We start from the raw sequence: 130,198 nt of genomic DNA on the forward strand, positions 1-130,198 counted from the left end.
TAATATGCACTTCTCTTCTTCATCAGCCTCATTTTGCTTCCTTCCCCATCCCGCCAGGTGACCATAATAGTCTCATCAATTACAGAGATGCCACACTGGGTCCTTCTAGGCCTTCTAGCTCTCAGTGCATCACCGAGAACTGCTCTAACTCAGCTTCCATGCCGAGGTCTGTGCTTTTAACATAGTAGTGTATAAATTAATAAATTTAAGAAGTAAATTTGATCTGTCATGCCAGAAAAATGTATTTAAATGTATCCAACTGTATTTGAACACATGTACAAATATTGTAAATGCATACAAAAGCCAGAAAAGATGAAATGTATGTTTTAAAAATAGTTTTAGCTTTTAATGAGCAATGTCTTCAGACATACAGAAAACTGCACTGAAGAGGACAACTGCAATTAGAGAAGAGTACAATATGAACCCACATGCCTTGTACACAGATTCACCCATTAACATTTTACCTCTTTTTGCATTATTGTTCTTTTTGTCCCAATGATTTGAGGGTAAGTTACACAAATCATGTCCTTTTACCCCTAACTTTTATGTGTGTATTCCCTAAGAATGGTGATACTCTCTTAGGCAACCAGAGTTATGTACAACTTCAATATATTTAACATTCATATAATACTTTCACATTCTACAGCCTGAATTCCCTAATTGCGAATTAATCCATGATTTTATTTTATTTCTTTAAGATTTTATTTATTTATCCATGAGGCACAGAGAGAGAGAGAGAGAGAGAGAGAGGCAGAGACACAGGCAGAGGGAGAAGCAGGCTCCATGCAGGGAGCCTGACGTGGGACTCAATCCCAGGACTCCAGGATCAGGCTCTGGGCTGAAGGCGGTGCTAAACCGCTGAGCCACCCAGGCTGCCCTTAATCCATGATTGTGAAGCATTTTTTTCTCCTACAGAACACAGATCCTTTCTAGTACTGTATTTTGGTTGCCATGTTTCTTCAGCCTTCTTTAACCTTGAATATTTTCACAGCTTTTCATGGTCACATGCCTAATTGCTTTATAAAATAAAGTTGACCTAGTTCTACAGAAAATCTGACCCCCTTTGTTTAGAGAAACCAAGGAAAGGAATGGAAATTCATTGCAAAAACTATTCTGTGCCTTCCACCGGTGTTTTTAGGCGCAGGTGTCTCATGCAGCCTAATATCTGCCTCAACCTTTTAATGCATCATCACGGAATGTGTAGGGGTGAGTAGAGGAGAATGGTGTGATGGGGCAACTATTGAAGAAATAATCATACATACAGTGCAGGGATGTGAATTTCCCCTACATACTCCCCCTGTACTTCCAGGCTGTACCTTTAGGTCTTCAGGTAAATCACTTACAAGCCTCATATTAACTTATCCTTAAAATGGAGGGCAGGACGGAAGAGGCCACATTATGGTTATTAGTAATGTTTCGTTCCTGAAGTAATCTTGTGTATTCCCATCAGAAATACTTATCCCACTGGTATTTTTAAATTCCTTTTTCCATTCTTCATCATCCCTCCTCTCCTACACAGAGTTTACAATTCCTTTTTGAGGGTAGCAGTTTCTTTTTTCTATAGAAACTTCTCTACGTGAAATGTGTACTTGGTAGATTTCACCCCTGCCCCACCAGTGATAGAGGTACAGTCAGAATCTTAGCTGCTGAATAGTTTGAGGGAACTAATACCATCCCATATCATCATCAAGCTGTAACAACAGTATGTAGTAACTAAACATTCTATTTAATCCACCTATCAAGAATTACCAAAGGTAGCATGAATCAAGAAAATAATGTGGAACTTTGATTTACAGTGGTTTTGTTGTTGTTGTTTATTTTGTTATTGTATTGGAGATCCTGGTTACTGGGAGAATGATAACGTAAAAAAGTAGTAATATAGGAGATAAACTTGAAAGGTGAAATCTGTGGCCAGTATTGATGTTGCTTCATTTACAAACCTCTGTTCTGTTGACAGACTGCCATCAAAAAGAAAAAGTCATGGAAATATCTGCACAGTGTAGGAGATGGACAAACTGTAGAGTTTGATGTGGCTGAAGGAAAGAAGGTGAGAGAATATTGTGGTTGGGTCTCAAGGTATGCACGCATATAGTTTTCTTGCATAATAAATGGTCTCCCAGCCCCTTATGAAGAACGTTACTTTGGATTTCTGGCAGGAGAAAGTGCCATTTAGGTAGAAAATTTTGGATTATTGAATATCATTATAAACATTCTTTGACTTGTTATAAAAGGACATTTTGGGATCCCTGGGTGGCGCAGCGGTTTGGCGCCTGCCTTTGGCCCAGGGCGCGATCCTGGAGACCCGGGATCGAATCCCACATCGGGCTCCCAGTGCATGGAGCCTGCTTCTCCCTCTGCCTGTGTCTCTGTCTCTGTCTCTCTCTCTCTCTGTATGACTATCATAAATAAATAAAAATTAAAAAAAAAGGACATTTTGATTTCTCATTTAATAAATGACAAACCCTGTTTAGTTATGGAGAGAGAAGCTGCTTTTTGAAAATGGAAAGGACTTTTTTTGATGTTAAGTGTACGTATATTCAAAGGAAGATTAAAAATAACTTTTACAGGAGTTCTTGGATGATTCAGTTGGCAAAGTGTCTGCTTGTGGCTCAGGTCAGGATCTTTGGGTCCTGGATTAAACCATACTTGACCTACATTATTACATTAGTTTCAAGTGTACAACATGGTGATTCAACATATCTATACATTGTGAAGGTTCACCAAGAAAAATCGAGCTACCATCTACAGCAAACAAAATGGTTGCATATTATTAACTGCTTTCCTGCGTTCCTTGTGTATTTCTTGTGTCCCTGTGCCTTATTTATGTTACAAATGTATTCTTGCACCTTTTCACATGCCTTTTGATCCCATTTAACCATTCTTCCACACCTTGCCTTCTGACAGGCGCTGGATATTTAGTTCTGTTATGTTTGGTTGGTTCATTCTGGTTTTTGGATTCCACATATGTATGAAATCCTATAGTATTTATTTGTCTCTACTTGACTTATTTCATTCAGCATTGTACTCTCTAGATCCATCTGTATTGTTGCAAATGGCAAGATTTCCTTCCTTTTTGCAATTAAGGAACATTCCATTGTGTATACACACCACATCTTCTATATCCATTCATCTATCCTTGGACACGAGGCTGCTTCCATAGCTAGGCTCTCGTAAATAATTACACAGTGAACATTAGGGGTGCGTGTATCTTTGCAAAATAGAGTTTTCATTTTCTTTGGATAAATGCCCAAAAGGAAAATACTGGATTGCATTGTAGTTGTATTTGTAATATTTTTAGGAACCTCTATGCTATTTTTTATAGTGGCTGTGCCAGCGTGCATTCCCACCAACACTGCCCAGTGTTTCCTTTGTACACACTCTCACCTCATACTAGAACTCACATAGTTGGAAGGACTACGAGAAATCAGATGAGTTTACGAGGTAATTCCCTCCATGTCTAAGTTAAGAAAAGGATGTGTACATTGGTCATCTGAACTTGCAAACTCCCTTACTGGTCTCAAGAATAAAATGTTTCTGCTTTGTAATATTGGTGGGAGTGAAGTCCCCACAAAATTACTAAAATCGGAGTGAGGTAAATCTGCACAGCACACAAATTTGAAGTCCTTCAGGGCTTTGTATCTTTCAACCAGTCCTTATCATCCACTGACTAAGAACCATGACTTAGAAGGAAAATAAGAGCCAGGGCTTTGATGCTGATGACTTTATTGATAATTTGAAGTCAGAGGAAGGAAGGCCACGTGGACACAACTGAAAAATCCGTGGTCACCAGTTGATCTCTCTCAATTTCTAAAACAAAGAGAAAAACTTTAGACAGAAATATTAATTAGGCCTGGAAATGATCTATGTCAGTGTTTCTCCTAGTTGGTACTAGAGGACATTACAAAACATCATATTAAGAGAGAAAAAAAGTAGAATGTCAGAGGAACAGCCCAGGAGAGAGTAAAGGGAAGAGAAGAGGAAGATGACAAAGGAGATAGAACATGGGAAGTTTATCGGCTAACATAAGAAGTAGAGTCAAAAACAAGCAAACAAGCAAACAAACAAACAAACATACTCTGGAGGAAAGAACATTTCCTCTTATAATGAAAGAGATTTTTCTATGGGTTAGCTTGAAGCAAGGAGAATCACAGCAAGGACAAGAGCTTAAGACAGATTGAAGTCAAGGTATTATACTATATGTTGGCAAACTGAATTTAAATTTAAAAAATGTAAAAAAAATAGGTAAGAAAAAAGAACAGAAACAAGAATACAGAATTAGGAAACATCAAAAGAAATTCCCTAGATTATTAAGAATAGAATCAATACCTAGGAAATCACAGGAGGTCCTCTTTACTTGGTTTTTCTTGTTACTGGCCACCATGCTGATCACGCTGGCCACCTGGACCACCTTGACCACCTGAGCCCTGTTGGCCACCTGGGCCATGTTGCCCTGCTGGACCCTGTGGGCCACCTGGAACTCTCTGGGCTCCTGGACGCTGTTGGCCACCTGGACCCTGTTGGCCTGCTGGACGCTGTGGGCCTCCTGGACCACCTTGGGCTCCTAGATGGTGATGGCCACCTGGACCCTGTTGGCCTGCTGGACCCTGTGGGCCACCTGGACCACCTTGGGCTCCTGGACGCTGTTGGCCACCTGGGCCCTGTTGGCCTGCTGGACCCTGTGGGCCACCTGGACCACCTTGGGCTCCTGGACGCTGTTGGCCACCTGGACCCTGTTGGCCTGCTGGACGCTGTGGGCCACCTGGACCACCTTGGGCTCCTGGACGCTGATGGCCACCTGGACCCTGTTGGCCTGCTGGACCCTGTGGGCCACCTGGACCACCTTGGGCTCCTGGATGCTGTTGGCCACCTGGACCCTGTTGGCCCGCTGGACCCTGTGGGCCACCTGGACCACCTTGGGCTCCTGGACGCTGTTGACCACCTGGAACTTGTTGGCCTGCTGGTCTCTGTGGGCCACCTGGACCATCTTTGTCTGGCTTGCTGTTCTCATCTCCATTTTCTTCTTGAGATTTCACTTGTGATTCCTCTGGATTTTCTTTCAAGAATTCATCATCTACTTAGGAAACACAACACAAATTCAGAAAGGAACAAGTGAAAAGAAAGCTTAGCCACTAAATTCAACAAGACAAGCATGGTACTATGATAGCCTAAATGGAGTTAGAAATAAGATATAACTGGTGTCTGTGGTAGTAGGCAGTGACCAGGGCCTAGACCCCAGAAGAGGAGAGGTAGAGAGATCTTGGCTTTGTGACAGTGCATGTACTTGGCTTAGCAGGTCTTCTTTGCCCACTAGCCATTGACCCTGCCTCTTTTGATGCTTCTGCTTCTTCTCTATTGCCATCCATTCTGAACTTGCTGTGATAGACCTCAAGTCATCTAAAATCACCAGATTTTATTATTCCAGAAAATTCTTGCCCAGAAAGAGAAATGTTTCCAATATTTATCCGTTATTTCTGGAATTTGCTTTGAAATCATTTAAACAAACATTAAACTGTTCAGTTTGTTAATTTCATCAACTGTTTTGTCTCTAAGACTCTTGCCATCACCTCAGTACATTTCCTCCTGAACTTAAATAAGCTCATGTTAGCCTTAATGACAAAATTTTGGTGCTATTCTGGTGCATCTTTTCTTTAGCAATCCTTTAAGCTCTATTTACTAGTTAAGTTACTCAACAGTTTGAGAAATCTTCATGAAATACTCAGAGGAACATAGCACTGCAGTTTATTAAGTGTAATGCTGTCCTTAGAAAGTGTGTGAGTTTGGGATGGAAGTTAAGAAGCTAATCAATATGGGAACAAAAGATATGGGGGGCAAAGGAATATATGTGTTGAATAGGGATATTAACTTGAAAATAGTCGACATACTGCAGACATTTCAGTCATTTCAGATGAAGTAAAAGCTAAACAGAGTTCACAGGATGAGATACAAAGATTATGGGCTTGAAAGCTGACAGGGCTGAGTCTATAACACAGCTTTGTCCCTCTCTAATCATGGATGTCTTGCAGAATATTTAAACTCCAAAAGTAGGGTTCAAGTGTCAACTGTGAATAATAATATATACATCAAACTGTTACAGTGAACAATTAACGACATAAAATATATACAAGATTAGGCATAAACTAAATTCCCTGTACAGACTATTTAAAGAAAAATCTCTTCTCAGAATTTTACTGTTTTTTCCCGTCTAATATCCAAACTGCCTCAAAACATAGAGATGAAATCTCAAATATTATTATAAAAATAACCTTTTATAGATGCTTCTTAAAGTGTCTCTGCCTTTCAGAAAAGTCAGTAACTACCATTTTAGAATTTTGAGCAGCAACTTTGTCTCAAGTCAATACAAATTCTTAAATAGTGTATATTACAAGTGTTCAAATGAGATATCAAGATGAATTTTAGAATATTCAATCAATTTAGATGATATTTTTCACACAAATAGAGTGAATAAGTGAAAGTTCACACTTCCAAAAACAGCAAAGTTCACACCATGAAGATATTGACTTGAGACCTAGGCCCTGGTGTTCGAGAGATATTTGCCATCAGTGGAAAATAGAAACTACTGTTTTCTCCTCTTTGTTTCACCTATTCTAGGACTATCAAGCACTTGATTTCTGAGAAAATTCAATTCATCCTTAATCTTCTCCAAGAATGTTACCCACATGCTTGCATGAGCTTCTCTCTCCCCAGCTTACCGTCACTGATGCCCTGAGCAGAGCCCAAGGCCAGCAAACACATTGACAGCAAGAGCAGTAGCATCTTGGCAGGAATCATGGTGTCTGTCTCTCCCTCTCCTGATGCTGCAGGAAACTCAGACACACTCCTGGACAAAGTAAAATAATTTATCATTAGCTGTGCTCAGACATGGGTTTGTTAAAAGTTGGAGACTCAAAGGAGTACAGTCCTTTGTGTCCAACAAACTCTACAAAATATTATCAGAGGCAAAAAGTCTTCTTTCTTTGGCCATAAATTCAAGAAGTAACAAGAATTTTCTGATCACTGTTAGCAAAGCACCTGGCTAATTATGAGCCATTGGGGGATAAAAACATTCTCTCCTTCCAGATAAATTCAGACTGTATTCTTTCTGAAAACTAATGTTTGCTTTGTACGATGTGAAAGATAAGCTTCCTGTACTGGAAGCAAAGAAGACATTCTTATCACCAAAGACAGGGAATTTGAGACTGAGCGGTCTGTTTAAGCAAACCGTGTTCAACCAGTCTTTATCTTCCTAGTCGCTTCTTCACCACTGATGTCTTGTAGCCCACACTCATCTGTCTTGTGGGTTCCTTACAAATGTATTGTTTGTCTAAAAGATATACAAGCTTCCTGTTCTCACTCCTGTAGCTCTTCCTTCCCTCTGGAGGCTTCTGAAACATCCCCAAAAAGTCGCAGATAAATGATAGGCTGAACGGGATAGTGTTTCAGAGGAAATGGGGAGTCCTTCTTCTTCAGACCACTGGCAAAAATTGGCAGATATGAAAGACTAAAATTAAAAAGAGGTCTGAACATGGAAAAAAAGTGAAACACTTATCCACCATCAAACAAGTGTGCAATTACTTCTATCTGAACTTGATGTCTCTCCCCAGCATCCACTACCACCTCGGTGTGATTCTCCTGCATCTTGCATGATGCTAGGATGCCACAGTGTGGTCATTGTTTGAATCACTTCTGTACTATCTGCTTTATACATGATGTATGGATTTTCAGATATCGATTGCAAGAATTTTCATGGTCTTTGTAGTTTGTTCTTGACTTCTTATTTGAGTTTCTTTTTTAAAATATATAACATGAAAACAAAAAATAAGGCAATATAGACAATGCAATGGACAAAAAAGAATAGGAGGTAAAGTATAAGAATAAAATAATGGGTGATGAGATCTACACCTATAATTGGAAATGTCAGTTGGTTACTTTATAACAACACCTGAGTTAACTTGTAGAGTAAATTAACTTTTAATTTGATAGAGGTTTTATGTTAAAAAGAAATACCACATTTTAAAATAGTGGAATTCATAAGGATAAAGAGGTTCAGATAAGATACTACAATAGGTATTATCAATCTGTACCAATCACTTCTTTTTTCATACTCATTCTGTAGCACACACAGTATAATTACTGCAAGCCCAGCTATAGGAGAGTCATTCAATCACATAGACTCCATTTTCAGTCCTTTCTCCTTGCCCTTCTTAATCTCCTCTTATTTTATTCTAACAACTTACTACTGCCTTAGGACCCCAATGCCATAGCATATGTGTCACTTATTTCTATCAGATACTCCTGCAGTAAAATGTTGAACTTACTAGTTCTTTACACACTTACTACACCAAATATATTCATACCCTCCAGTGAGGATTGTCTGTTCCTTGAAGCCAATAAACCTCATCCCATATTTATTTTGTATCCTCTATAGAAATATACCTTTAATTTAAAGCTCACAGTTTGATGAAGGCTTAATTTTAAAATTACATTTCAAACAACAATTTCAATAAATCTATTAAATATATTTGCAAAAAATTATTTTTATTGACCAACTTGACAAGGATATCAACATGAACCCTTGTCTTTTGATTGATTAATACAATTACCTTTGAGAAATACTACTCAAAATAAAAAAATTTCAATAACATATAAATAATGTAAGAGGGCAAAAGGGCACAATTCTTAAGAGGGGATAAGAATAAGTTTAGAAATGTTAATCTGTGGGACACCAGGGTGGCTCAGTAGTTGAGTGTCTGCCTTTGGCACGGGTGGGATCCCGAGACCAGGGATTGAGTCCCACATTAGGCTCCCTGAGAGGAGCCTGCTTCTCTCTGCCTATATCTCTGCCTCTCTTTATCTCTCATAAATAAATAAATAAATAAATAAATAAATAAATAAATAAAGTTAAACTGTTGTACCAGTTAGAATAACTGATTTTCTAAAAAAATTAGAAGAATCAACAGACTTAAAGAACACAGATGAAGTGAAATCATGGTTAAACAAATTATCTGCTGGGGAAATTATTCCTCATCATACCTCTGTTGGAATTGAGATGATATATTAATCTAATTCTGCCACTACTTATTCTCTTATTGCTCAGTGATAAAGAAAGCAAAGGTAATGCCTGAGAGACAGAGTCGTCACTAAAATGTCTGCTCATCCATATTTACCATACCTCTTATCGTATCAGACTTACCAAGCTTGGTCTTTTGCCTTTTACTGGGCTATGCTCAATTCCAAAAGAATCGTGAAGAAGCATAAGCAGAGGGAGAAGAAAAGGCAGCAGCAGAAGAAGAATACAAGAATAAGAAAAAGTGAAGAAGAAGAAGAAGAAGAAGAAGAAGAAGAAGAAGAAGAAGAGAATGAGAAAGGAGAAGAGCTACTTACCTTTAAATTATAAGTGTAGTCTTCTTCTTGTGGAGAAATCCAGAGTTTCTCACTTATATAGTTCCTAAAGAACAATAAGAGTATTGCTGTTACATAGGAAGAACCTCTAGTCTTTCATTGGGTTGCTTCAACCAGAACATTTCCTCTATAGGATTTATCACTAATCTCATTGTTTTCCTATTAGTAAGTGGTCAAATGGTAACAGGTCTTCCACTGCCTTCCTTAACTGTGACGAGTTTGACAAATAATGAAAGGTTAAGAAAATGCAAATGCAATTGCTTGATGACACAGGAACTACTTTTGGGGGGAGGATTTAGGGGAACATTTTGATTTGTCAATAGAGCCAAGGAATGAGTAAGTAGTGCTAAGTCAAGAGTCGACAAAGGAGAGACCCATCTTTTCATACTATATCTACTTTTAGAATTAATTTAGTTCATAGAGAATTAATGATTGAATATAATTTATGACATCAAATTCCCTTAGCAAAAATGTTGCAGGTGAAGATTTGGACATTGTAGAGAGGGTCCAGAGAACCATTTGATAGGGGATGGCCTTTTCCAGAGCCCATTCGAAGGGAAGTTAAACTAACTTCCATGAAAGAGACGGGCAGAGTTAAAAAATTAAATAGAAGTTGGCTTTCTTGCACAAACATGAAAGGTCAAGTACAATGATATCAGTGAACTTAAGACTTGGTTCCTCCACTTATTGTCCTTTTGAAGTTGACCATTAAAACTTGAAGAGCTGATGATGTGGAATGAGAAACAAATGTCAACATAACAATCCCAATTAAAAATATTTTTCATGTCAAAAAAAAAAAAAAGCTAAAGAGGTGAATGAAATGCTTTCTGAAAATGCCAGTGTCACATGCTGGGAGTCTGAACAAAATTTCCAAGGATTAAAATGGCTATTTTATCAGTGGTCTGCGGAAAATTACAAAAAAGAACAAAATACAAAAAAATCCAAACAACAAAATTCCAAACTATTTGGCATGCACTAGGAAAATGCCTAATTGGAAGAATACACCAAGCAAGGAGGGTCCTTTGGTTCTAAGGAGTAGAATAGAGGGGTTACATTTGTGCCCTGAACACATGTGATTTCAAAATCTGTCTTCCTCACTTATTAGTTGTATAATCTGGGCAAAAGATTCATCTCACTAAGATTCATACTTTTTGTCTATAAAAGAGAAATAGGAGAAATTAGCTTGCAGTGTTTCTGTGAGACTTAAGAGAGATGGCAAATACACAGTGCTTATCCAGACCTACCAGTAAAGTAAAGAGTGTGACTGATGAGGAGGAGGATGATAGTCACATGATGTTACTTAGAACAGAGGAATTCTTGCTTTGGTGTTACTAGATGTATGAAAGAGAGGATTACCTCTCAGCTACTGAGCCTCTAACAGATTATGTGTGGGGTGGGGATGGGTGAGTGGGGAGAGGAGTTGTTAAAAAGTCATGGAGACAACTGAAACGAAGATGTGAGGCAAAGCAATAAAGACGATATATTGAGGGTAGGGCTGGTTTTGGCAGAGAAGAATCAGAACTATCTCCTACAGGAAGTGACACTGCAGTTGTGCAGGGAAGAATTTCTTCTGCCCTTCAGCATCCTTCTAGCTGAACTAAGAAGTAAATGTATGTTGTAACTCAGGCCCCAGTGTGCAAGAGCACATGGCTGAAGGGACTCCAAAACAGATCAGGTTAGGACACTTGCCCTGACAAAATCCAAAGGCAGAGAAAACAAGTGGTGATGAAATAAGAAAGGAATTGATTGCAGTGAGGCCAACCCTGGGAAGACACAGGCCAATATCTCAGAGACTGTCTCCCGGTGCTGATACAATTCCTTGGTTCATAGGAGGCAAATGTGGGACAAAGGTCAGAGGTCATGCATGTAGGCAGTGAAGGTCAGTTCAATCATTGTCTTGGGGTCAATCATGCAGGGACTTTCTAGCACTTCTAGGGCTGGGGGTAATTTCTGTTCTCATCACAGGATGCTTTGCATACAGTCTTTGCCTGGTATAAAGTACGCTGTAAAGATTAAATCTGTTAGAAAATACAGATTATGAACAGAACTGAGGTAAAGTCTTTCCACATGAGACAGATTAGCAGGAGAAAATAAAATTTTATTTTCTACATATGGGGAATCTACGCAGGCAGGAGAGTTCCAAAGACAGGCAAAATGAGGTATACATGGCATTCTGAACTAAGAAGGGTGTAGGGGTCTGGCAAACAAATGTTTGAGCCACTCAGAAACAATAGGACATACAGGATTTTGATCAAGCAGGCTTCTGGGGTTCCTCTCTGTCTACCATAGCTAGGTATGTACTGACCTAACTCAGGTGATAGCTCTCCTGCTAGAGCAAGTCCTCATCTCGATTTTTCTTAGGCAGTTGAGGGGAAGGTAAAGAGCTTTTCCTGAATCTGCAGAGTCTTGATTGCTTTGTAACTGAAAGACATGTTCATGCCAAGATTTTGCTCTTCAGGTGATCTGCCCTGGTCCTACACAGCCAACTTTCTTCCTGTTTCTATCTTTTAAAAAAGATAAGGGCAGAAATTAGGAAACAGGATTGTCAGCATCAACAAGTGTGTAAAGTGAGGGGCAGCTGGTGGTAGGTCACTGGGGCAGCTACAGCAGTGACTGGAGAACTTTAGAGGTCAATGACCATATGAACATGTTGGTATGTTTCAAATAACAGAAAGGTAGCCCCAGTAGGTAACTGAAGAACTGTTTTTAGAATCATGGACCCATTCCACACTGTGGTTTCCCTACCATCTTTCCTTAAATTCTGTATTCTTATATTTATGTAGCCCTTTAGGTGAATTCCTATGGCTTTCTTAAAAGCTTAATAGAAATATCTATTTCTACCTTTTCATTTCCTTTGCTGTTTTAAATGGGAACAGTTTCTAGTCTTACCTGTGCCATGCACTGTGTGAAGGACCTTATAAGCTTATCTCATTCAATCCCTATCAAAATATTGTAAGTATGCAGTACTATTTTTCTCATTTTGCAATAAGAATCTTAAAGCCTATGTAAGGCCAGGCAGAGAAGGATTAGTGGGACTCAGGCAATCCATTTCAAGACCCATAAGCATCTTAGCACTCTCCTATTCTGGTTCTGTAGGGTTCCTGATATACTTCACAATAGATAGAAGATTGGCCACAGCAACTTCTTGCAAGATACATCCACGAAGGCAAAAGAAACAAAAGCAAAAATGAACTATTGGGACTTCATCAACATAAGAAGCTTTTGCACAGCAAAGGATACAGTCAACAAAACTAAAAGACAACTTACAGAATGGGAGAAGATATTTGCAAATGACCTATCAGATAAAGGTCCAGTATCCAAGATCTATAAAGAACTTATTAAACTCAACACCAAAGAAACAAACAATCCAATCATGAAATGGGCAAAAGACATGAAGAGAAATCTCACAGAGGAAGACATGGACATGACCAACAAGCACATGAGAAAATGCTGCGCATCACTGACCATCAGGGAAATACAAATCAAAACCACAATGAGATACCACCTCACACCAGTGAGAATGGGGAAAATTAACAAGGCAGGAAACAACAAATGTTGGAGAGGATGCGGAGAAAGGGGAACCCTCTTGCACTGTTGGTGGGAATGTGAACTGGTGCAGCCACTCTGGAAAACTGTGTGGAGGTTCCTCAAAGAGTTCAAAATAGACCTGTCCTATGACCCAGCAATTACACTGCTGGGGATTTACCCCAAAGATACAGATGCAGTGAAACGCCGGGACACCTGCACCCCGATGTTTCTAGCAGCAATGTCCACAATAGCCAAACTGTGGAAGGAGCCTCGGTGTCCATCGAAAGATGAATGGATAAAGAAGATGTGGTTTATGTATACAATGGAATATTACTCAGCCATTAGAAACAACAAACACTCACCATTTGCTTGGATGTGGATGGAACTGGAGGGTATTATGCCGAGTGAAATAAGTCGATCAGAGAAGGACAAACATTACATGGTCTCATTCATTTGGGGAATATAAAAAATAGTGAAAGGGAATAAAGGGGAAAGGAGAGAAAACAAGTGGGGAAAATCAGAGAGGGTGACAGAACATGAGAGACTCCTAACTGGGAAAGGAACAAGGGGTGGTGGAAAGGGAGGCGGTGGGGGGTTAGGGTGACTGGGTGACGGGCACTAATGGGGGCACATGATGGGATGAGCACTGGGTGTTATGCTATATGTTGGCAAATTGAACTCCAATAAAAAGAAATTTAAAAAATGGATAGAAGATAAGCTGGAAAAACCATAAGGAAAAGAAAACTAGCATTTATTAAGCAGCTTTTATGTGCAAGGCACTGCTATCTCACCTAGGCTTGTAAAAACCCCAACAGTTCAGTGAAATGTTCCTCATTTAATGGGTAAGGAGACTGAAGCTCAAAATCATCCAAAGATGTGATGTGGTCATCACTACAGTAAAAATAAAAAAAAAATTAGGAATCCAAGATATTTATGGTTCATTAAACTTCCTTCTCTTCTGTATAATATCCACGGCTTTCCAAGACATAATTCTGAATTTCCACTTCACTTTCTTTAAAGTTTTTTGTTTGTTTGTCTGTTTCTGTAATTTAACCCATATGCGTGAGATCACACTCACCACCCCCATGTCAAGAGTCAGCATACTCCCCTACTGAGCCAGCCAGTCATGCCCCACCTCCTGTTTCTGAAAGAAAAACTCAGTACTGGTCTGTGAGGGTTTTCCCTGAATCTGACACAGTTTGATTAAAAAATTATTTAAAACTTTCTCTAGAAACTTGTAACTGCTCTTTAGTTAACATCCCAATAGTATAAGTAAACCCAGAAATAGATGGAGGAGAAAATCACCAGCCTTGCTTAACACCCTGTTTATCCAAGGCCAATTTAAAAGCGCATCACTAAGAAACAGCCTTTTAGGGAGGTAGGAATGGGAACTTTTGTGGAAATGGGACTCTTCCATTTCAAACTGAATCCTCAAATTTCCCTCTCCTGAAATGCTGCTGCTCCAAGGACACCCTCTGGTATGAAAATTTGAGAACAGGGGATCCCTGGGTGGCGCAGCGGTTTGGCGCCTGCCTTTGGCCCAGGGCGCGATCCTGGAGACCCGGGATCGAATCCCACATCAGGCTCCCAGTGCATGGAGCCTGCTTCTCCCTCTGCTTCTCCCTCTGCCATGTCTCTGCCTCTCTCTCTCTCTCTCTGTGACTATCATAAATAAATGAATAAAATAAGTGTTTAAAAAAAAAAAAGAAAATTTGAGAACAAACTGTGGGCTTTACCCATGGAAAATCAAACACATGTTTTCTAAACTGATTTCTACCACTTGGGGTATGTTTAGAAAATAATAGTGTTTCTGATGGATGTGAATGAAGGTGCCTATAAGAAAATAAAACCAGTTATCTCCAATTAGTTGTGGTTCTTGCATTTTGTCTTTTAAATTATAAATGTCTAAATCAACTTTATAAATCTAAATTTAATCATAATTTGAAGTTACAATGAAGTGAAACTCAGAATGTATTAATGATTCTTCCACATTCATATTACTCATTATGGAAGAAAACTCAAAAGTCAAAACTGGGACTTGACTCCCAACAACGCTTTCTTTCTGTGTGCCTTATATATTTATGACAATTTGCAATAGGTGTTACTATAGCCTTTTTGGGAGTCCTTTGCTTTGAGTGCTTCCTTGAATACAAAGGCTGAACACTGTTCTCTCTCTTTCAGATGAAATTGTTAAGTGTCCACACAGCCCTTAAGAATAGTATACAGAATTTTGGTTTCTGAATACAGCAAAAATTTCTGCAGTTACCTAGAAATCATAAAACATCAACTGACAGAGACAAAAGTGCTAAATCAGAAAACAAAAAAGTTTAGGTATTTGTGAGTCTTTGAGAAAAGCTCATCTCCTGAAGTTACAGAAACTCATTCAAAACAGTAATACAAGTGAAAGAAACCCATGTAATAGGTAAAGGATCTGAATAGATGCATGAGAAAAAGGTAACCCAAAGGCCAGTAACATAAGAAAGCATGCTCATCTTTATTAATCATCATGGAAATGCGAATGAAATAAGTCAGATATGCTTAAAAAAATAGAGGCATATCTTAAAAAGAAAAAAAAAAAAGGAAAGGAAGCAGAACACTGGACTCCCAGTCTGGTTCTTCAGGACGGGAGTTGGAACAGGTAATTTCTGCTGCTCCTGAAGGAGTACAGTACACTCAAGGGCTGAGAAACATCAGAAGCTAGGAAAAAGCATGCTTGGTGAAAGGAAAGGGCTTATAGGAAGGGATCTCCTGTTTCTCACCTAGTCCTTGAGGCACTGACTTTGCTGCCCATACATCAAGAGCTTCAAGAATCAGGGATCCCTGGGTGGCGCAGCGGTTTGGCGCCTGCCTTTGGCCCAGGGCGCGATCCTGGAGACCCGAGATCAAATCCCACATCAGGCTCCCGGTGCATGGAGCCTGCTTCTTCCTCCGCCTGTGTCTCTGCCTTTCTCTCTCTCTCTGTGACTATCACAAATAAATAAAAATTAAAAACAAAAACAAAAAAAAACAAGAGCTTCAAGAATCAACTGACAAGTCCTTTAGCTTCATTGAGGAGGCAGTCACCAAGTATGTTCATATGTACAATGGTATCAAGCTATAGACTTCGATCTGTGCACTAGACTGTGTGTAAGTTACTCCTCAACAGAAAGAGAAGTTGGTTAAAAGCACAAGGTAAGAGTAATTCTCTGGATAAAGTAACCTTGAGTGCAAGAAAGAAGCTTCCTCCAGGGACAGGATTCATGGGCCTAAAGAATTTCACTCTAGGAAATAACAGTGACAGACACAGTAATAATAAAGGGCTGAGAGGTTTGAGGCTCCTACTGGGGATGAAGACATACATCGTTCAAAGTAGAAAACTTGATGAAGACTAAGGATGTTTAGACTTCCTTTTACACACAAGAGAGTCCTGTTTAAAACAATGCTGTAGGGAAGTCCTGGTGGCCCAGTGGTTTGGCGCTGCCTTCAGCCCAGGGCCTGATCCTGGATACCTGGGATCGAGTCCTGCATCAGGCTCCCTGCATGGAGCCTGCTTCTCCCTCTGCCTGTGTCTCTGCCTCTCTCTCTCTCTCTCTCTCTGACTCTCATAAATAAATTAAAAAATAAATAAATAAAATATGCTTAAAACAATCCTGTAGGAGTCCCTGTTGGGCTGAGTCTGTGAAGCATCTAACTCCTGACTTCGGCTCAGGGAATGATCTTAGAGTCATGAGATCCAGCCACCTTGTGGGCTCTGTGCTCAGCAGCTTGAGATTCTCTCCCTCTGCCCCTCCCCCTTGCTCCCGAGCTCTTTCTCTCCCTAAAATAAATAAAGAAGTCTTTAAAAATTCTTGTGAAAGAATTCAGACCCCACTTAATATTGTGATATAGGAACATGAGATTCAACAAGGAAATGGAAATTCAGAGACTTCTCATAAACTAATGGGAAACAGGAATTTTTGAAGTAAACTGTAGACAATGTTCCTAAAGTTTTAAAGTCAGGTTTGCATTCTGCTCTCTGACAGAGAATCTAGAGAGACAGCATAATCGCTGTCTACTCCTTAAAGGAGAGATTTCTTCCAGTGGATATTTAGCTCATGATATGTGGATTGTACACTTCTGGTAGAATTTGATAGTTGAAGCTCAAAACAATATTTTTCCTTTTTTATTTCGTTTTCCATTTTCTTACTTCTGTGACTGGCAATAGTAATGAGGGAAGATTGCTTTTGTTCATTAAATGTTACTGCTCCAGGCTTATCCTAAACTTAAGACCAGAGACATTTTTGTATTTTTTATGTGCAATTTTTTTTGTTCTTAAGGGAATATAATATATGAGATGCTGCTGTTGGACAATAAGGGACTATTTTTCAACTTTAGTGATTCAAGGATCTATAATTTTTCAAGTGACAGAAGGCTCAAGCACCATTACAACAAAAGGAGAGTAGAATCCAACTAAGAATTTTAATGGCTCAGATAAGATACACAGAAGTTGACTTTGCAGAGGAGACAAGGTTGGACACTAGGGTATTTTTGTTTTTTGTGTTTTTTGTTTGTTTATTTGTTTTACATTCTATTGTAGAAGGCATGGGAACTTCTCTTTGAAAAGTTGTAACATAAGGTAATTTTTCTTTTGTGGTGTTTTTCATTAGAAGCTTGGGTTCCTTATGTCCCTATAAGCACAGTCGGTTTGTAATGGGGTTATGGAGAGAGAGGCTTGTTTACCCTGCTAAATACACTCGTGTCCTTCCTCCTATGTCTCCAGTCCTTTCTCTCACCCTGTGCCCGCCTTTCTTGCTGCTCCCTCTCAGGGGAGGAATGGATTTTTGTTCAGCAACAAAAATATCAGGGCATGATCTGGCCAATACCATGAGAGTACACTTTCTTGTTCATGCGCTTCCTGGAGTGAATCCTAGCTGGCCTTGTTGCCATAAGGCAGACTGATCATTCTCTCCCCAACATGTGTCGAGGTCAGTAAGGTCTCAAGGGTCCCCTCTTGGGTTCAGCCTTTGTGACAGGCAGAGAGAGAGATAAGAAGGGCCAGAGGCCTCACTTAAACCTCCAGACTGCCAATCCAGTTTATCCCAAAGAGTCCTCCACTACCTACTGCTCACCCAGATGATTTCTAATGTTACAAAGAATATTTTATACACACTTTTAATTTACTAAAATATTGGATATACATTGGTCATCACTAAGCCTAAGTAAATCCAGTCAAGCTGAAGAGAGTCAATGTATATTAGCAAACCTAAGGACATTGGTGCAATTGATGTGAAGGCTTTGATATAGAAAGAAAGGGGAAAAGAAATGTGTGGTTCACGTGGCCAGACATGTGAGTGATGCCTGTTTGTTAATATGCCAGAGAGAAAGATTGAAGAGTTGAGTAAGGGCATAAAAAAACAGTGACTAACAAAGTGTGATAAGACCTGACATAGAGTTGTGATCATGACACACGTGAAGTCCTTTCACTTGAGTCAATTACAAGATGTTCATGGGTATTTGTATCACTACATGATTTTTCACCTCGTGTTCAGACCTGGCTTCCGCATTCTGTGTTAGAGGCTGCTCCACGGCAGTGTGCTTTTCTTTTGATCACTCTTCTTTTCATAGAATCTTCTCAGGGAGGACTCCTGAGGCAAAAATCTAATGGAAACATCTCAGGTGACCATTTTAATGACATCTAAGGCCTCAAATCTCACTCTTTTAGCAATGCTTCCTTAACAATCTTTCCCTTCTGCATCCCTTATACTGGCTTCAACTCCCATTAGTCTGTCGCATGACTCTGGAAAGGTCACCCATCCTCTCCACGTGCCCTGAACGCTCTGCCTGCAGATAGAGAGGGCCTGTGATGCTTGGCATGGTACGTGACCACTGAGAGAACATCCGTGGCTGCTAGTGAGCCCACAGTGCACACCCTAAGGAGGATGTCCTGTGAAAATACCTCAGGCCAGCAAACCTCTTTGAGACCAACAAGAGGAACATTCATTGGTCCCTTGCCTTGAATGCCTCAGGTGTCTTTATTCTTCCCACACTTCTGTCACCAGTGGCAGGGTCCTGCCCCTCCCTCATCTCTCCCCACATAGATAGTGGGTAGAGAACAAGGGGTATTTTCTGCTGTTTTCTATATTAATTGAAAATTATATTGTTTGAAACATATCAATACTTACAATTTCCATATTTAAATTTTAAATATTTATATAATAATATATACATATATACTGTTTATATATAAATATATAAGTTACGTATATATTATTATGTTATTTATATATATTTATATATTAACAAATACTTAGTACCTGAAGGATATTTCTTATTGAGTCACTGGGAATAAAATACAAAGGAACCAACACAAGTAATGAAAGAAATATTATAGTCAGTGATCTCTGATCAATACACAGCAAGTATTAATTTTTATTTCCATAGACCATTCATGCTGCCCATAACAAAATACCATAGACAGGGCAACTTAAGAACAACAGAAATCTATTTCTCACAATTCTGGAGGCTGGAAGTCCAGTAGCAGAGTGCCAGTGTGATTGGGCAAAGGCCTTCTTGTGATTGCACACTGCCAACCTCTCCCTGTGTGCTCACATGGTGAAAGAGGGGGGAGGGGGTAACCTGTGAAGGGTCTCTCAGAAGAACAACGATCCCATTTGCAAAGGCACCATCCTCATGACCTTAGCATCTCCTTGAGGCCTTCCTCCTAATAGCATCATCTTTGGGATTAGGATTTCAAGATAGGAATTTGAAGCGACACAGCACTCAAAACACAGCTGTTTGGTAACATCCTACCTGTAATCCATGAACACAATGATGCATATTTGTTCCGCTCAAGCATCTCCCTCTGGAACCTTGCATCAATAAAAACAGAAGACCTGTCCTTCTTTTCACAATTGAGAACATGTGTCCAAAGAGATGACCCTTTGCCTGTCAGATGCTTTGTTTCCCTCACTGAAATAGTAAAAGATAAAAATGATAAAGTTTTGTTTTTTACTCTCTTAATAGAAGCCATGGATATTCTGCTATAACATTTTTCAACATTTTCAAAGGCATGGTGCCTTTGAAATTAGGGTGCCTGGGTGGCTCAGTTGGTGAAAATCTGACTCTTGATTTCAGCTCTTGTCATGTTCTCAGAGCAATGGCATCCAGCACAATGTTGGGCTCTGTGCTCAGTGGGGAGTCTGCTTGGGATTCCTTCTCTCCCTCTCCATCAGCCAGTCCCAACACTCATTCACACTCTCACTCAAATAAATAAATACATAAATCTTTAAAAATAAAGGCAGTTATTTTCCAGATATGCCTTTGGGAAAATAAAATTCTAGTCACTGCAATTGACCTTGAGTATTTAAGTTTATAAGTAGTACATCGTGAAATGATGTCATGCATTGAGGCCATTAGTACAACTCTAATGACTTTGTTTAGTATAATCATTTTATTAAAGATTTTATATGTAAGTAAACTCTACACCCAACGTGGGCTTATACTCACAACCCGGAGATCATGAGCTGGACAAAATCAAGAGTCAGATGCTCAAGAGTTGATTGCTCTTCCAATTGAGCCAGGCAGGGGCTCCTAGTATAACTATATTTTTATCACTTGCCTCCTTTTCTGGTATGTAAGCTCCACTCTGCAGAATATTTCTTCTTCAACACTGCTTCCTTGCCACATTTTATACATTGTCTAGAATATAGGTTAAGTTAGCACTGCAAATGCTTAGACAATACTTATGTACTTTGTGTATATTTGCACTTTTGGAGGGGTCTCGTTTTTTTATTTGATCTTATGCCTAAATTCAAAAGGACCTTTAAAAAAAATTAAAAAAAAAAAAAACAAAAAAAACAAAAGGACCTTTAAAATTAGTCTAGGGTACCTGGGTGGTTCAGTAAGTTGAGAGTAAGTTGAGTGTGTGACTCTTAATTTCGGTTCAGGTCACAATCTCAGGGTTTTGGATGGAGACCTGCAGTGAGCTCAGTGTTGCCCATGGATCCTGCTAAGGCTTCTCTCTCCCTTTCTCCTTCTGCCCCTCCTCCACTGCGGCCCACGGGTGTATTATTTTTCTCTCAAAAATATCAGAAAGGGAGACTGAACATGAGAGACTCCAGACTCTGGGAAATGAACAAAAGGTGGTGGAAAGGGAGGTGGGCGAGGGTCGGGGTGACTGGGTGACGGGTACTGAGGGGGGCACTTGATGGGATGAGCACTGGGTGTTATGCTATATGTTGGCAAATTGAACTCCAATGAAAACAACAACAACAAGTAGCCTTACCTATAATGATACAATGTAGTAAAAGATGCTGGATATATGGTGGCTGGGAGGCTCAGGCAGTTAAGTGGCTGCCTTCCATAAGGTCAGGAACCAGGGTCCTGTGATGAAGCCCCACATTGAGTTCCCAGTTTACGGGGGTTCTGCTTCTCCCTCGTCCTTTGCACATTCTTTGATAATTGTTTAGTTTTACTCAGTCCAGTTTTCCTGCTCTACGTATTCATTGGAGATTGCTGGAAACAAATATCCTTCACTACTGCTATAGTTAGTGTGGTTTCCTAACAATTGAGCCAATAACAAATAGCTAGAAAGAGAAAGGCAATTAATAAGTGGTATTAATATTTAGTAGGTGAGTATTAGTAACAGAATGTGAGAAAAAAACAAAATTCACTTCACGACAAATATTGAAAAATGAACAAAAAATAAGGAATAAATTTGTGACTGTACCAGAGAAAAGAAAGAATGTCATTGGGAAAGCAAAAATGTTTACCTATGTCTAAAGGATAGAAATCAGACAGGATTAAATGGCGGAAGGAAATTAGGTTCAAAGACAGACACCACATAAAATGGCAGATATGGGTGACTTCTATTACTTATAAAGGCTTCTCTAACTCATAACTAATGAAATGAAAGAGGAAAAGGGAGCCAAGGACATTCGGGAGGGTGACTGCATAGAGAAGGAATGTAAGCAGTCAGGCAGGTGTGCCCTGATACCACGCCTCCTGCACACACACACACACACACAGTGTCAGGCAGTCCACAGTTCAGCAACTGCTTCCAGACTGAAGAAGCCAGTATGCATAAATGGGTCTCAGAGTCATTATCCGTTCCAGGTGGCTGGCAACACTCAAAAAAAAAAAAAAAAAAAAAAAAAAAAAAAAAAAAAAAAGGACATCCTAGTAGGAATAACAGGAAGATTCTTCGCTAGTAGATACCAAGTGCCTCTACTCCAACATTAGCAGTAGGCGATATGAAATTTAAAAGTGTCTACAGTCAGGAAAAGGCAAATTCTCACATGCAAAGATAAGCTTACAATCAAATTAATGAAACACACAGGGAAAAAAACCAATTTCCTTAAGTGGAGGCACCAAATAAGACACAATGAAAAAAATGGTTAAACAGAAAATAGGCACAGATATTGAAAAAGAAAGCAAGGAAGGAGTCAAATAACTAAGGTGATATAATTGCACTTTCTGACATCCAACAGAAATCCAGTGACAGGAAACTTCCAGGTAGTAAACAGACTTGCCAGGTAAACGATTACGAAAGGATTTGAACTAATGTCTGGCACAGAGTAACTACGGTGTAATTGTGATCTATTTCTATTGCAGTAACTAATCAAAATTCTACGTCTGAGAAGAAAACAATTATGAAAGCTTACATTGTAAAAGCCTGAAAAGGAAAACATAAAACTTTCTGAAGGGCATACCAAGATGTAAAAAATGGAAAGATAAACAATGTTTAAGAACGACAAGAATAACATAAAGACTCCTAACTCTGGGAAACGAACTACGGGTGATGGAAGGGGAGGAGGGCGGGGGGTGAGGGTGACTGGGTGATGGGCACTGATGGGGGCACTTGATGGGATGAGCACTGGGTGTTATTCTGTATGTTGGTAAATTGAACACCAATAAAAAATAAATTTATTAGGGATCCCTGGGTGGCGCAGCGGTTTGGCGCCTGCCTTTGGCCCAGGGCACGATCCTGGAGACCCGGGATCGAATCCCACGTCGGGCTCCCGGTGCATGGAGCCTGCTTCTCCCTCTGCCTGTGTCTCTGCCTCTCTCTCTATCTCTCTGTGACTATCGTAAATAAATAAAAATTAAAAAAAAAAATTTAAAAAAAAATAAATTTATTATTAAAAAAAAGATTGACAAGAATAAGTTATTGGAAACATACGAAGGCTTCCTGAATTCTTCTATCAACTCAGTGTAATCTCAGTAAAAAATCAGAATAGAACTGCTCTGTGAAGTAAACAAATTAATGAGCCATCACTGTGCACATGGAAAACAACGATTGCAATTCCAAGAACTAGAATTCCAGGTATGATATGAAAAAAAAAATTTTCAGTGCATTCCCCAGCTGGGCAATATCAAAGGAAATGCTCATAGATGTAACAAAATTAAACAAAAGCATCAATCCACAGAGGGAAGTAAAGCCTCACATTGTGATCTACCCTAAGGGAGTCTGCCTAACCAGATAACAGCCCATGAGAAAAAGGAACAGACACAAAACTGAGTACTCACTCAAGATCCCTAATAATGAAAATCATTATTCAGCTGGATGATAATTCATGGGCATGAACCCCTCCACACACACATGCACGGGGAACAGATAAAGCTACACTCTCATTATGAGCGGTACTAAAAAGAAACAAACATGTTAAAGCAACAACAACAAACCTATCATCTCCTCAGGAAAAGAAGTAGCAAACTATAGGTTTGACCCTTGGAAATGAGGGGAGAAAGGGAAGGAATCTCCACTGAGAATTCATATCCATCAATCAGCCTTCAAACTGTTGTCACAATTAGTTCTCCAAACCTCCACCTGAGAGTTTAAAGTGATACCACCAGTTGCCTCAAAGAATCAAAAAAGAAACCTTTAATGGGGAAAGCACTTGAACAGAGATCCCAACTCATAGGAAACTTGCAGACAACTGGAAGTTATAGGAGAACTACCTACCTACCTCTCTCTTGGGCCTGCTGGCCTGCCACCTAAAGGATTGCGCACAAATGAGGACCAGGTGACACGAAACCAGTGAAAACAAAAAGCCATTTGAAACAGATCAGAGGTTTTTTTCTGGCTTGCCTGGAAAGGTGGAAATGTCAACGAAACGGGAAATGACAGCTGGGACACGCCAATGAATCAGGCAATACGTATTAATCATCTATAGGCTGGGTATTCAAGTGCTCATAGGAACACAATTAAGACCCAGACTTTGTTTTCGAAGAGGGCATAGAGAAGCTAAAGGAGTGATAATATCCAAGTTTCGATAACATGTCAGTATTATGAGTCCCCAAAGGAGATAGCACGACCCACGGTGGCCTGAAAGTCTCAAAATAAGTAGCAGATCTTGAAATGTGCCGTAAAAAAATAGCATTTGCATGCATGGGAGATGGGGAGGGATATTTCAGAAAGCAGGAGGAATCCACAGAAGTCGAAATTTGCAAAGAATCTTCAGCCTACTTGGGCAGCGTATTAAACCTTTACCCAAAAGTTATACGCACGGGCACACACAAACACACACACACACACAAATGACAAAAAAATGATTAGAAAGATAAGAAATTGGCAGCACCCAGGAAATAACTAGAAGAGAGCCTATAAATAGGGTGCCGTAAGGCAAATTAATTAACCGATGAAGAAACTGCAGCCCATATAATAATATAAAGGAAAAATAACCGTCAGCTAACTGCGGCTCTAAGCTTCTCCTATCCAATTGTGTAAGTGGGAAGCGTGTTCAACTGGAAGTCAGGAGGCCTAAAATTCTCTTTCTGAGTTAACTCCTGGACATTCAGATTCCTTAGGATTGAGCATTCGAGTCTAAACTGAGGAGGGGCCAGGTCTACAGAGGAGGATGGAGGCTTTAAGGATTTCATTCCCTGACCCTGCTCTACAAACATCCCACTCAGGACCACACTGGAAGGCTGCCTGTGCTCAGTCCTCCGGTGCTCACAAGGGGACTCTCAGGAAGGTTACAGGGACAGCAGTCCCCCTTTTCATTTCCCAGACTGTTTCACTACCCAAGACATCCACAGGGCGGCAGTAGCCCTGAACTAAAACTAAATTCAAAGCTGAATTCTAAGAAGCAGGTTTCTTCAATGGCTCATGTGTCCAGATTTCTCTTCCCCGGTTCTGATGACGTCACCCAGGCCAGAGATGCTGAGAGAAGGAGGCTGCACACACAGCAGGATGGGGAGGACTCGCACCTTGGGACAACTGCCCCCCAGACTTCCTGCCATCCTCACAGTCCAGCAAAGGAGACTTCACCATCCTCACCCTTATTTTGCAGAAGAAAGAAAGCAGGGAGAAACTAAGTAAATTCTCAAGGGGATGGAGAGGAAGTGATGGAGCCAGAATTCAAAAGTTAGTGGCTCTGGTCAAAGTCCATGGTCCTTCCACCACACTTGAGAGCTGGGGAAAACAAAAACAAAATCAAAAACAAACCCAACCAATTTGACTAACACAGATTTACCTTCCTTCCTCCTAACCAGTTTCCTCATTGCTAAAGAAATGAGATATTGGCTATTTTCTTTATAACAGAAGGGACACTCAAAAGATTTGATTCATTTTTAGGATAGAAAATACAAATAACTTTCACAACCACTATTAAATAATAGTTTCATTTCTATAGAAATTTCACTTTAGGGATTATATCAGGATCATTCACAATTCTTTCCAGCTTCTTAAATGGAGCAGGAAATTTCAATTGTTTTTATTTAAGATTTTGTTTATTTATTTATTTATTTATTTATTTATTTGAGAGAGAGAGAAAGAGACGGAAGTGAACTTGATTTGGGTTGTGGCAGATGAGAGGGGGAAGCAGACTTCCCTGAGCAGAGCAGAGAGTCCAACTCAAGAAGCCAGCATGAAGACCTGAGCCAAAGCAGATGCTTAATCATTTGAGCCATCCAGGTGTCTCAGGAACATTTCTTCATTGGCTGTCATCTTGAGGACCTTTGTGTTAAAAATAACAGAATTCCATTCAAATTTAAAGGATGTGTTTTTGGAGCACGTGTGTGACTGAGTTGGTTAAGCATCTGTGTTCAGATCTGGTACAGGTCGTTGGGTCCTGATATGGAGCCCCAGGATAGACTCCTGCTCAGTGAGGAGTCTCCTTCTCCCTCTCCTGCTTCCCCTGTGTCTCTCTGTCAAATAAGTAAATAAAATCTAGGAAAAAAGGTACGCTTTCAATGGAACAGAGATGCATTAGGTCCCCGTGTTCTATATTGGACCCTAAGATTTTATTCATGTGTAGCTGAAAGGTTATGCCCTTTTATCAACCTTTCCCTATTTCTTCTACCATCCGGTCCCTGGTAACCACTTTCTACTCTTTTTCTCCCATCCTGAGGGTTGCCTTTTCATTTTCTTGATGGCTTCCTTGGCTGTGCAGAAGTGTTTTAGTTTGATGTGGTCTCACTTGTTCATTTGGACTTACCCTTATGTTGTCAAATCTAAAAAGTTCTCATCAAGTCTAATGTCAAGGAACTTTGAGAACTTTAAGAACTCCTACAAACACTTCAGGACAGAAAACCATTGCTAACTGATATTTTCCTGGGCTCATACAGTTATACCAAACATAACCAAAGGCACTCAAAACCCTAAACAAACAGCAAATAGTAAAATAAGTTACTAACTTACATCTCAAGATCCTGGTTGACACAAATTGGACATAGAGATCATGGCGGTCAGCAGAGTTAAGTACATATACACACATTCACAGATAACATCCCAAATCCTCTCAGTGATGAATGAAAGCTCCAAAGCCAGCAACAAGGCTAAAATGAGAAGCCAAGTTCTATGTGTTCAGATTGTCACGTGTCTGTGAAGAATGCCGATATAATGGAATCATTACAGATTTGTTGTCAGGCCAACCAGGATCATAGCCTACGTCTACCACTTCTTAAGTTTGTAAATGTATTACCGGATTTCATCATACCAAATAAAAGTGATTGTTGAGAACACTACCAGAAACACGTTAAAATGTTGGGCACATAGTACACGTTCACAGGTAAAAGCCACCATATAGAGGAGTCCTACTACGTGGGTAGCAGCCCACTGGCATGTTAGCATGTGTCATACTCATGAAATCCCCTCCAGTATGGTCATCATGATCATAACCATCATCATTCCCATTTTGTAAACCAAGAAACAGAATCCCCAGAGCACATAGGGCAGTATGCAAGGTCAAAGCCCAGCAGATCCTGACCTGAACAGAGGGCGCAGGCGTCACCAACTGAGACACCTAGGCACCCCAATATTATGACTTTTCTTGAGACTAATCATTTATTTACTCATCACACATTTGATGCTTGCCTCTAGCCAGTCACTCTGCTGCAGAGTCTGTATGGTGAGGGAGACCAAGAATCAGATTTCCAGAGGCACACAATATGCTCATCTCAGAAGATCCTTGGAGAAGCTAGGGGACACTTCATAAAGATAGAAAAGTTTGAGCTCAGTCTTGAAGGAATAATGAAAACTCTCAGAAGCGCAGAAGGGGAAAGTGGATTGTAGACAGATGAACGGATTTGTAAAGTGCATGGAGATGTGACAGCACATGAATAAAAAGGATTCCTAGAGGTGCAATCCATTCACCTAGAAAGACTCAGATATGCCCCCCGGTAGTCCCTATTCCCACTGTTCTTGACATCATTGACCTAACGGGGTTCTCCTCCTTCATGTGGAGCTCAGCCATCTCACATTCCTTCCTAGCAAGTTGGTCCAGGTAGTCACTGCCATCAACTGAAGTTGGCAGAGACTATGAACCTTTCTACGAAAGCTTCCCTAACTGAAGTGTATAAACTTCTATTTGGTAGAATTTCAGTCTAGGGAGACCGACATTTTACAGTAGGAGAAGCTTCTAGAGTGAATACCTCAGATGAATTCTCATTGGTGACACCTTTGTTCGATAGAGCAGATAAGAGCAAAGAGATATTAGTTTGTTGAAGGTGGATTAGGGGCCAGGAGAGAGGAAGAGCAGTTAAAGGAGCCAGGGAAGGATGTGCTGAGTCACGCTCTGAGGCTTCTGTTCCATTATTTCTTCCTCTTACCACTGAAGGGCTTGAGAGCAAACAGACTGTTTGACAGGTAGGTAGGCGAGCACCTCCCTGGCCTTCTGAGTGCTTAAATTTTAGTGGCTGCTTTGAAATTTTGTTTCATCCCTCCTCTAATTCCTTTTTGATATATTGTACATAGCTCCTGCAATAAGACTGCAAATAAACGGTAACTTTGATCTTTCCTGTCCCAAAGGTCACATCTATATTCTATCTATATTCTATATATATATATTCTATATTCACATATTCTATAAAGTTCTCTACTGACCCCAGAGGTGGATTGCCAGAGCTTCCCCTGCTTCCACACTTGATAGAGTCTGCAGTGTTGTATGGGGTGGAAATATCCTGTTATTATTAGCTTATTTTTATGAGACACTCATAAATGATTGAAGCCTTTAACGCCTTTTTACAAGCTACTCCTCATCCTTTCTCAGTGATACTGAGAAATTGGTCAGCATTGTCATAATCCTTTATGGTTAGGAAAAACTCTCAATTTAGGAGGTGGAATGGTTGTCTGAAGGGCTGACCATCAAAAACAAGGGTCTTTTGTCTAACTGGGTTCTGTTTTGTAGTTTGGTCATGTGCCAATTGGGGAATTAATAGAAATAATGTTATTTTCTTAGTTATATTGGCACAATATTAAATCTCCACGCTATGTTGGATGCCTAACACCTAAAAATGTGATATATATTAACCGGTGTAAGTAACTCCATAGATCAAATATACAGCGACCCATATTTATAATATGGAATGCATTGCGTATTTTAATTTGGGTGCTTAGACACAGTAAGAGATTCACATTATGCTCTTTTCTTCTTCATCATCCTCACTTTGCTCCCTTCCCACCCTGCCAGGCAACCATATCGTCTCATCAATTACAGACATGCCACACTATGTGTTTCTAGGCCTTCCAGCTGTTGGTGCATCACGGAGAACTGCTCTCTGTTTCCATGCCGAGGTCTGTGGTTTTACCATAGCAGTTGGAAATTAATAAATTTAAGAAGTAAATTTGATGTGTCATGCCAGAAAAATGTATTTGAATGTATTGAACTTTATTTGAACACATAGAAATATTGTAAATGTATTTAAAAGAATAAAAAGATGACATGCATGCTTTAAATAGGGTTTTAGCTTTTAATATGTATATACTTTCAAACATACAGAAAACTGCAATTGAAGAGTACAATTGCAATTAGAGGAGTGTACAGGAAGAACCCACATGTCTTCTACCCAGATTCATCTATTAATATTTACCTCTTTGCTGTATTGTTCTCTCTTTCTGTCTGACGATTTGAGGGTGAGTTACATAAATTGTGTCCTTTCAGCCCTAACTTCTCAGTGTGTATCCCCTAAGAGTGGTGATAATTTCTTATGGAACAAGAGTCGTGTAAAACCTTGATATCTTTAACATTGATATAATACTTTCATGTAACCTACTGGCTGTATTCCCAAATTGTGAAATAATCCAACCATGATTTGGGAGCATTTTTTTTTTCTCCTCCAGAACACAGACCCATTCTAGTACTGTATTGGATTGCCATGTTTCTTTAGCTTTCTTTAATCTGGAATATTTTCACAGCTCTTCTTTAATTGCTTTAGAAAATAAAGTTGACCAGTTTCCACAGAAAACCTGAGCCCCTTTTACTGTTTACAGAGACCAAGGAAAGAAACGGAAATTCATTGCAGAAACTCTTCTGTGCCTTCCACTGACTGAGAAGGAAGATCTTCAGGTATAGGTGTCTCATGCAGCATAATATCTTCTTTAATTGCTTTAGAAAATAAAGTTGACCAGTTTCCACAGAAAACCTGAGCCCCTTTTACTGTTTACAGAGACCAAGGAAAGAAACGGAAATTCATTGCAGAAACTCTTCTGTGCCTTCCACTGACTGAGAAGGAAGATCTTCAGGTATAGGTGTCTCATGCAGCATAATATCTGCCTCAACATTTTAATGCATCATCACTGAATGTGTATTTTTAATGCATCATCACTGAATGTGTAGGGGTGAGTAGAGGAGAATGGTGTGATGGGGCAACTATTGAAATAATCATACATACAGTGCAGGGATATGAATTTCCCCTATACACTCCCCCTGGACTTCAGGCTGTACCCTTAGGTCTCCAGGTAAATCACTCAACACCTCATATTAACTTATCCTTAATATGGAGGGCAGGAGAGAAGAGGCCGCGTTATGATTATCAGTAGTGTTTCATTCCTGAGGTAATCTCGTGTATTCCCATCAGAAATACTTTATCCCACTGGCATTTTTAAATTGCTATTTCCCATTCTTTATCATCCCTCCTCTTTCACATATTTTATAATTCCTTTTCAGGTTCACAGTTTCTCTTGTCTGTAGAACCCTCTCTACCTGAAATGTGTATTTTTGTGTTTTGCAAGATTTCATCGAGGCACCCCCCCACCGACCCCCAGTGATAGAGGTACACTCACAATGTTAGATGTTGGATATTTTGAGGGAATTAATAGTATCCAATATCATCATCAGGCTGTTCCAGAATTATCAAGTAACCAAACACTCTGTTTAATCCATCTATGAAGGAGAGTTACCAAAGGTAGCATGAATTAAGAAAAGAATGTGAAACAGAGATTTACAGTGTATTTATTACTTTTGTTATTGTTTTGGAGATCCAGGTTAGTGGGTAATGATAATGTAAAAAAGTAATAATACAGGCAATAAACTTGAAAGATGAAATCTGTTGGCCAGTGTTGATGTTGCTTCATTTACAACTTTTTGTTCTGATGACAGACTGCCAACAAAAAGAATAACTCATGGGAATATCTGCACAGTGTAGGAATTGAAGTACCTATAGAGTTTGATGTGGATAAAGGAGAGAAAGTGAGAGAATATTGTGGTTGGGTCTCAAAGTCTGCAGGCACATAGTTTTCTTGCATAATAAATGGTCTCCCAGGCCCTTATGAATAGCATTACTTTGGATTTCTGGCAGGAGGAAGAGACATTAAAATAGAAAATTTTGGATTATTGAATATCATTATAAACATTCTTTGACTTCTTATAAAGGGGTATTTTGATTTCTTATTTAATAAACGACAAACCCTGTTTAGTTACGGAGAAAAAAGCTAATTTTTGAAAATTGAAAGGACATATTTTATTTTGGTCTTAAGTGTTTATTCAAAAGAAGATTAAAAATAACTTTTATAGAGTGCTTTTTTAAGTTCAGTTGGCTAAATGTCTGCCTTTGGGTCAGGTCATGATCTTAGGGTCCCGGATGGAAGCATACTTGACCTACATTATGACATTAGTTTCAAGTGTAGAACATAGTGATTCAGCATTTCTATACATTGTGAAGGTTCACCAAGAGAAAGCAAGTTACCATGCACAACAAACAAAATGGTTGCATGTTCTTAACTGCTTTCCTGTGTTCCTTATGTATATCTTGCATCCCTGTGCCTCATTTATGTTATAAATGTATTCTTGCACCTTACATCTGCTTTTCACTCCCATTTGACCGTCCTTCCATCCCCTGCCTTCTGGCAGAGACTGGATAATTAGGTCTGTTTTGTTTTGTTGGCTCCTTTGTTTTGGTTTTTGGATTCTATGTATGCATGAATCATATAGTATTTATCTGTCTCTGATTGACTTATTTCACTGAGCATTATACTCTCTAGATCCATGTTTTGCTGCAAATGGCAGGATTTCCTTCTTCCTTAGAGTTGAGTAATATTCCATTGTGTATGCGCACCACATCTTTATCCATTCTTCTATCCATGGCCATGTGGGCTGCTTCCATAGCTAGGCTCTCGTAAATAATGATGCAGTGAACATTAGGGGTGCATATATTTGCAAAATAGTGTTTTCATTTTTTTTCAATAAATACCCGAAAGGGAAGTGCCGGATTGAATTGTAGTTGTATTTGTAATTTTTTGAGGGAACTCCACGCTGCTTTTTATAGTGGCTGTGCCAGTGTGCATTCCCACAAACACTGCACAGTGTTTCCTTTCTACACACCCTCACCTCATAATAGAACTTACATACATTGAAGGACTACCAGAAGTCCAAGGAGTTCATGAGGTAATTCTCTCTGTGTCTAAGCTAAGAAAAGGATGTGTACATTGCTCATCTGAACTTGGCAAACTCCCTTACTGGTCTCAAGAATAAAATGTTTCTGCTTTGTAATATTGGTGGGAGTGAAGTCCCCATAAAATTATTAAAATCAGAGCTAGATAAATCTGCACAATCACAACATTTAGGAGTCCTTCAGGGCTTTGTATCTTCCAACCTGTCCTTCTTGTCCTCCAACTAAGAACCATGACTTAGAAGGAAAACAAGAGCCAGGGTTTTAATGCTGATGACTTTATTGATGAATTGAAGTCATAGAAAGGAAAGGCCATGTCGACATGACTAAAAAGTCCATGGTCACCAGTTGAGCTCAATTTCTAAAACAAAGAGAAGAATTTTATTTTATTATTATTTTTTAATAAATTTATTTTTTATTGGTGTTCAATTTACCAACATACAGAATAACCCCAAGTGCTCATCCTGTCATGTGACCCCCCCAGTGCCCATCACCCATTCACCCCCACCCCCCGCCCTCCTCCCCTTCCACCACCCCTAGTTCGTTTCCCAGAGTTAGGAGTCTTTATGTTCTGTCTCTCTTCCTGATATTTCTTTTTTTATATATATATAAATAATCTTTATTTTATTTTTTTTAAATAAATTAATTTTTATTGGTGTTTAATTTACCAACATACAGAAAAACACCCAGTGCTCATCCCGTCAAGTGTCCCCCTCAGTGCCCGTCACCCATTCCCCCCCACCCTCCGCCCTCCTCCCCTTCCACCACCCCTAGTTCGTTTCCCAGAGTTAGGAGTCTTTATGTTCTGTCTCCCTTCCTGATATTTCCCACACATTTCTTCTCCCTTCCCTTATATTCCCTTTCACTATTATTTATATTCCCCAAATGAATGAGAACATATAATGTTTGTCCTACAAAGAGAAGAATTTTAGACAGAAATATTCGTTAGGCCTGAAATTGATCTATGTCAGTGTTTTCCTAGTGGGTACTAGAGGACATTACAAGCATCATGCTAAGGGAGAGAAGTAGGATGTCAGAGGTCAGGCCAGAAGAGAGTAAAAAGAAGAGAGGAGAGAAGAAGAGGACTGGTGGGGGGAGGTAGAAACGGGAAGGTTAAAGGCGAATATAAGAATGAGCATGAAAATAAAACAAATTGTCTGGAGGAAAGAACACTTGATTGTAAATGGAGGAGAGATTTTAAGGGTTAGCTTAAGGCAAGGAGAGTCATAGCATAAACAACAATTTGAAGAGAGATTGAAGTCAAAATTTAACCAAGACAAAAGAGAAACAAGAAAAGAGAATTAGAAAACGTCAAAAGAAATTCAGAAGATTATTGATAAGAATAGAATTAATATCTAGAAAATCACAGGAGGTCCTCTTTACTTGGTTTTCCTTGTCACTGTCCACCACTCTGGCCACCTAGGCCCTGTGGGCCACCTAGACCGCCTTGGGCTCCTGGACACTATTGGCCACCTGGACCCAGTTGGACTGCCGGACCGTGTGGGCCACTAGGACCACCTTGGGCTCCTGGATGCTGTTGGCCACCTGGGCCTTGTTGGCCTGCTGGACTCTGTGGGCCACCTGGACCCTGTTGGCCTGCCAGACCCTGTGGGCCACCTGGACCACCTTGGGCTTCTGGACGCTGTTGGCCACCTGGACCTTGTTGGCCTGCCGGACCCTGTGGGCCACTAGGACCACCTTGGGCTCCTGGATGCTGTTGGCCACCTGGGCCTTGTTGGCCTGCTGGATCTCGTAGGCCACCTGGACCACCTTGGGCTCCTGGACGCTGTTGGCCACCTGGACCTTGCTGGCCTGCTGGACCTTGTGGGCCACTTGGACCACCTTGGGCTCCTGGACGCTGTTGGCCATTTGGGCCTTGTTGACCTACTGGACCCTGTGGGCCACCTGGACCACCTTGGGCTCCTGGACCCTGTGGCCCATCTGGGTCTTGTTGGCCTGCTGGACCATGAGGACCACCTGGACCACCTTGGCCATCTGGTCTCTGAGGGCCTTGTTGGCCACTAGGACGATGTGGGCGATGTGGGCCACTAATGTTAACTGGGCTGCCATGTGGGCGTTGTGGGGGATGTGGGCCACTTATGTTAAATGGGCCGCCCTGGCCTCCCTGGACACCATGGTCATGAGGCTTCTTCTGTCGTCCATTGCCTTTGTCTTCATCTTTGCCCAGTTTGCCGTTCTGATCTCCATTTTCTTCTTGAAATGTGACTTGTGATTCCTCGGGATTTTCTTTCAACAATTCATTATCTACATAGGAAAAGGAACACAGATTCAGAAAGGAACAAGTGAAAAGAAAGGTTAGCTACAAACTACAACGAGACAAGCATGGAAGTACAAAAGCCTAGATGGAATTAGAAATAAGATATAATTAGTGTCTGTGGTACTAGGTAGTGACCAGGGCCTAGATCCCAGAATAGAAGAGGCCGAGAGATCCTCGCTTTGTGACAGTGCATGTACTTGGCTTAGCAGGTCATCATTGCCCACTCACCAAGACTCTGCCTCTTTTGATGTTTCTGCTTCTTCTCTATTGCCATACTGAACTTGCTGTGATAGACATCAAATTATTTATAATCACCAGATATCTCATGATATCTGAGAAAAACCACCACTCAGCTTTACGATGTCTATCGACAGCTATGCATGATATTTTGACACAAATCCTTTGAATGGGGGGAAATGATCAGCCCCCTTGCCCTCGCAATGGTCCAACAATCCTGGAATACCTTCCCTGCCCTCTCATCTGTCACTTTCTACAAATTGCGAAGTCTGTGGCAAAAATAGTGTAAATAAAGCCTACCCTCTAGTGTTTCCTGGTACCTATAATGGAGTATAAATCCTCTGCATCTCTCTCTCTCTCTCTCTCTTTCTCGAAATCTCTAACGCCACATCCAGGTCTCAAACTCACAATCCTGAGTTCAAAAGTCATTGCTCTACCAACTGTGCCAGCCAGCCCCTGCCACAAAATTATTATTTTAGAGTAATCCCACACCGTCTGTGGCATCTTCTTTCAATCATGTCTTCATATTCTCCTAGCTGTCTCTCTTACCATCATTCTCCTCAGGTTTCAATACAGACTTAATTGAATGCCCAAGTATTATAATTGCACCTTTTGTCAGATACTAAGATTCCAAGCTGAAAAGACATAGCCTGTGCTCTCAGGCCACTTACTCCTTATTGTTGTCACATTAGCAAAGAAATTGATGCATCACTTTGGTTTTCAAAAATCTCGCTGTTGCCCATAGATTAAATATCAAATTCACTTTCCCATTTGTAACATCCTTCACACAATGAAATTAACCCACTTCTTCAGTTCTATCTTCCTAGAGTTACTTCAACCTTAGTGATTATTCAGTGTTCCTAGATTATTGCAAATAATATATGGAGAGATTTAGCCTTGCATTTCACTCTGCTTTCCCCTGGGCCTCCCCACTCCACAGTCCAGATCACCTGGCATATCCAGTATGCCTCTCCTCTTTTCTCCCCTGTCTGAGCCCTGTAATACCTTCTTTTGCCCCAGTTTTGACAGTGATCATTGTTATGTGCAGGATAATCTTCCATTGGATTCTGTGTTCCTTAATGATAGGAACAATGTTTCATTTACTTTTCAGCCTTGATAGCAAGTACAGGATCCTGTCATGGTTATTATCAAGTATTGCATTTTATTGACTCAGTAATGGGATAGAGCATGTGGATAATCAAAGCACTTCTTTGAAGAATCCTCAAATAGGCATGTCCTTACTAAGACAACCAAGACCAGGTAACAAGCAAGAAAAAATCAGAAGGAAAGCAATGACCACACTGTCTAGGTCTGAGAAAACTCTTAAAATGAATGCAAATCATTACCCCCCTTACCAATGTTTCTCCCCGCCTCATTTGGTCTTTTTGTAATGTGGAGCTAATAAGATTAAACTATAGAGTATGATGGTTGAAAAAGGAATTATTCAAGGTAAACCATGATTGTTCAAAGTAAAAAAAAAAAAATCGTAGGAATTCTGGATTATTTTTATTTACCCGGGGTTCTGAGAATCCATCTAGAAAAACTCTAAATAAGGTGATTGAGTTAAAAATAACTCACCTACTAATTGAGGTGTCTCCTCTTGCTCTTGAGGGGCTTCTGCAAAAAAGAACAAAACAATAACGTATGAAATGATCTCATAACCTGAACTGAAGGGTCATTGACAAACTAGGAACTGGGGAAAATCATTAAACTTCTAAGGTTTTCATTAAGCACAAAATGTTTGACATTTGCTCAAATTTGCCACTTCTTTGGTGGCATGACTCAAAATTCATTACCTACCTCAAAATTCATTCATTCAGTACTCTAGTCTTTTTTTTAACCTCCATTTACACGCCTTTTTACCTCATCATTTAAACTGACTTTTTTTTTTTTCATTTGAAGTGTATACCACTAATAGTGGCTTCAAAATTCACCTGCTCTAAAACAACCTAGTTAAAGAGGTACCAAGGCTTCAATAACAAGGCATTAAGCATTAGTGCTGTAAATGAATACGGTGGAAGGGTAAGGTTACTGATTAAACAACTACAGTACTTTAGTGAAATTACATAGTATCTTTATGATTCAAATTAGTTAAATGTTAGTACAGATAATTTCCCTACAAAATGTAAGGCATTTGTGTTATTCATTCATTAGCCATTGTTTGTAAAAGGATGTAGAAGAAACACCTACAGGTGATTGGGGTGTCATGTTCTGCTGACTCTCAGGTACTGTTCAGGTTTTTAACACAAGAGATTCCCAAGTGAAAAGGAAGGACAAGGCCCTATCTTACAATATGACTGAAGCCCCTGGAACCTAAAAGCTTGTTATTACTTTTTGCTCTTTCCTAGATTCAGTTCTGAGCGTTCTCAAGAGACAAAACACTAAGCATAGACATAACATATGATATGTTCTAAAGAGAAACAGAAAGGATTATGTCCTTCAACAAGATTTTTATTAGGCTCTTTTAGTACTTGGCTTAAAAAAATAAGAAATCAATAAGTTTAAATATATTTTGATAAGACTCCACCTCTACATTTTAGAAAGACAAATAACTTGAGATAGAAGGAGTTAAGAAAATGCCTAAGAGAACCCAAAATAATAATGTTTGGATACAATGGAACAACATTTCCCAAACTAGAAAACTAGTCCAGATCATTGGTCTGAAACAGAAATGACAGTCATATAATTTTTTCTCATTCCACAGGACACATAATGAAGAGCTGCAATCCTTGTAAGATGTCGCTGAGGTTATGTGACCTCTTGCAACAGAGAAAATTTGAGAAGGGAAACTGACTACAACATGTAGCTTACTGGCTACACGAACATGATTTCATTATTCCAGAAAAGTCTTGCCCAGAAAGAGAAATGATCCCAATACTTATCATTTATTTCTGTATTGCCTCAAAATCATTTAAACAAACATGAATCTGTTCAGCTTGTTAACGGCATCAGTTGTTTCTTCTCCAAGACTCTTGCCATCACCTCAGCCAATTTGGCCCCTAAACTCTAAAATCATGGACCTTGCTCATCTCTAAGAAAGCTCTCCTTAAAGTAGACCCTAAAACCTTATCTGTGAGGATCCCAACTTTCCCCTTTTCCCCCAGAGACTCTCTCTCTCCCTTACCAAAGGTAGAATAAACTCATGTTAGCCTTAATGACAAAATTTTGGTGGTATATTCTGAGCATCTTCCCTTTAGAATTCTCTTAAGCTCTATTTTACTAGTTAAGTTACTCAAGAGTTTGAGAAATCTTTATGCAATACTCAGAGGAACATAGCACTGCAGTTTATTGAGTGTAATGCTGCCATTCAAAGTGGGTGAGTTTGGGATGAAAGTTAAGAAACACATCAATATGGGAACAAGAAGAGATGGGGGGCAAAGAAATAGATGTGTTGAATAGGGATATTAACTTGAAAACAGTTGGCATACCGCAGACAATTCAGTCATTTCTGATGGAGTAAAAGCTAAAACAGGGTTCACCCAATGAGATACAGAAATCATGGGCTTGAAAGCTGACAGGGCTGAGTCTATAACACAGCTTTGTCACTCTCTAATCCTGAATGTTCTGCAGAATATTTAAACTCCAAAGGTAGAATTCAAGTGTCAACTGTGAATAAGAATATGTACATCAAATTGTTGCAGTGAATAATTAATGACATAAAATACATACAAGATAAGGCATAAACTAAAATCCCCGTACAGACTATTTAAAAGAAAACTCACTCCTCAGAATTTTACTGTTATTTCCCACCCAATATCCAAACTACCACAAAACAGAGAGGTAAGCTCAAAATAAGGTTATAAAAATAACCACTTATAGATCCTTTGTAAAGTGTCTATGCCCTTCAGAAAAGTCAGCAACCACAATTTCCAAATTTTGAACAGCAATTTTGTCTCAGCAGATGGCAACAGATTTAAACTCAAATAATCCATGTGCATTTCATGTCTTTAGATTCCAAGTTTTTGAATTAGACTGTCTCTATACAATGACAATACATTTAATAAGAGATTATCATTTTTTTCAACCTGTCATTCTTTGTTTTAGAAAAGGCCTAATATCTGGTAGTTTGCAGCCATTGAAATACTTATCTGGATTTTGACTTTATATCTGAATATTTAGCACCCCTAAGATATGCTATCCATCTTTTCTGACTAAAAGAGCCGCAGATCCATAAAGAATAAGTCGTTCTGTTTTATTGTGTACACCACATTCTTCCAACATTGCCTGAAAGTACCCATTTCTAGGACTTTTGAGATATCCTGTAAATGCATGCCTGCCACATGGTTCCCTAGGCAGACATATAGGTATTATAAAAAAAAAAATCCTACAACGGAGAAAATGAATAGGACCTACTTACTATCCACATTATGAGGGATAAAGAAAATTTAATACAAATTTTTAATATTTGTATATGGCCAAGTGTTCAATGACAAGGAAATGATCTATCTAGGTGAATTTTAACATTCAATAAATTTTGATGATTTTTTTTCACACAAATAGAGTGAATAAGTGAAAGTCCAGAAATCTAAAGACAGCAAATGTCACACCATGAAGATACTGACTTGACACTTAGGCCTAAGATTTCAGAGAGATATTTGCAATCAGTGGAAAATAGAAACTAATGTTTTCTCCTCTTTGATGAACCTATTCTTGGAATATCAAGCACTTGAATTCTGAGATAGCTCAATTCAACCTTACTCTTTTCTATGAATCTTACCCACATGCTTGCATGGTCTTCTATCTCCCCAACTTACCGTCATCGATGCCCTGAGCAGAGGCCAAGGCCAGCAAAGCCATTGACAGCAAGAGCAGTAGCATCTTGGCAGGAATCATGGTGTCTGTCTCTCCCTCTTCTGATGCTGCAGGAAAGTCAGACACACTCCTGGACAAAGTAAATTAATTTATCATTAGCTGTGCTCAGACATGGGTTTGTTAAAAGTTGGAGACTCAAAGGAGTACAATCCTTTGTGTCCAACAACTCTGCAAAATATTATCAGGGGCAAAAAGTCTTCTCCTTTCTTTGGCCATAAATTCAGGAAGTAACAAGAATTTTCTGATCACTCTTAGCAAACTACCTGGCTAATTATTAGCCAGTGGAGGATAAAAACATTCCCTCCTTCCAGATAAATTCAGACTGTATTCTTTCTGAAAAGTAATGTTTGCCTTTGTAAAATGTGAAAGATACACTCCTTGTACTGGAAGGAAAGAAGACATTGTTATCCCCAACGACAGGGAATTTGGGACTGAACGGTTTGTATGAACAAACCATGTTTAACTAGTCTTTATCTTCCTAGTCACTTCTTCACCCCTTGTGTCTTATGGCCCACACTCGTCTTGTGGATTCCTTACATATTGTTTGTCTGAAAGATATACAAGCTTCCTGCTCTGCTCACTCCTGTAGCTCTTCCTTCCCTCTGGAGGCTTCTGAAACATCCCCAAGAAAGTCGCAGATAAATGATAGGCTGAACGGAATAGTGTTTCCGAGGAAAGGAGGAGTCCTTCTTCTTAAGACCACTGGCAGGGCAGCCCTGGTGGTGCAGCGGTTTGGCGCCGCCTGCAGCCTGGGGTGTGATCCTGGAGACCTGGGATCAAGTCCCACATCAAGCCTCTGCATGGAGCCTGCTTCTCCCTCTCCCTGTGTCTCTGCCTCTCTCTCTCTCTGTGTCTATGAATAAATAAATAAATAAAAATCTTGAAGAAAAAAAGACCACTGGCAAAAGTTGGCAGATATGAAAGAATAAAATGAAAAAGAGGTCTGAACATGGGAAAAAAATGAAACACTTATCAACCATCAAACAAATGTGCTTCTACCTTAACTTCATGTCCCTCCCCAGCTTCCACCTAGGTGGGATTCTCCTGCATTTGCATGATGCTAGGATGCCACATTGTGGTCATTGTTTGAATTACTTCTGTACTCTCTGCTTTATACATGATGTATTGAATTTTTAGATCCAATTGCAAGAATTTTCACCGTCTTTCTAGTTTGTTCTTAACATGACTTCGTATTTGAAGTTTCTTTTTGAGAAATAACATGAAAACAAAAAATTTGGCAAACAGACACTGCAAGGTACAAAAAAACTAGGAAGTAAAGTAGTAAGAATCAAAATGGGTGATGAGACGTACACATATAATTAGAAACATCAGTTGGCTACTTTGGCAGGATTGGGGCACCTGGGTGGCTTAGTCAGTTAAGCAGATGCCTTTGGCTCTGATTATGATCTCAGGCTTCTGAGATCAAGGATCAGCTTCTCCCTCTCCCTCTTTACTCTCTTGCTCTCACTCTCTGCACTCTTGCTCTGAGCTTAAGTTGTAAAGTAAATTAACTTTTAAATTGTAATATAGTTTCCATGTTAAAAAGAAATACCACATTTTAAAATAGTGGAATTCATAAGGATAAAGAGGTTTAAATAAGATGCTGCAATAGGTATTATCAGTCTGTTCCAATCACTTTTTTTCATACTCATTCTGTAGCACACATAGGATAATAACTGTAAGCCTAACTATAAGAGAGTCATTCAATCACACAGACTCCATTTTTGTTCACTTCTCCTTGTCCTTCTTCTTTTTTTAAGATTTTATTTATTTATTCATGAGAGACACACAGAGAGAGAGAGGCAGAGACATAGGCAGAGAGAGAAGCAGGCTCCATGCAGGGAGCCCGATGTGGGACTCGATCCCGGGACTCTGGAATCATGCCCTGGGTCGAAGGCAGGTGCTTAACCGCTGAGCCACCCAGGGTCCCATCTCCTTGCCCTTCTTAATCTCTTCTTATTTTATTCTAACAACTTACTATTGCCTTAGGACACCAGGTCCATAGCATATGTGTCACTTATTTCTATCAGATACTCCAGCAGTAAAATGTTGAACTATTTATTTACACACTTACTCTACTAAACGTACTCAAGCCTTACCCTCCAGTGAAGATTGTTACTTGAGGGCAATAAGCCTCATCCCATATTTCTTTTGTATCCTCTGTAGAAACACATCTTTAATTTAAAGCTCATAGTTTGATGAAGGCTGAATTTCTAAAAGTATATTTCAAACTAAAATTTCATCAAATTAATTACTTATATTTGCAAAAATTTATTTTTATTGACCAAATTGACCAGTATATCAACAAGAACCCTTCTCTTTTCATTGATTAATCCAATTAGCTTTGAGAAATACTATTCAAAATAAAACAAATTTCTCCCTAAAATTTGAGTAGCATTTAACTAACGTAATAGGGCACAATTCTCAGAAGGTGGTAAGAGCAAGTTTAGAAATGTTAATCTGTCCTAGTGGTTAGAATAATGACACTCTAAAAAATTGATAGAAGGATCAACAGACTTAAGGAACAGAGATGAAGTGAAATCATGTTTAAACAAATTATCTGCTGAGTAAATTATTCCTTGTCATAGATCTTTTGGAATTGAGATGATATATTAATCTAATTTTGCCACTTCAGGACACCTGGGTGCCTCAGCAGTTTAGTGTCTGCCTTCTGCTCAGGGCGTGATCTCGGAATCCCAGGATTGAGTCCCACATCGGGCTCCCTGCATGGAGCCTGCTTCCCCTGTCTCTGTCTCTTTGTTTGCCTCTCTCTGTGTCTCTCATGAATAAGTAAATTTTAAAAATCTTTTAAAAAATAATAATTCTGCCACTTCTTGCTCTGGTATTGCTCTCCAAAAAAGGAAAGCAAAAATAATGACTGAGAGACAATCTAGTTGCTAAAATGTCTACTCATCAAAACTTTATCATACCTCTTATCATATCAGATTTATGAAGGTTGGTCTTTTGCCATTTACTGAGGTGTTCCCAATGCCAAAAGAATCACGAAGAAGAAAAAAGAAGAAGAAGAAGAAGAAGAAGAAGAAGAAGAAGAAGAAGAAGAAAGAAGAAGAAGAAGAAGAAGAAGAAGAAGAAGAAGAAGAAGAAGAAGAAGAAGAAGAAGAAGAAGGAGAAATAATGAAGATGAAAGAGGAGAAGGTGGAGGAAAAGGAGGAGCAGGAGGAGTGGAAGAGGAGGGGGAGAAGAACTACTTACTTTTAAATTACAGGTATTCTCTTCTTTCTTCTGGAGAAATTCAGAGTTTTTCACTTATATAGCTCCTAAAGAACAATAAAAGTATTGCTGTTACATAGGAAGAACGTCTAGTCTTTCATTGGGTTGCTTTAACCAGAACATTTCCTCTACAGGATTTATCACTAATCTCATTGTTTTCCATATTATTGAATGGTCAAATGATAACAGGTCTTCCACTGTCTTCTTTAACTGTGACAAGATTGACAAATAATGAAAGGTTAAGAAAATGTAATTGCTTGATGACACAGGAACTACTTTTAAGGTGAGGATTTGGGAAGAACATTGTGATTTGTCAATGGAGCCAAGGAATGAGTAAGTAATGCCAAGTCAAGAGTCTACAAAGGAGAGACCCAATTTATTATAATATATCTAATTTAGAATTCATTAAATTCATATAGAACTATTAAGTGAAGATAATTTATGACATCAAATTCCCTTAGCAAAAATGTTGCATGTGATGAGTTGGACATATTAGAGAGAGTCCAAAAAACCATTTGGTGGGGGATGGCCCTTTTCAGAGCACCAAGGAAAGGAGGTTAAGACAAACTAACTTCCATGGGAGGGATGGACGGAGTTAAAAAAAAATTAAACAGAAGTTGGCTTTCTTGCACAAACATGAAAGTTCAAGTCCAGTGATTTCAGTGAACTTGAGGCTTGGTTCCTCCATTTATTGTCCTTGTGAATTTGAGCATTAAAACCTAAAGAGCTGATGATGAGGAATGAGAAACAAATGTCAACACAGCAATCCCAATTAAAAATCTTTTTAAGATTTTTTTTTTTTAAACAACACCCTAAAGAGCTGAATGAAATGCTCTCTGAAGAAATGCTTATGTCACATGCTGGGAGTCTGAACAGCATTTCTAAGGATTGAAATTGCTATTTTATCAATTGTCTATGGAAAATTACAAAGAAACCCAAAAAACAAAAAACAAACAATTCAAATCCAAACTATTTAGCATGCACTAGAAAAATACTTGATTGGAAGAATACACCAAGAAATTAAGCTCCTTTGGTTCTGAGTAAAATATAGGGGCTACCTTTGTGCCCTGAACACATGTGGTTTCAAAATCTGTCTTCTTCACTTACTATTTTTGTAATCTGGGCAAAATAGTACAGCTTTCTAACCTCAATCTATTTGTCTATAGAAGAGAAATAGGAGTAATTAGCTTACAATATTTTTTGAGAATGAGGGAGATGACTCCTATAAAGTGCTTATGGTGACCGACCAGAAAAGTACAATAAGTATGACTGATGAGGAGGAGGAGGATAGTGACATGACCTTTCTTAGAATGTATGAATTCTTTCTTGTGATGTGAACAGCTGGATGAAAGAGAAGATTACCTCTCATCTACTGAGCATGTAACAAATTATAAGGTATGTGAGGGGTGGGGATGGGTGAGTGGGGAGTTGAGTTGTTAAAAAAGTCATGGAGGGGTCCCTGGGTGGCTCAGCGGTTTGGCGCCTGCCTTTGGCCCAGGGAGCGATCCTGGGGTCCCGGGATCGAGTCCCACGTCAGGCTCCCAGCATGGGGCCTGCTTATTCCTCTGCCTGTGTCTCTGCCTCTCTCTCTCTATGTCTATTATAAATAAATAAATCTTTAAAAAAAATAAAAAAATAAAAAAGTCATGGAGAAAACTGAAAGGAAGATGTGAGCCAAGGCAATAAAGACATGTGTTGAGGGTAGTGGTGATATTGGCAGAGAACAATCAGAACTATCTCCTAAAGGAAGTGACACTGCAGTTGTTGGGGAGGAAGAATTTCCTCTGCCCTTCAGCATCCTTCTAGCACAACTAAGAATTAAGTATATGTTGTAACTCAGGCCCCAGTGTGCAAGAGCACATGGCTGTAGGGGCTCCAAACAGATCAGGTTTGGAAACTTGCCACTGACAAAATCCAAAGGCAGAGAAACAAGTGGTGATGAAATAAGAAAGGAATTTATTTCAGTGGAGCCAACACTGAGAAGACACAGGCTAATGTCTCAGAAACTGTCTCCAGGTGCTGAAACTATTTCTTGGTTCATAGGAGGCAAATGTGGAACAAAGGTCAGAAGTCATGCATGTAGACAGTAAAAGGTCAGCTCAATCATTGTCTTGCGGTCAATCATGCAGGGTCTTTCTAGCATCAGGGTTGGGGGTAATTTCTGTTCTCATCACAGGATGCTTTGCATACATAGTCTTTTGCCTGAATTAAAAGATATGCTGTAAAGAAGAATTAAATCAGTTAGAAAATACAGATTATGGTCAAAATTTAGGTAAAGTCTCCTATCAACATGAGGCAGATTAGCAGGAGAAAGTAAATTTTTTTTTCTGCATATGGGGAATCTACACAGACAGGAGAGTTCCAAAGACAGGCAAAATGAGATATACATGGCATTCTGAACTAAAAAGAAGGGAGTAGGTGTCTGGGACTTCAAAGGGACTGAATTCAAGTTACAGGAAGATGAAGAAGAGTGTTTGGCAAACAAATGTTTGGGCCACTCAGAAACAATGGGACATAGAGCACTTTGATCAAGCAGGCCTCTGGGGTTCCTCTCTGTCTACCATAGCTAGGTATGTACTTATCTAACTCAGGTGATAGCTCTCCTGCTGGAACAAGTCCTCTATCTCAATTTTTCTTAGGCAGTTGAGGGGGAGGTAAAAAGCTTTTCCTGGATCTGCTGAGTCTTGATTGCTTTTTAACTCAAAGATAATGTTCATGTCAAAGATGTTCTCTTGGGGTGTCTTCCCTGGTCCTACACAGCCAACTGTCTTTCTTTTTCTATTTTTTACACAAAATAAGGGTAGAAATTAGAGAACAAGCTGGTCAGGGTCAAGAAGTGTGTTCACGGCAGTCATTATTGAGGTGAGGTGGGCAGCTGGTGGTAGGTCACAGGGACAACTGCAGGGGTGACTGGAGAGCTTTAAAGATCAGGGACCATATGAACATGTTGGTATGTTTCAAGTAACAGAAAAGTAGCCCCAGTAGGTAACTGAAGAACAGTTATTAGAAACATAGACCCAGGGATCCCTGAGTGGCGCAGCGGTTTGGCGCCTGCCTTTGGCCCAGGGCGCGATCCTGGAGACCCGGGATCGAGTCCCACGTCAGGCTCCCGGTGCATGGAGCCTGCTTCTCCCTCTGCCTGTGTCTCTGCCTCTCTCTCTCCTTCTCTCTGTGTGTGTGACTATCATAAATAAATAAAAATTAAAAAAAAAAAAAGAAACATTCCACACTGTGGTTTCCCTACCATCTTCCCTTAAATTCTGCATTCTTATATTAATGTGGCCATTAGGTGAATTCCTATGGCTACCATAAAGCTTAATAGCAAAACCTATTTCTACCTTTTCATTTCCTTTGCTGTTTTACATGGCAACATTTATTTAGTATTACATGTGCCATGCACTGTGTGAAGGACTTTATAAGTTTGTCTCATTCAATCCCTACCAAAACATCATAAGTATTTACTACTATTTTTTGCATTTTGCAAATAAAATACTAAACCCTATGTAACTAAGGTCACACAGCTAAGGATTAGTGGGACCCTGGCAGTCCATTTCAAGACCTGCAAGCAGGGATGCCTGGGTGGCTCAGTGATTGAGTGTCTGCCTTTGGCTCAGGGCCTAATCCTCAGGTCCTGGGATCAGTCCCACATTGGGCTCCCTGCTTGAAGCCTGCTTCTCCCTCTGCCTTTGTAACTGCCTTTCTCTCTGTGTCTCTCATGAATAAATAAATAAATAAATAAATAAGATCTCTTGAAAAAAAAAAAGAGAGAGAGAGAGACCCTTAAGCATCTTAGCTCTTATTCTGGTTATGATGGGTCCTTGAACTACTTAACAATGAATAGAAGATAAGCCGGAAAACCATAGGAAAAAGAAAACTAACATTTATTAAGCAGCTACTATGTGCAAAGCACTGCTATCTCACATAGGCCTGGGAAAAACCACAGCAACTCAGTCAAATGATCCCCATTTAATGGATAAGGAGAATATTCTCTGAACTGAAGCTCAGAATAGTCCAAAGATGTGATGTGGGCATCACTACAGTAAAAACAGAAAAAAGAATCCAAGATATTTGTGGTTCATTAATCTTCCTAATCCTCCTGTATAAACCCTCACGGCTTTCGTAAGAGATAATTCTTAATCCCTTCAATTTTATTTATTTATTTAGTTTGTTTGTTTGTTTATGTATGTATGTATGTATGTATGTATGTAATCTGTACACCCATGTGGGGCTCAAACTCACCACTCCCAGATCAAGAGTCTCATACTCCCATACTTAGCCAGCCAAGCACCCCTCACCTCATGTTTCTGAAAGAAAATACTCAGTGTTCGTCTGTGGGGGTTTGACACAATTTGATTAAAAAATTAGTTAAAAACTTCTTTAGAAAATTGTAACTGCTCTTTAGTTAACATCCAAATAGTATAAATAAACCCAGAAATAGAAGTCTAGCTTAACACCCTATTTATCCAAGAACAATTTAAAAGATCCCATCACTCCAAGAAACAACCTTTTGGGAAGGTAAGAATGGGAAATTTTGTGGAAATGAGACTCTTCCATTTCAAATCTGAATCCTCAAATTTAAAATTTAAATTTTAAAATACACTTATGACCTGAAAAATAATATCAGAAGCTAGAAAAAAGCATGCTTGGTGAAAGGAAAGGGCTTACAGGAAGGGATCTCCTATTTCTCATCTAGACCTAGAGGCACTGATTTTGCTCCCCATACATCAAGAGTTTCATTTTTGAATCAACTGACAAGTTCTTTAGCTTGATTGCAGAGGCAATCAAGCAAGTATATTCAAATGTACAATGGTATCAGCTATAGACTAAGATTTGTGCACTAGACTGTGTATAAGTTACTCCTCAATAAAAAGGGCAGTTAGTTGAAAGCATAAGGTAAGAGTAATTCTCCAGCTGAAGTAAGCTTGAGCACAAGAAAGAAGCCTCCTCTAGGGACAAGATTCATAGGCCTAAAGAATTTCACTATAGGAAATAACAGTGACAGACACAGTAATTGGCTGAGAGGTTTGAGACTCCTGCTGGGGATGAAGACATACATCATTCAAAGCAGAAGAAATGAATTTAGTATAAGGTTGCTTAGATGTCCCTACTACACATATGGGAGTTGTGTTTAACACAATCCTGTGGGGACCCCTAGGGGGCTCCGTCTGTGAAGAATCTGACTCCTGATTTCAGCTCAGGTCATGATCTCTTGGTCATGAGATCCAGCCACCCTGGGGGGCTCTGTGCTCAGCAGCTTGAGCTTCTCTCCCTCCACCTCACCCCCTTGCTCCAGTGCTCTCTCTGTCTCTCCCTAAAATAAATGAAGAAACCTTTAAAAAATTCTTGTGGAAGAACTCAAACCCCACTTAACATTGTGATGCTAGGAACATGAGATTCAACAAGGAAATGGGTATTCAGAGGCTTCTCATAAACTAATGGGAAAGAGAAATTTCTAAAGTAAACTATAGACAATATTTATGAAGTTTTAAAGAAGACAGAGGTATGCATTCTACTCCCTGATAGAGAATTTATAGAGACAGCATAAGATCGCTGCTAACTGCATAAAGGAGAGACTTCTTCCAATTGATTTTGTTTTTTCCAGTTGATTTTTTGGCTCAAGATGTGTGGACTAGGCACTTCTGGTAGAATTTGATAGTTGAATGTCAAAACAATATCTTTTCAGTATTTTTTTCTTTTTCCATTTTCCTATTTCTGTGACTGGCAATAATGAGGGAAAATTGGTTTTGCTCATTAAATGTTATTACTCAAGGAAAATCCTGAACTTAAGTACAAAGATATTTTTCTAATTTTTTACGTGCAATTTTTTTTCTTCAGGAAATAGAGCATATGAGATGCTGCAGTTGGACAATAAATGGGATAGTTTTCATCTTTAGTGATTCATGGATCTATAATTATTCAAATGACAGAGGGCTGAAGCTCAGTTACAACAAAAGGAAGGTAGACTCCAACTAGGTATCTGAATGGCACAGGGAAGATACACAGAAGTTGAATTTGCAGAAGAGGCAATGTTGGACTCCAGGGTTTTTGCTTTTTGTCTTTTGGTTTTTTGTTTTTGTTTTTGTTTTGTTTTTGTTTTTTGTTTTTTGTTTTTTTGTTTTTTTTTATTTGTTTTTTTACATTTTACTGTAGAAGGCATGGGAACTTCTCTTTGAAAAAGTAATAATATGAGGCATTTTTCCTTTGGTGGTGTTTTTCATTAGAAGCTTGGGTTCCTTATGTCCCTATAAACATAGTTGGTTTGTAATGGGGTTTATGGAGAGAGAGGCTTGTTTACCCTGCTAAATACACTTGTGTCCTTCCTCCTATGTCTCCAGTCCTTCCTCTCACCCTCTGCCCACCTCTCTTGCTGCTCCCTCTCAGGGGAGGAAAGGATTTACTAATATTTTCGTTCAGCAACAAAAATATCAGGGCATCATCTGGCCAATACCATGAGAGTACACTTTCTTGTTCATGTGCTTCCTGGAGTAAATCCTAGCTGGCCTTGTTCCCTTAAGGCAGACTGATCATTGTCTCCCTATCTTGTGGCTAGGCCGGTAAGGACTCAAGGGTCCCTCTTGGGCTCAGCCTTTGTAAGATATGCACAGAGAGATAAAGAGGGCCAGAGGCCTCACTTAAACCTCCAGACTTCCAATCCAGTTTATCCCAAAGAGTCCTGCACTACCTACTGCTCACCCAGATGATTTCCAATGTTACAAAGAAAGTTTTCATACACACATTTAATTTATTAAAATATTGGATATACATTGATCATCACTTAGACTAAGTCCAGCCAAGCTGAAGAGAGTCAATGTATATTGACTAAGGACATTGGTGCAATTGATGTGAAGGATTTTTTTTTAAGATTTTATTTATTTATTCATGAGAGACGCCGAGAGAGAGAGAGAGAGAGAGAGAGAGAGAGAGAGAGAGAGAGACAGAAGCAAAGACACAGGCAGAGGGAGAAGCAGGCTCCATGCAGAGAGCCTGACGTGGAACTCAATCCTGGGTCTCAAGGATCACGCCCTGGGCTGAAGGCAGCGCTAAACCGCTGAGCCACCCGGGCTGCCCAAGGACTTTTGATATAGAAATAAATAGGAAAAGAGGGATCCCTGGGTGGCGCAGCGGTTTGGCGCCTGCCTTTGGCCCAGGGCGCGATCCTGGAGACCCGGAATCGAATCCCACATCGGGCTCCCGGTGCATGGAGCCTGCTTCTCCCTCTGCCTGTGTCTCTGCCTCTCTCTCTCTCTCTCTCTCTCTCTCTGACTATCATAAATAAATAAAATTAAAAAAAAAAAAGAAAGAAATAGGAAAAGAAATGTGTGGATCATGTGGCCAGATGTGTGGGTGGTGCTGGATTTGTTAATCTTCCTGAGACAAAGATTGAAGAGTTGAGTAAAGGCACACACAAAAAAGTGAGTAACAAAGAGTGATAGGAACTTATGTATAGTTGTAAACATGACACATATGAAGTCCTTTCACATGAGTCAATTACAAGATGTTCATGGGTATTTGTATCACTACATGATTTTTCACCTCGTGTTCAGACTTGGCTTCCTCATTCTGTGTTAGAGGCTGCTCCACGGCAGTGTGCTCTTCTTTTGTCCACTCTTCTTTTCATAGAATCTTCTCAGGGAGGACTCCTAAGGCGAAAATCTAACAGAAAGGATCCCAGGCGACTGTTTTAATGTATCAAAAGCTTCAAATCTCATTCTTTTAGCAATGCTTCCTTAACAATCCTTTCCTTCCTCATCCTTTGTACTGGCTTCAACTCCCATTACTCTGTCGCATGACTCTGGAAAGGTCACCATCCTCTCCATGTGCCCTGAACGCTCTGCCTGCAGATAGAGAGGCCCTGTAATGCTTGGCATGGTACGTGACCACTGAGAGAACATCCATGGCTGCCAGTGAGCCCACAGCGCACACCCTAAGGAGGGTGACCTGTGAGAATACCTCAGGCTAGCAAACCTCAAGACAAGAGATACATTTCAGAGGTCCCTTGCCTTGATTGGAGCTCAGGTGTCTTTATTCTTCCCTCAGTAGCAGGGACCTGCCCCTCCCTCATCTTTCCCCACATAGAGAACAGAGTGTATTTTCTGTTGCCTTACTTAAAGTAACCAAAATCAGATATCCTGGCCCATTTTTCTCACTGATATGTCCCCAAATGCCTAGAAATGTGCCTAGGACATAGTGAGCAGTCAGCATATATCTGAAATGGTAGATATTATTTATATATTAATTGCTAATTTATTGACTCCACCAATATCAATACTTGTAATTTACATATTTAAATATTATATAATAACATATTAATATACTTATTTACTGTTTATATATAAATATATATTTATATGTTATTATATTATTTATATATTAACAAATCCTTAGAACCTGAAGGATATTTCTTATTGGGCCACATGGGAATAAATCACAAAGTTAACAACACAAGTAATGAAAGAATTTTTATAGTCAGTGATCTCTGATCAATACACAGGAAGTATTAATTTTTTATTTGTCATAGGCCATTCAGTCTGCCCATAACGAAATACCACAGACTGGGCAACTTAAGAACAACAGTAATCTATTTCTCACAATTCTGGAGGCTGGAAGTCCAGCTTCAGGGTGGCACTGGCAGTCCAATTTTGCCAGTGTGGTTGGGCAAAGGCCTTCTTGCAATTGCACACTGCCAACCTCTCCCTGTATCCTCACTCAGTGAAATGGGGGAGGGAGGAGGGACCTCTGAAGGATCTCTCAGAAGAACACTGTTCCCATTCACAAAGGAACCATCTTGATGACCTTAGCGTCTCCTTGAGGCCCTACCTCCTATTACCATCATCTTTGGGATTAGGATTTCAAGATAGGAATTTGAAGGGACACAGCACTCAAAGCACAGCCATTTAGTAACATCCTACCTGTAGTCCATGAACACAATGATGCATATTTGTTCTGTCTCAGGCATCTCCCTCTGGAAACTTGCAACAACAAAAGCAGACAGAAGATCTGTCCTTCTTTTCACAATTGAGAACATGTCTCCAAAGAGCTGACCTTTCACCTGTCAGATGCTTTGTTTTCCTCACTTGAATAGTAAAAATAAAAATGATAAAGTTTTGTTTTTGACTCTCTTAATAGAAACCATGGATATTCTGCTATAACATCTTTCAACATTTCCAAAGGCATTTATTAGGGTGCCTGGGTGCTTCAATTGGTTGAGCATCTGACTCTTGATTTCAGCTAAGGTCATGTTCTTGAAGTCTTGGTATCCAGCCCAATATTGGATTGGGTGCTCAGCGGGGAGTCTGCTTTAGATTCTTTTTCTCCCTCTCCACCTACCCTTCCCAACACTCATTCACTCTCTCTCTCTCTTTTTATTTTATTTATTTTTTATTTTTTGAGCTTTTTTTAAAAAAAGGTTTTTTATTTATTTATTCATGAGAGACACACAGAGAGAGAGGCAGAGACACAGGCAGAGGGAGAAGCAGGCTCCAAGCAGGGAGCCTGACGCAGGACTCAATCCTGGGTCTCCAAGCCCATCTCTGGGCTGAAGGTGGCACTAAACTGCTGAGCCACCTGGGCTGCCCCACTCTCTCTCTCTCAAATAAATAAGTCTTTAAAAATAAAGGCAGTCATATTCCAGATATGCATTTGGGAAAATAAAATTCTAGTCACTGCAATTGACCTTGAATATTTAAGTTTTATGAGTAGTACATTACAAAATGATGTCATGCATTAAAGCCCTTAGTACAACTTTAATGACTTTGTTTTGGTATAATTGTTTTTTAAAAGTGTTTTTAAAAATTTTTTATTTATTTATGATAGTCACACACAGAGAGAGAGAGAGGCAGAGACATAGGCAGAGGGAGAAGCAGGCTCCATGCACCGGGAGCCCGACGTGGGATTCGATCCCGGGTCTCCAGGATCGTGCCCTGGGCCAAAGGCAGGCGCTACACCGCTGCACCACCCAGGGATCCCTAATTGTTTTTTTAAAGATTTTATTTGTAAGTAATCTCTACACTCAACATGGGGTTTTTACTCACAACCCTGAGATCATGACCTGAGCCGAATCAAGAGCCAGATGCTCAAGAGTTACATGTTCTTCCAATTGAGCCCTCCAGGGGCCACTAGTATAATTATATTTTATCACTTGTCTCCTTTTCTGTATGTAAGCTCTATGAGAGATAGCAGAATCTTTCTTCTTTAACACTGCTCTTCTGCCACATGTTATATTGTCTAGAATCTAGGTTAAGTTAGCACTGCAAATGGTTAGACAATACTTATGTACTGTGTGTATATTTGCACTTAGGAGGGTTCTCGTTTTTTCTTTTGACCTTATGCCTAAATTCAAAAGGACCTTTAAAATTAGTCTAGGGTACCTGGGTGGCTCAGTCAGTTAGTGTCTTACTCTTGATCCAGCTTGGGTCATGATCTTAGGGTTTTGGATCGAGCCCTACAATGGACTCCGTGCTGGCCATGGATCCTGCTTAGGCTTCTCTCTCCCTTTCCCCATCTGCCCCTTCTCCCACTGCTGCCCACCTGTGCACTGTCTGTCTTGTTCTCTCACTCTCTCTCAAAAAACAATTAGTCATACATATAACGATACAATGTTAAAAGATGCTGGATGTGGAGTGGCTAGGTGGCTCAGGCAGTTAAGTTGCTGCCTTCGGCTCAGGTCATGATACCAGGGTCCTGTGATGAAGCCCCACGTTGGGCTCCCTGCTTATGGAGGTGCTGCTTTTCTCTCTGCCATTGCCCCTCACCCAGCTCTTGTTTTCTCTCTTTCTCTCTTTCAAATAAATAAAAAATCTTAAAATACTCTGGCTGTGAGTTCAAAATAGTTCACAATCATATGGACAGTGATGATTTATTGAGCCCATATTATGTGCTAGTAACATTTCTAAGCTCTTTCTATCTATCGGCAAATATTTGAGGACTGTAGTCTAATTAATAACATTTTGCAGGGATCCCTGGGTGGCGCAGCGGTTTGGCGCCTGCCTTTGACCCAGGGCGCGATCCTGGAGACCCAGGATCAAATCCCACGTCGGGCTCCCGGTGCATGGAGCCTGTTTCTCCCTCTGCCTGTGTCTCTGCCTCTCTCTCTCTCTGTGACTATCATAAATAAAAAATAAAAAAATTTATTAAAAAAAAAAATAACATTTTGCAGGTGAGAAAGTAAGAGATGGGGAAATTAAAAGGATTCCAAAAATGATACAACTTGTGTGTAAGTGAAGGGAACTTGTACCCACTGTCTGGCTATAGATTTTGTGCTTTTACTAGCTGTGTTACCTTGGGCATTGAGTGTTACTCTGCTGTGTACCAATAATGTAAATCCCAGGTAATACTTGAACATATTTTTCTCAACTTGAAGTTCTACTGATTATTATCTACTTGTGGAGAGAAATTGGTGAAATAATTGTAAATTGCACTTTTAGAAAGTGCAAGATGAAGTCAATTTATAGGATGATCTCTGATAATTATTCAGTTTTTTCTCAGCCCAGCATTTCCCAGATCTATGTATTCATCAGAGATTGCTGGTTACAAATATCCTTTCACTACTGCTATTGTTAGTGTGGTTTCCTAACAGTTGAGACAATAAAAAATAGCTAGGAATGAGAAAAACAATAAGTGGCATTAATAATTAGTAGGTGGATATTAGTAACAGAATGTATAAAAACAACAAAATTCACTTCACAACAAATCTTGAAAATTAACAAAAAATAAGGAATAAATCTGTAACTACCAGAAAAAAGAATGTCATAAGGAAAGCAGAAAAGTTGCATTACTTATAAAGACTTCTCTAACTCACAACTAATGAAAATAAAGAGGAAAGGGGAGCCAAGGACAATCGGTAGGGTGACTACAAAGAGAAGGAATGTAAAGCAGTCCGGCAGGTTGGCCCTGATACCACACCTCCTGCACACACACACACACACACACACACACAGAATCAAACAGTCCACAGTTCAGCAACTGCTCCAGACTGAAGAAACCAGTATGAAAAACTGGGTCACAGAGTCATTATAGGTTCCAGGTGGCTGGCAACACTCAAAAGGAATAGAAAATCCTAGTAGGAATAATAGGAAAATTTTATGCTGGTCAATTCCAAGTGTCTCTACTCCAACACTGGGGGTAGGTGACAGTGAATTTGAAAAGTGTCCACAGTCAGGAAAAGGAGAATTCTCAAATGCAAAGATAAGCTTACAATCAAGACTAATGAAACACACAGGAAAAAAAACAATTTCCTTAAAGGGAGGCACCAAATAAGACAGCAATTTAAAAAATGATTAAACAAAAAAATAAATAAATAAAAATAAAAATAAAAAATGATTAAACAAAAAATAGGCATAAGTATTTAAAAAGAAAGCAAGGAAAAGAGTCAAATAACAATGGTGATATAATTGCATTTACTGGAAATGCAAGAGAAATCTAATGACAGGAAACTTCAAGGTAGTAAACAGACTTGCCAGGTAAAAGATTACTAAAGGATTTGAACGCATGTCTGGCACATAGTATGTACAATCTAATTGTTAACTATTTCTATTGCAGTAACTAATCAAAATTGCAAGTTTGTTTGGGATGCCTGGGTGGCTCAGCAGTTAAGCATTTGCCTTAGGGTCAGCCCATGATCCTGGAGTCATGGGATCGAGTACCACATCGGGCTCCCTGCATGGAGCCTGCTTCTCCCTCTGCCTGTGTCTCTGCCTCTCTCTCTCTTTCTCTGTCTTTCGTGCATATACAAATAAGATCTTTAAAAAAAATTACAAGTTTGAGAAGAAACTATTACAAAAACTTAAATTGTAAAAGCTTTAAAAGGAAAGGATAAAAGTCCCTGAAAGACATAACAAAGATGTAACGAAATGGAAAGATGCTTGCCATGCTTAAGAATGGCAAGAATAAGTTATTGGAGGAACGCCTGGATGGCTTAGTGGTTGGGTGTCTGCCTTTGGTTCAGACCTTGAACCCAGATCCAGGATTGAGTCCCACATCAGGCTCCCTGCATGCTTCTCACTCTGCCTGTGTCTCTGCTTCTCTCTCTGTGTCTCTCATGAATAAATAAATAAAATCTTTAAAATAGTAAGGTTTTGGAAACATATTAAGGGTTCATGAATTCTTCAATCAACTCAGTGTAATCTCAGTCAAAAATCAGAATAGAACTGCTCTGTGAAATAAACAAATTAATGAGCCATCATTGTGCACTTGGAAGGCAACCGTTGCAATTCCAACAACTAGAATTCCAGGTATGATATGAAAAAAAAAATGTTTTTCAGTGCATTCCTAAGCTGGACAATAGCAAAGGAAATGCTCATAGATGTAACAAAATTAAACAAAAGGAACAATCCACAGAGGGAAGTAAAGCCTCTCACATTGTGATCTCCCCAACCAGATAATAGCCCATGAGAAAAAAGAACAGACAAAAAACTGAGTACTCACTCAAGATCCCTAATAATCAACAATCATTATTCAGCTGGATGATAATACGTGGGCACGAATCCCTCCACACACACGCATGCACATGGAACAGATAAAGCTACACTCTCATTGTAAGGGGCACTGCAAAAAAACAGACATATTAAAGGAACAGCAACACAACAACAAACCACTCCTCTCCTCAGAAAAAGAAATAGTAAATTATAGGTTTGAACCTTCGAAATAAGGGGAGAAAGAAAAAGAATCTGCACTGAAAATTCATAACCAGAAATCAGTCTTCAAACATGTTGTCACATTTAGTTCTCCAAACCTCCACCTGAGAATTTAAAGTGATACCATCAGTTGACTCAGAGAAGGAAAAAAAGAAACCCTTTATGGGAGAAAGTGCTTGAACAGAGATCCCAACTCATAGGAAAACTGCTGGGAACTGGAATATATGGGAGAAGTCAAGCTCTCTACCTCTGTCTTGGGCTCACTTGTCTGCCTCTAAAGCAATGTGCACAAATGAGGACCCAGGTGACATGAAAACAGTGGAAACAAAAAGCATTCATCTTAAACAGATCAGAGGTTTCTTCCCCCGCTTCCTTGGAAAGGTGGAAATGTGAACGAAAAGGGAAATGAAAGCAGGGACCTGACAATGATTCAGGCAATACGTATTAATCATCTATAGGCTGGGTATTCAAGTGCTCATAGGAACACAATTAAGACCCAGACTCTGCTTTCGAAAAGGGCATAGAGAAGCTAAAGAAATGATAATATCCATGTTTCGATAACATATGTCAGTGATATGAATCCCCAAAGGAGACAGCCCTAGCTATGGTGGCCTGAAGGTCTCAAAAGAAGTAGCAGATCTTGAAATGTGCCTTAAAAAAATAGCATTTGCATGCATGGGAGATGGGGAGGGATATTTCAGAAAGCAGGAGGAATCCACAGAAGTCGAAATTTGCAAAGAATCTTCAGCCTACTTGGGCAGCGTATTAAACCTTTAGCCAAAAGTTATACGCACGGGCACACACAAACACACACACACACACAAATGACAAAAAAATGATTAGAAAGATAAGAAATTGGCAGCACCCAGGAAATAACTAGAAGAGAGCCTGCAAATACAGTGTCATAAGGCAAATCAATTAACCGATGAACAAACCGCAGCCCATAAAATAATATATAAAGGAAAAATAACCGTCAGCTAACTGCGGCTCTAAGCTTCTCCTATCCAATTGTGTAAGTGGGAAGTGTGTTCAACTGGAAGTCAGGAGGCCTAAAATTCTCTTTCTGAGTTGACTCCTGGACATTCAGATTCCTTAGGATTGAGCATTCGAGTCTAAACGGAGGAGGGGCCAGGTCTACAGAGGAGGATGGATGCTTTAAGGATTTCATTCCCTGACCCTGCTCTACAAACATCCCACCTCAGGACCACACTGGAAGGCTGCCTGTGCTCAGTCCTCCAATGCTCACAAGGGGACTCTCAGGAAGGTTACAGGGACAGCAGTCCCCCTTTTCATTTCCCAGACTGTTTCACTACCCAAGACATCCACAGGGCGGCAGTAGCCCTGAACTAAAACTAAATTCAAAGCTGAATTCTAGGGGCAGCGGGGCAGCCCCGGTGGTGCAGCGGTTTAGCGCCGCCTGCAGCCTGGAGACCCAGAATCGAGTCCCACATCGGGCTCCCTGCATGGAGTCGCTTCTCGCTCTGCCTGTATCTCTGCCTCTCTCTTCGCTCTCTATGAATGAATGAATAAATAAATCTTTAGGAAAAAAAAAAAAAAGCTGAATTCTAAGAAACAGGTTTCTTCAATGGCTCATGTGTCCAGATTTCTCTTTCCCCGGTTCTGATGACGTCACCCAGGCCAGAGGAGCTGAAAGAAGGAGGCTGCACACACAGCAGGATGGGGAGGACTCGCACCCTGGGACCAACTGCCCTCCAGACTTCCTGCCATCCTCACAGTCCAGCAAAGGAGACTTCACCATCCTCACCCTTATTTTGCAGAAGAAAGTAGGCGGGGAGAAACTAAGTAAATCCTCAAAGGCGATGCAGAGGAAGTGATGGAGCCAGAATTCAAAAGTTAGTGGCTCTGGTCAAAGTCCATGGTCCTTCCACCACACTTGAGAGCTGGGGAAAACAAAAACAAAATCAAAAACAAAAACAACCAATTTGACTAACACAGGGTTACCTTCCTTCCTCCTAACCAATTTCCTCTTTGCTATAGAAATGAGATGTTGGCTATTTTCTTTATAACAGAAGGGATGCTTAAAAGATTTGATTCACTTTTTAGGATGGGAAAATACAAATAACTTTCACAACCACTATTAAATAGTGGTTTCATTGCTATAGCAATTTCACTTTAGGGTTTATGTCAGGATCACTCACATTCTTTCCTGCTTCTTAAATGGAAGAGGAAATGTCTTTTGTTTTTATTTATTTATTCATTTGAGAGTATGAAAGAGAAAGAGAGAACATGATGGGGGGGTGGGGTGGCAGAGGGAGAAAGAGAAACCGACTCCTCCCTGATCAGGGAGCCCAATTCAAGGCTCCATTCCAAGAAGCCAGGATCATGACCTGAGTCACACTCAGATGCTTAACAAAATGAGCCACCCATGTGCTCAGGAACATTTTTTCATTGGCTGTCATCTTGAGGCACTTTAAGAATTTCATTGAAACTTAAAGAAAAAAAAAAGATGTGTTTTGGGGCACCTGTGTGACTCAGTCAGTTAAGCATCTGTATTCGGTTGGGTCATTGTCCTGGGACCTTGTGATGGAGCCTAATGGTAGGCTCCTGCTCAGTGAGGAGTCTGCTTCTCCCTCTCTGGCTTCCCCTGTGTGCCCACTCTTTCTCTGTCAAATAACAAAATAAAATCTAAAAAAAAAGAGAAAAATATTCAGTGGAATAAAGATGCATCAGGTCCCTATGTTCTATTTTGGATCCTGAGACTTTATTCATGTGTAGCTGAGAGTTTGTGCCCCTTTACCAACCTTCCTTATTTCTTCTACCCTCCAGTCCCTGGTAACCACTTTTCTACTACTCTGTTTTCTCCCATCCTAGAGGTTGCCTTTTCATCTTGTTGATGGTTTCCTTTACTGTGCAGATGCATTTTAGAGTGATGTAGTCTCACTTGTTTATATTGGCCTTCCTTTTTGTAGTCAAATCCAAAGAGTCTTCATCAAGACTAATGTCGAGGAACTTTGAGAACTTTAAGAACTCCTATAAACAGCTCAGGACAGAAGGACCATTTCTTTTTTTTTTTTTAATTTTTCTTTATTTATGATAGGCACACAGTGAGAGAGAGAGAGGCAGAGACACAGGCAGAGGGAGAAGCAGGCTCCATGCACCGGGAGCCCGACGTGGGATTCGATCCCGGGTCTCCAGGATCGCGCCCTGGGCCAAAGGCAGGCGCCAAACCGCTGCGCCACCCAGGGATCCCAGAAGGACCATTTCTAACTGATATTTTCCTGGGCTCATACAGTTATACCAAACACAACCAAATGCACTCAAAGCTCTAAGCAAACAAACATACAGCAAACCGTTACTGCCATACTTCTCAGGATCCTGGTTGACCCAATTTGGACGTAGGGATCATGGCAGTCAGCAGAGCTAAATACATATACACACATTCACAAATAACATCCCATATCTTCTCAGAGATAAATGAAAGCTCAAAAGCTGGCAACAGGGCTAGTACTAGACAAAATGAGAAGCCACGCTCTGTGTGTTCAGATTGTCACATGTCTGTGAAGGATGCTGGTACAATGGAATCGTTACAGAATTTGTTATCAGGTCAATCCGGGTTATATCCTACACTGCCACTTACCAAGTATGGAAATGTTTGTATTGGATTTTATCATACCCAATAAAAGTGACTGTAGAGAACATTATGAGGTAACACGTTAAAATGTGGGGACACATACTATGCATTCACAAGTAAAAGCCACCATATAGAAGAGTCCTACTGTGTGGGTGGGAGCCCACTGGATGTGTTAGCTTGTGTCATACTCATGAAATCCCCTCCAGTATGGTCATCATCATTGTAACCATCATCATTCCCATTTTGCAAACAAGAAAATAGAATCCCCAGATCACATAGGGCAATATGCAAGGTCAAAGCCCCAGCAGATCCTGACCTGAACAGAGGGCACAGGCATCACCACCTGAGACACCCAGCCACCCCAGATTATGACATTCTTGAGACTAATCATTTAGTTACTTATTCATCATACTTTTGATGCTTTCTTCTAGTCAGTCACTGCACTGCTGCTGCAGAGACTGTATGGTAAGAGAGACCAAGAATCAGATTTCCAGAGGCACACAATCTGCTCATCTCAGAATATCCTTGGAGAAGCTAGAGAACACTTCATAAAGAAAGTAAAGTTTGAACAGAGTCTGAAGGAATAATGAAAGCTCTCAGAAGTGCAGAAGTGTATATTGGAGACATGTGAATGGATCTGCAAAAATGCACAGAGATGTGACAGCATGTGAGTAAAAAGGATTTCTAGAGGATACAATCCATTTACCTATAAAGACAGATCTGACTCAGAAATGCCCCCACTAGTCCCTTATTCCACTGTTCTTGACATCACTGACCTATCAGGGTTCTCTTCCTTTATACTGAGCTCAGCTATCTCAGAGTCCTTCCTAGCAAGTTGGTCCATGAAGCCACTGCCATCAACTGAAGTTTCCACAGACTATGAAACCTATCTGCCAAAACTTCCCTACCTGAAGTGTAGAAACTTCTATTTGGTAGAATTTCAGTCTAGGGAGCCTAATATTTTACAGTAGGAGACGCTTCTAGAGTGAATACCTCAGATGACTCTTCTACATAGTATCTATGGATGAATCTTACCTGATCCAGTTTGTACCATGACAGTTACAGAATGCTGATTTGACTCCAGCACGTCCTCCACCATCTCCATCAGTACTTAGCATCTTGTTGTTAAGCAAGTCACTCCTTTTTCTCCACTTATTTATTTTTATCAGTATAACTCATGAACTCCTATTTTTTTTCAATGAGCTATAATCTATTGCTGTACTGAATTACATAAAACAGACTTAATAGTGGTTATCTCTGATGAGTTAGATATATGGAGAAAGTTTTAAAAGTTTATACTTTTTAATATAAGTATTACATATTATTCCTTTTTTAAAACAATCAAATGGAAACATAAGAAAGCTGTGAGAGAGAAAATTTCCTTAGGGACCTCTAGAGTCACCATGTCATGGCTTTGACAAGGTGAGCACTCCAAATGCTCTGTTTCTTATATAAGTAGCAAACAAAAGAAAGTGAATTTCTGGAACTGAAATTCCAGTAGTAGTAATGAATTTGCACTGATGATTCATGGCCTCTAAACTAACCTTGCAATCAATTGACTGGGTGTACAAGTCAACCAGTTAGAATTGGTTCTATAGCATATTGCTTAAGAAATGCTGGAGGTGCAACCTGGTGCAGACATTGTGGAAAACAGTATAAAGGTTCCTCAAAAAGTTAAAAAAGAACTACTCTATGATTCAGTAATCCCACTGGATATTTATAAAAAAAAAATACAGAAACACTAATTCAAAGGGATACTTGCATCCCTATGATTATTGAAGCATTATTTACAATAGAGAAATTATGGAAGCGATCCAAGTGTCCATTGACAGATGAATGGATAAAGATGATATATATACATATATGCGTGTATATATACATGTATATATATAATATTCCATATGTATTATATAATATTCCATATAAATATATAATAGAATATTATTCAGCCACAGGAAATAATGAAATCTTGCCATTTATATGACATGTATAGAACTAGAGAGTATAATGCTAAGTGAAATAAGCCAGTCAGAAAAAGACAATACCACATGATTTCACTCATATGTGGAATTTAAGAAAGAAAACAAACAAGGTCGGATGTATGGGATCCCTGGGTGGCGCAGCGGTTTGGCGCCTGCCTTTGGCCCAGGGCGCGATCCTGGAGACCCGGGATCGAATCCCACGTCGGGCTCCTGGTGCATGGAGCCTGCTTCTCCCTCTGCCTGTGTCTCTGCCTCTCTCTCTCTCTGTGTGACTATCATAAATAAAAATAAAAATTAAAAATTAAAAAAAAAAGAAAACAAACAAGGAAAGGAAATATATAGAGAGAGATAATGAAACCAAGAAACAGATTCTTAACTTTAGAGAACAAAATGGTTGTTACCAGAGGGGAGGGTGTGTGGGGAGGGATTAAATAGGTGATGGGGATTAAGGAGGGCACTTGTCTGGTGACCACTGGGTGATGTATAGAGTTGCTGAATCACTATATTGTGTACCTGAAACTAATATAATACTGTATACTGGAACTAAAATAAAAAAAAAGAAAGAAATGCTGGAAGCTAAATTAACTGTTATCAAGATATCTCAAAAAAAAATTTACCTGTTAGAGAATTTGGGGTCGTTTTAAGAAGGTTTTGAGGAAAAAATAATATAAGGACATGAATCTTCACAAAGTTGATATTTAAGAATTGTCTTATAATGATTATTTTACTTTCAATAAATACAATCTCACTCAAAAGACTGGCAAAAATACATATACTTGCATTATATTTATATACATGTATACACATATATATAATTTTATTTATTCATTTTTAAAAGATTTATTTTAGAGACAGCATGCACACACAGGTACACACACAAAAACACATGCAAATGGTAGGGCAGTGGGACACACAGAGGGAGAAGGAGAGACTCTCAAGCAGACTCCCTGCTAAGCAGAGAGCCTGATGAAGGACTCAATTGCATGACCTGAGATTATGACCTGGGCTGAAACCAAGTGTCAGATCTTCAACTGACTGAGCCACTCAGGCACCCCATTTGCTATATATATATATATATGTACATATATATATATATATATGATTTTATATATATCTATATAAAAGATTTTAATTTTAAGTAATCTCTATACCCAACATGCGGCTCAAACTCACAACCCCAAGATCATGAGTCAGATGCTCTGTCAGAGCCAGCCAGGTGCCCCAATTTCATGTTCATATTTTAATATATTATTCTATACCATTCTCACTATGAATTCATACATTTCTGTAAAAAAAAATTACCTCTATTCTGTTGTCCTTTTAATATAATTTTTTGTTTGACTGGAATGAGAGGTTATTCAATGATAGGAACTGCCTGAAAAATCAATGATGCCTGGATATGTGGGCAATTATAGAGGAAAGACTTCCTTTGTCTCCCTTCCCCAACAGACATGCTTTAGATGTGAATCACCTGTTCAGATTGCAACCTATGCTTCTGATCCATCAGCTATAGATCTAAGGCTCCCATGATCCCCTCAGGTTTGATTAATTTGCTAGGGTGGTATACAGAACTGAGGAAGTTTACTTACTAGATTACCAGTTTATTACAAAGGATATGTGTGAACAGTTAGATGAAGAGATGCATAGGATATAGTTCCAAAGCGTCCTGAGCACAGGAGCATCTGTCCCCTTGGAGTTGGATTGTATTCCCGATACTGTACTTTTCATCCTGTGACTTCTTTATTTTATTTTATAACTAGAAGTTTGTACCTCTCAATCCCCTTCACGTATCTTGCTCTTATCTCTTCTCCTTTTCCCTCTGTTAACCAAGAGTTTGTTCTGTGTGTTTCTATCACTTCTTTCTTGACAATCTTTCCCACATAGTTGACATGCCAAATAGGCCTAATTAGTTTAACATCTCCTTCACAAGATGAGAAACAAATCTTTTGAAATTTCTTTCAGGGACCCCAGAGGAAATCTCAAAGTAGGTTTGAGGGACAAAAAATATTTCATTTTGATTTGATTTTGGGAAGTTGTAAAGAATGCCAAAAGATTTAAAGTTTGATCAAATATAAATAAATCTTTAAAAAAAAAAGTTTGATCAAATAGGATCACAAGTCATTATGAAATAATATTTACCTATTTACCAAAAGTGTTGAGGGAAGGTTTTAAAGGCAAATACAGAAGATTACAATGTGAACAAAACTTAACTCTTTTTAATATTGAAAAGATTCAGTTCTGCCATAATCAAAGACCTGATAAAGACAACACGAAGCACAGGAAATAATTTTGTCAAGACGCAAAATCTTTGCTTTCCAGACAGTTACACACACACACACACACACACACACACACACACACGTGCGTGCACCTGCCGCGCACACGCGCGCACACACACAAACACACACACAGAAAAACCTGTCAAGATCTCTTTCCAAGAAAACTGTCATCTAAAAAAAAAAAGGCAGCTCGTCTAGCTCAGCGGTTTAGCGCCACCTTCAGCCCAGGGTGTGATCCTGGAGGTTTGGGATGGAGTCCCAGGTCAGGCTCCTTGCATGGAGCCTGTTTCTCCTTCTGCCTGTCTCTGCCTCTCTCTCTCTCTCTCTCTCTCTCTCTCTCTGTCTCTCTGTGTGTCTCTCATGAATAAACGAAATCTTTAATAAAAATAAATAAATAAATAAATAGATAAATAAATAAATAAAATTACTTTTTAAAAAAAGAAAGAAAACTGTTATCTTTATAGACAGAAAAGCAAATTCTAATTTTGCACTAGTGTACTCTTTTATATTAGGGTTCATTCTTTAAAAACATAAACAAATCTATTCCAATCATGGCAATTGACCACACATAAAATCTCTTTTCAGAATTTCTTTTCTACAAGCTTTCTACAATGTTTTTGCATCCATTACAGTTTTGTCCTATATATTTCCATTCTCAGTTTGGAACAATCAGTCATTCTACTTTAGGACAAAATGACTCCCTGTTTCTTTTAACAAAAGCATGTCCTTTTTACATTTCCTTATCCTAAGGAATTCCTTATCCATAGAAATTACTATGTTCAGTAATTAACCTTTCAGAGTTTTATCTTATTTGGAAATGACCTAGATAGTCAATGACTATCCATCATTTACCTTGACAGTATCACTTTAAGGTTTCAAGTTACCAAAAAGATGTTGGAAGTGATTTTTAAACAATTAGGTATAAATTAGTCATGAAAATTTCAGAAGACATTAAACAGCTATCTTCTGAAGTTATTCTCTTTGCTGACAAATTCTGTAACAAGAGAACAAGAGCTAATTAGACTTTTAGTGAAGCCAGGTAGCATAAAGTTTGTGTGTCTGTATTGTACTTAATGCTGATAACTCTGAAGACATGCCAGTTTTTACTAAAGTAATAAAACATAGTAGCTTTCATTAATTGAAGATTATCCTACATCACTTGAACTTGAAAGATATTTGAGTTTTTTCCTTATTTCTGAAAAAATAATTGATGGATATAAACCCATATTTTACTTCATGCTAATTAAAAAGAGTTCTTTACAAATTAATTTTGGCAATACCATCTGGAGGCAGAGAAATCACAAATCTATACATACATAACTAGACATACATCAACATACAGACAGACACAAACAGATCTTATAGCTTGTATTTAAAACTTTAAGGCATGAGACAGGTTCACTGATACAGAAATTTATAGTTTATGAAAGAAGAGATGCAACCTGTGTTTCTGGCAGAAGAAATAAGTTTACTTACTCATCTAGCATAAGCTTTATACTAATATTTATGAAGACTTTTTAAGATTTTTTTAATTTGCCTAACTTCCAATTTGATTCATCTTCCAGCCCCCCTCTTCAGATAAGAATTATCTCCCTGAAGTTTGCATTTCAAAGAGATGGCTTTGGGTTCCTGGAGGAGACTAGGTCAAAAATTTACATCTCAAAGGCACAGAGAAAGGATGTAAGTTTTCTCTAAGAAGGTGTTATATTTCCAATATCTGGATCTTTTACAACACCTACACACTTTTTGAGATGAATAAGGGAAGGTTTGGGGACTATGAAAAAGGATTGATAGGCTTTGAATTGCTTCTAGTGCTGCATTTCTATTATTATAAAACAAGCACAGTTTTGTTTTGTTTTTTTAATTCCTTAGAGAATTGGGTTGTAACCTGAAAGACATCAAGGGGCTGACAGATCCATCTTAATTGTTTTTATTTTATTTTATTTTATTTTATTTTATTTTATTTATTTTATTTTATTTATTTTATTTTATTTTTTTAAAAGACTGCATTTATTTATTTGGGAGAAAGCGAGAGGGAAGGAGAGAACAGGAAGGGGAGTGTGGGTAGGGCAGAGGGAAGAGGAGAAGCAGGCTTCCCGCTGAGTCAGGAGCAATGCTGGGTGGCTTGATCTCAGGAATCCAGGATCTTGACCTGAGCCAAAGACAGACACTTAACTGGCTAAGCCATCCAGGTGCCCCTAAACTGTTTCTTCATATCAGGGAAAAGATTTCCTTTTTAATAATTTTTTTTTAATTTTTATTTATTTATGATAGACACACAGTGAGAGAGAGAGAGGCAGAGACATTAGCAGAGGGAGAGGGAGAAGCAGGCTCCATGCACCGGGAGCCCGACATGGGATTCGATCCCAGGTCTCCAGGATCGCGCCCTGAGCCAAAGGCAGGCGCTAAACCGCTGTGCCACCCAGGGATCCCTTTTTTTTAAATAATTTTTTTTAAATTTTTATTTATAAAACTACATCTTTTTTTAATTTTTATTTATTTTATGATAGCCACAGAGAGAGAGAGAGAGAGAGGCAGAGACACAGGCAGAGGGAGAAGCAGGCTCCATGCACTGGGAGCCCGACGTGGGATTCGATCCCAGGTCTCCAGGATCGCGCCCTGGGCCAAAGGCAGGCGCTAAGCCGCTGCGCCACCCAGGGATCCCGGGAAAAGATTTCCAACTAAGATGGAAATCAAAAGCTTTAGAGCTGCATGTCTTAGGATTGTTTTAGTAAATCCTTCTGCAATGGCTTCAGAATGTTTTTTCTTTCAAATGAAAGGTATATTTCTATGATCTAAATGATCTAAATGATCTAAAACCAAAATCAGGGACGCCTGGATAACTCTGGGACGCCTGGATAGCTCAGAGGTTGAGCATCTGCCTTTTGTATTATGAGCTCCCAGAATATTTTGACCATTCCTTTTATCAGACTGGTTGCAACTTAAACCAGATTGGATCTCACCTAAACCAAACTGGTTCAGTGTCAGACCTCAGGTAAATAAAATTTTCTTTTAAGGGAAAAAAAAAGGGAGGGAGAAAGAGAGAGAGAGGAAAGAGAGCTGACTTTGGTACGAATTCCTGCCCTTTGCCAGTTTCTGCTAGTTTTCCCAGGATCCCATCTGCAGGTTCCAGAAGGAGTGGGGTGTCCCAGCAGGTCCCATCTGGATCATCAGAAACTGTAGGAGAAGAAAAAAAATGTTTCCTCTACCCTTCTGAGTTCTTGGCTGAGACTCCCTTTTCTCTAGGGCACCTTATAAATGCATAAGCTTATCTCCATGAAAAGTCTCCCACTGTGTAAATCGTTATTCAAGATTATCTCATAAAGTTAACCTACTTGTCCAGACAAACGTAAGTTCTGTGTTCATAGTTTTTATACTTATGACTAGCTGGGGTCCTAGACTCTTTGGACTTGAAAGCACCCTTTCCTCTCTTTCTCCCTCCTTTTTTCTTTTCCCTTAAAAGAAAATTTTATTTACCTGAGGTCTGACACTGAACCAGTTTGGTTTAGATGAGACCCAATCTGGTTTAAGTTGCAACCAGTCTGACAAAAGGAATGGTTAAAATATTCTGGGAGCTCATAATACAAAAGCTTTGGAGCTCATAGATCTTAGAGGGACTTACTCGTGACTCCCAGATGCAGCAAGAAAGCAATGAGCACAGTGAACTCTGTGTGCACCTATGTTTCATTGTTCTCAAGGGTTGGGTTGGTGCGGGGAGCAGCTCCGGGAACAGGATTCTCACTACTGACACCAGAATTGTAAAAAGTTTAACAGAGGCATATTAACAATTCTAAAAGTTTATTTGAACAAAAATGGACTCAAATTGGCCGAACCAAAAAACATTGGGAGTACTCCACCAACAGGAACTAGGGTAAAGGCTGGTATACAGAAGACAGGAAGCAAAGCCAGGAAATTGACTGGCTATAGGTTTAGTTGTTGCATTATTTGGGAAAGCTTAGGTGGCTCTTGGTGATTGGTTGTCCTTGGGTTTTAGTTTCTTAACCTTGAGGCATTACAAGCTTAGATTTTGGTATGCTTCCATAGATACTAAGGCATTAAAGCCACTCCAGCCTAATAGTCAGTCTCCTTGCTTAATTAATTTGACAGGGGGTTAGGACAGAAACATGGGGGCTACTGGTGAGAAGAAATGTGGGTTGCTCACCCAAATCAAATCTTCAGCCAAGCCTCCTCAACTTTTGAGACACCATCTCCCTCCTTTTCCTTTTACCCTCTTGGTCAGTCTCCCACTCACATTCTTCCATGTTGAGATTGTACCTCCCTCCCCTTTCAAATTCTGGTATATTTATTATTTCCTAAAATTCTTCCCCAAATATAGCACAGAAAGTTCTCCAGTGGAGAGAAATTTTCTGGTAACAACTAATAACCCATTTTGAAAATACTGTGTAGAGCTACTGCTATTTGATCATGGGTACATAAAGTAGGTCACAAAAGGGTTGAGTTAAGGGGCTATGAGTCAAGCAAAAGAGGTGCCAATTGAGTGTGACCTTTACTGAGATGACAGTGGCCCAATTGGTGCTCCCTTTGGAACTTCAAAGCATACTGTAGCTTTCCTTCACAAGCATTCATTGAGTAGTCAAAAATGGAATGGTCATCTTCCTCAAAAGCACAATAAAAAAAAAAGATTCAGTGTGCACCCCAAAGTGTAAATAGCTATCTTATAAATGTGTTTCTTCTGATGATGAGAAGGAGGATAGACACTTCCTGAATACTTTCCATGTGACAGGTATTATTCTAAGATTTTATATATGATATCTCATTAAATCATCACAACAACTTTATAAAAGAAGTACCGTTACCCTCATTTTACAGATAAGGAAACTTAAGTGAGGAGATATAAACTTTCCCAAAGTTGTACAGCTTGTAAGATTAAAACTAAGGCAATATGGCTTCATATTTCCATTCTGAACTCCAGCATGAAGGACAATGGTAGCTTCACCCCTGTCCAGGCACAGGTTCTCTGCGGGTGTCTCAGGTCACCATATTGATGGCAGCTTAAAGTCTACAGAAATTTGATGGGACTATCAGATTTCACTCATTGAAGAAGTTTGTCCTCAGAGAGAACTGGAGAAAGGTAACCACTCCTTATCTAAAACTCTGAGAAGTGGCTAGCATTCAGAAGACTTTAACTGCCATTTTAATTACCCATCTACTCTTGCCTGGTTTGGACCAGTCGACTGAAAAGGGCCTGTCTTCCTGAACTCTACCTCCTTGCTGTGGAGGCAAAAAGCTTTTTCTTATTTATCCTTTGTCACTAGCTTCACTATTTGGGAGAAGTTTGGAAAGTCATTGAGTTCAGTCAGGTTAAGCTTTGCACAGGGAGAGATGCTCATCTTTTCTTCTGACCACTCTTATGCTAAGTAGGTCAGATTCACTTTTCCTCAGGCTTTCAGGGCAGATCTTTATAACAAAGTCTATAAACTTAGTATAAATATAGTCGGCTTTCCCTAACTTTCTGGCAATACTTAGGTGGTTTGCCTACTATAGTCTCTGTATTTAAGCCCCTGGAACCAACTCTCAAGCACCTTCAACCACAGCCACCTGACACATTTGAGAGCACTAGTGACCTCCTCAGACATTCCGTAGATTATGTTCTTGTTCTCAGTTCCCTGCCATCTTAATATTAGTTTTGTGAAGGATAGAATTGTCTTTCCTCTTGGGATTGAAATTGTATCTCCTAAAAACACTCTCATTTTCTGGTAATTATTTCCATCACTAGCTAAATGGCCATTCCTTAGCTCTATCACCTACTCTAACATGTTAAACAATGGCTCAGATGGCAGGTCCAGATTTTGCAGAATAATTTTAACCTTGTATCCAAGATTCTGACAATACTGCTCCTCCATCTTCAAGAAGTGCTTTAATTTTCACACTTTTTTTCTGAAATGAAAGTCTTATATTCAAGACCCACCAAAGAATATTCTTCAAATGATTGTTGAACAGAGTTGTATGTTTCTTTCATCTCCTTCTGGACAATCTTACATGTAGAATTGTGTAGTAATTTTCAAACTGTCTCATTCTAGTCCACTAGACACAAATCACCAGGGACTTCTGAGATTGCTCACCCAACTGTACACCAGAGTAATACCTAGGTTGATCAACCAGCTGATTGCCTGGTACTGAGGTATTTCTCAGAATGTGGGACTTCCACTGTTAAAATATTAAAATAATCTGGTTTCAGTGCTAGGAATTATAATATACCATAGATCTGATTTGGGTCACAAAAGGTAATTTGGGAGGGTGTGGGAGGTGGAGCAACATACAAGGATTATGAGTCCATATTTAGGTATGGGGGGGAAAAGTCATATGATGCATTATTAAGGGTCCTGGTAGGAAAAATATGGCATGATAAAAAATAATTAATTGAGGAGGACCTAACTAGAAACTTCTTAAAAGGAATAGATAGGATTAAGGGAAATCAACTAGAAATAGTTCAGTACCCTCTCACTTTACCCCCACCCCTGCATTCACCTCAGGCTAAGAAGAATGGGGAAATTTCTAAACATCTTGGGCTTGGGGAGGCAAAGAGAAGAAATGGTTACCAGAACTCAACCTAGAGGGATTAACTATAAGGCAGGGCCACTAGATAGGATCTGCTGCCTTCAGTAAAGTGACCCAGTCAACCCATAAGAAAAGATCCTTGGAAATAAATGCCCCAATTCATTCTCCTCTGATCTCCTTTCTTCTGATCTCCTGCCAGGGCCTCCTATTGGCTGGATACAAGTGGAATCCAGGGGCAAAGAAGTCTGCAGAAGCTTCCCAGAAAGGTTAGCCCCCTGTGGTACAGAACAGGGAAGAAAAAGGTGGAGAATGGATCTAAGAGACAAACACAAATACAAGTAATATTATTTGAAGAACCTATCCCATCAAAGTTGTAAGAAGTTCAGTCACTAGTGGAACTCATACAGAAGTTCATACATTAATCTGCTTTCTCTTCTCACCCATGTTCCATCCATTTAAGACCTTTATTATATAGAATAAACTAGTCTACATTGTATTCATGATTGCTGCTGAGATGGGCATTATCCAAGTTTGCAAGAAAGTCCAACCTCTGTGATTGAATTATGGAATTCACGGCAGTTTTTACCAGAGTTGAGAACACAGAAGAACATGATGCTACCCACATATGCCCACCATGCAGACAGCTTCCACACTATGAAGTCCTTCCAGGGGGCTCTAGAGGGAGCAGGTCCCAGTCCCAGTTATCCATAGTTCACTACTGTCCTCTTCCCAGGCTTGAGAATCTTGTGTTGGCTCCTGCTTTTACATATCTTTTTACAAGGACACTAGGTTTTTTCCCCTTCCACTCAAAACATCTTCACATATTATCTTTAGTGGATTTGTGAGGCTTTTTAAAATATATATATATATATTTTAAATTTATTTATTTTAGGGAAAAAGAGAGAGAAGGAGAGAGTGTGGGAGAGAGAGGTTGAGAGAGTAAGGAGAGGGAAAAGCCGACTCCCTGTTGAGCATGGAGCCTGATCCAGAGCTCCATCCCAGGATCCTGAGATTATGACAGGAGCCGAAATCAAGAGAGGGATGCTTAACTGACTGAGCTGCCCAGGCACCCTGGATTTGGGCCTTTATAATATAAGAGAGGGCTTCTTGAGCAGCTTTTGTTGCCAGTCTTGCCAACTACTAACTACCAAAATCTTGGAACAAGGAAGAAGAAAATCACAGGAAAAACCCAGTTGTTCAGAATTCTGGTTCTTCTATTACCACATAAGTAACATATAGCCTGACTTACATAAATCATATTGGAAATTTAAATTGTGTTGGGTATAATAGCAGAAGGGGAGATTGAGATTGAATAGAAACTCCTAGCATTAAGATACAGGAGAATAGGAGTAGCCATAGCTAAACAGCATAACATATACCTTTATTATAACATACTTCTTCATCTTGACAATCATCACGAAGAGATGTTTTTAGCTTAGTGGGGTTTTTTTTTTTCCACAATGGCAGAATAATAATAATTTTAATACATTTACCCTCATACACACACAAATCATGACCCTCAACGACTACTAAAACAAAGTAAACTCCTCAGAATACAAATGAAACCATTCTACTTCATTCTTTCAATTTGGCTTTAAAAATTAGCCTATCTGAATTTAAGTTTCTCCTGTTAATATTTCATAACTCTGAGTTTTTTTTTTCATTTTCCATGTAAACTCTCATTGTGCAGACTCCTAGGATGGTAATACTCTAAATTTAAAAATTTCTGCTTTCATCTTTACTTTTTTTTTTTTTTTAAGATGTTTAAGATTTGTTCATGAGAGACACAGACAGAGGCAGAGACATAGGGAGAGGGAGAGGTAGGCTCTTTGTAGGGAGCCCTATGCAGGACTCAATCCCCGGACCTGGGATCATGCCCTGAGCTGAAGGCAGACACTCAACCACTGAGCTACCAAGGCATCCCTGATGTCATCTTTAAAAAGTCTAAAACAGCAGGGCACTTGGGTGGCTCAGCCAGTTAAGTAGCCAACTCCTGATTTGGGCTCAGATCATGATCTCAGGGTCATGAGATCTAGCCCCTTGGTCAGCTCCTGCTCAGTGGGGGTTCTGCTTGAGATTCTCTCTCTCCCTCTGCACCTCCCCCTGCTCCCCATATGCTCTCTCTCTCTCTCCCTCACTAAATAAATAAATAAATAAATAAATAAATAAATAAATAAATAAATAAAATCTTCAAAAAATGTTTTAAAAGAACTCTAGAACTGTTCCATTAAAAAAAAAAACCCAGAATATTTATCGTGTGACTAATCCTTGAAATCCTTCAGATAAACCGGATGTTGCAACAGCTGCCCTCTTGGGTTTAGGTGTTGTTCCTTCATGGAATGCAGGCTTGAATCTGTGGTATACAATTTTTAGGTGCCTCATTCCATTAATCCCAGTGGTATTTTAGCCACATTTGCCACAGGTCAACTTCTGAAGGCAATAGGCCTTAGAGCCACAGCAGTGACACGACTAGGGTGCCTTATTGTGATGCTTTCCAAATGATGACATCCCCTTCATTATCTCCTTTCTGCCTTTGAGACCAAGACTAAATTTGTTCCATTTTTACCAGTGAGACTACTCTTTTTTTTTTTTTAATTTTTTTATTTATTTATGATAGTCACACACACAGAGAGAGAGAGAGAGAGAGAGAGAGAGAGGCAGAGACATAGGTAGAGGGAGAAGCAGGCTCCATGCACCGGGAGCCTGATGTGGGACTCGATCCGGGGTCTCCAGGATCGCGCCCTGGGCCAAAGGCAGGCGCCAAACCGCTGCGCCACCCAGGGATCCCGAGACTACTCTTTTATAATTGACTCCTTTTCAGGATGAATAGCATAATAAGTCAAAGAAGAAAAAATTGGCTGAGAGAGTCAAGATGTTGAAAATCACTGTAAAATGCCTAACCAGGATTGCAATTAAAGGAAAGATTATTTTACTAAAACAATTTTTGAAAATATATTTCATGTCTCAAAGCAAACAGTATTAGGTGGATGTATTTGTAGAAATTTGCAACACATTTATATGTAATTATAAATTGTAGTAAAATACAATCTAGTTAGGACACAGGTATCCTATCATAATACTTATTTTTGTTTAAATTCAATCATGTGACAAAATGACTTTGAGGTATCCCTATTTGGGAAGGTTCTAAAGACAATCTTTGTGGACAGGAAGTTGGTGTGGGATACTCTTGACTTACTGTGAAAGGCTTAGAGGGATGTACTTAATTGGTATTCTATTATCCGGATTTGACGTGAGCAGAAGTCTGCTCTGGAGGGTGTTACATACTTCATTCCATCACTCAACTCTTTGTTATCATTCAAATTCAAATTCTTCAACAGTCTATTAGAAGACCAAGACCAATAGTGATGGCAACAAAGGCTTCAGGTAAACACCTAATAAAAAGAAGAGGACTAGGGGGATGCCTGGGTAGTTCAGTAGTTGAGTGTCTGCCTTCCCCTCAGGGCATGATCCTGGAGTTGCAGGATCCAGTCCCACATCAGGCTCCTTGCATGGGGCCTGCTGCTTCCTCTGCCTATGTCTCTGCCTCTCTTAGTCTGTCATGAATATATAAATAAAATCTTAAAACAAGCAAACAAACAAAAAGAGGACTATGTGGGGGACCTGGCTGGCTCAGTTGGTAGAGCATGTAACTCTTGATCTTGGGGCTGAGAGTGTGAGCCCCACATTGGATGTAGAGGTTACCTTCAGAAAAAAAAAGAGGACTAGAAATAGTTTGCTCAGAGTACAGTGAGTTCTAGAGATCTAAACACTTGAAAGTCTGGAGGCCGAGAAAAATCAAGGCCATTCCACCTCAAGTTTAGCATTAGCACAAGTACAGCCATCTTAGGCCCCTATGAATAAGAGCTGAACTTTATAGGAAAAACTGCTGAATGTCCTCAATGTCCTCACAGGGAATCCCATATCAGAAAGACAACAGAGCTCAGAATTGCCCTCGGCAGAGAATCCCATATCAGAAAGACGACAGAGCACACATCCACAGAGCACACATCCGTGGTAGAAAGTCCCATATTAGAATGAGAACAGAGCTCAATGCCCTTGAAAGCCCCATATCAAAGTGTACACAGAACTTGAGAAATTCCTCCATCCCTTCTGAAAATCCCCTAGACCAGCCTATAAAAAACCCAGCTGTAACCCACTTCAGGGTCCAAGTCCCTGCTCTGCTGTGTCGGGTATACTTGGACCCAAGCTCGAGCTTGTAAATAAACCCTCGTGTGCTTGCATCGGTGTCGGCTCCTTGGTGGTTTCTCGGATTTGCAATCTTGGGCACAACAGAAAGAGGTAGCTATTACTCCCCTTGTTTACTTTTAATTCATAGTATCAAATTAGGTACACTCTCATACTACACTAGAAAAATTTGCTACTTCATAATAATGTTTTTCTTTGACATTGTGAATTTATCACATGGAAGTCAAAATCCTGATGGTACTTAACTAATCTTTCCCTCCTGTGGTTTTATTATGAGCTAGTTTTCTCCTTACCCTCACAAATTTTCTCATTCTCAGTTTCTACTCCAAAGTTCCCCTGTTGGGGGAGTATCACAAAGTAAACATGTGTCTCCAAAAACAAAATAGATGACTACAGGGAGCAGTTAGAGATGCTAATAAAGCTCATCTCTCAGATGGGGGCGGGGAGAGGAGAGGAGAAAGAATTTTGAAGAGCAAAAATTGACAAGAGATCTCTTTTTTTTAAAGATACTATTTATTTATTCATGAGAATAACAGGCAGAGGGAGAAGCAGGCTCCACGCAGGGAGCCCGACATGGGACTCGATCCTAGGTCTCCAGGATCACGCCCCGGGTTGAAGGCAGGCACTCAACCGCTTAGCCACCCAGGGATCCCTGACAAGAGATCTCTTGAATGCTTTCCCTTTTTTCTTTTGTGGGTTGAGGAATTATTTCGCAGAGTATCTTATCTACCTGCCCCCCTCCAAAACAAACAAAACAAACTCGTAAGGCATTAGATCTCCCAGACAAGAGTTTAGATTAGAGGGATCCCTGGGTGACGCAGCGGTTTGGCGCCTGCCTTTGGCCCAGGGCGCAATCCTGGAGACCCGGGATCGAATCCCACGTTGGGCTTCCAGTGCATGGAGCCTGCTTCTCCCTCTGCCTGTGTCTCTGCCTCTCTCTCTCTCTTCCTGTGTGACTGTCATAAATAAATAAAAATTAAAAAAAAAAAAAGAGTTTAGATTAGAGATCCAATGATATTTGATTTTTGACCAACTAAAGATATAAAGGGAGGTAATGAAGATGAAAAGGAATACAGACAGTGGATTAGAACAGGAAAAAACAAGAGAATTAATCTGTGTAGAAAGAGACAGAGAAAAGCTTTTTCAGGAAGAAGAGAATATATGTTATGCATTGTTTTAGAGAATTAGTTCCAAATGCTATAAACTAAAATTGCACACAGCTGTTTGATTTCCTCTCCAGGGGTCCTCATTGGAAACATGAACATCTTCTAGTGGCTAGAGGGTCTTGCTCAGTGGATTCTTCTTCTTCTTTCTTCTCCTTCTCCTCCTTCTTCTTCAATTTACAAGGGGTGAGTTCAAGAGTTGAATGCACTACCAATTGAGCCAGCTAGGTGTCCCATCAGCTGATTTTAATCTGAGGTGAGTTTCAGAGTGTTCACAGATTTCTATGCATGTTTTTTACATTTTACCAGATTCAAATTCTTATGTGCTTAATCAAAGAAGAGAGTTGAAACACTGCTAGATTAAATGTCAGAGCAATGGGGATTTTTTTTCAACCAGAATTGTCAGAGGATTTGTACGACTCAGTATGGTAGCCACTTGCCACACTGAGCACTTTAAGTGCAGCAAGTCCAAATTAAGAGGTGCTGTAAGCTTAAAATAAACAACAGAGTTTAAAGACATTACCAAAGGAAATAAAAGAGAATGTAAAATAGATAATTAGTAACTTCATATTGGTTAAATATTGAAATGATAATACATATTTTCGATATATCAGGTTAAGGAAAACATTAAAATCAATTATTTAATCCATTTCTTTTTCCTTGCTTATTATGGCTGCCACAAATGTTAAAATTATATACATATGTCTCATATTTGGGGTCAAGTTATATTTTGGTTATACAGTGCTTGTCTAGACCAAAAGTTCCTTTAATGCAGGGACCATTCTGGTCTTGATATGCATGATATCTTTAGCATCTAATAAAAGTGTTGGCATAATTACTGAAGACCAATGACAGACTTATAGTCAGGTTATCTCCTCCCCTGGAAGGAGAAGAACATTCCTGTAGACCATGATAAATCTTTGCTCTCTTATTTTTCCAGTTTTTTTTTTTTTTTTAAATCCCAAACTGCCCATTTTCCCCCCTCTGTTGTTTTAGGATCAATCAGGTTTAGATGAGTGCCGATTTTCAGTCTCAGATATGCTAATATAGCAATGCTTGCTTACTTTAAAGATCTAGTTCCATGAATGGCTTAAACTCCCCCTAATCTCCTTTAGTCAATTAATTGTATTTTCCTCCCTAAGGTGATATATATGCTGGATAGTCTCTTGACAACTCAGCATCATCCTTAACCTCTTTAAAGGCAGGAACTGTACTTCCAGAATCTCCTTCCCTATAGGATTCCAGGTTGGATTCTGTCAATGAAACTAGTTCAAGATTTAGAAGGCAGAAGAGAAGGATGTCATTGTTTTCCAGTTAGTTACTGGAAGACGCATGGACAGATGAAAGTTCAAAGCTGCGTACAGATAAACTTCTTGAGGAATTCTAGCATCCATGTTGCTCATTAAGATAGCTGATATGGGTGGACACATGTTGAAGCTAATAAAGTTGTGATTTAAGGGCTTTCTTGACTTCTAAGACTGGGAAAGTGACTTGACAATTTTGTATTCATTGTTTTTTTTCTTTCTTTCTTTCTTCTTTTTTTTTTTTTTTTTAAGATTTTATTTATTCATGAGAGAGACACACACACAGTCAGAGACACAGGCAGAGGGAGAAGCAGGTTCCATGCAGGGAGCCTGACATGGGACTCAATCCCAGGTCTCCAGGATCACACTCTGGGCTGAAGGCAGGCGCTAAACCGCTGAGCCACCTGGTCCACCCCTCATTATTTTTTTCTTAAAGAGAGCTATGTAAATTACATAAGCTTTAAGTCTCCCTAAACCCGGCTGTAGCCTTGAATGGTTGAGAGCCTCCTAGAGAGATCCTGTGACTCTGGTGGCTTTGGGAGAGTTCTTGAGAATCACTGGCTCTGGAGCTGGATTCCAAGATCTTCAATGGTCCTCTTGGATTTTTCTCTCTCACCCCCACCCCCCTACAGACCTTCTGGAAGTTGTGGAAGCTCTAAGTCCCTTCACACTAGGAACAGAGTGGCTTTTACTTTCATGATGGAGTCAATCATTGCTTAAAAATGACTGATCCAGGGATGCCTGGGTGGCTCAGTGGTTGAGCATCTGCCTTCGGCTCAGGGCACGATCCTGGGATCCGGGATCGAGTCCCACATCGGGCTCCTTGCAGGGAGCCTGCTTAGTCCTTGGCCTGTCTATCTCTCTCTCTCTCTCTGTGTGTGTGTGTGTGTGTGTGTGTCTCATGAATAAATAAATAAAATCCGTAAAAAAGTGATTTCTGCCAACAATCAGGTTACAACTCATTTTTTGTTGTTGCATTTAATCTCAAAGTTAGGAAATGACTTTATTTATTTATTTATTTATTTATTTATTTATTTATTTAAAGATTTTTATTTATTTACTCATGAGAGACACACAGAGAGAGGCAGAGACACAGGGAGAGGGAGAAGCAGGCTCCATGTAGGGAGCCTGACATGGGACTTGATCCCAGGTCTCCAGGATCAGGCCCGGGGCGGAAGGCGATGCTAAACTGTTGAACAACCGGGGCTGCCCCTCTTTACTTTTTTTTATTTTTATTTATTTTTTTTTCTTTACTTTTTTTTTTTTTAAAGGATTTACTTTTTTTAAAAATTTTTATTTATTTATGATTTATGATAGTCACACAGAGAGAGAGAGAGAGAGAGAGAGGCAGAGACACAGGCAGAGGGAGAAGCAGGCTCCATGCACCGGGAGCCTGACGTGGGATTCAATCCTGGGTCTCCAGGATCGCGCCCTGGGCCAAAGGCAGGCGCCAAACCGCTGCGCCACCCAGGGATCCCTTCTTTACTTTTTTTTAAATGACATTCTCTTACAATGGAAATGATAGTGAAAAAATTTATTTAACATCACATGAAAATAAAAAAAGAAAATCGTAGTGCAAATTTCAGTTTAGTACACACTGGAAACTCATAGTATAGCTTTTGGCACATAGTGTGCGGTTGGTAAATACCTGCTAAGTGAGTGTGTGAGTTAGCGAGTGAATGAAAAAGACTTTCTATGTATCTATCCAAGTTGCTCTCTAGTTATGATAATTAAGACCTTGGGCTGCCTGGGTGACTCAGTGGGTTAAACATCCAACTCTATTTCAGCTCTGGTCATGGTCTCAGGGAGGTGAGATAGAGCCTGTGTTGGGCTCTGTGCTCCGGGTGGAGTTGGCTTGAGATTCTCTCTCTCCCTCTCCCTCTGACCTTCCTTCCCCTCTTGCATGCCTGTGCACTCACATGCGCCTATGCACTCTTTCTCTCTAAAATAAATAAATAAAAATCTTAAAAAAATAAAACAACATAGATTTTGTTTGTTCTAACTAATTATCTCTGGATTTACTTAGCACAATACCAAGAATTACCAGCTGCTCACTGCTTTTTCTTGGATGAAAATGATGAGTAGCTTTGGGAGCCATTCCAGCACAAAATTCTAGGAAATCCCAGGATGCATCTGTAAGTATTTTAGGATCTTCCAGAGGTTGGAGACCACACCTGTTAATTAGGAAATATTTTCCAAGGGTGAATATATACACAGGTTTCCCTTGCTATTGGAATGTAGAGTGTTTCCATGAACCTAAAGTGGTAGCAAGACACAATTATCATTTATTTATATGGAAACATTTCTGAGCATTCCCAGACCCAAAAAATAACCTCTCTTGGGCTTTTATGATACCTTAGGACACATCTTGCTAACAGATGCACAAAATAAATCAAGATAAAACACAGATGCTCACAGACACAGTTCAAAGCTATGGCAGATCCAAACTGAGATGCTGAGTGTGCTTCCTGGGGCAGGAGCTTGGCAGGGCCACTCTCACTGCTCTGGGTGCACACTGCTCTCCAAGGACTTGCTCCCAAACAAATGCTGAACACTTTTTTTCCCCTGCATTTTTCATAGAAGTGAAATCCTCTCTCAATTTCTTTCTGTTAGGTGAAAACAGGTACTAATGTAGGTCTTTTGTGAAAGTGAAATGGCTTGACAAGAACTGTTGAAAAGCAGAGGGGTACCTGCATATATTTTTATAAAGGGCTTGAGTATTAATTAGATTGGAATTTGAAGAGTTCAAGCCCTCTCATCTTTTTTCTTGCAATCCAATTCTACATGGTAAACAGCAGTGATAATCATTTTGTTGGATAAGAAAGTCAATGGCCAGTTCTCACCAGAATCAATCATGCTTATAACTTAAAGACTAGAATCTTTAAAATCAAGAAATATATTAATCTTGCTTAGTATTTGACCAGGATTTTAAAATATATCCACATGAACATTACCACACTCTCCATATTGTAGTCAAACTAAAATATAAACCTAACATTTAGATGTTTGTAATTTTTTTTTAAAGATAGATGTTTGTAATTTTTAAAATACAGAAGCACATGGAAAAGGAAAAAAATCCCTATTTGGTTATTTTTTTCTGAGAACTTACTTTCTTAAAATCTTTTTTTTTTTTTTTTTTTTTTTTAAGATTTTATTTACTCATGAGAGACAGAGAGAGAGAGAGAGAGAGAGAGAGAGAGAGGCAGAGACAAAGGCAGAGGGAGAAGCAGGCTCCATGCTGGGAGCCAGATGATGTGGGACTTGATCCCTTGGGATCAGGCCCTGGGCTGGAGGTGGTGCTAAGCCCCTGAGCCACCCCGGGTGCCCGAGAACTTACTTTCTTTAACTAGTATTTTTTCATGATTGGAGTAAGTAATAAGGCTGGATAGTTTCATAATTATTGATAATGAATGTGTTGATAAGTTTGGAAAATTTTGTTCTTTTTGTTGATTTGTTTCAATTTAGTAAACATTTACTGTGTTCTAGGTCTATGCTAGGTAGTGTGTTAGCCAGTGGGGATACAATGATGAGATACACTTGATGGCACCCCCACTGGAGGTAGCTACAAAACAGACAATTCCAGGGGAAGAAAATAGGTAAATGATTCAGGAGTCTAGGACAAGAAGAAAATGAGCTTTGGCTGGACCAGACCCTGACGTTACATATGACAATCTCATCTCCTTTCCATAGCACCTTTGAGGAACTCTCATAAAAGAGGAAACACTCTCCCTGACATTGCACACTTAGCTTAAATAAACTCCCTCAGTAAACAACAATACTAGAATCTATACCTAGGTCTGTCTGGACCGTTTAGGCAAAGAATACCGAATACTCCTAAATTCCAAATAGCCACTGGGTAAGGGTCCTAAGCAGTCCCTCTGGCCATGTGCGTCTAGCATAACGCAGTGCACTCTCTAAAGGCCACGTGGCCCCTTCAAACTGGGAATATCGTCTATTGGGTGATCTGTTTCTCTGCACCTGTCACCTCTGGGGTTAAGAGGGCTCAGTTGCTTAAGCTTTTATCAGCTGAGCCACGCAACTGAGGCAGAAGGGAGGATGTGAAGTTACCCAGTTTTCTTCCCCAAGTACAGCATTCAACACGCATCAACAGCCCATTAGCTGGTACCGTGAACTTGGCGTAGGGTCTGGTATTTACATGGATTCTCTGACGTTTGCACCTCAATTTCCTTACCTGTGAGTTATAGATGAAATCATGCGTGAGTTTATCTCCTAGGAATAAGCAGCCAAGTAGAGGTTAGATTTTTGTCTCATTTGTAATCGTGTCAAAAATAGCTTCTGGTGGGCAGCCCGGGTGGCTCAGCGGTTTGGCGCCGCCCTCAGCCCGGGGGCGTGATCCTGGAGGCCCGGGATCGAGTCCCACGTCGGGCTCCGTGCGTGGAGCCTGCTTCTCCCCCTGCCTCTCTCTCTCTCTCTGTGTGTGTGTGTCTCTCATGAATAAATAAATAAAATCTTAAAAAAGAAAGTTTCTGGTACTTCTCACTCGTCGAAAGGCTGCACAGGGCTTTGGGAGAGAGAAGCGCCACGTAATGGGGCTTCGCCCCCAGGTCGGCGTCAGGTGTCACGAGGCCGCGAGGAGCGAGCCCCGCCGCCCCGCGGCAACAAAGGGCCTGCAGCGCGGGCTGCTCGGGGCACCGGGCCGCGGAGCACAGCCCAGGCCCCTGCTCTCCCCGCGGCCCCCTCCGCCGGGCCCCGCGCTCCAGGCCGCCGCCGACCCGCGGCTCGCGCAGGGCATCGGGCGCCTTTAAATGCTAATGAGCGTCGCGCCCAACTCCGAGGCCAACTTTCCCCACCCTCCTCCCCCGCCCGCCCTTCCCTCCCGGGCCCGTGCGCCGCCTAGAAAAACTTGTGCGGGGCCATTTTTGGGGCAGTAAGATCGAGCGAGGAGCCCCGGAGCGAGCGCGCAGCCCGAGAGCTCGAGCCGCCTCCGCCGCGAGACGCCCCCGGCCGCCGCCGCCTGCGCCGCGCGATCCGCACCGGCCTCCCCGAGAGCGAGCCCCGGAGCCGCGACCGCCAGCCGCGCTAACCGCCCGCCAACCGCCACCGCGGCGCCGAGCGAGAGCAGACGAGGCGGCATGAGCGAGGCGGGCGAGGCCACCAGCACCACCAGCAGCAGCAGCAGCAGCCTCCCGCAGGCTCCGGCGGAGGCGGCCCCCGCGGCGCCCCAGGACCCCGCGCCCAAGAGCCCGGGCGGCAGCGGCGCGCCCCAGGCCGCGGCCCCGGCGCCCGCCGCCCTCGCCGCAGGAAACCCGGGTGGGGACGCGGCCCCCGCAGCCCCCGCAGCCACGGGCACCGCGGCCCCCGCCTCTTCGGCCCCCGCCGGCGGGGAGGACGCGGAGAAAAAAGTTCTCGGTGAGTCGGGCGGGGGCGGGGGCGGGGGCGGCCGAGCACGTGCGGGCAGCTCCGGTGCGGGTCCCCCGGGGCCGCGGGGCGACAGTCGGGGTCCCCAGCGCGGCGGCCGCAGCCCCCGGCCCGCCCTGCGGAGGCTCCCGGGCGCGCGCAGCCCTGCGCTCCTGGCTGCCCCGCGCGCGCGGCTCCCGCTCCGGCTCCGGCTCCGGCTCCGGCTCCGGCTCCGCTCCCGGGTCGGCTCCGGCGGGCTGGGCTCGTCCTCGCCCCGGTCCCCCCGCGCGGGCACCGTCCCGCGTCGCAGGAGGGGCGAGCACCTCGGCCCCGAGGGGAGAGGAGCGAGCGACGGCCCGGGGTGGAGGGACGGACACGTGGGACGGGCGCCGTGCAGCCCTCGCCTGGGACCCGGGTGCGGAGAGCAGTGCCCTCGGGGAGCAGCCGGGGGGGGGGGGGGGGCAGGCTCAGGTGTCTGTCCCGGACGCCCTTCCCGCATGGGCACGGGAAAGACGCCATGCCCCTGGCGGCCACATGCCGGCGGAGGTGTTGCAATCCTGCCCGGGAACTTGGACCTGGGTCCCACGGCCTCCGCGCAGGGCCAGGCGGCGCTTACCCACCGCTCACGCGCCGCCCTCCTCCCGGGCCGTGGGAACGCGCCTGGCGCCGCAGCTGGAGGACCTTGGTGGGTGGCAGGCAGGGTGCGGGGCCTGTGGTCCCTGTGGGGCCGGTCGCCTGCTGGGGCGCTGTGCGGCCGGAGCAACGCCCTCGGGGAGGCGTGGAGCGGGTTTGCGAAGCAGGTGGGCGGTGAGTAAACATTCTGAAGGGAGTCGAAGTCATTCACTCTTTTTTTTTTTTTTTAAATGGGAAAGTTAGGAGGTGGTGGAGGATGCTTCTGAACAACTTCCAGTGTTTTGGGTGGGGCGTGTGTGAGCTCTCTGAGCCTTGCCTCCCCAATTCCCTAGGAAGAAAAAGTGAAGAGATAATGGGAACAAAGTATAAAACAATTCCCTGTTCCCCACCGTCACAGGCCTGTTTTCTTGGCTTTCACTGACTTCTTTGAGGAGGGCAACTGGCTAAGTGGGACCTGCGTAGGTTTGGAAACAAAATTGCCCTCATTTTGCTGGACTAGAAGTTACTTAAGTCAGGTCAGTGTTGTCTTGTGAGCCTGTTTCCAACACGTGTGTCTTGGAACACTACGAAGGGAGAGGTGGGAGAGAGACCACCTTGGGTTTTCCAGAGCAGTGTTAGGGTATATTCTTAATGCTGACTTGTTCTTGTATACAGGAGTGGTTGCAGGTTTTCACTTGATCCTTGGACCTTTCTGGATCTAAACTAAACTGGCATTTATTTATTTATTTATTTGTTTATGATTTTTTTTAAAATTTTTATTTATTTATGATAGTCATACAGAGAGAGAGAGGCAGAGACACAGGCAGAGGGAGAAGCAGGCTCCATGCACCGGGAGCCCGACGTGGGATTCGATCCCGGGTCCCCAGGATCGCGCCCTGGGCCAAAGGCAGGCGCCAAACCGCTGCGCCACCCAGGGATCCCTTTATTTATGATTTTATTTATGATTTTATTTATTTATTCATGAGAGACAGAAAGGCAGAGGCTTGGAGGAAGCAGGCCCCATGCAGGAAGCCCTATATGGGACTCCATCCTGGGACTCCAGGATCACCCCCTGCCTGGGCTGAGGGCAGAGGCTCAGCCCCTGAGCACCCCCCCACCCCCACCCCCACGCCCAGACTGCTGGATTGTAAACTGAAACGCAGGTTTCTTGAAAGATGAAGGGAGCAGATACATTTCCTTAACATTTCCATGGTGCTGTTAAGCCTCTACCTCATTGCAGGTGAGGATTTGGGAGGTCTTTCATCTTCCTGCTGTAACTCCAACTCTTAAAATGGAGGACGACCTTCTCCGTGACATTTCAATACTGCCTGTCCCTGTCCAGTGTGTCCTGCTATCTCCTCTCCTTTGCCAGGCAAACACACGGGTGCCTCAGATGGGCCAGGCACAGTGCTGACTGAAATGGAATTCTGCTCTTGGGTTCTCCCATTCTACTTCCTTCACACAACCTTTGACTTGAGTGGGTTAGCCCTGGGCCAGGGGAGTAGTTGACCTGAAAGAAAACTCTCAAGAAGCCCAGTGGAAGCCTCCTGCTTCTACATGGTTTTCCTCCTGCACCTTCTCACTTCCTCCTCTGAGTCTGGTTTTAAAGCAAGAGGTGTGTGTGAATGTTTGATCATACGACATCGTTGGGAATATTTGTGGAATCGGGAAATTTTAAAAAAATACTAAATTGGGGAGTAAAACAGGCCTTCAGCCTGGGATGAAGTTAGACTTGAAAGTAATTTTCAAGTGAAAGGGAATAAAGGGGAAAGGAGAAAAATGAGTGGGCAATGTCAGAGAGGGAGACAGAACATGAGAGACTCCTAACTCTGGGAAACGAACTTGGGGTGGGGGAAAGGGAGGTGGGTGGGGAGTGGGGGTGACTGGGTGACGGGCACTGAGGGTGGCACTTGATGGATGAGCACTGGGTGTTATTCTCTATGTTGGCAAATTGAACACCAATAAAAAATAAATTTATAAAAAATTAATTTTCAGCTTTGTTTCTGTTATATCAGTGTTGCCTTTCTAATCAAGATTGTTTGACATTAACTATGTGACAATGAATCAAAGATTTCCTGTCTTTATATTTTCATTTATAAATTTTGGAGCAAACAAAAGGTGCCACAAAAAGCCTATCCTTTGACACACGATGAGATACTTTATGTTGGCAAATTGAATTTAAATAAAATTAAAACAAAATAAAACCTATCCTTTGAAATAACATGTGACTTAAAAGCGTAAGGTTTATGGAAAATGAGTGTCTTCTGTGTACCTTTAGATCTAAAAGGTGGTGGTGTTTTTTTTTTTTTTTTCCTTTCTTGACCTGCTCTGATGACAGTGGCCTAAAACTAAGATTCCAGTGGTTCAGTGTCTTCAGTAGAGAGATCTTTGTTACTGGGACATGAGCTGGAGATTGCTCAGTCAGTGGTGGGGTGAATGATTTTGGAGGCATAACGAGTTGTTTTTCTTTTTACAAAGAGAGCTAGACTATTTCCTTAAACATATCAGTATAGCAAAACTCAGAACTATGCCCACAACAAAGCTGTCCTAATTAATATTATAGTCTTGAATTTAAAAACTGAATCCTTACTGTTTATCCTTGGAAGTTATAGACTTTGCATCTCTCCTAGAGCATGTATTAATGTTGTTACTTTCCTTCTCTTACTGTGCCTTTTTTTTTTTTTTAAGGTATACTTACTGTCATATTTCCTGTTTCATTGAGTCTTTGTTTTATGCATTTCCTGAACTTAGATGTAGGCCTTTCCTAGAGGTTCTGAATTTAGCACTCAGAATTGATTCAAAGGGGTCTTCTCAATCATCCTTGATGGCTGAAATATGCATCTATGAAGTTGAGGTTATATGACTATATTATTTAGATTCTTTCTTTCTGTTGAATTCTGGTGAAGTGTGGTGTTGTACAGAAATTGTCCTATTCTTGATAGAAAGTCGAGACAATCAGGTGTAAGAGGGGGATTTTGTAAAAAAAAAAAAAAAAATGCTGAGTTTGACTCTCCCCAACTGTGGAGATAGGGTAAACAATGAAACAGAAGCCCAGATTCATCACTATGGTTTGGAAAGGCCTGTTACATCATGTCTCGGGGTGGTGAGTACAGACTGGGATTGAGACAGCATCAGTTCTATTATTACTCTTGACTCCTCTGATGGGCTCCCATCTGGCAACTAGACAAGTTACTTTATGTCTTTGTAGATTAGCTACAAAACAGTAGCTTTGTAGGAGCTGCTGTTTCAATAGTAAAGTTTGCTTAAGGTGTCAAAGTGTGAAAGTCATATGTGTTAGGGTCATTGGGACTTAACCTTGTTTATCTATCTACCTTTTCTTTCATTGTGACCCTTCTTTTGCACTTATAATTTTTCAGCATTAACGCTTTCATCTTAAAGAGTATTTGTGTGTGTGTGTGTGTGTGTGTGTCTTTTTCCTTTAAACAATGTTTGCCAATTTTAATTATTGCAGACTTGTATAGACTTATGACCACTGGCTATCTTATGACTTTACTGAAAAGTTTAACAAGAGAGGTTTACCCTTCTGAAAAATATTTTCCTATGGGATCTTCCCTTGTACCACGTTCTTTTCCTGTGTTTTAGAATTAAGCCTTTAATGGCTTCCTCAGGTATGTTTAGGCTTTATATAATGCTATCAAGACCTTAGTGATATGAGCTTTATCTCTTTGTAGGTCAGATACTAATTTATCTGCTTAATCTTATTTTAGCCACCAAAGTCCTTGGCACTGTCAAATGGTTCAACGTCAGAAATGGATATGGATTTATAAATCGGTATGTGTGTGTATCTCTGTACATGTTTGAAATGCATGCTTGCTTTATGGCACCAGCAGTTCATAAACCCTTTACTATGCTTTTTAAATGGCTTATGCAAGTTTATTGTTTTGGTTTGTTTTTAATTGATGGCTGGAGTAAGTTTTAAGGTTGTAAGCACTGTAAGCATTCTTATTTCTAAGCTACTGCTGATTAAATATTAATTAAAATACATTTCCAGAATACCGATAAGTAACGTATTTTATAGAATTCAATCATTAAAAGAAAAAAAAGGTGAGGGAGATAAATGAGAAATGGGAAGGGCCTTTGGATAATTGGGACCATATCCATGATTTCACGGATGGAGAAATGGAGTCTTAGACTGGTTAAGCAACTTCCCTAAGGTCATACAACTAGTGAGTAATTGAGCTGGATCTGTAAGGTCTGGCCCAAGTCCCATGTAGAAAGTGTAGTGTTTTCTTTAAACGATGATAACTTCTAATTGTATAGAAACAAGAACACAACTATCGGCTCTTGGGAGTATGATGATATTTTTACATGATATTGTCATTTTCTTTGCCTCTCCCCCATCCCCATGCCTTAAAAATACTTTAATTTCTTCCTTATCTGATTTGGGGGTGGGGGGGGAGTGAGTTAGGGCAGGATGGGGGGGTGCTGTTTTAGGTTTCAGTGTAAGGAGAGCCTAGTTCACAGCTGTGCCCTGTCCTTTTAACTGTCTTGCTTTGCTTTTACTGGGAGGGAAATCTAGGGCTCTGATTACATTCCACATGATTTAGGAAGAGTTGAGAGGGAAGGGGATGAGAGGGACCATTTCTGTAGAATCTATACACTTGGATCTAAGCACTCTAATTAATATGGAGGAGTAGGACAGCTTTGGAAGTTTTTCACAAGGACTGATTGTAGGCATCTGCATGAAGTGGAGAGGATAAACAAAAATTTGTGTTGTCTTTTTGAAATCTTGGGATCTAAACTCATAAAACATCTGTTCTTTTAAGTTTTTCCGTATAGCCAGTACTTTTTATTTATGAACTTTTTTGTCTTCCAACAGAAATGACACCAAAGAAGATGTATTTGTACATCAGGTAAGAAGGATACTAAATGTGTTACATTTGTTCTGTAATCTCAGGTTGTCTCTTCCAAAATGAAGTCCTGTAAACTATTCTACTCTAAACTCTTCCTGTGATTTTTATTTTGGCAAGGGATCTCACTTCCACATTTTAAGATTGGCAGATAAACTCTTCTGTCCCTTCATATTAACTGCTTTTAGGTTTGCAGTTGGGTGGAGTAATATTCCGTTCACCAGTTTCTAATTTTTAAAGCCTTGAGTCCTTAACAGAACTTTGTTTCCATGTTAGCATCTTATTTTCCTGACTTTGTGGTTCCTCCTTAACATTTGGCTGGAACTGATCTGGCTTTTGCCTGGGTGGATTTTGGTGAAGGGCCCTCTAGCAGAGTAGTTCTGACTTGAAGTAAGTCAAGCACAGTGAAGCAGATGGTCAGGATGTGTGTGTCCAAGGCATGAGAAAATGCCCTGACTCCCAGGATGGTCCTCACTGCTATTAAAATGAGGCATAGTGAGCACCATGTCCAGGTCAAAAGGTACACATTCCCTTGGATTTGAAGGAAATGTAGAAAATATGTACAATATGGGAAACATGGGCTTCTCTACTACCAGTGTCTCTGTCTTTCTTTAAACTCTGGCCTGGGATGCTATTTATTTCATTGTGTATCCTGGACTTGTTTCGCATTCTAGGTTAAAAAAAGAAATGCCTCCTCTTGTTCTTTTTGTATATTTATTTTTCAGCAAATTGTTTCCAATACGCGGGTAGCTCTTAGTGTAAACAGGAGAAGTCTAGAGCCAGGTACTAACACTAGGACATTTACTTGCAGAGTTCTTTTTTTTTTTTTTTTTTAGGTTATTTATTTATTTATTCATAGAGACTGGGGGGGGGGGGGGGTGGTGGCAGAGGCACAGGCAGGGAGAAGTAGGCTCCATGCAGAGAGCCCGACATGGGACTCCATCCTGGGTCTCCAGGATCAGGCCCCGGGCTGCAGGCGGCACTAAACTGCTGTGCCATCAGGGCTGCCCTACCTGCAGAGTTCTGTCAAGCATCTGGTTTTCTGTGCTTTGGTTTCCTTATGTTTAGGGTTATGTGTGATTTTGGGGTGGGTATGATGAGCTAGTGATAGTTAAGATTTTGGGGTGGGTGTGATGAGCTAGTGATAATTAAGATGAAGCTCTCTAGTTGTGGTTTCTATTGTTTACGTTTCCGCTAGACTGGATATAATTCAGTTGTACCTCGATAATCCGGATAGATTTTTTTTGTTGGGATATAGAGACTTTTCAAGTCATAACAGACTGAAAAAGAGTGTTGCTTATAATAGCTAGAGGTTAATAGACCTTTTGGATTGGGAACTCTGGGTTTGTTGCCTGCCTGAGTTAAAGGACCTCACGAGTTTCGGTACCGGTGGCCAGCATCATCAGCCTGCAAGTCTGTGACCTGATTCCAGCCCCCATGAGGCTGTGTGGTGAGTCACCTCACTGTGTTGAGGCCTGCCCAGTTTCACAGGAAAAAGGGAAGGAGTCGGCAGGGAGGGGCTGTTTTTGGAATGGCTCAATGTTCTAACTGCAGCGTGTATATCCTGTCCCGAGCTGCCTTTCTTCCTCTGTGGGTGAGGTCTCTGGCCTATTGGCTCATTTTTTTCCCCTCCTCCCTCTTCCCTCCTCCTCAGAGTAAGGGAAGGGCTGGATTACACATGCCTAATCGCTTTATAAAATAAGGTTGACCTAGTTCCACAGAAACTCAGAGCCCCTTTAACTGTTTAGAGCGACCAAGGAAAGAAATGGAAATTCATTGCAGAAATTATTCTCTGCCTCACACTGACTGAGAAGGCATATCTTCAGGTGCAGGTGTCTCATGCAGCCTAATATCTTCATTCATTAACCTTTTAATGCATCATCAGGGAATGTGTAGGGGTGAGTGAGATATGAATGGTGTGATGGGGCAAATACTGAATAAATAATCATAGATAACACTGCAGGGAGATGGATTTCCCTTACCCATTCCCCATGTACTTCCAGACTGTTTCTTTAGATTTTCAGCTACATCACTTACCAGCCGCATGTTTCCTTATCCATAAAATGGGGTGTCAGGGGGAAGAGGCCAGATTATGATTATCAGTAATGTTTCATTCCTGAGGTAATTTTGTGTATTCCCGTCAGAAATATTTATCTCACTGGCATTTTTAAATTCCTTTTTTCCATTTTTCATCATCCCTCCTCTCCTCCACATAGTTTACAATTCTTTTTGAGGTTAGCAGTTTCTCTTGTCTATAGAAACCTCTCTACCTGAAATGTGTATTTGTGTGTTTATACAAAAATTCATCAAGGCATCACCACTGCCCTACCAGTGATAGAGGTACAGTCAGAATCTTAGATACTGAATAGTTTGAGGGAACTAATAGTATCGATTATCATCATCAGGCCGTAACAGAACTATCAAGTAACCAAACATTCTGTTTAATCCACCTATGAAGGAGAATTATCAAAGGTAGCCTGAATCAAGAAAATGATGTGGAACAGAGATTTACAGTGTTTGTTTGTTTGTTTATTTTGTTACTGTTTTGGAGATCCAGGTTAGTGGGAGAATAATAATGTAAAAAAGTAATAATACAGGCAAACTTGAAAGATGAAATCTGTGGCTAGTATTGCTTCATTTAGAACTTTCTGTTCTGTTGACAGACTGCCATCAAGAAGAATAACCCACGGAAATACCTGCGCAGTGTAGGAGATGGAGAAACTGTAGAATTTGATGTGGTTGAAGGAGAGAAGGTGAGGGAATATAGTGGTTGGGTCTCAAAGTGTGCAGGCACATAGTTTTCTTGCATAATAAATTGTCTCCCAGCCTCTTATGAATTAACTTGCCTTTTTGATGGGAAGGAGTGACATTTAAGTAGAAGATTTTGGATTATTGAATATCATTATAAACATTCTTTGGCTTGTTATAAAAGGGCATTTTAATTTCTCATTTAATAAATGATGAACCCTTTGTATGGAGGGAGAAGATAATTTTTTAAAACCTACAGGGCATATTTTATTTTGGCACCAAATGTACATTTAAACGTAGGTTAAAATTTAACTTTTATAGCGTGCCTGGGTGGCTCAGTCAGTTATTTTGGGTTTGCTTTCAGCTCAGGTTATGATCTGAGGGTCCTGTTTCAAGTCCCGAGTTAGGTTCCCTGTTCAGCATGGAGTCTGCTGCTTCCTCTCTCACTCCCCCTACTTGCGCTCTCTGTCAAATAAATAAAATCTTTAAAAAAAATTTAGCTTTTATAGTATTTTTTTAAGTAATCTCTGTACCCAACATGGGGCTCAAACTCAAAACCCCAAGATTGAGTTGCATGCTCTACAAGCTGTACCAACCATATGCCCCATAACTTTCATAGTATTAAAAATAAAAGTTGCTTTGGGAAAAAGAGTTCTTTTATGAGGATAAAGTTTTCATGCTGTGGTTTGTAAGCACTTCTGGACAAATAATACACAGAAAGAATGTTTTAATCTCAATAGAAGATTCAAATTTTTGAATTTCATTTATTTGAAGATTTTATTTATTATCTATCTATCTATCTATCTATTTATTAGAAATCGTAGAGACGGAGCATGAGTTGGGTGGGAGGGCTAGAGGGATAGAGAGAAGCAGACTTCTTCCCAAGCAGGGATCTCCGTGTGGGACTGGATCCCAGGATCCTGGGATCATGCATGACCTGAGCTGAAGGCAGGTGCTTACCCTACTAAGCCACCTAGGTACTCCAAGAAGATTCAAAAATTTTTAAAAGATACATTTGTTTGAGAGAGAGCAAGTGTACAAAGGAGCAGAGGGCAGAGAGGGAAAGAGAGAGATTTGTCAAGCAAGTCTCCCTGCTGGCCATGGAGCCCATTGTGGGGCTCAATCTCATAATCCTGAGATTGTGTCCAGAGCTGAAATTGAATCAGACGCTTAACTGAACCACCCAGGCACTCCAAAAAAAAAAAATTCAAATTTAATATAATCATTTTGTTTTCTCTTTGGCTTTGATTTTGGAAAGCCAGAGACATCTTCAAAGACTGTGTAACAACTTTGTTCAGTTGAAGAACAGCAAGGAGCTAATGGATCATCTTGAACTATATCTATAGAACTCTTTTTATGCTATTATATATTTATTCTAATATTAGTAATGCTTTTTATGCTTTTTAAAAAATTGGTAGTCTATTATAGACATCACTAAAACAATATGGAATAAAAATAAAATCATTTAAAAACCATATATGGTACGATTGCCATGGTAGCTAATTGTGGCAGCTGAGTTATACACTGAGTGAATGACTAGTTAACTACTATGCACGTGCTCTTTCCATATACATATACACCATTCCATGGTCCACATTCTGAAGAGTTTGTCAACTGTTTTTTTGAAAGAAGAAAGGTTACTGCATTTAATAGGGAGATTGAAATGATTTCTCTACCAGTGTAATCCATAGGCTGTGTTGCAAATCTGGAGTTTCACATCATCAAATGCTGATATGTAATGATCTCTATCATCCCATCGAACTCTTAAAATTTTGCATTGCCAAGTTCTTTTTACCTGTGTATGTTTTCAGAACTGGAGATTCTACAAATTGATGTAAAGTGTGAAATAGACTCTTTTGAATCTCTTTTGTCTGAATTGTTTATATTTTTGGAGCACTATTTATCTGTCCATCTGAAAATAAGAACGCTAAGTCTGTTTCAAGGGTAATGAGAAAGTCTAATGTGGCACTACATTAGTGGAACCTAGATCTTGCTAAGTTAAGGACCCATCTTTTCTGTTGCTGCCAAGATGGAGAGAAGTTTTCCCTCTCAATAACTCAGTGCTGGACAGAGCCATTTGAGACTGTGAATCGCTATTCCCTAGTGCCTCTTAGAATCACACAGGTCTCAACGTTTTTCTTTTTATTTTTCTTAAAGACTATTTATTTGACTGAGAGAGCGTGCACCCGCACAGAAGCAGGGAGTGGGGAGAGGTAGAGGGAGGAAAGGCTCCCTGCTAGGCAGGGAGCCGAAGGTGGGGCTCCATCCCAGTACTCCGGGGTCATGACCTGAGCTGAAGGCAGACTCTTAACTGACTGAGCCACCCAGGCGCTGGGTTTCAACATTTTTCTAAGAAGATAAGGCCTCAGTTATTTTCCATTGAGGAACATTCTTCCTAGTCTAGTATTACTTCTTTTATAATTGTGTTATATTTATTAGTTTATATAAGAAGTACATCCTGCTCTTGAACTTAGTATAACCAAGCAAGAAGGAAAGGTTTAGGTTGAGTGAGCAAAGAAACTACATTTTAATCCGTACACCAAGCACCCTGCTCATCTTATTAATACCTGGGTGTGTTGTGGAGGTCACCATAGGAATTCGTGAGTACATTCTGCCTGTCTTTAACATTCTGACTGTACAAGGCTCACTTTTTTTTGGAGGGGGGGAGGGTTAGTTCAGCTTTTGTGGCCATCTTTGTTAATTTTCTTTCTCAGGGTGCAGAAGCAGCCAATGTGACTGGACCAGATGGAGTTCCTGTAGAAGGGAGCCGTTATGCTGCTGATCGGCGTCGATACAGACGTGGTTACTATGGCAGACGCCGTGGACCTCCCCGTAATGTATGCTCTCTTCCTAAACGGTGACTGAAAAAATTCTCACATCTAAATTAAGTGTACACATTTGGAGCAAGTAGATATATTTTCTCTTGGAGGCACAAAATGATTTTTCTTTTTTTTTTTTTTTTTTGATGAGAAATTTTTAGTGCCCAGCATTTATCCATAGCCAAAGGTCTCTTTGGAAACTTGCCATTCAGAAGTTGTATCAGTTTGTACAAATTTGGCTGCAAGTAACAGACAATTATCTTTTAACAAGAAGGCTTAATTAAGATAGTCTGTGCCAGGATTGTCAAAAGGGCTTTCTCTTTATTTGGCTCTTTTATCTGGCCGTAACCTAGTCATGTGGCATGCACTGGCAAAGGGGAATGGGATTTCCATGATTGGTATAAACCTGTTATTCATCTCTTGGCACTAACACTGTTGACCTCTAAGAAGATAAGTGTTTGGATGGCAAGGGAGAATGAGGAATAGCTTGGGAATAGGCAAAAAACAGTACTACCACTGAAGTATTAATTTACCTTGACTAAGTAACTATTTTATTTAAATAGCATAATATTTTCCCATTTTTTTAAAATATAGAAGCAGTAAGTAATTCTCCAGATTTTTAGTTCTTTAGATTGGTTACCAAAGTGAAATGGTTTACAACCAAGACTATTGTCTGCAGCTTACTTAGAAGGCTCAATTTAAATTACTCTCAAGGCATCCAAAGAGAATTCGCATTCATTTGTGCTCATGAGGATCCCATTAAATTTGAGTCATTTTTTGATGTTTCTAGAATTAGTCCTTGGGATTGGCACTATAGGATAAAACTGAAGATGCTTTGTGCACACTAGATTGTGGCTGTGTTTATTATCCAAGGAAACCTTTTGAAAAATCTCACCAGAATAATATGTCTGCAGAATGAGAATGATTTATCCCTCTGCTTTGATAGGTTTGTATCTTTCTGCTTACCTTAATGCTTTCCCTCTTCATTTTGTTATCTTAACACTCTGCCCAAATTTATTTTTGTCAGATACCTGATGACATCTTATTTTTCTGTTTCTGCATTTTTCTTTTCTCTTTTTTAAGAATTTTACTGGCCTATTTTATTTTTAAAAAATTAAAAAAAAAATTTAATTCCAGTTAGTTAACATACAGACAGTAATATATTGGTTTCAGATGCATTATTTCATAATACAGTGATTCAGCGCTTCCATATGTCACCCAGCATTCAACATGACAGGTGCGCACTCCTTAATCCCCATCACCTACCTTACCCATCTTCCCACTCCTATCCCCCCACCCCCGTCCCCTAGTTCTGTATTTTTCTTTCCCATATAGTGGTATCCTATTCAATTTCTTTAAAAGATTTTATTTATTTATTTAGTCATGAGAGAGAGAGAGAGGTAGAGACCTAGGCAGAGGGAGAAGCAGGCTCCATGCAAGGAGCCCGCCCTATGTGGGACTTGATCCCGGATCCCGGGATCATGCCCTGAGCCAAAGGCAGATGCTCAAACACTGAGCCACCCAGGCATCCCAATCCTATTCAATTTTTAATGAAAACCTGTGCAGGGGGTGAGGAGTAGGAATGAGCTACTATAACATTTATTATACCAAGTTAACTTTTTCAAGTTCATCAGATTCATGGAATTCTAGTTTTGATGGCAGTTGACCCTTGCATAACACATGTTTGAATTGCAGGTATATTTTGGTGAATATAGTACTGTAATGTAAATGTATTTCCATTATGATTTTCTTAAAAACATTATCTTGTCTGTAGCTTATTTTAGTGTAAGAATGCAGTATATCATATATATAACATAGAAACTGGGTGTTTATTGACTATGTTATTGTTAGGCTTCCAGGCAACAACAAGCTTTTTAAAAAAAAATTATTTTAAACATTCTGCTTATTTATTCATGAGAGACACAGAGAGAGAGAAGCAGATCCATTGGCATTGGGAGAAGCAGGCTCCAAGCAGGGAGCCTGATGTGGGACTCGATCCAGGACTCCAGGATCACACACTGAGTTGAAGGTGCTAAACCGATGGTCCACCCAAGAGTCCCAACAATAGCCTTTTAGTTAAGTTTTTGAGAAGTTAGAAGTTACACATGGATTTTTGACTGCATGGGGGTTGGCATCCTGAACCTTCATATTGTTCAAGGGCCAACTGTACTTTACTAGGTTAATTCAGAAGTATAAATGGTAGAAAAACTTTAGTGAGAAATTTTATTGAAAGACTTTTCTCCTTAGCTGGAAAGAGCATGTTTGGCAATGGCAGGACCATTATTCTTATTTTGTAAAACTCTTAATGGAAGATTTGGCTATATAAAACTCAAAAAAAAAAAATGCAAAAAAGCCCAAAAGGAAGAATAATTTATACAGTTGGTGTATATTTTCTATGCTAATATGTTTTTATATAGTTGGAAATTGTGTCTGATACAGGTTTTATGAAATGTAGAATGGCTTGATTTTTCTGAAATTAGACTAGTCGAGGCAATAGTCGAAAGTTCTCTTTCAGAATTTAGTTGCCCATGTGGCTGGTCCTGGAGGGTTCTAAATCTTAAATATACTCACCTCCAAAATAAATGGGTTATTATTTTATTAGTTTTAAATTTATTCATTTTTGAAAACTATAATTATTTCTCTTGACTATCTTTGGTATTTGCATATCTATATCCTTTAAGATTTGAAATAAATTCCTTGAGGGGTTTTGGCTGTTTGTTTTTTAATATAAAATATTAATATGTGATATGGTGGTTAAAAATAGGAAAAAATATAGGTCAATAGTTTCTGCTGTTATTAAGGCCTATATTTAGAAACTGTTTCTATTACTTACTACTATAAAAGTGCAATAAATACTTTATTCCAAAACATGTATGGAGAATCATGCCATGAATCAGTGGTTCTCAAACTTTTTGGTTTTTGGACTCCTTTGTATGCTTAAATATTATTGATGACCCCAGAATTTTTGTTTGTATGTTTATATCTATTATTAATACTGTATTAACAATTAGAGCAGCCATTTAAAACATATTTAATTGATTTAAAAATAAGCTCCTTACACAAACACCATTTTTAATGAAAACTATGTTTTTCAATTGAGTGAGAAAAATGATGTTGCTATATATTTTTGCAGATCTCTCACACTTGGTTTGATAGAAGCCTTCTGGATTTTCATCTCTCATTATGCATTCAGTCAGCTTTAGAGGCTGTTATGTCATTGTAGCTTTTTGGACCCTCCACATACCCATGAGAGAATAAGAGGGGAAAAGGCAAATAGTGTTCTAGTAGTGTTATATAAGAATGTTTGAATTCTGTACCCATCTCCCCCCAACCCTGAAAGGTTTTCAGAGACCTAGTCCATACTTTGGGAACTGCTGCAGGAATGTAGGACTCCTAGGACAAACCTGTTGAACTCCACAAAATATTTTTTTTCTTGCTCTGCCCTGACTTCGCCCCAGTGGATGACAAACATTGAGAGACACACAGCAGGCAGATCTAACTATTACCAGCCTTGTAGTTGTTTTTTTGGGGGTGTGTGGTTGATATGTGAGAGTCACTAATTCTAATTAGATGCTACTAAATTCATAATTGGTTGATTGCTTTTGCTTTTCTGCTTTTTGATATTTTATCTGCACAGATCTACTTTGATCTCAATGTAGTTTATCCCAGGTAATCACATGATTCCCTGGGTTAAATGCATTCTGTCTGTATAATAGAAGGGATTATTCTTTTGGGGGAGGTTTTTTTTTTTTTTTTCTTTTGGTGATACTCATCCTAAGCGGTATTCTTTGGTTCTGTTCTTGCTGAAACTTCTTCTGAATCTCTGTTTCTTTGCTTGCTAGTACGCTGGGGAGGAGGAGGAGGAAGGGAGCGGCAGCAGTGAAGGATTTGATCCCCCTGCCACTGACGGGCAGTTCTCTGGGGCCCGGAGTCAGCTGCGCCGCCCCCAGTATCGCCCTCAGTACCGGAGGCGGTTCCCGCCTTACCACGTGGGACAGACCTTTGACCGTCGCTCACGGGTCTTTCCCCATCCCAACAGAATGCAGGTAAAATTGCACCTGGGACTTGTCTTCAGCAGTCCTCACCCCTCCATCCTTCCTCTGCCTCCTCTTCCTCCTCCTCCTCCAACACCAGCCGCCGGGAATCAAATCTTGCTTGTGGCTTCCTGATGCTGCAAAAGCTGAGGCAAGGCCTCGAGTGTGCTTTTTCAGAGCAGCCATTCTAGTAGCAGTACCAAAAGCATAACCACAGAAGCGTACCTCTAGTTGGGCACCCTGGTGAACAGGGTATATTTTAAAGTAGAGAGATTGATGGTTATGCATTAAGAGCTTGAACTCTGAAGTCAGCAGACCTGGATTTGAATCTTGTTTCTGCGGCTTGAATTTGTGAGCTCTCAAGATAACCAATTTAATCTTCATCCATAAATGGGGATAATAATATGGTGCCTCTCCCATGGGTTTCTGATGATTAAATCAAAGGTGAAGATTGTAGCACACTGCCTCAGGATAGATAAAATTTCTAAGTAAAGGCCTTCATTTTATTTATTTATTTATTTATCTATCTATCTATCTAAGTCCTTCATTTAAATGAGATGGCCTTGATTATTAAGAAAACCTAACGTATAAAAAAAAAAAAAAAAAAAAAAAAAGAAAACCTAACGTAGATGTGGAGATTGTTGATTAGTTATTGATTCTCCCTTTTCACTGAGAAATACCGATAGAACCTTTGCAAACTTGACCTATAATTAATAAACTTTGTACTACCTTGGCAGCTCCAAAGAAACTTGGAAGACTTCGAATAGGATATCTTTTTTGTTATCACTAGCTACAACTTTTTCCTCTTGGTGTCCTTGGTTTTTGTTTTCTGTTTTTCCACTAAGTGTTTTGACTGAACACTATGTTCGGTCTGTTCTTTGCTACGCTTCTCCTGTCCCATCATGCATGACTATGTTCTTTCTACATTGCTGTTTGTTATTTCCCCTCCACTCTTTACCAGCTGTCCCTGACGAATGTGCTAAAAATAACGAGTAGACTTGCATATATGGAGAGATTGGGTACATGAGGCATAGTAGGTTTCTTTAGGGCAGCATTCTGGGCTTCTAGGAAGTGGAGAACAGGAAGAGTCAGTGAGGTTGTAATACACATTTATTTTTAGGGCATTAGTTGTGCTTTCCTGAAATAATCTTTCTTAGTATTTAGCTAGCACATCTATATGTATCATTTTTTGAGAACTTGATTCTTTTTTACATTGTTTAAAATAAAGTATGTTTCATCTTAGGAATTGATGATTCTTCCATGCTATGTAGAACAACATTTGCACAAGCTGGTTGAAAACTGATTTTGAGAAACGTGCTTATTCTGATAATTGCACGGAGGTGTTCCAACTTGAGCTGAACTTCTTACCCATTCCATATGTGAAATAAAAGCTGTCGTTAGATTTCCTTCAACATTTTTTCTTTACTATCTTTCTAATACATACCATGTTTGGATGTTCATTGACTAAAGAAGTCTGCTTAAGACAGTTGACCGCATCAAATGAAAATCCCTAAAACTCTTTCATATAGCTAGGCTACTTCAAAGTTGTTAGTGTAATGGCTTAAAAGTATAGAGAGATCTCTAGGATGTTAAAATTATTGAAGTCAAATAGAAAAGTCTTTGCAAACATTTTCCACTACATAAAAATTGAAGATTATTGGACCAAGAGGGGAAAAAATGATAATCTACAGGCCAATAGTCTTTTCCTTATATACAAAGGACATAATATAGCATGGTACATCAGTGACCAAATGACTTTTATTTTTTTAAAGATAATATTCTAGCTTAACTTTAATTTTCACTTGGTAATTAAGTAGAACTGGTTACTGAGCTAATAGCTACTATTTGCAGTCTTTGAGAAGAGAGCTATCTGATGGAGAAAGGGAGTATAAATTATTTGGCATTGACCAAGTGACAGATGTTTGAAATCAACTCTCATTCTGTCTTCTGTAGCTTTATAAAATTGGCATGGCTTCTGTATTTTTGTTGGTGTTGTTATAAATGAAGTGATTTGATTATTTTTAAAAATCGGCGACTTTTACATAAGGTTGTATGGGAAAGAAGTTGTAGAGCTTGATTTAAACTCTGTTTCTGCTGACGTTCTTCCCATCCTATCATTCTAGTAAATTCTAATCCTTCATACATGTTAATTGCTGTTTCTTTCTGCTTTTTGTGCATCAAAGTTCCCTAAGGAAGAAAGAGCTTGGCTTATTAGAGAACTCAAGGAAGGCTCCTGTGGTTGGACAGTGAGAGTGAGGCTGTAAGGGGTCGGAGATGAGATTAGGGCGATATCTTTTTTTTTTTTTTTAAAGATTTATTTATTTATTCATGAGAGACCCAGAGAAAGGCAGAGACACAGGCGGAGGGAGAAACAGGCTCCCTCCAGGGAGCCTGCTGTGGGACTCATTCCCAGGAGCCTGGGATCACATGAGCCAAAGGCAGACTTTCAATCACTGAGCCACCCAGGTGCCCCTAGGGCAGTATCTTAGAGCATATCCAGCCTGTCTGGTAGACTGATAAGGACTGCTGACCTACTCTAAATGTGATGAAAAGCCAGTAAAGGGATCTAAACAGGGAAGACACATATTAAGGAGCTCATTGGACTATTTATGGAAGCTAGACCACAGGAGGTGAAAGTGGACGTAGGGAGACCAGCTGCTATAATCTTCCTGTGTAGAGTTAGTCATGGCATGGATGAGAATGCTAGCAGTGGAGGTGTGCTCAGTGGCCAGATTTAGAAAATATTTTAAATCTAGAAGTGACAGCATTTGATAATGGAGTGAATGTGTGGTGTGAAGAGTAAAGGATACCCCTGTGATTTCTGATTTGAACAAATACAGGAAGACTGAAGAAAGATTGGATTTGGGGGAAAGTTGGAAATCATCTGGAGATCTTTTCTCCCTCCACCTCCTTCACATTAAATTTTATCTCCAAGTGGAGATGTGAACTAGGCAGAAAAAATAAAGCACAGTTGAGAGGGAGAACATGGCTTGAGTTAGGAAGGTGTCATTTTAGATAAGGTAGTTGACAAAGTCTTTGGGGTCATATTTGAGGAGAGACCTAAGTGAAATGAGGGAGTGAGTTATTTAGATACCAGGAAAGGCCAGGAACAGCAGAGGGAATGTCAGGGATTGGCTGAAGGGAGTCCGAGGCAGAGAGATGATACTATGTCGAACTTTGGAGCCATAAGGACATATTAAAAGCCCTGGCACAGATGGTGTTAACTATAAAGTGAGTGTAGGTTGAAAAATTGATCCTAGGACTGAGTCCTCGGGCACACTGACCGTGCAAGATGAGGAAGATAAAGGACCAGATAGGGAGAACATATTTCAAGAAGGAAATGCTGCTTTAGATGCTGTTAAGCAGAGGAAGTTGAGCTGCGAATTGATTACTGGGTTTGCTAACTTGAGGTTAGGGTTCTGGTAACGGCGAAAGTCTGGTTAGAGTGAATTTAAGACAGCAAAGGACAAGGAAGAAAAGATTCTCCCTTGAGGTTTCTGTGGTGGTGCGAGTGGTTTTCATTTAGTCTGTATGTCTGTAGAAGACGTCAGAGAAATGGAGGAGGATATAGGATCAGGATCAGGGAAGGATTTTTTGTTTGCTTTGATTTTGTTTTTACATTTAGTGAGTTCTCTCCTGGCCTCCCTAACCGTTCCCTCACCAACAACTTACTCCTAAAGCCATTATAGAGGGGCAAGTCAAATATACTATACATTCGCACACACATACACACATTTATATATGTGTAACTCATACTGTATACATGTGAATGTGTATGTGTGTATGTATATATATAGGTAATGTGTGTGTGTTTCTTATGTCTGTCTCTACAAATAGCCTGGAAACAGGGGCTCCTTAATAAAATTGGGCATACCTGGTCTGCAATTTTTCATTTCCTAATACCATTCTCCAATAAGAAAAAACTCTTGGATAAATGGCTGATTTCAGAGCTGGGCCAGAGAAAGTACAATATGAGCCCAGAACATCTTGTTGTGCCAAAAAGCAAGAAAGTACTCAAAGAATGTTGGAGACATGTCAGAGGGACATGAGCCAGCTTGAAAGGACTCCCATTGGCCAGTAAGGATAGTAACAGATTATAACTCATTGAATAAAATAGAAAACCATGAATCTGTACAGATATAAATACAGAAATGAGTATATTGAGAATTTGATGAGGAATGAAATACTTAGAGACTTTGAGAGTGCTTCTCAAATTCCTCACTAATTACAAAGAGGGAGAGAGTAAATTTACAGCTGAGCAACCTTGGCAGACACCACCTTAACTACTTCTGAAAGTGAACATTGTCAGTAAGGATACAAATTGAAACCATATGCCATCCAACAGGATGCAATGAGAAGAATGCAGTGTGACTTTGGCTTCTCTGCCAAAGATGCATAAGCTAAATCATGGGGAAACCCCAAACAACCCCAAACTGAAGGATATTTTATAAAATGCCTGGCCTGTAATCTTTAAAAGTGTCACAGTCATGCAAGCCAAGTATAAAGATCGAAGAACTTTTTCAGGCAAAGAGACCACTAAATTCAGGGTACATGGTTCTGAATGGGGCTTCTGGCTGTCAAGGACATTAGCGGAACAAGTGATGTTTGAACGGGGACTGTGGATTAAGTTCTGGATTTCCAAACTTTCTGTAAATTTGTGATTATTTTTTTAGAATTGCAAAGGACGGATGCTATTTCAGCATGTTTATATGCCTGGATGGAAATGAGGGATTAGAGAAGGGGGATACAGTGAAATGGGGAGAGGAAATGGAGAGGAGGGTTAGGGAGTCGATGCCTTCTAGGAGGTAAGAGAGGAGTTGGCTTTGGATAGGAGCATGGACCACTCACACCCAGGGTTAGGAGAGGGGAGCAAATGACAGCAAACACGAGTACAGTACAGGGGCAGATTTTGAGTGAAGGAATGTGGAAATTCTTTGGTAGTTGCTTCTCTTTTCTTAGTGAAATACAGAGAGGCAAGGGATGTTAGTATTTTGAAAAAGAAGGTTGAGATGCAGCTGTATATAAAGAATTTCAGAGATGTCTGGTGGGTTGTCTTGTTAGTCTTTAGTCGTTTCTTTTTCTGGGGGCTCCACAGTAAACAAATTTTATACCCCCAGCTTAAAATAAACTGATCATCAAGAAAGTATAATTTGATTTCTTTAAAGATTATAATTAAATAATGCAAAGAGATGAGAGGAAGCAATAGAGGTGAAAGTGTGGTTAAGAGGTATCGGAAAACCTTTGAATGTAGAAACCATTAATGGTTGAACGGATACTCTGTAGAATTAGTGGGTCTGAGTTTGAAAAGTGGGAAAGATTCCTATCGGCTCAAATGTGTATCATTTTATTTCATTTTGCAATGTAGGGGCTTTGTTTTGTTCTGTTTTGTAAGAGATGAGTGGAACACTTCAAAAGGTTAAGTTAGTATTACAAAATAAAATTAGGTGCTGTGTGACAGGCAAAAAGACTGTTCAAATGGAAATCAGTTTTTCTTTGCTATCACTTATGAAGATCTAAATCAGTAAACAGTTAAAGTTGACGGTTCTTGGCTTCATAACAAAGCCTCTTTTTATTTTACTTTTAAAAAAAATTCTGAGTGCAACTGTGGGCTCTATGTCTCTTATATCTTGTAGTATGACATTCATTTTCAGCTCTCACTGCCTTCTTGTAGGCTGGTGAGATTGGAGAGATGAAGGAGGGAGTCCCAGAAGGGACACAGCTGCAGGGACCGGTTCATCGAAATCCAACTTACCGCCCAAGGTACCGGAGGTATGTGATGTTTTTCACTAATGACCAGTTGCAGAACTTGTGAGCAAGAGTATAGTGGATGAGACCCTTGTGGGTTTGTTTGATGGATCTGTTATGTAACTGGAAGAAGTGGCTGCTATGTCCACATGTCTAAGTTTTGGGGGAACTCTGCAGTATGTCTTCAGATGGCCATGTGACATTTCCCCCCTACTTAACAAAATATTTAGGTATCTCTGTACCAAACTATTGTTATTTGTTAGCTTTCATATGGTATGAATTAATACTTAATTTGAAATTATATTTAATGAAATAAACAGTAAATTAGTTGATGGGTAATTTGGTAGTAGTGCTACAAATAACTGGAGGAAGAAGTGAGCACCGAGAGAGTATTTGAGATAGTGAATATTCTGATAACCAAGGCAATCTAGATGTTAAGTCAGGCTACAGATGAAGTTGTGTTTAAATTCCCACCTTCCAGTTAGTACCTGTGTCTCCTTTTGAAGGTTCCTGGATTCTTAAGACTTAGTTCTTAGGTTTCTTCTAAGGTGGACGTTAAGGAATATTTTATAATTTTTAAAAGTACTAATGGATCTGAGATAATGGTCCCTGGCATAGTAAGCCCTCAGTAAATACCAGGTAGTAGTACACCAGTGATGTTCATATTAGTTGAAGGAGTAAGTTATTTGTGCTTTATCCCTTGTGAAAGCTGAATTGGACTACAATTCTTAAGATCCTTATCTTAAGCTCTTTATATCATAAATCTTCCTGTTCCTTCACCTGTTCCCTTGATGTAAATGAAAAAAGTAGACCTTCACTCCTGATTGACATTTCTTCCACATTTAGGTTGGCCACTATGGGTTTCCTGAATAGAGAGGAAGTATATTATTTTGGGAAAGGATTGTACCACTCTGTATCCTTTATTCCTCACAAGATTCATTCCAGTTTTAGACATAATCACTCCTCTTTTTTTTTTTTTTTTTAAGATTTTTTATTTATCTATTCATAGACAGAGAGAGAGGCAGAGACACAAAGGGAGAAGCAGGCTCCATGGCAGAGAGTCCGAGGTGGGATGCGATCCAGGGTCTCCAGAATCACGCCCCGGGCTGCAGGTGGCGCTAAACCACGTGCCACCGGGGCTGCCCAACATAATCACTCCTAATGATCAATTACTGAGGACCTTTAAAATAAGAGACTTCATAGAAATGCTTTAATAAAAACAGAAAGGAGATAGTGGTATATGTAAATTCCAGCCCTGGCAATCCCTGGCTGTGCGATCTTTGGAAAACTACATTTTACCTTTTTCGAACTATAAAAAGCAGCATTCCCTATGGTCCAACCAATACTTGCCCTCTCTACCACTTCTCTCGAGTTTTCTCACTATAAATCCAACTCCCAGATTTAGCACTGAAATTGAAATTAAGTATTTAACACAAATGTGGCAGTGCAGGCTCTGGCACAAAGTAATGTTAGTTTTCCGCCACTTTTAATCCCCGTTGCCTCCACTAAACTGTTCATGGAGGGCAGATACCAGGCATCGCTTTTCTTTTGAAATTTTCCTGTCCTTGTTGCCTGTCAGGTGCCTGTCAGGATCATAGTCTGTCTAGTGTAGGTTTATTCACAACAAATAGGTGTTCAGATGAAGGGGGGGGAAATAGTGGAAAAATAGGGCTTTTTTTGTTTGTCTTTTTAACAAAATCTCTGTTCCATTTGCTGCATTAGCCTGTGTATAATCCTGGCAATAAATACTGATCACTTGACTTAATTTTCAAAAATAAAGATTATTCTTGAGGCCTCCTGTTCCATTGCAGTTGTTCTCTTTCATGTTCTCTGCTCTAGAGGCCCTCCTCGCCCCCGACCTGCCCCAGCTGTTGGTGAGGCTGAAGATAAAGAGAACCAACAAGCAGCCAGTGGTCCAAACCAGCCATCTGCTCGCCGTGGATACCGGCGCCCATACAACTATCGGCGTCGCCCCCGTCCTCCTAATGCTCCTTCACAAGATGGCAAAGAGGTAAATCCAAACAGCCAGAGGGGAATGTTGCCAGGTCATCCTTAATCATCTCAGACTTTATTTAATACTTCGTCCTAAAAGTGGCTTGATAACCTGGTAACTGTCAGTTATATAGCATTCTATATAAAGTATTATTTATAAGTATTTTATACCTAATACTGTATATTGCATATGAAAGATAATATTTTAATATATATTCTATAATATTATATATCTAATATTAGATATACGTTATGGGGAGAGAGAATAGCCTATTCTCATAACACAAACCAAATCTTCGAATTCAGCTAATCAGCATTCTCTGAAAGAATTATGCATACTAATAAGGATTCAGAATTAAAATGTTTAGTGCTCCCCGAACAAAGGATGGCATTTTGAGAGGTTCCTTTCTCTAACTAAGCATGTGCTGAAAGCAGTTGGGTATCGGAGACTTTTTGTTATGGAGAGTGGTGGGTGGTGTTTAGTTGCCATTTATGGGCCTTTCTTCTGTGGTACCAATTTTTGACTCCTGCTTCAGAATAGTTAATTTTGCACAGTAATTTACCTTCATAAGCAGCAAGATTCCAACTTTTGAGACCTTTTGGTCTTGAACATTCCATTGTCATCTGAAATAATTTCTGATTTATGGTGTTGTTTCATGTTTTAGACCAAGGCAGGTGAAGTTCCATCTGAGAACCCCGCTCCAGCCACCGAGCAGAGCAGTGCTGAGTAACACCAGGCTCCCCAGGCACCTTTACCATCACCAGGTAAGAGCTCCCTGGGCCGAAGTTGATATTTTCTCTTAAGTATTGTTAACTTCTAGCCTGAACTGGTTTTGTGAGTCATCTGGGCCGACCCCTCATCTCCTTTAGGATTCTGGAGAAAGAGTAGTTTTAGTGGTTAAAAATGGGATTTGACCTTATTTTGCTAGGCTTTCAGAGTGTAAACATTTGACAGTTAATGATAGTCATTTTTTTTTTCTAGACATAATTTTTTTTTTTAAGATTTTATTTATTCATGAGAGACACAGAAAGGGAGAGACAGGTAGAGGGAGAAGCAGGCTCCTCATAGGGAGCCTGATATGGGACTTGATCCCAGGACCCACACCCTGAGCCGAAGGCAGACAGATGCTCAACCACTCAGCCACCTAGGCATCCTTTTCTAGATATAATTTGTAATACTAGTATCTCTTAAGAAAACTTTGAAGGTTTTACTTCTGTGACACCCAGTGGCCAGTTTGAACAGGAGACTGATCTACAGAATAAATTCAGAGATTGTTTTCTTCCCTTTGATAACCAGTATAATTTATTTTGAGGCAGGGCAGTATAATAAGTGGGAACCAAGAGGTTTATGTACTCAGTGCAGGACCTGCTACTCCGCACTTGCTGGGTGATACTGCAGTTTGTATCCCCTGCCTTAGCCGTGTCTGCTGCTGATAAGACAGGGATACTGCCTAGATTTACTCACTAGGGTTGTAGAGATTTAGTGAAAGAACAGGTGTGATGCGCTTGAACAGGGCATGGTAAAGTGCAACCTCTCCGGAAAGGTAGCTTGGCGTCTTTTTTTTTTTTTTTTTTTTTTTGCTTGCCCTCTTCATTGGTGTTTCCTGCTGTCTTTTCTCAGTGTAGACCGTGGGCATTTTTTGTAGGCAGAAATCAAACTAGAAAGACTGGCCCAGTTGTGAAGCCACCTTGAAGGAATTTTGAAGCCCATAGTTGTTTTCATTCTGAGTTTTTTACCTAGTAACTCCCAGGACTTACAATTTTTGAGTATTTCTTGGGTTGTTGCCCTTTTCATTAAATAAATAATTCGGTTTTACTTAAAAGAGGTTGAAGATTCATAGCCTTCCATCAGGTAGACATATTTGCTGTGCTAGGAATATTGTATTTTATCTCTGGGTTGCATGGACAATATATGTCATAGAATTAAACTCCCTCTTTTAAATCTGCTTGCATTAACGGATTTAGAATTGTGTTTCCATCATTTGGCTGTAACCTTCTACTTAGTAGTATTATTTCTAGGTCTTCTAAGGAAAGAATCTAAAATGCAGAGAAACATTTCTACTACTTAGACTCTAACATTGGGAAAGGCCTTAATTTGGGGGTGTATTCATATTAGGAGATACTGTGCAGCCACTAAAATGATATGAAGAATTATTGATTCTGTAGTATCATTTATTTGAAAAGGCTTCAGTGACGGTAATTTTCTTTCATACAATTTTATAAAGTTTTTACTACCATGTACTAAATGTTCTGGTTTATAAAAATGTTTCATTAAATGTATAGTTTACAAATCTATAGATTTCTGTTTAGAGCTTCTTGAATTATATTTTTGACTTTTTATTCTTTAACTCTTTGTCATTTTGTCATTCTAAGTTTGGTTTTAATTTTTTTCCAGGTGACCTAAAGAATTAATGACCATTAGAAAAGATAAAGCATAAAGCAGACCGTGACCTTACCAACACCAAAGAAACATCCAAGCAATAATGTGGAAGACTAATAACCAAGATGTGGACATTAGAATGTTTACTATTATTCTTTATGAAACAGACAACTACAAAAGAAAAATGTCAGCCAATATTTCTAGCAAGCTGAGATCCCGGGAATGCCTGCACAAAAGACAAGAGAGCAACCTCCCCAGTTTCAGCAACCACTAGGTTTATATTTTTTTCCTGGTTTTTACTGTTTTGGTAATATGAATTGAAAGAAGAAATATTAATACCACATGGGGAGAACCCCAACCAAAGAAATCTGAAATATATAGTAAATGCTTTTTTTTCCTTTTTTGTTCATTTTGGATGCTGGTGCTAAACTTCCAAGTGTCGTGATTTAAAAAGAAATTTTATGCCCTTCTTATTTATTTCTAGGATGAGGGGAGGATAACATTTTTGCTTTCTTATGTGACTCTTTAAAAATGTGCAGTATGAAGTTCCTCAAAAATAAAATTTTTACCCTTGAAAGGAAGAGGTGTATAACTGTGGAGTATGTTTTCCTATCTTAGTATATGGTTTGTCTTTTTCGCATCATTTTATTCACATAAAAAGTAAACTCAGAGCCAAATGTTGTAAAGGTGCATTTGTGCTCTTTTATAAATGCAGGCAGATGAGTTTGAGACCGTGGAATTCCTCTTGGAAGAGGGAATGAGCCAAGCGCTTGTCTGAGTAGGTGTGCTTTGTTGGGTACTCTGTATCTCTTGAATAATCTTTGCTGAGGTGACTCGATGGCCTTCAGATGCACAGTTTTCTTTATATAAATGAAGGAGTTAGGAGTTCTGACCTTCTTGACCTTCCAACCTGACATTTTCAACACCAACTGCCGTTTTGTATGTTTACATGTGTGTCTTTCAGAAAAGAAAGCGGGGGGTCCCTTTCCAACTGCACTACAGATTTCTTTCGCCAGGGAAGATGGTGCCCTCAAATTGAGAAATGTTATAGTATATGTCAGTGCTATGTAGTCACTTCTCAGATGCACTGCACCTTTCAGATTTATTTATCCTTGAAATCAGGTACATACTGACCCCTGGGTCTGTGCCAAGCATTATTCTAGTGGCTGGAAGGGAACAAACCAACAAAGGATTCTAGTCCCAGTGAGCTTGCATTGTAGTGAATGAATATCGAGAATAAACAAATGTGAAATTTAATATCAAATGTCAATAATAAGTATTACAAAGAAAACATGGTAAAGGGATAAAGATGGGCATAATTGTAAGAGATACGTTCATTTTAAATGGGAGGGGGGTCTCTAAATGATAACAATAAATAAATGGATTCATGAGGTGGGAGTTCAGAATCATTTGAATAGCTAGAGAGAAGAACATTCCAGGCAGAGAGAGCAGATGCAAAGACTGCTGCAGGGAGGGAGTGTACTTGGCCTGTTCAAGAAATGGCAAGCAAGGGAAAATGGATTGTTCAAGAACCCTGTATTGCCTTGCAAGTTTAAAAAAACACAAAGTTGGTAATATACACAAGGCAAAAATATTCAAAGGTATAAAGTATTTTGTGAAGAAATGTCATCTTAGTTCTGATTCCCTCAAGGCAACCAGGTTTGTTTGTTTGTTTGTTTGTTTAAGTATTTCAGATCTTTTATGTTCCTGGGTGTGTGTGTGTGTGTGTGTGTGTGTGTGTGTGTGTGTGTGTGTGTTTGGCAAACATGCAATTTGGGGGAGAGGTTTTAATTGTTGTTATTCTAACAACAAACATTATATTTGATTTTAAAATCCTGTAGGTAGGTTTACTGCTCAGCTGGTGCTCTAATTGCCCCCCTTCCTCTTCCCTGCTCATTTTAAACAATTTTTTTGTGAAGTTTTTCAAACATTTTTTAAATATCTTAAGACCATACACTTCTTGGCAGACATTTTTTATCCATCTAATTATCTTTACTGCTATCCCGTTATCCAGCATAGGTAGAGTCCTCTTTATCATTTGTACTGACTATACAACATTTCCATTTTATAGCTATCAATAATTTTGTCAGCCCTTTTATTGGATATTGAGGCTTTTAAAAAATTGCAGTTATAAGCACTTTATGTCATAGTGCCAACATCCTTACCTCTAAATTCTATCTTGTTTTGGGTTTACAATTAATCTATTTGTAGAGAAAAAACAATGTAACAATGAATGCAAAGAGTTGGAAAAAATCTTTGATAGTGGGTGTAAGTACAACCCTAAAACACTCATTGAAGGTACACAAGAAAGAATAGGAGTTGGACTGATGTGAGGATGGGCCTGAAATAAGTTCTTGTTTTTTTGTTTTGTTTTATTTTTTTACAGCAAGAGATCAGGGACTTCAATTGCTATATCAAGAAACAAAGGCTATCTGGATGAGAACATAGCCAGAGATTAACTAGAAGGCTGTCATCCCATGATCACATATTAGCTGTGATTGGTAGCAAGTTCATGAGTTAGCATATCTGATGGAACAGCACCTGTAGAGAAAACCCCACACAACTGGAAATATTTTCAGGCCCACTATTTGCCAAGAGTGATGCTCTGCTTTTCATTTTTAAAATTTAAACTAAATTTGCCAACATATAACACCTAGTGCTAATCCCATCAAGTACCATCCTTAGTGCCTGTCACCCAGTTACCCCAACCTCCCCTTCCACAACCCTTTGTTTCCCAGAGTCTCATGGTTTGTCTCCCTCTCTAAATTTTTTCCACTGTTTCCCTCCTTTCCTTTATAATCCCTTTCACTATTTCTTATAGTCCACATATGAGTGAAAAATGTATTCAGACAGACCAGTACTTTGAGATTTTGAAGTAATAAAGTTCTTTAAATCGTAGAGCTGATGCAGATTGAAACTTCTGGGAGCTAGTACTTGGTTTCAGTTGAGGAGAAAATAAGTGTAATCTCTTGACTCCAGAGGACTGATTTTGTAAATCATGGCACAAGTGTCTATCTTGTTTAATAGGAGAAATCTAGAAAGAGACTGGCTGATATAAATCTCTAAAAATTAGGTAGTCTTATCCAACAGAGGTGGATAAACTATATTAGTTTTGTCATTTTCTTTGGGTGAAAGCATTTCATCTGACAATCTAGCTCCAGAATCACCCACATTTTCTCAATAGGGATGGCAAGCTGTACTGGAACTGAAATCCACGTTGGTAACATGACACAGTTTGATTAGCTTGTGGTTCCCTCCCTACTCCTCTCTAGTTTGCCCAGTATCCTGGTAAGAGGGTTAGACGCATGTGATATAAGAGTCAACAAATCACTACTTTGTTTTCACCATAATATCTTCTCGGGTGTTGATCTCACTGTTTAGTTCATAGAGGACTTCACAAATGGGGTTCAAAATGACTCCTGTGCTTACTGCATGGACATGACACCACTGCTGGCAATAGTCCCTTTTGTCTGTTGAGAACAGAACTTCTCAAGCAATAAAGATACTGGGAATAGTGTGTGTATGTGTGTGTGTGTGTGTGTGTGTGTGTGTACTTGCACATGGGTGCATGTATGTGTGCACCTACATGTTTTATTATGAAATTCCTCAACTTATTTTCTAGAATGGCTGTTATGGCTGAATTGTTTCCTTCCTAATGTTGAAGTCCCAACCCCTGGTACCTCAGAATGTAACCATATTTGGATATTAGATCTTTGAAGAGGTGATTAAATTGAGGCCATTAAGGTAGGGCCCTGACCCAGTAGAATTGGTGCTGGTACAAAATGAGGAAGATGCAGACACTAGAGGCTCATATGCACAGAAGAATGGCCATGTGAAGAGGCAGCAAGAGGGCAGCTATTGCAAGCCAAAGGAGGCCTTAGGAGAAGCCAAAACTGCTGGCACCTTGATCTTGGACTTGCAGCTCCAGAACTGTAAGAAAATAAATTTCTATTCTTTAAGTCACTCAGTCTGTGGCACCCTTAGCAGACTTATACATATCATTTTAATTTGCAGCAATGTATGAGCATTTCTCTATGTCCTTTTCAGCATTTGGAATTGTCACTTACAAAATTTTAGCTCTTCTATAGTATGTGTCTGGTGATACTTATTCTGGTTTTAATTTACATTTCCCTAATAGCTAGTGATGTTAAATAGATTTTTATGTGCTTATTTGCCATGTATTTTTCCTCTCTGGTAAAGTGTCTGTTCATGTCTTCTGTAAATTTTTTTATTGGACTTTTTATTTTGTTTTTGGCTTAAACAATTTAAATTTTGAGAATTCTGAATGCAGTTGAGATATGAGCCCTTTGTCAAATATGTGAATTGCAAACATTTATCCTTCAGTTTATGACTTGTCTTTTTATCCTTTTAACAGTACTTTTTGTAGAGCAAAAGTGTTTACATCTGATGAAGTCTAATTTATTATTTTTTTCTTTAGGGATCATAGTATTGATGTCATGTCTAAGAACACTTAACCTAAGTCTTGAAGATTTTCTTCTGTTTCCTCTCAGATGTAGGAGAGGAAGATTTTGGTTGGGTTTCGGTTTTTGCCTGTGGATTTCCAGTCATTCCAGAACCATTTCTTAAAAAACTATTCTTACTTAATTGCACTTATTTTGCTAAAATCCAATTGGCCATACTGAAGGTGGGTTTATTTCTGTGCCATTGATCTAGTTTGCCTATCCCTCCACCAATAACACATTGTTTTGAGTACTGTAAACCTTAAAATCAGGTAGAGTGAATCCTCCTATTTTATCCTTTTCTCAAAATTATTTTAGCTATTCTAGTTTTTTGCCTTTCTTTGTACATTTTGGGATAAACTTGTCTATTTCTAACAAAAAGTCTTGCTGGGATTTTGATAGGAAATGTATTAAATCTATAGATCAATTTGAAGAGGATTGACAGGGCAGCCCCAGTGGCGCAGCGGTTTGGCGCCGCCTGCAGCCTGGGGTGTGATCCTGGAGACCCGGGAGCGAGTCCCACATTGGGCTCCCTGCATGGAGCCTGCTTCTCCCTATGCCTGTGTCTCTGCCTCTCTCTCTCTCTGTGTCTATGAATAAATAAATAAAATCTTAAAAAAAAATTTCACTGATTTAAAAAAAAAAGAGGAGGATTGACATTCAGTCTTCTAATCCATAAATATGGTATGTGTCTAATTGCTTCAGATCTTTGATTCTTTCATCAGTATTTTAGATTTTAGCATACAAGTCCTGTACATGCTTTGTTAGATCTGTATCAAAGGGTTTCATTTTGTTTTTAGCAATTGCAAATAGTATCATTCTTAATATCAGCTTTCTCTTCCTCATCACTAGTATATAGAACAATATATTTTTAGATGCAGATTTTTTATCCTACAAATTCAGTGAACTTGTCAGTTCCAGGGTTTGTTTGTTTATTTTGGTAGATTCTTTGGGATTTTCTATGTAGTTAGGAACAAGATTTTTATTATGTTATTTGCAAATACAGGACTTTATTTCTTTTGTTCTAACCTGTTCCCCTTTATTTCCTTTTCTTGCCTTACTGTACTGGCTAGCTAGGACTTCCAATACTGTATTGGCTAAGAATGGTTAGAGTGAATATTCTTGCCTTGTTTCTATATTAGTGGGGGAGAGCATTCAGTTGTTGAACATTAAGTATCATGTTAGCGGTAGAGTTTTAAAATTTTTATTTTATTTATTTTTGGTAACGTTTTAAAATTTTATTTATTTATTTATTGTATTTTTTTATTAGAGTTCAATTTGTCATGGTAGCATTTTTTTTAGACACTCTCAAATTGAGGAAAATTGCTCTATTTCTAGTTTGCTGGGAGTTTTTATTCTGATTGGGTGTTAAATCTTGTCTAATACTTTTTTTGCATCAGTTGATATGATCATGATTCTGTCTCTTTAGCCCATGAATATAGGGCATGACATTGATTGCTTTTCAAATATTTGAACCAGCCTATTATTCCTAAAATAAATGCACTCAGTCATTGCTATGGTCTAAATGTTTGTGTCCCCTGCAAAAGTAATATGTTGAAATGCTAATGCCAATGTAATGGTATTAGGAAGTGGATACTGGGAGCTGCTTTGGTCATGACGGTGGAGCCTTTATGAATGCGATTCATGTTCTTCTAAAAAGAGGCCTCAGAGATCTCTTGCCTATTACCTGGTATGAGGACATACTGAGAAGAAGATGTGGGCCAAAAGCTAGGAAGAGGGCCTTCACCAGAACTTGACACTATGGGCATATCAATCTTGAACTCTCAGCCTCCAGAACTGTTGGAAATTGACTTCTAAGCTACCCAGTTTGGGGTATTTTGCAATAGGATCCTGAACAGACTAAGACTTTCATACTGCATAAATTTTTAAGCATATTATTAGATGTGATTTGCTAATATTTTGTTGAAGATTTTTACATCTCTGTGCATCAGGGATATTGGTATGTAGTTTTCTTTTTGTGTTATTCCTCTGGTTGTGCTATCAAGATAACATGGGTCTTGTAAAATGAGCTGGGAAGGGCTCCTTTTATTTTCTGAAAGACATAGCGTAGAATTCTTCATTTTTCTTCAAATATTTGGTAGAATTCCTCAGTGAAACCACCTGATTCTAGAGATTTCTTTTTTGAGAAATTTGAACTCTAAATTTAATTTAATAGTTATGGGCCTATCCAAATTACTTCATATTGGGTGGATTGTGGTAGTTTGTGCTTTTTGAAGAATTGCTCTATTTTATCTAAATCATCAAATGTATGTATGAAGAGTTATTAAGTTATTTCTTTATTGTCTGGTATCTGCAGAAATGGTACTGATGTTTCATTCCTGATATAATTTTCTTTTCTCTTTTTTTTTTTGTCAGTCTCATCAGAGGTTTTCAACTTTAATGATCTTTTAAAAAACCAGCTTTTGTTTCATTGATTTTTTTTCCTGGTTTTCTATTTTTTATTTTATTGACTTCCACTTTTACTCCATATTGTTTTCTTCTTTTGGATTGCTTTGGATTTGCTTTGTTCTTTATCTAATTTCTTCAGATTATTGATTTGAGACTTTTATCCTTTTTTTTTTTTTTAATGTAGACTCCATACCCAGTATGAAGCCCAGTGTGGGGCTTGAACTCACCACCCTGAGATCAAGACCTGAGCTGAGATTAAGAGTCAGATGCTTAACCAACTGAGCCACTCAGTCACCCCTTTTCAATTTTATTTTATTATTATTATTTAAATTTTTAAATTTTTTACAATTTTAATATAAGCATTTAATGCTATAAATTTCCTTCTTAGCACTGCTTTACCTGTACCTCACACATTTCAAATATATTTACATTTTCAATCAGTTCAATGTATTTTTAAATTTCTCTTGGGACTTTCTCATTGATCCACTTAGAAGAGTGGGATTTAATTTCTAAGTGTTTAGTGATTTTTTTCCCCATTTTATTTCTGATATTAATTTCTAATTTTACCCATTACAGTCAGAGAACACACTGTGGGATTTTTTTTTTTAATTTTTATTTATTTATGATAGTCACAGAGAGAGAGAGAGAGGCAGAGACACAGGCGGAGGAAAAAGCAGGCTCCATGCACCGGGAGCCCGACGTGGGATTCGATCCCGGGTCTCCAGGATCGCGCCCTGGGCCAAAGGCAGGCGCCAAACCGCTGCGCCACCCAGGGATCCCACACTGTGGGATTTTAGTACTTTAAAATATGTTGAGTATTATTTTGGTTTATGGTCTAAGGTATAGTCTTAGTGAATATTTTATGGGTTTCTAGGAATAATTTTGTTATTTTTGGGTGGAGTGTTCTATAAATGTCAATTAGACCCTGTTGATTGATGGTGGTGTTAAGTTTTTCTATATTCTTACACTGAGGGAGCATCTAATTAACTGTCTGGGCCCAGTGGTCTCTGCTCCATGAACATGATACTGCTGAGTTTGGGGGTACGGAAGAAATCTGGGGCTCTATACTGAGTTTGTCAAAAGACCTAGTTTGAGCCAGCTCTTGTGAAGTAAGGGCACAGGCTTAGCACCTCTCCTACTTTGAAACCTCTATTGTGGACTCATGTAGACCTAACTTGAACCTCTGTTAACTCCTTCAAAAGTTTAAGGAATTGAGTGGGACGAAATACGAGATTATAAAAATTATGTGGAAAAAAAAAGAAATTATGGTATCATTAACTTAGAAACTTAATTTTATTTTAAAGATTTTATTTATTCATTTGAGACAGAGATACCAAGACAGAACATTAGCAGGTAGAGGAGCAGAAGGAGTGAAAGAAGTAGACTCCCTGCCAAGCAGGGAGCCCAATGTGGGGCTTGATCCCAGAACCCTGAGATCATGACCTGAACTGAAGGCAGATGCTTAATCATCTGAACCATACAAGTGCCGCTAACTTAGAAACTTTAAAGTTTCTGGTGCAAATGAAGAATATGTTAAGTACCAATGTTCTCACTGTTTTAGATCTTCACAACAATTGTGGCATCATTCTAGAGTAGGCTCCGGAACTCACATGGGGCTTGCACTCATGATCCTGAGATCAAGAGTCATGTGCTCTAGGGCAGCCTGGGTGGCTCAGCGGTTTAGTGCTGCCTTCAGCTCAGGGCTAGGTCCTGGTAGATCCAGGATCGAGTCCCACGTCAGGCTCTCTGAATGGAGCCTGCTTCTCCCTCTGCCTGTGCCTGTGCCCCTCCCTCTCTGTTTCTCATAAATAAATAAATAAAATCCTTAAAAAACAAAAAAAAAAAAGGTCATGTGCTCTACCGACTGAGCCAGTAGTTAGGTATCTGCTCCCCAGCACCTTTTTTTTTTTTTTTTTTAAGATTTTATTTATTCGTGAGAAAGAGAGACACACACACACACATACACAGGCAGAGGGTAAAGCAGGCTCCATGCAGGGAGCCAGACGTGGGACTCAATCCTGAGTCCCCAGGATCACGCCCTGAACTGAAGGCAGAGCTAAACTGCTGAGCCACCCAGGCTGCCCTCCCTAGCACCTTTTGTTGCCATTTAGTAAGTAAAGGTGTCATGGATCCAGGTCACATAAATTTATTATAAGGCTCAAACCCACAGAAATGGAGACCACAGAGAGAAAAGCCTGGAAATGAGTAGGTCTAGGCTCAAGTCCAAAGCTCTCACAATTTTTAACCTCCAGCTACCCACTCAACATCATGGTCTCAGTGTCTTTGCCTGAAAGGAAAGGAGTTGTGTGATTTGGTGGTTTCAACTGGTGGTCAGAGTGAAATCATTTCAGAATTATCCTTAGCCTTCCCTCCACTCTAATAGGCCATCATCCTTTGTGTGTTACTCTGTCAAGGTCACACCCAGGGATGGCACCAGAGAATTATATTTCACTGGCTGAGAATTGTAACCTATATCTGCACATAATTGTGGGGCAAAGGCTTGTGGCAGCAATAGCCGATGTAGAGTGCTTCAGGTGTGCAGGAACAATGTTGTGCTGTAAATATAACTAACTCAGGGGCAGCCCAGGTGGCTCAGTGGTTTAGGGCCACCTTCAGCTCAGGGTGTGATCCTGGAGACCTGGGATCGAGTACCGCATCGGGCTCCCTGCGTTGGAGCCTGCATGGAGCCTGCTTCTCCCTCTGCCTGTGTCTCTGCCTCTCTCTGTGTCTCAAATAAATAAAATCTTAAAATAAATATAACTAACTCAGATAAAGGAGAGGCTGAACAAGGATCAGACACTCTCCCTGTTCTGCTCATCACTTCGTGTCTGTTTAGAATAGTGTGTTTAGGGGCACCTGGGAAGCTCAGTTGGTTAAGCATCTGCCTTCTGCTCGGGTCATGATCCTAGGGTTCTGGGATGAAGCCCTGCATCAGGCTCCCTACTTAGCGGGGAGTCTGCTTCTCCTTCTCCCTCTCCCTCTCCTCTACCCCCCCCCACCCCCGCCCAACACCATTCCACTAGTGCTCTGCAAATGAGTAAATAAAAAATCTTAAAAAAAAAAAAAAAAGAATAGTATGTTTAAATTGTAATACCAGAGTCTTTTGGACAGATATAGAATGAGATAACCCTGAAGTCATTCAATGTAAAATAGACTAGTAGTGATTAATGCCTGAAGTCATTTTCTTTACAGAGCTGAACTTTCCAGACCTTTCCCCGCCTACATCTCTGCTTCCTGCTTTTCCTCCTCTTCTCATTCATTTTAAGGGTAAACTACTGGTGGTGCCATGTGCAGTTAATCATTTCCATCACCCCAAAGAAGCAGCAATCAGTGGATATCGAGATAGTGGCTATTATATCAGTACCGTCTTTCCTAACAGATATGACAGCTGTTGAAAGATAAAACGCAGGAAGACTTGCCCGATGCTTTTGATTGGCACTTCCCTTCTCAATCTCACTCCTCACAATGCCCCTTTGTGTACTTTTAACTTAGAGTGTGCAGTGGGGGGGGGGGGGGGGGGCGGTGGGTGTTGGTCTTTTTCCCTGCCACAACTCTCAGGAATAAATTACCCGAAGTTAATAAACAGAAGACTCCATTGTACAGTTTTCCTCATACTTTGCTAGTGATTCCAAGTGAAGTTATTTAAATGTCAAATAATACCACTACCATTGAGAGCCATCATCTCTATGTTCTTTTAATCATCCATTCTAATTTAAAAGTCAATTTGAATCAATTTTTTTAAGTGAGCCTGTGCTCTGATACATGTATATTTATAGTATATAAACCCCATGTGGGATCCCTGGGTGGCGCAGCGGTTTAGCGTCTGCCTTTGGCCCAGGGCGCGATCCTGGAGACCCGAGATCGAATCCCACGTCGGGATCCCGGTGCATGGAGCCTGCTTCTCCCTCTGCCTATGTCTCTGCCTCTCTCTCTCTCTCTGTCTCTCTCTCTCTCAATCTCTCTCTGTGACTATCATAAATAAATAAAAAATTTAAAAAAATAAACCCCATGTATGGATGCATAAGTATACACTCATAGCATATGTTATAAAACATAAGAAAAAAAGATGAAATATTGTACAAAAGGTTTTCATTAGTGTAACAAACTTCTAAGATATTTTAATAATAATCAGTATGGTGATTTAAAATATTTATTTGTAAAGGTATTGCCTTATTCATTTCTTTGTTCAGATTAATTTGATAGTTGATTTCCATGGCTCTAATGGCTGACAAATAGCTGTAATAGCTATATATGGGTTCAAATGGAAGAGAAATATTTTGCTTCTGTCATATATACTTTTTACTCCATCGACAAATTATTTAAATGTTTTTGTTGAAATTTTCATAGAAAATTTCCATTTACCTGGTATCAAAATCGTTTATGTAAACTAGTTAGAAATTGTTGCATAACAATACCTTTCAAAATAAATGGAAACTAGATAACTTTGAAAGAGGTTAGAAATTTCTTTTAACTTTCATAATATGTAATATGTAAATATGAGAGAATCATATGTGAGCAATATTTTACTTCAGCAACAAAAACACAAGATGATGAATAGTTCCACTTCCAAAAACCTATTTTGAAACCTCATAATAAAGGTTCTTTTTTTTAAAAAAAAATCAATTTTTATTCACTGTGAACAATTTTACTCATTAAAAATAAATCACTTTTGGGATCCCTGGGTGACGCAGCGGTTTGGCGCCTGCCTTTGGCCCAGGGCGCGATCCTGGAGACCCAGGATCGAATCCCACATCAGGCTCCCGGTGCATGGAGCCTGCTTCTCCCTCTGCCTGTGTTTCTGCCTCTCTCTCTCTGTGACTATCATAAATAAATAAAAATTTAAAAAAATCACTTTTACTTTGAAGATGTTCATTTTTCTAAAACTATCTGCTAGGTAGCATGCTTCTGCCAGCCACCGATCACAGAAAAGGTAGGAAATTTAGGACACTTGCCTTTATATAAAAGGAGAATGGATAATATTCTATATGCTACAATTCTCTTAAGTACTTTGACAGTTGTCAAGCAGTGAGTACCTGCATAGGACAATTTTTTTCCTTATTTTCATTTTTTCTTTTTCAAAAATAATTTTTTAAAAAGATTTTATTTACATCACACACACACACACACACACACACACACACACACACACACACACACAGAGATAGGCAGAGACACAGGCAGAGGGAGAAGCAGACTCCATGCACCGGGAGCCCGATGTGGGATTCGATCCCGGTCTCCAGGATCGCGCCCTGGGCCAAAGGCAGGCGCCAAACCGCTGCGCCACCCAGGGATCCCTTTCATTTTTTAAATTTGTAATTTTTTTGGAATATAGTCGGCACAATGTTACATTAGTGTCAGGTGTACAACATAGTGATTCAACTTCTTTACACCATGCTCACTGTAGGACAAATGGTTTTAAGTATTACTCCCCTTCTCATTTCAAAGTATTGCTATGTTTATACAATTTAATGGTTTTGATTTTATGAAATAAACCACAATGATACCATCACGGGTTGCATTATGTTAAACATGCATGAACAAATACAGCTTGCAAATGATCAGCTGCGTTATTTCATGTGATTGCCATTCTTTCCCTCAGGATCCTTCCTCTTCCATTTGTGATACCCAGACCCTGACAAACAGATGTACACTGTGCTATCATCACTCTTTTATATCTAAACGTAGTGAAATTTAGTGAAAGCTCATTTTTACATATTTCAAGGTAAATATACAAGCAAATCTTTGTATTTTCCTCCTACATAGCTCTCACTAAAGTAACCTTGGTTCCAAGCATTGTAAATATATCATCTTCAACCTATACTACAAGACATACTACTTTCCTTTTACTGATGTGGAAACCAGTGGCTCTGAAAAATTAGTATGCCTACATTCCTCAGGGTAACTCATGCGAGCTGCTGTAATAACCAATTTAAATTTCAGTGGTTTAATAGAATACATTTTTTTTTTCCTTGCAGATGTGTTTGGTTAGGTGGCTCCCCTGGGTAGTTTTCCTCCCAGGGACTACTTAGGAATAGTCTCCTCCCACGCTGTGACTGTTATCTAATGTGAGTTTCAGCTTGTCCTGCTGTCATGCAGCCAGTAGATGGGGCAATGAGACAGCAAGTGTGTTTCAGACCATGAGGGGCACATCACTAATGCTCTTTGTCCATGGGCAAGAGCTAGTTACATGGCTGTACCTACATTTAAGGGGGTGGGCAAACCCTTCATTGCACCCGGCGAGAAGAAATAGGTTAAGAGAGCAGACCTTTCCACAGTCTTCACAATTCCTTTTTTTAAATAATAAATTTATTTTTATTGGTGTTCAATTTGCCAACTTACAGAATAACATCCAGTGCTCATCCCGTCAAGTGCCCCCCTCAGTGCCCGTCACCCATTCACCCCCACCCCCGCCCTCCTCCCCTTCCATCACCCCTAGCTCGTTTCCCAGAGTTAGGAGTCTTTATGTTCTGTCTCCCTTTCTGATATTTCCCACACATTTCTTCTCCCTTCCCTTCTATTCCCTTTCACTATTATTTATATTCCCCAAATGAATGAGAACATACACCGTTTGTCCTTCTCTGATTGACTTATTTCACTCAGCATAATACCCTCCAGTTCCATCCACGTCGAAGCAAATGGTGGGTATTTGTCGTTTCTAATGGCTGAGGAATATTCCATTGTATACATAGACCACATCTTCTTTATCCATTCATCTTTCGATGGACACCGAGGCTCCTTCCACAGTTTGGCTATTGTGGACATTGCTGCTAGAAACATCGGGGTGCAGGTGTCTCAGCGTTTCATTGCATCTGTATCTTTGGGGTAAATCCCCAACAGTGCAATTGTTGGGTCGTAGGGCAGGTCTATTTTTAACTCTTTGAAGAACCTCCACATTTTCCAGAGTGGCTGCACCAGTTCACATTCCCACCAACAGTGCAAGAGGGTTCGCTTTTCTCCGCATCCTCTCCAACATTTGTGGTTTCCTGCCTTGTTAATGTTCCCCCATTCTCACTGGTGTGAGGTGGTATCTCATTGTGGTTTTGATTTGTATTTCCCTGATGGCAAGTGATGCAGAGCATTTTCTCATGTGCATGTTGGCCATGTCTGTGTCTTCCTCTGTGAGATTTCTCTTCATGTCTTTTGCCCATTTCATGATTGGATTGTTTGTTTCTTCGGTGTTGAGTTTAATAAGTTCTTTATAGATCTTGGAAACTAGCCCTTTATCTGATACATCATTTGCAAAAATCTCCCATTCTGTAGGTTGTCTTTTAGTTTTGTTGACTGTATCCTTTGCTGTGCAAAAGCTTCTTATCTTGATGAAGTCCCAAAAGTTCATTTTTGCTCTTGTTTCTCTTGTCTTCATGGATGTATCTTGTAAGAAGTTACTGTGGCCGAGTTCAAAAAGGGTGTTGCCTGTGTTCTCCTCTAGGATTTTGATGGACTCTTGTCTCATATTTAGATCTCTCATCCATTTTGAGTTTCTCTTTGTGTATGGTGAAAGAGAGTGGTCTAGTTTCATTCTTCTGCATGTGGATGTCCAATTTTCCCAGCACCATTTATGGAAGAGACTGTCTTTCTTCCAATGGATAGTCTTTCCTCCTTTATCGAATATTAGTTGACCATAAAGTTCAGGGTCCACTTCTGGGCTCTCTATTCTGTTCCATTGATCTATGTGTCTGTTTTTGTGCCAGTACCACACTATCTTGATGACGACAGCTTTGTAGTACAGCCTGAAATCTGGCATTGTGATGCCCCCGCTATGGTTTTCTTTTTTAAAATTCCCCTGGCTATTCGGGGTCTTTTCTGATTCCACACAAATCTTAAAATAATTTGTTCTAACTCTCTGAAGAAAGTCCATGGTATTTTGATAGGGATTGCATTAAACGTGTAGATTGCCCTGGGTAACATTGACATTTTCACAATATTAATTCTGCCAATCCATGAGCATGGAATATTTTTCCATCTCTTTGTGTCTTCCTCAATTTCTTTCAGAAGTGTTCTATAGTTTTTAGGGTATAGATCTTTTACCTCTTTGGTTAGGTTTATTCCTAGGTATCTTATGCTTTTGGGTGCAATTGTAAATGGGATTGACTCCTTAATTTCTCTTTCTTCAGTCTCATTGTTAGTGTATAGAAATGCCATTGATTTCTGGGCATTGATTTTGTATCCTGCCACGCTACCAAATTGCTGTATGAGTTCTAGGAATCTTGGGGTGGAAGCTTTTGGGTTTTCTATGTAGAGTATCATGTCATCACCAAAGAGGGAGAGTTTGACTTCTTCTTTGCCAATTTGAATGCCTTTTCTTTCTTTTTGTTGCCTGATTGCTGAGGCGAGGACTTCCAGTACTATGTTGAATAGCAGTGGTGATAGTGGACATCCCTGTCTTGTTCCTGATCTTAGTGGAAAGGCTCCCAGTGCTTCCCCATTGAGAATGATATTTGCTGTGGGCTTTTCATAGATGGCTTTTAAGATGTCGAGGAATGTTCCCTCTATCCCTACACTCTGAAGAGTTTTGATCAGGAATGGATGCTGTATTTTGTCAAATGCTTTCTCTCCATCTAATGAGAGGATCATATGGTTCTTGGTTTTTCTCTTGCTGATATGATGAATCACATTGATTGTTTTACGAGTGTTGAACCAGCCTTGTGTCCCGGGGATAAATCCTATTTGGTCATGGTGAATAATTTTCTTAATGTATTGTTGTATCCTACTGGCTAGTATCTTGTTGAGAATTTTTGCATCCATGTTCATCAAGGATATTGGTCTGTAATTCTCCTTTTTGGTGGGGTCTTTGTCTGTTTTTGATATTAAGGTGATGCTGGCCTCATAGAACGAATTTGGAAGTACTCCATCTCTTTCTATCTTTCCAAATAGCTTTAGTAGAATAGGTACGGTTTCTTCTTTAAACGTTTGATAGAATTCCCCTGGGAAGCCATCTGGCCCTGGACTTTTGTGTCTTGGGAGGTTTTTGATGACTGCTTCAATTTCCTCCCTGGTTATTGGCCTGTTCAGGTTTTCTATTACTTCCTGTTCCAGTTTTAGTAGTTTGTGGCTTTCCAGAAATGCGTCCATTTCTTCTAGATTGCCTAATTTATTGGTGTATAGCTGTTCATAATATGTTTTTAAAATCGTTTGTATTTCCTTGGTGTTGGTAATGATCTCTCCTTTCTCATTCATGATTATATTGATTTGAGTCTTCTCTCTCTTCTTTTTAATAAGGCTGGCTAATGGTTTATCTATCTTATTAATTCTTTCAAAGAACCAACTCCTGGTTCTGTTGATCTGTTCCACAGTTCTTCTGGTCTCGATTTCGTTGAGTTCTGCTCGAATCTTTATTAACTCTCTTCTTCTGCTGGGTGTAGGATCTATTTGCTGTTTTTTCTCTAGTTCCTTTAGGTGTAAGGTTAGCTTTTGTATTTGAGTTCTTTCCAGTTTTTGAATGGATGCTTGTGTTGTGATGTATTTCCCCCTCAGGACTGCTTTTGCTGCATCCCAAAGATTTTGAATGGTTGTATCTTCATTCTCATTAGTTTCCATGAATCTTTTTAATTCTTCCTTAATTTCCTGGTTGACCTTTTCATCTTTTAGCAGGATGGTCCTTAACCTCCACGTGTTTGAGGTCCTTCCAAACTTCTTGTTGTGATTTAGTTCTAATTTCAAGGCATTATGGTCTGAGAATGTGCAGGGGATGATCCCAATCTTTTGGTATCAGTTCAGACCCGATTTGTGACCCAGTATGTGGTCTATTCTGGAGAAAGTTCCATGTGCACTTGAGAAGAATGTGTATTCAGTTGAGTTTGGATGTAAAGTTCTGTAGATATCTGTGAAATCCATCTGGTCCAGTGTATCATTTAAAGCTCTTGTTTCGGGATCCCTGGGTGGCGCAGTGGTTTGGCGCTTGCCTTTGGCCCAGGGCGCGATCCTGGAGACCCAGGATCGAATCCCACATCAGGCTCCTGGTGCATGGAGCCTGCTTCTCCCTCTGCCTATGTCTCTGCCTCTCTCTCTCTCTGTGACTATCATAAAAAAAAAAAAAATTAAAGCTCTTGTTTCTTTGGATATGTTGTGCTTAGATGATCTATCGAGGGTAGAAAGAGCTAGATTGAAGTCACCAAGTATAAGTGTATTATTATCAAAGTATTTCTTCAGTTTGGTTATTAATTGGTTTAAATATTTGGCAGCTCCCACATTCGGGGCATATATATTGAGGATTGTTAAGTCCTCTTGTTGGATAGATCCTTTGAGTATGAGATAGTGTCCCTCTTCATCTCTCACTATAGTCTTCGGGGTAAATTTTAATTTATCTGATATGAGGATGGCTACCCCTGCTTTCTTTTGAGGATCATTTGAATGGTAAATGGTTCTCCAACCTTTTATTTTCAGGTTGTAGGTGTCCTTCTGTCTAAAATGAGTCTCTTGTAGGCAGCAAATAGATGGGTCCTGCTTTTTTATCCAGTCTGAAACCCTGCGCCTTTTGATGGGGTCATTAAGCCCATTCACGTTCAGAGTTACTATTGACAGATATGAGTTTAGTGTCATCATATCTATTCAGTCCTTGTTTTTGTGGATTGTTCCACTGAACTTCTTCTTAAAGGGGAATTTTAAGAGTCCCCCTTAAAATTTCTTGCAGAGCTGGTTTGGAGGTTACATATTCTTTCAGTTCCTGCCTGTCTTGGAAGCTCTTTATCTCTCCTTCCATTTTGAATGAGAGCCTTGCTGGATAAAGTATTCTTGGTTGCATGTTCTTCTCATTTAGGACCCTGAATATATCCTGCCAGCCCTTTCTGGCCTGCCAGGTCTCTGTGGAGAGGTCTGCTGTTACCCTAATATTCCTCCCCATAAAAGTCAGGGACTTTTTTTCTCTTGCTGCTTTAAGGATCTTCTCCTTATCTTTGGAATTTGCAAGCTTCACTATTAAATGTCGAGGTGTTGAACGGTTTTTGTTGATTTTAGGGGGGGATCTCTCTATTTCCTGGATCTGAATGCCTGTTTCTCTTCCCAGATTCGGAAAGTTTTCAGCTAGGATTTGTTCAAATACATATTCTGGCCCTCTGTCCCTTTCGGCGCCCTCGGGAACCCCAAATAAACGTAGGTTTTTCTTCCTCAGGCTGTCATTTATTTCCCTTAATCTATCCTCATGGTCTTTTAACTGCCTGTCTCTTTTTTCCTCAGTTTCCCTCTTTGCCATCAACTTGTCTTCTATGTCACTCACTCGTTCTTCCACCTCGTTAACCCTCGTCGTTTGGACTTCTAGTTTGGATTGCATCTCATTCAATTGATTTTTAATTTCTGTCTGATTGGATCTAAATTCTGCAGTCATGAAGTCTCTTGAGGCCTTTATGGTTTTTTCTAGAGCCACCAGCAGGTTTATAATAGTGCTTCTGAGTTGGCTTTCTGACATTGAATTGTAATCCAGATTCTGTAACTCTGTGGGAGAGAGGACTGTTTCTGATTCTGTCTTTTGAGGTGACGTTTTCCTTCTAGTCATTTTGCTCAGTGCAGAGTGGCCAAAAACAAATTGTATTGGGAAAAGGAGAAAAAGAGAGAAGAGAAAGAAGGAAAGAAAAGAGAAAAAGAAATAAGGAAGAAAAAAAGAAAAAAAAAAGAAGAAAAAGAAAGAAAGGAAAAAAAGGGGGTGGGGGAAGCAAACAAAGCAAAAAGCAAAAAAAAAAAAAAAAAAAAAAAAAAAAAAAAAAACCAAAAAACCAAAACAACCAAAAAAAACCCCCCAAAAAACAAAAACAAAAAACACGGGGGAGTATCTTCTGATTCTGTATACTTTAAGTCCCTTGACCTCCCCTGGAACTGGTCCGTCTAGCTGGTCTTCTGGGGGGAGGGGCCTGTTGTGCTGATTTTCAGGTGTTAGCACTTGGGGGAGCTGCTCTGCCCCTGCCTGGTGCAGGGCTCAGTGGGGGTTGTTTACACCGTGAGGCCCCAGGAGGAACAACCCCAGTGGCGGGGGCAGCTCTGCAGCCCTGGAGTCAGCTCCCTCAGTAGCTCCAGAGCTCTCGGTCTGCAGGGCCTGGAGGCTCCGGGGCGGGGCCGCTGATCTGCTCAGCTGGGGCAGGAGCATCCTCGCTGTCCTGGGCCCTTCCGGCCTCTGCCTGCCCCAGGGGAGGCCGGATCCTGGGCTGTGTCCCGGCGCCCTGTGCTCTGCGTCCTGCGCTGTTGGATTCGCTCCCGCCCCGCAGCCCCCTCCGCGGAGCCGCCGCCCGAGCCCCTCCGAGCTTCTCCGGGTCCCGCCGTGCGCGCTGCAGCCCTTAGGCAGCTCGGCGCACTCTCCCGGGGGCAGGTGCCTGTTAGTGTCCCAGGGAGCTCGAGGGCATCCCCGCCCTCCTGGGTCCTGCTCTAACTCCCTGCGGGTCCCTTTCCGCCCGGGAAGGTTGGTGCAGCTCCTGCTCCCCCGGGACGGGCCTCTCCTGTCCTGGGGACACTCGCCCCGGCCTCAGCCCGGCTCCTCGCGGGGCCCCTCCCCCTCGGAGGCCTTTTGTGTCTTTATTTCTTTTTCCCCGTCTTCCTACCTTGATAGAAGCGCGAACTCTTCTCACTGTAGCGTTCCAGCTGGTCTCTCTTTAAATCTCAGGCCGAATTCGTAGATTTTCAGATGGTTTGAAGGTTATCTAGGTAATTTGGTGGGGACAGGTGATTTGAGGACCTTACTCTTCCGCCGTCTTGATCCTCCTCTCCAGTCTTCACAATTCCAAAGCATGAAGTGTTATGAGGTGAATCTGGGCTTCCAGTCCTGGTCTGGCTATAGGATTTATGCTTTTCTCATTATACTACATAGTAGCGCAGGGCAAAGGAAGGACCTACAAAAAGACTAGTTGGTTCTTCATGCTGCACTTGGTAGAGTGAAGTCATGATGAAACCAGGTGAAAAGAGTGATAAGCCTTAATGCAGAGCTTCCCAGCTTTTCAATTTGCATAGTTAAATGAATGTGGTACTCTCAACTTGAATCATATAGCCTTTTGGGAGACAGGTAGCTTTCTGCAAAGTCATATCCAGAGGGTATTTTCAACTAATTAGTACCAATATTTAGAGAATTATTCAGTGGCATATATTAAAATTCTGTTCTTTTTACTGTTATCAATGAGGGACATACTTTTTTTTTTAAGTAGGCTATACACCGAACATAGGGCTTGAATTCACGACCCCAAGATCAAGTGTTGCACACTCACTCTACTGACTGAGCCAGCCAGGTGCCCTATGAGTTATGGATAAATTTTTAAATATGTATTTTTTAATCAACTTATAGTTGACCATGTCTCAGTAATATAGCTAGAAAAGTGTAAGCCAGAGATTGATTCCAGATTATCTTTAATGTTTTGCCTAAATGGTCCTGAAATAAACAAGATAAAATGAAAAAAAAATAAACGTACAACTCATCATAGATTGTATAAGTAGAGGTTAATCATAGAGTGTTATTATTAATAGTGTCAGATAATATGACAACATATATAAATGCTTTTGATTTTCAAATACTTTCAAGTGTATTTTCTTATATGAACTCAACTTGATGAGAGAGATATCTTACTCCCACTTCACAAATAAATAAATTGGGGGGTTAGTGAAGCTAAGTTACATTTTTTACGTAGTATGAGGAAATTTTTTCTGACAATCAGAGCTATTATGGACGCAGTGAAGGACCTGGCAGCAGGTCCTCATACGAGGATGTTTAGAAAGAACTGGATGAGTGAGTACCTGCCAGAGATGTCGTCCTGTGGGAAAGGCTTCAGTGGGCAAGAGTTTGGAGCAGAGGATTTTTTTGTGTTCAAGGGTTAGGGAATCACGGGATGCAAAACTTGGCAAACCTTGGAGCTAATTTACTCCATCCTCTTCACGAGTAAGAAAACTGAGACCCAGGAAGGTCAACCTGTCCAAGTTGGCATAAGCTATGGAACTTAGCTCTAGGTCACCGATCTCAAAACTACACTGAATGATTTTATGAGAATCTTGGGAATCTTGGGAGAAAAGGGGAAGAAAGAAATAAGTGGAGCATATGGTTGGCATAATGCCTCACATCATCACATTTTTCCCCATGGGGAATAGGAATATTCTTTCCCAGAATAAAAGTAATTGGCAAGGGAGATGCTTCTTTTGTGGTCAACAACACCTACTCATCTCTCACTGTGTGCAGGAAATGGGTAGTACAAAGAGGTAGGAGATACGGAGCTCATGCTAAAGTCTCATCCAAGCAATGTGTGATGGGCAGAATAACACCCCCAGAGAGTTCACAATCTAATCCTTGGAAGCTGGGTTTATGTCATTTTACACAACGGAAGGGACTCTACAGATATGACAAAGATTATAGACTTTTAGATGGGCAATTATCCTGTGAGCCCAATCTAAACATCACAGGAGTCCTTACAAGCAGAGAAACTTTCCCTGTTGTGGTCAGAGATAGTGATAGAACAGGGGTCAGAGAAAAACACATGTGATGTGGGAAGGGCTAGACTGGCCATTGCTGGATCAACCGGGAAAGGTGGGAGGTGTCTAGAAGCTGGGAAAGCCAAGGAAACAGATTTTCTTTAAAAACTTCCAGGGAGGAACACGGTCCTGCCAACACCTTGGCTTTAGCCCAAAGAGGTCAGAGTTTGACTTCTGGCATAGAGAACTGTAAAATAGTGATTTTGTATTGTTTTAGCACTAGGTGTGTGGTAATTTGTTACATCAGCAACTAGATAAAGAAACAACATATACATGTGGAGTTAGATACCCACAATCCACATTCCCTAGGACACACCGACCTGGGTTAAACATGAGGTCATATTGATAGTATTCGTCTACGTTCTTTCATCTTTGTCTTCAGTCAGTTCCAGAACCTCAGATACATCTCAAAAAGCTGGTTCCTCACCTGGCCCTGGGAGTCCTCAGGGCAGTGGGACACCTCGTCAATTCTCACCAACCCAAATCCCAGCCAGCTCCTGCGCGAGTCCCAGTTTCCTTCTCCGCCTTGGATTCTCTCTGCTGATGTTACTGAACTCTGGAGGCCTGAGAAGGCCCAGCTAGCTTCCAGATGTGGCTGCAGTGACTCTTCTGCTGACTGTACTTACAGCCTCTGTGAGGATTGCTCTGTTTCCCTGTGGTGCAAGTTTCCAGGTAGGCGTCAGCATCCTGCTGCCCTCTTATAATGACGCTGGACTGCATTTTCAGAGAAAGTCAGAGAATCTGCCTCCCTTCTGTGTTATTTTTTATTTTTATTTTTTATTTTTTTCCCTTCTGTGTTAATTGCCTTTGAAACAATTCCAAAGCAGCTGCTACCCAAGGTTTAATACAGTTTGTTGTTGTTGCTGCTTGGTGAAATAACTCTTTGAGTCACAGGTACAGTCTCCTTTCCCTAGATCTCAGTTATAAGTCCTGACCCAACTCTCTTTTTCCTTAAAAATGAATGCTTTCCCAGGAGTTTCTCTGTGCTTCGTGTAAATAGATTTTAGAAGCATCCACCACACCAGATTTCAAGCTGGGATCCCTCATGATTGCAGAATCCTACAAAAAGAGAATGCCCTGAGTAACACAGGAACAGCTGGCTGTTGCAGGAGTTCTG

General features: G+C 40.1%; 2 protein-coding genes across 11 annotated transcripts; one reads left to right on the forward strand and one right to left on the reverse strand.

Moving 5' to 3' along the window:
• Positions 1–32,254: 32,254 nt before the first annotated feature.
• LOC112917284 (uncharacterized) lies at positions 32,255–83,304 on the reverse strand. Of its 9 annotated transcripts, XM_072766032.1 has the most exons (10): positions 83,201–83,296; positions 57,947–58,082; positions 55,973–56,092; positions 51,460–51,623; positions 50,084–50,203; positions 42,533–42,597; positions 39,262–39,389; positions 36,086–36,124; positions 33,511–34,257; positions 32,255–32,353 (listed from the first exon to the last, which is right to left on the reverse strand). In XM_072766032.1, the coding sequence occupies exons 7-10, from the start codon at positions 39,338–39,340 to the stop codon at positions 32,334–32,336; spliced, it is 885 nt and encodes a 294-aa protein (XP_072622133.1). In that variant the 5' UTR covers positions 39,341–39,389; positions 42,533–42,597; positions 50,084–50,203; positions 51,460–51,623; positions 55,973–56,092; positions 57,947–58,082; positions 83,201–83,296; the 3' UTR covers positions 32,255–32,333. The 9 variants fall into 9 exon arrangements, with proteins under 9 accessions (XP_072622133.1, XP_072622134.1, XP_025851003.2 ...); XM_025995218.2 differs by lacking the exon at positions 32,255–32,353 and having other exon boundaries at positions 32,639–34,257; XM_025995219.2 differs by lacking the exons at positions 32,255–32,353; positions 57,947–58,082; positions 83,201–83,296 and having other exon boundaries at positions 32,776–34,257; positions 55,973–57,296.
• On the forward strand, positions 82,079–108,366 carry YBX3 (Y-box binding protein 3). 2 transcript variants are annotated; one of them, XM_072766025.1, is made up of 10 exons: positions 82,079–82,596; positions 86,925–86,988; positions 88,037–88,070; positions 90,731–90,820; positions 93,530–93,652; positions 97,477–97,680; positions 103,340–103,437; positions 105,253–105,424; positions 106,071–106,170; positions 107,801–108,366. In XM_072766025.1, the coding sequence occupies exons 1-9, from the start codon at positions 82,320–82,322 to the stop codon at positions 106,134–106,136; spliced, it is 1,128 nt and encodes a 375-aa protein (XP_072622126.1). In that variant the 5' UTR covers positions 82,079–82,319; the 3' UTR covers positions 106,137–106,170; positions 107,801–108,366. The 2 variants fall into 2 exon arrangements, with proteins under 2 accessions (XP_072622126.1, XP_072622128.1); XM_072766027.1 differs by lacking the exon at positions 97,477–97,680 and having other exon boundaries at positions 82,088–82,596.
• The last annotated feature ends 21,832 nt before the right edge of the window (positions 108,367–130,198 follow it).

The sequence above is a fragment of the Vulpes vulpes genome, chromosome 8 (assembly GCF_048418805.1).
Source record: "Vulpes vulpes isolate BD-2025 chromosome 8, VulVul3, whole genome shotgun sequence".
Classification (NCBI taxonomy): Eukaryota; Metazoa; Chordata; class Mammalia; order Carnivora; family Canidae; genus Vulpes; species Vulpes vulpes.

Excerpts from the sequence above, each read along its gene's own strand:
- LOC112917284 (XM_072766030.1), bottom strand. The coding sequence starts at position 39,340 with ATGATTCCTGCCAAGATGCTACTGCTCTTGCTGTCAATGGCTTTGCTG. Across the intron at positions 36,125-39,261 it reads TGCTCAGGGCATCGATGACG|AAGCCCCTCAAGAGCAAGAG; the intron begins GTAAGTTGGGGA and ends TCTTTTTTGCAG. Across the intron at positions 34,258-36,085 it reads GGAGACACCTCAATTAGTAG|ATAATGAATTGTTGAAAGAA; the intron begins GTGAGTTATTTT and ends TTTCCTATGTAG.
- YBX3 (XM_072766025.1), top strand. The coding sequence starts at position 82,320 with ATGAGCGAGGCGGGCGAGGCCACCAGCACCACCAGCAGCAGCAGCAGC. Across the intron at positions 90,821-93,529 it reads ATGTGGTTGAAGGAGAGAAG|GGTGCAGAAGCAGCCAATGT; the intron begins GTGAGGGAATAT and ends TTTCTTTCTCAG. Across the intron at positions 97,681-103,339 it reads CCCATCCCAACAGAATGCAG|GCTGGTGAGATTGGAGAGAT; the intron begins GTAAAATTGCAC and ends GCCTTCTTGTAG.